Source organism: Myotis yumanensis, unplaced genomic scaffold, assembly GCF_028538775.1.
Source record: "Myotis yumanensis isolate MYYU_CA2020_CCGP unplaced genomic scaffold, mMyoYum1.0.hap1 SCAF_2, whole genome shotgun sequence".
NCBI classification, from domain to species: Eukaryota; Metazoa; Chordata; class Mammalia; order Chiroptera; family Vespertilionidae; genus Myotis; species Myotis yumanensis.
In genome coordinates this window covers 189,973,755-190,117,933 of record NW_027223753.1, presented here as the reverse complement: position 1 = coordinate 190,117,933, position 144,179 = coordinate 189,973,755, and the positions used below count along the sequence as shown (strand labels likewise).

General features: G+C 35.4%; 1 protein-coding gene across 4 annotated transcripts; it reads right to left on the bottom strand.

The window, feature by feature from the left end:
* Positions 1 to 51,277: 51,277 nt before the first annotated feature.
* BCHE (butyrylcholinesterase) lies at positions 51,278 to 105,500 on the bottom strand. Of its 4 annotated transcripts, XM_070406870.1 has the most exons (6): positions 105,414 to 105,500; positions 99,845 to 101,369; positions 64,685 to 64,851; positions 58,343 to 58,459; positions 53,462 to 53,487; positions 51,278 to 51,514 (listed from the first exon to the last, which is right to left on the bottom strand). In XM_070406870.1, exons 2-5 carry the CDS (start codon positions 101,359 to 101,361, stop codon positions 53,480 to 53,482), a joined length of 1,809 nt encoding a protein of 602 aa, XP_070262971.1. In that variant the 5' UTR covers positions 101,362 to 101,369; positions 105,414 to 105,500; the 3' UTR covers positions 51,278 to 51,514; positions 53,462 to 53,479. The 4 variants fall into 4 exon arrangements, with proteins under 4 accessions (XP_070262971.1, XP_070262970.1, XP_070262969.1 ...); XM_070406869.1 differs by lacking the exon at positions 53,462 to 53,487; XM_070406872.1 differs by lacking the exons at positions 51,278 to 51,514; positions 53,462 to 53,487; positions 58,343 to 58,459 and adding an exon at positions 62,518 to 62,583.
* Between the last annotated feature and the right edge of the window lie 38,679 nt (positions 105,501 to 144,179).

The window sequence follows — 144,179 nt, the reverse complement described above, 5'->3', positions numbered from 1 at the left end:
AACTGGATGGGCACTCCTTTGTTGGGTCTCCGTAATTTTACAGTCATTGTCCCATTGTCCTCAGGGATTTTCTATGGATCATCATGCCTCTGGAGAACACTCATATTTGACTTCCCTTATTTGTCTCTCTAAATGTTTTAGGAGTACTATATCCTTAAATTTTATTTATCTCACCCAGTCTGCATGACTCAGTGGATGAGCATTGACATATGAACCAGGAGGTCACGATTTGATTTCAGGTCAGGGCACATGTCCAAGTTGCGGCCTCGATTCCCATTGTGGCGTGCAATGATTCTCTCTCATCACTGATGTTCTTATCTCTCTCTCCCTCTTCCTTCCTCTCTGAAATTATATATATATATATATATATATATATATATATATCTATATATATATATATATATAATTTATTTGTTTCTGCATAGATGATTTAGAATCAGTTTTCCCTAAATTAGTAAGTCCTTTCAATCTCAGAAAAGTTTTAATTTCAGGAAAAATTCTCATAATTTTGTTGTCAATATTTTTCCCACACTGTTTTTATTTTGTTCATATCATAGGCATCATTTTAGTTAACTAGTCAGTTTTTTCTGTCTTTTAATATTAATTCTAAAATATAAAATGATACTTGATTGTTGGTTTATGCTTGCAGCTAAAGAGACAGTTTGTATTATATTAGTAACTAGACTTAATTTTCTTCACAGTTTAAGAAGGTTGTTAAGTAAACAAAACTTAAACTTAATTTATATTCAATTTTTTTCTCATGGTCTGAAAAAAATGACACATAGGTAATTTGGGGAGGATTTTGCATACTGAAACTGCCTTTATTCTACATTTAAATATGACAGATAATTTGTTTGGATAGATAATTCTGGGTGAAAGTTATTTTCTCTCAAATTTTGAAGATTTCACGTCATTTTTCCTTAGCTTCTAGACTTGCTGTTTAAAAGTCTCATGCCATTCTCTCTACAGATTCTTTATATTAATAACTAATATTATGTTTTTAAAAAGTTCTTAAAATAGTTTCTTTATTGTATGTGCTAACATTTCAGGATGATAGGTATTAACATTGATCTTTTTCGTTTATTTTGCTCAGCATTCAGTAATCCTTTTTAATCTGGAAATTCATTTCTCTTGGTTCTTATGACATTTTAACATTACTTTCTTTATAGTTTTCTTTCCTTTAATTTTAGTTCATCTTTCTGGAACTCCTGTTATTTTTATTTGAAATACCAGAAATAGTTCTTTAAGAACTTGCATCCTTTTTTGCCAAATTTTAAATTTTCTTTGCTCTCCTTTCTGAAAGATTCTTCGATTTTATCTTTGCTCCATTTATACTATAAAATTATTGATTTCTCAGAGCTTGTTTTTGTTATCTGTGTTGATTTATATGGAATCTTACTTTTTCTTACATATGCGATACTTTTACAGATAGAATATACGTATTTTACCCTCTGTAGCAAATAAAACACCGGATTGGGTAAAGAGAGAGAAACTTCCTGGTGGTGCTGAGTCAGGGAGCTTCTTCAGGGGTCTAACTACTTATTAAACAAACCTTCATACTATCTTGATTTAGTTTATTCTCACTTTCACCCCCTCTTTCTGAGAGATACCAGATGCTAACAATCTCTGAGCCTTTTGGTCTCTGTAGTATAAACTGGGTTGCTTTATTGTTCATGCCATGGCTTTAGAATTGAGCTGTAGAATTTGGCTCCCTTGGGTATGTTACATTACCATTCATAAATTTGTTTACAGCTCTTAAAATGCTTGGATATTTCATCTCTTGTTATATCCTTTTAGGTGCTTTGTGACTTAAAAAAATTTGAACCCCATTTTCTGTCATTTAAATAGGATTTGGAGGATGGAACAAAGGCAACTATGTGCTTTTATTCTATCTAACTAGACAACCTCTTATTAAATCTTTTCATACAAACGATTACTGAATATTTTTTTAAAATTCAGTATTTAGTTGTCACTCTTATGTATAAAATATAAAGAAAACAAAAGAGAGAGAAAACCTTAAATAAAAGTAGGCTGCCAAAATAGTAAGAGGGAAGAAAAAGACATGCAAATTTTCTCATCTTCAAGGTGAGGATTATGTGACTTAGGTTATTAGTGGCCATAGTAACAAAAATTAAATTCTTTAGGGTCTTATTTATATTTTAATATAAATGTTTAATTGTTTAATTGAATTCAGCTCCAAGAAAGAGCCTGACTGTTCTGATCTAAATTAAGAAAAAATTCTCATAATCTTTAAAATTTCAAAGTGTTGCAATAGTGCCTCATAAGGATGGAAATAACCAGTGTCATCAGTTCTTCTGTCTACACAAGGTTTATGAAAAACTTAGAGAAATTGATCTGGGTTAATCACAATGTTTTGTTTTTTACTCTCTCTCTCTCCTTCTCCCTCTCCTCCTCCCTTTCCTTCTTACTTCTCCCTTTCTCTAACTCTCTGAATCTTTTCTTTCTCAGACATATAATTTGGCATCTGAATGTAGTGCATGTAAAATGAAAAAAAGGAAGAAGAAACTGAATGTTATGGATTTAAAACTTCTTGACAAAACACAGCTGCTTATGTTGGAGGACATTTTATTGAAAACATAAATTCCCATAAGCAGCACCTGGAGTACAATAGTTTTCAAGCTGACAACACTGTACTGTGAACATTCTAACTGAATATTTAACAACTGTGATAAATGTCAATTATGTAAATGGTAAAATGATATATTCTAGATTTATGTAGCAGAAACTGAGCTTATAATGGGAAAAAATCCACATAAATAAATAATTACTTGTGGAATATTTAATTTCTTAAAGAAATGTTCTGCAGAACTCAATAAATGTGAGTGCAAGCCACTATTTTATAGAGAATCCTAATAATAAAAGCCTAATATGCTAAGTGTCTGATTGTCCAGTCGGCCTTTCAACCAATTAAACCATAATATGCTAATGATATGCTATGACATGCACTGACCACCAGGGGGCAGACAGTCGACCAGTCGCTATGATGGGCACTGACGGCCAAGGGGCAGATGCTCCGACCAGTAACTTTGCTTGCTGCTGGGGTCCGGCAAATCTGTAATTAGCGAAACAGGCAGGACATGCCCTGGAGCCCTCCCGCAGTCCCTCCCCAGCTGGCCAACCTCCCATGTCCCTACCTGGCCCCAATAGTGCACCAGTGGGGTCCCTCGGCCTGGCTGGCACCCTTTCGCAATCCAGGCTGAGGGAACTTCCCCCCACCCCCTGCCTGAGTGCAAGAATTTCATGTACCTGGCCTCTAGTAATTAATAAATAAATAAGGAATAGAAACTGTCAATGTTATACATAAAAAGTTAATAATGGAATTACAATTTTCTGACTACAAAATGATATTATGGATATAACACCAGTTTCTCTCTGCAAATTTCCTCCCCCCAAAAAGTTTAAAGTTGCTAAGGATCTCTGTGTTATGATGATAAGCATCTGGATGAGAATTGAAATTTTCAGTTGAAATTCCAAATGTTTACAAATATTTGGATGTCTTTTGTTGAGTATATCAAACCCCTAACTTTTAAATTTCTCATAAAGATTTTAATTTTCACATGAGTATTGTTCTAAAAGATCTCTTTAATTTGTTCAAAAGTTAATCACTTAAGTGTCCTTTTAAAAAAACAAAAGCCCCAGATCTTATTTAGCCTCAATCTTAATCAGATTTCCTTGGGGGGCCAGGTTCTTAACGGGTATGACTAGGGCCATGCTCTTCAAGGATATATTTGATTTGGAGGCGAGTGTGTTTTTCAAACTATAAATTTATCTACTGCCTGAGAAAGATACATTTCTAGAAATAGGTAGTCCCTCTTTCCCAAAGTCTTCTAACCCAACTTTAACAACACCACACTAAAAACCAATTGTGCACTAGAAAATTATCTCATGCAAGGAAAAAGAAAAATACTATTACTTCCGAGTTAACTTCAATCCTATATTTCTATTATTAGGCATACAGCATGATAGCTTTGATCAAAGGAAAATTAGATTGTTAGACATAATTATTGATTGTCAAAAATACACGTTCAGTGCATGCAAGCATAAAATATTTTCAACTTTTAACAGTATGAAAACGATTTTAAATAATAGTTTTTTAAGTCATTAAGTAAAGAATTTTAGGCTTTGGTTATTTATGTGATTAATTGTATCTTTAAAAAGATATAAATAAAGCCTAGATGAAAAAACAACATGAAAGATGTCTGAGAACTGCAGAAGAAATGAAATATTTAAAGGTAGGAAAAATTAATCATCAGTCTACACAACAATATCAGCTCAAATTAATTGAGTGCTAATTTTATACCAAGAACTGTTCTAGATGTTTTATGTGAATTAATCAATATACTTTTCAAAGCAACATTTTGACATTATTCTTATTTTTCTCATATTAGTAATGAAATATTTGGTTATGTTAAGACAATGTATGTCAGGAGATTTTGTATCTAATTGTGGTCTTTCTTTTCTTTTCCTTTTTTTTCGGGGGGAGGGTCAGGCATAATGCTGAATTGCTTTATTGATAAAATGAGATTCTATAACAAAGATACTTGAATTTATCTTTTTCAGTCCTAAAAAAACTACGAATTTTACGTTTTCTACCTACAGATCAAGAAAACATAAAGATATCTGATTTAAGCATTTTCTTCTGCTGATTCAGACTTCATGGACTGTGCCTCCGTTTTTTGTATAACCACTAACACAATAATAGTGATAATACCATTCTCAGAAGGTTGATTGGAAAAGGTCATGAGTTATTATAATAATTTAATGCAGGTAAACATTTAGGACAGTGCCTAGCCCTAGTCTATAGTAAGCACTCAGTAAATTCAGCCTGAAATTGTTTTTTATTAACTAAATATTATAATTTAGTCAAAGTTCCCACAAACTGATCTCACAATATTTTGATGTTACTTTTTTCCCACTACTATTAGTATCTGCCTTTCCCAGCCTTTCCCAGTGGACCTCTCATAAAAATTCAGTCCTGCCTAATTTTTATTTGACTTTTACAAGATTAGTAAGTAGTATATATTAATGCTACAGACTACCATTTGAAAAAGCTAGACAATTAAAACACCTGTAGCTACCTTATCAAGAATGAATTTGGTAGCTAATACAATTCAATTTTCAAACTTTCAAATTTCAATTTTCTCAAAAAAGTAATCTTCTAATATTGTTCGTTTATACTTTCAAAAAAGTTATCAAAATTATATACATTCTCACATGTTTGTAAATTAGGAACTAAAAAAACTTTCATTTCAAGTCTATAGTATGAAAGAGTATAATTGCCTAAATTATATAAATATTGCCATTTAAAACTAAAACTGTTAAGTCACTCCTGTAAGTATATGCACTCTTTTATATTAACATAGGTTCTAAATATATTTTTAGTATGACATTGAATCTACAGATTTGACTGATTCTATTTGCAAAACAATCTCTATCTTATAAATTAAATGGCAGACATTTCTCTTCGATAATCTGCTACACCAGACTAAGATTTTATCAAGAAAAATATGACTTCAGATTTCACTACAAATAAATTTCTGAGATAATCATTTGACTTCTGAATTTAATTCTAAGATGAATGGATGAATGGCCAGTTCAATAAAGGTATAGAGCCTTATCATGGATTTATGTCTGGATGAAAATAGGCAATGCTTTTGTCAATACTTCTTATCACTGTTTTGCTTTGATCGCATGAATATCTCCTCAGTAACAATGCATTTTCAACACTAACAGTAGAGAGGCAGTGTGGAGATATAGGTAAATGAAAAATTTCATATTCCTTAAGTTCCACTCTACAAAATATTTAAATTCAGAAAACTTCATCACTAGTAAGAATACACCATTTCTAAAGCCATGTTTCAAGTTACTAAGATTCACAAAGATATGAAACTCTATATATAGTTTGTCACACTTTGTCACAAACACTGATGATAGCAATACTTTGAATCCTACCTATAGTGTGTTGACCCTAGAGGCTTTAACATCTTGCTGATACCAACATAGTAATATTTTAAATTAATGAGAGGCATAGATGGACAGTTTTTAAAAATATATTTATTGATTTTTTTTACAGAGAGGAAGGGAGAGAGATAGAGAGTTAGAAACATTGATCAGCTTCCTCCTGCACACTCCCTACTGGGGATGTGCCCACAACCAAGGTACATACCCTTGACCAGAATCAAACCTGGGACCCTTGAGTCCGCAGGCTGATGCTCTATCCACTGAGCCAAACCGGTTAGGGCAGATGGACAGTTTTGAAATGAAATGTTACTAAGAAACAGGCCAGTTGCTCCTCAAATTTTCTTTTCAGGCAGATAAACTTTAAGGAAGTTGTGTATATGTTTGAGATTTGAAATTTGATTCTCTTAAAATCATTCATTCCCGTGTACCTATTGTAAAATCTTCGTGAGCCATAGCGGTTGCATATCTCAGCTTGAAGACTGCTATTTTAAACCATAGATCCCAACTGGTGTACAGAGGAGCCAGGCAGGTAATGTAACTGCATTATGTCTTCATAGACTTAATAACTATATTAAGCAGAGAAAATAGGGACCCAGTTAAGTTTAAGAGACTCTATAACACAATAATGCAGATTGTTTGCCATTCAGGAATATGAACCTAATTTTGCAATACAGTTTTCAGAGGTAGAATTTCAGGGGTTTATTTTCTACTATTAAATATTCTAATTTCTAAATGTTGATAGTTTATTCAATATTTGCTGAAAACACTGAATAAGCTAACTAAATTAAACATATTTTCAGGCAAAATCTCACTGTTATCTATTTGTCTGCCTTTTTCCTTTCTCTTCATGTTCTCTGCCATGTCCTTGAGTTTATACTTTGATTTTTCTAATTAACATTCCAGTACAATCCTGAGATTAGAGACTGGTCTTGGTACTAGCACATGAACACCTAGTTTATTCTTGGCATTGCTCTGTGACGTTGGAGTAGCTTGTACCTTTTTCTTCACCTTGGCTGGAGTGGACAGATCACGTGGGATAATGTATTTTTAAGTATTTGTCTTAAAGGTAACATTCTGTGTCAGATCCTCTTCTACTTTCTACCGCATTTCATTTTGGAACATTTGTTTCTCTTTAATGCCACACAGAGGCTTCCAAAAACAATGTCTGACCTTGATTTGCCTTTGCAAATGCTATGCATTCAAGCATCCCGTGGTTTGCAAATAGCCCAGCCTCTACAAGCACATTAGCTTTCTTGGTACATTCCATCAGCACCTTCCTCCCTTTCTGTTTCCAGCTTTCCCTGTTACTGTGGACACCACAATCTATCTTCTAAGTCAGCAGCCATTTAAGGACACCAATTTCTTCATATTTCTCTTCCCTGTGTCTGATGCCTGTGTTCTGCTTATTGCCTACTGTTCACTTGGTCATTTTCCATTTTGTAGTGGGCTCTCCCTTGAAATTCTTCTTGCATTCTTACTACTTGTCAACATTGTACTCATTTCGCAGTACTTAGTTCCAGCTTTATACACTCCACTTCCTCTAGGAGTGTCTCTCTTTCCTTTTTTTTTTCTCTTTTCTTGAGTATTTCAACCTAATGCAAGCTTTTTCTTTTGTGAAAACCTATAACATCATTAAGTTCCAACTACAAAATGAGTTACACTGTCTTGAGTGATTATTATGATTACATTTTAAACCTCTCAGAAGCTGGTTATGTAATTTGACTCAAACAAATTGCTTTAGAAGTTATTAATGACAGGCCTAAAATAAATAATCAATGAATGTCTCCTGGAATCACAAATACATGTTAAAGGAGTAAACATGATATCTTTAATATAGTTAAAACTCAATGTCTATTTTATAAAACTAGTTCAATGCACAATTCTTGTGAAAACAATTAGAATTTAATTCTTAATTAATAGATGTTAAGTTACTTTTCTGTTTTTTGTAGTGTTTCCTTCTTACTTTTCATTGAATTTTGCTATATTTTCTTTTTCAATCACAACGTTTGATACTTGAATTCAAATCTTAAATGTCATTCAGTAACTTAGGAGAAATGAAAAAAAAAAGCAAATCTTAAATGTCATTCAGCAACTTAGGAGAAATGAAAAAAAAAGCAAACATTACTCAAGGGAGAGAAGAACTATGAAGTGGTAAAAGGAAATAACCATCTTTAAATCTCTAATATTTACCAATTCTATACAAGGCTCTTTTCAGAAAGGAAGCTTTCATAAAAAGTGTGCATTAGAAAAGTAAATTTTGGTTCCTTCAGTGCTAGGTAGCGAAAAATGTTGGTATCTTTTGGAACAAATTTAATCTAATCTATGTTCTTTTATATACTTCGTCCTTCATTTTGACCATCAACTATCTTTCTGAGCTCTCACTAGCCTGTTATTCTCACTCTAATAATATCACTGAGATTTTTCTGATTTTGCACTTTTCTCATTGAAAAGTTTCAGGACAGAGTCAATGCATGTTGAGGAAACAGTGCTCACTGATACTATCTTTAAACTTGTTTTATATTTAATTTACATTTACAAACAAATCCATTGCTTAGCCCAACTTTAGTGTCTACTCAACTGCATAGCCAGAGAAAGCCCTCTAAGGTAACACCCAAACATTAATCTACTTGCATATTTGTTCTACAGAGAAATGCAGGATTATGTAGAGTAATTATCAAATCTGGAGAAAACTATTTTAATACATAAAATATTGTGAAGAAATTAATTAGAACTGGAACTTTTTTTAGCTGCAGTGAAAGAAGATGGCTTGGGATTTTCCTTTGCCTCTACATATTCTATTCAGGAGTACAATAAACTAGTCAGTTATAATTAGTATATTAGTATTTCTATCCTGTATGGACTCTTCTATGAATGGCAGAATCAGTATCTTGGTTCCACTACCTGACTTCAGTGTTCCCAACAGAGTTCATTTCTCAATATGTAATTTACTGTCTGTTAGGTAAATACAGAATTAACTCTGAAATTGAATTCACTATAATTCTCAAAAAGTTTTGAACTTGCATTGTCTTCCACTCAGATTATTTTCTCCAGTATACTTGCTCTTGATATTGTGATCTGTTCATGACTGAACAGTTGATTTCTTGGCGATAACATTTTTCTTTTTCTTTAATGATTCAGTTTTTTGCTGCAGAAAAGTATTTCCCATGTGAAAGCTTACACAAGCATATTCTGCATCTGTACATCAATGGCTTCTCTGGTTTAAATTGAAAGCACAGATTTTTTGGAAAATGAAATCCAATCTTATGCTATAAAGAAGTTGAATAGCTGGACCATAATGGATCAGTAATGAGTCATTAGTGACTAAGGTGAGGGTAAAATTGCTGTAAAGTAATAAATGGCTTTTCAGCACATGCAACATTCGGCAAGAACCAAGTGCCAATGGAAATCCAGGTGGCAAGGCTTCCTGTGAGTTTACAAACTATTCAGAAGAACACAAACAATTTATACCTTATAGTAGAGAATAAAACTGAATGCTTAAAGCCCCAGTACTCATTAAACCTAAGCCACTTAGGTGGTAGAACAGTATAAACAGTTGAGAAAATTGTGTAGCATACTGATTACTCGCAGCTCTCTCTAAAGTCAGGCATGTCATCATATTCACAAACAGTTGCTGGCAGGGCTCCTTGGTTCTTTGAAAACTGGTTCTCTTTTCTGAAAGGTAATCAGAGACCTTAAATTCTCTGACAGAGCCATGTATATCTTGTTCTGAGAGGCACTTAGTATGTGCAAGAAGTGTTCGTTAAAAGCAAGATTTCAAAACTACTTTATAACCATTACAGCAAGAGTTCTGTTTTGTTAGAAAAGACGTGACCCGTGGAAGTGGAACAGGATTCTGGAGGATCTTGCTGGGCCAGGAGTTACCTTTTATTTTCTGGACAGAAAATAGGTCTGAAGGATCCAAGAGAAGGGGATAAGGAGACAGCTTGGGAAGCGGGGGGAGTGGCTCGCAGGACCCAGGGCAACTACTTATTATCCAGGAAGTTTTCCAGTATTATGATCACCAGTATTGGCCTGAGAGCATCATGGCTGAATATCAGCCCTTCAGCAAGCCTAACAATGTGCCTAGCAGAGGGATTGTTAGTGCTGATGTTACCACATGACACTATCACCAGGTGTCCTCAATGAAGCTGACACCTTTTATTTCCAGTAGACATGTCTTGTTCTCTTCACAGATTCAAACATAAAGGCTCAGTCCAGTTATGTGACAATTTACAGAGCTAGGAAATGGCAAGACAGGACCTTAGCACATACAGTGTTTTGCCATACGCAGTGCTTTTTACACTATGCCTGCCGAGAATAATGACTCCCCTAACAGCACCTTGTGAAAGGGCCTCAAATCCAAGTACAACCTTGGGAAGGAGTGGAGGTCTACTCAAAATTGGGAGAGAGAAGGGAAAGAGTTTAAAGCCTTGTGACACTCTGTTCTTTATAATTCTAAAAAAATACTTTGTATGAAATACATTTAAGTAATGCTTAGCTATGGCAGGTTGCTCAGGGAAAATAGGTGCTCTAGACAGAGGGGTTCCCTAGTGAATGACAGTGAGTCTTCATGGAGTTCACTAGGGAGTTCTGTGAGGTCAGCTTCAGAGCCAGCCTGCTGCAGTGTGTCCTAACTACACCCTCCCCTAGGCGTGGTGCATTGGGCATGTCACTTAATCTCTCTGAGTCTCAGTTCCCTCCTCTATAAACAGGGATATTTTTCTTAATTCAACTGTTGTGAAAATTTTGTGAGATGAATTATATTTGGAGCTTAGCACAATGTGTGGCCAAAAAAATAAGCACTGAAAAATGTTAGCCCTTACTATTGCTATTTTTACATAAAGGAAAGGAAAAGAGAAAAGTCTTATCTTCAGAACCTTAGCAGCTGCTATAGAACTTTTTGTAGAGTGGATATTTGACAGATATTTATTGAATAAATGACCAATGAGTAATATTATGAAATTAATTTCTTTCTTGACTTTTTGTTGTTTTTAATGTGAGTTCCTACTCACACAAATTATCCATTAGAATTAGGGTCACATAGATTTCCCCCCCTATAGATGTATAGAAGTTCTAGAGTACTTTGCATAGTAGCCTGAAGGATAATAACTTTCAAAATCATGGCAGGTAGCATCTCTATATATAAAAGGTTAATATGCTAAGTGTCTGACCATCAGACTGGTCGTTATGATGCACAATGACCACCAGGGGGCAGACGCTCAATGCAGGAACTGCTGTGATGTGCACTGTCCATTTACAGAGAAATGGCACCATGGACCTGGTGCCCTCAAAGCAACACTTGGCTTCTCCCAATTGGGACACAGCCCTGCCACTACCCCAGAGTGACACCCCACCAAATCACAACCAATGGTGCCGAGACCTCATGGAGAAAAATGTGGCCCACAGCCCAGCCCAGCCCGGAAACAGTGGCTGTGGGCACCGGATAATGATGTCATGTAGCAATGCCTGGCTTCCTCTCCCTAGCAACTAGCCTCCTTGGAGTTTCTTCAGCCCAGGAACATGACTTGCTTTATAGCCAGGTGGAAACATTTTACACTGTAACCAAATGTCTGTGAAGCGTTTTCCCATGCCTCACCTCATTTAATCCTCACAGAAGTCCTGGAGCAGGTAGATAGGAGACTCGGTGGAATCCTATTTTCTTTACATTAGCCAGAAAAAAGAGATTTAGAAAGCTTAGAAACTTGACCCAACTGAAAAGAAGTAAGAAATGGTGGACCTTGAAAATGACTTCAGGTTTTCTCACTGCCCTGAATATAGTCAAACACTGCTGCAGTTAAATATTTTACCCTTTGTTCTCCTTGCGTGATCTACAATAATAATCTGCTTCATGTTGACATTTACTGCTGTGTTGCTGACAATTACCTGAAAGAGAAGTTGGGCTGGAAAATGTTTAGCTAAATCAGAAAGCAGGTCTAATTAAGCAAGTTTAATATATATATATATATATATATATATATATATATATATATATATGGCTAAGTTGACTTACGCATGTGCAATACATATAAAGCTCTCGCTGGTGCCAATTGCATGCGTGTGTTTCAGTCTGCCATTGTTGATCATGAATTTGGTTGACACTTCTATTATAGAGAAAGGGCAAATAGCAGTATTAAAATATTTCTTCTAATTAATTTCCTTTCAATGTGCACAAATTTGTGCACTGAGCCACTAGTATGATAATAATTTCATAAATGATAAATTCTAAATTTACTTCACTTTATATAGGTGTACCTATAAAGCATATACATCAAACAGTGTAGTATAACATGATATGTAGTATAACAGTGTAAATAAGCTAAAGTTTAATTAAATTATAGCATGCAGTAACATTCAGTGTTTGTTATATGCTATCCAAATCAACAAGAGCTATAGGGTAGCATGAAATATCAGACATGATCTCAACCCTTAAGAGTACCAGATAAAACAGTCTTATTCATTGCTTGGCCAGCATGGTTCAGTGGTTGCGCATCCATCTATGAACCAGGAGGTTATGGTTTGATTCTGCATTCTTTCAATTAATCTACCACCGTTTACTAGGCACTTGTAAGTGGCATGCACACTCTAGTCATTAAGGATATAGTAATAAAAAAACAATATTTTTGCTTTCAAGGTGCTTCCCATGCTGTGAAGGATATAAACATGTAAATAGTTAAAATTAAATGTGTTGAGAGAGATAGAGAAACACATGAAGCAGAATGTGATAGATCATTAGGACAAATTGAATGTAACTGGTAAAGAGTTTGTAGGAGTTCAAAGACTTGACAGTTAAGGTCCTAAAAGATGTTTCTGAGGTCTAACTAATACATTACAGTAAACGATATCAAGACAATTTCAGGTCATCTGGAAGCAGTAATCTCCCTGGAGGAAATAGATCTAAAGCAGATCTTAAAGAACGGTATTATCTAATGAACTAGAAGGAAAGGAATAGACCATCTGATACCTTAACCCAGTTGTTTTATGTTCAGCTATTATGACTATCCACCTTCAAAGTGAGCTCTGCATAGTCTCTAATTTGTACGATGAGTCATAGAATCTTGGTGGCAAGAGTCTTCAATGTTATTTAAATAAACTTTTAATTATTCACTGTCTAGAAGGCATCCTTGGCATGTAGTCCTTAATACTGGTCTTCCTCCCTCTATCTGAACATTCCCAGTGACAGGATTACTTTCAGCCTTCTGTATACTTATATTTTAAAAGTGTCTCTCTTCTAGGACCAGTTATTTCTCCTAGTTTTTTCCATTGCATACACTTTTTAATAGACAGTTCTTCAAAAGTTTTAAATACTACTATTATATTCAAAATCCTCTCTTTAAAGAAATTGTGGACCAAGCATTCACAATTCCTTTAACTATATCCATATAGTACAGTTTCTAGATGTTTGAACATTTGGCAAAGATAAAAATTTTTCTTAGTGGCAAGAATAGATTTGAGACTCTTAATAAGATCATGGAGTATCTGGCCACATTTGCTGATGGCTCTTTTTATTATAAAGTGCCTGAAGTGCCCTTTGTCCCCAGCTTTTTCCATTATTTCCACCATTGTTTATATTCTTTGTTGTAATTACTCATTTTCTGTTATAATTTCTTGGTTGTTTTAGGTTAATTGTCAGTCTTTTCTAATTGTGGGTTATAGTGATATCATATTTTTATCTTAGTTGGTTTATTAGAAGGAAAGGAGCTTAAATGCAGCTGTGCCCATGTTACCTCTCAGGGCTTCTATTTCTTCTTCTATAAAGTAAGGAGTCTTGATTGAATAAATTCTCAAGTTGACCTTAGCTCTAAAATTTTTATTCCATGTGTCTACCATTCTATCGGGACAACCGGGGACATCTGAGGTAACTATTCTCACTGCTGACTATACAATATCAATATTATATAGCAACAATAAGGACAAAACAACAACAATAAAGATAATTTCTAGTTGTAGAGGGTTATTTTGATCTTTGTTCCTGGCTGAATTTTAGTAGCGTGTGTATAATTTATAGCAGAGAGAAAGCAGTAGGGGTAGGAGCAAGGCCAACATGACCTTGGGATGAGGAGCACAGCAATTGTTCTTCTCACAAGAAAGAGAAAAATAAGGACCAATAAACACCACTTCTTAGAGTAATCGACACCAAAAGAAGAAAGGACAAGCATTGGTAAATAATGGGGCAGTGCTACTATCTCTTGCCATTCTTTATTCTGTTCATGACACGAATGTAGCCTCATCAATTACTTTCTAAAGCTGAAAATGTTTTTCTTTGAAAAGAGATTCATCATCTATGATTCTGAGTCCCTTACAGAAATGAATGGAATCAATTGCATATCCTATAATAATGCTGAATAAAAATTACCTTTGGAGACCATAACCTGCTCCAAATAGCATAATAATTGAAATGCTAGCCTGCTACATGACAATTGTGAGACTCTTACTTCCCTTCTATTCCACAAATCTCTCAGCAATACAATGAATAAATAACCCAAATACCCTGTAGCTTCATCTCCTTTTCCCTGAGCAGAGTTAGTTATCTCAACTGTGAAAAGGCTGTGATGTTATCTGGTAACATATACAATCATTAATTACGTATTTCATATAATAATTATATACAATATTATAAATATATAAAATATTGTAAATGCAAGTATAAACTGCATACATAAATAATGCATACACATGTGTGTGTATCTACACACTACAAGTATGGGTGTTACTTGGTTTACGTAGTGCTTTTCTGAGTGCTCATTTAATCTTCACAATTCACAATAAGCCTATGAGGTATTATTAACACTATATCATAGATGAGAAGTATGAGGCACTAAAAAGTAAAGTGATTTGACCAAAGTTACACAGAAAAGGGATGAAATGACGAAGGAAGCAGTGTGACTCTAGAGCAGTGGTTCCCAACATGGGGCACACACCCCACAGAGGGGCAATTTGATTTTTAAGGGGGGCAATTCGAGAATGAGTTATTAACAGTGAATTTTTTGCATTTCTTATGGTTCTAAGGGCCTCATATACAGTACATAAATATATATTGGGACATATTTATGCATTTCAGTTCTCTATTATATGTTTTGAAACTTTATTTGCTATTTTTTTCATATCACTTCCTATTATTATTTTTTAAACAATTTCTTAGTGATTTTTTTCCTCAGTACTTCAACTGTCCTTTTGTTCTTTTATTTTTCTCTTTCATGGATGCCATGTTTTCTGGAAGTTTGTTTAGACTAAGTTAATGGCCTTTTAAGCTTCCTCCACATGAATAGGAGTTCACTTTTTTAATAATAAGAATTATATGTCATAGGGTTGCATCAGGATTTTAGAGATGCTTAGGTGGGGCATGGCCAAAAAAAGGTTGGGAACCACTGCTCTAGAGACATTTCTCTTATGTCATTGCTCATTTCTATTTATCCATATAAACATATTCCATAAATCTACATACTCAGTATCTACCTTCTGTTTGGGATGTATCTGCTATGAAATTAATAAAATTAACCAAATCTAATGTTGGTTTAGTAATGTTGCATAGACTCATTTTGACTTGGATAGTAGAAAGATGTAGAAAATGGTGTGGCTACAACAAATTTCCACCAAAAATTAAAACTTGAAGTTTAAAACTAAAAATTAACCATATCCTTTTTCTTCTCATATACATCATCTCTTTGCTATACTTTAATATGTGTATAGTAGGAAGGGATAATTTGTAACCAAGGAGTTTTTCTTTCTAATCTCAGGCATATCAGCAGGGTCTAACAGAATAAAAGATACAATTCATAATTCTCATCACAAATCATATTCAGTCTTATTTCATTTTCCTTAGAAGGAAGTTGAAGGTCTGAGAGGGTGGCAGAAGTAAGGGTTACATCATTCAAAGTCAAGGATAAGAAGGAGAGTGATGAAGGAAAGTGACCTTGCAAGTCTATCCTCACAAAGGGAAGTGGCCATCGAGATCTTTGCTGTACTGAGAATACAAGTAAGGCCTAGCAAAATTCCAGTGTGTTACTATACCAAAGGACTCAATATTTCATCTTCAATTATTTTATTATCTTAACTTTTTCTGAGCATCAAAAAAGGAATAAACAGCTCTCAAATATCCAGGAGAACCCTGGTATAAACCAACTCGATGGTATTCTAGTTCAGCAGATACAAGGGATGTAGATCAGAACAATTAAAAATATCATCTTTGGCCTGGCCGACATGGCTCAGTGGTTGAGTGCTGACCTGTGAACCAGGAAGTCTCTATTCCATTCCCAGTCAGGGCACATGCCTGTGTTGAGGGAGGGCTCCATTTCCAGTAGGGGGCGTGCAGGGGGAAGCCAATCAATGATTCTCTCTCATCATTGATGTTTCTCTCTCTCCCTCTCCCTCTCCTTCTCCCTCTCCCTCTCCCTCTCCCTCTCCTTCTCCCTTCCTCTCACAAACCACACACACACACACACACACACTTTGGCAGCGAGGACCAAGAATGAGATTTTTATTATTGCTCTAGGTGATTACAATGTTCATTGAGAGTACTTGGTGTAGTCCCACCATGGCAAGATGTTATAACCCTCTTTTAGCAGCTAGGATGCAAAGTCAAGAAACTTAGGTTTTCTAAGGGGAGAAACAGAAGACTTTGAAGGAAATGGTGACCATTTGCCATGTTCATAACTCATGTGGAATTGCAGACTCTCCACCTGCAGATGTCTTTAATACCATTCCATGTGCTTCTATTCCTTTACTATTGTCCAGCCACTTTCATTCTCAATTAGTTAAATGCACCATGCGCTTTACTGTCTCAAGGATTTCACACATATTAGTTCCAATGCCTAGAATGTGCTTTTCCTTACTCCTTGCCTGACTAGTGTAATATTTTTGGTCGAAATTTATTATGCCAATTTAGCTAAGAGGGGACCACATTCCCTGGAGTCCTCCTCCCTACATGGTTCCAAATTAGAAGCAACGACAGAGACCTTTAGCAGGAGTCTGAAATGCGAAGATACTTTTTTTTCCACTTTCACACACAAGTAGTTGATGAAAAGCAAAATGTGTTCAGGTGCTTTTGTGGTTCACACAGGTGTTTTCTTCTCAGCTCATTCGCCTTGTTTGCAAGGAGCAGAGTAGGGCCTCTGACTCCTTCAGAAGCGACCAGATCCTCTTGTAGCTCCCTCAGATCCTAAACTAGGTATATGTTTGGCCCCATGAAAAGCGTTCCAGCTTTTCCTGAAAGTAACTTGAATTATTGAAGTTGGCAGCTTGGAGGTAGTGAGAAAGTGATGCAAGTTCCAGTCCATCTTCACCTGTCCAGTGTGTCCTCACTATCCCCACTTCACACCCATCTTCCCTTCCCAACTTCCTGCACTGCTGACTTCAGCCCCAGCATCAGATGCAAAGAAGAAAGCCTTATAAGTATAAGCTTATCAGCTTCCGTGTTATGTAAGCTCAAATCTCTATGAAAGCCTTCATATATCCCAGTGATTCTGTTTCATCAATTAAACACTGACTGAGAGATCTAGCTCTTTCCTTCCTTCCGGCTTCGACTTACACATCCCTCCTTAAGGGGTCTTCCCAGGCACTGTGATCCAGAATATGCTTCTCCTCACTCCTCTAGTTATACTTTAGTTCGTCATCTTGTTTTTTTCTAAGTACTTATCATTATCTATACTCGTTTTATTAATCTTCCGTGCTCCTTACCTGTCTCCCTCATTACTATGTTTACTCTATAAGAGAAGGAGTTATGTCTGTTCTTTTTGTCACTTCATCTCCAATGTCTGTTACGGTGCCTGGCATACAACAAATGTTCATTAAATATATTTGTACGTGTGAATGAATGAAAATGAAAGGATAGATACTTTTTTAAATGATAGCTCTGAGGGCCATATGAACAAGGGATTCAAAAAGAGATTTGTGTCTGGCTGACCAGATAGGGGACTATTGAAATGAATAAAGGCCTGAAAGAGGTTGAAATGACAAATGAAGATGAATGATCTGACACATGGATGAAAAAGAAGACTATATCCGACTCCTCTATGGAGAGGATGTTGAAAAAAAGAAGGAAGAGATTCCTCATTCAATCAAAGAAACATAATCACTAGGAGTGATACTCTAAGGAATTTCTCACAGTGGCTTAAGCACACAAAATCTGGGATCTGATTAAGCTTACTAAGGCTTCCATCTTTGCAACTTATGGGCTGAAGTCAGCAATGTAGGAAGTAGGATGGATGTGCAGTGGAGAGTGAGGATACACTGGAACAGGTGAGGATGGTTTGGAACTTGCATCAGTTTCTGATTCTTTGTTTCTTGTCCCCTAGAAGAATGATGATGCTTCAACAGATTAAAGATGAAGAACAGGCTTTAGAGAACAAGATACTGATTTTGAAGTTTTCCATTTAGATGGACATTTCTGGATGTAAGTCAGGATTGGTAACACACGCTAATTTAGATATATCAGACGGTGGTATTATTTAAAGCCATGACAGTAATTAAGATAATCCAGGCAGATTGTGGAATATAGTTAGAAAGTCCAAGGAATTCTTCAATATTTATGATGTAGAAGGGCAAGTAAAAATATAAAGCTTAAGAGATTGAAAAAGATTTTCGATGCTTTGAGTATAAAGTGAAATTATTTCAGGTCAGCAAACTGCACAAACATTAAGAATAAACAAAAAATCTACACTCCATCCTCTGAACCAGCAGCCTCAGAATTTGGCCAACACTATGAGTATTTAACATCCTTTATATTCTTATTCTTCTTCCCCCTCAGCCCTTCTGCTAAAATACTCATTGTAATGTTCCAAACTCCACTTACCACGCTTAAACCTGAGTAGGAAAACTGCATTGTCTGTATCAATAGTTCTCAAACTGGGGCAATTTTGCTCCAGAGAGTGCATCTGGCAATATTTGGGATATTTTTTATTGCCCCTGGCATCTGGTTGCAGTAGAGGTCAGGGTGCTGATAAGCAACCTACAATACACAGGACAGCAGTCCCTGCCCCCAACAAAAGACTGTCCACCCCCAACATGAAAGTGTACTAAAATTATATCAACAAAAAAGGTTACATGTAAAGATGAACTGTGTTGTTACACATTTGAATAATTTCTAAGGTTGGTGTTTTTATAATATTTTGAGGACAAAATGTTGAGTTATATTTAGTGCTACTTGGATAAAAAAAAATGTTACTTATTTTTCTCTCTATAGACACATTTTATGGCTTTATTAAATGTTTTTCTAAATGTATATTGCAAAAAGTGGTTAAATTCAAAATGCATGCAGCAATGGCAGAATGAAAGTATTTCAAACAACTTTACCAGGATACAGGTGAGCATCTGTGTGTATATGAATAGAGAACCATTCATGGAGGAGTTACTATAGTTCAGTGCCAGAACTCAGTAGTTTAGGCTCTAAAACTTTTTTTAATATGTAGAAGAAGTAGTTATTTTTTCACAGGCTAAAATTAACCAAAACAAGAAGATTGATGCATAAAATCCTACTACCAATATAGACAACAGGACATGTACCTGTCACATATACAAAGCTTTTCATGTTGGCCTGATCACACATTCTTTCTCAATAATTAGGGTTATATACAGAGAAAAACTATATTTTTTGTTTGGTGAATATAAAATATTAAAAAATTAAATGAATGCTCTGGGCAGATAGGCCATTTTATATTGTGGTAATACATTACACCCTATTGGTAATAATGTACAGCATATTATATTCAATTATTGTAATGAGTCATGGAATGCATTAAACTAGTATGGTCAGACTCCAGCTGGTGTGGCTAAGTTGGTTGGGCATCGTCCCATGCACCAAAAGGCTGCTGGTTCAATTGCTGGTCAGGGCAGAAACCGGGCTATGTACTCGATCCCTGGTAGGGGGTGTGCAGGAGGCAGCCAATCCATGCTTCACACTCACATCAATGTTTCTCTGTCTCTCCCTTTCCCTTCCCCTCTCTCTAAAAATAAATTTTAAAAGTCTTAAACTAAAACAACAAAATACAGTACAGTCAGAGTGGTTTTGAATAACAGAAGAAAGAGATCATTGTATTGCTATCGCCACTTAGAGATGCCTATTGCATCCTTTTATCCAGCTTTCTTTCTCTCTATAATATTTATCATCTTATCACAAGCCAAATACACACTGGATCCATCTATTAAAATATGGGTACCTTGAGGGTAGAAACATTTTTTGTTTTATTTGTCACTAATGTCTAGAGCAATGGATGGCTTACAGTAAGTATCTTTTGAATGATTGAATGAATGAAGAATTAGTGAAATGATATAGCACATTTTGAGGAGTTGCTTAGTAGCAGGAATTTAAAAAAAAATATTTTGTTGAGTTTATGTTTTCATTATTTTGCTCAATTACTTATTGTTTTACTCAAAATCATATTTTTGTAAGAGTTTGTATTTAAACATAAGTCAGTTCAGAGCATTTGTACTTTTGATGGAATGGAATAGAAATCTATTCAATTCATTACTACAAACTGAAAAAAAAGACACAATGTCACATTGAAAAAAATGTCTATAGAAGATTTTGTTAATAGAAAAGAGAAAACACACACATACAAATATGAGATTTCATTATATATAAAATATTTTGAATAAAACTATAATATATTTGTAGTTCTAATTCAAAGTCTATTTTTGGCAGAGCAGAATAAAATCACCTTAATCTTTACTGAGCCATACATTTTCAGCCAAAGAACAATTATAGTTATTAATATCACCTAGCACATTATAATGTTGACAAGAAATGTTGGTAAAAATTATAATTTAAATTATAGTGGGTAAACGCAGAAAATCCAGCATTATTAAAAATTGCTGAAGCTTCAAAACCTAAGTAGATGACTAAACACCTGGCTTAGGGGAAGAATAGCATAATAATGGGCTAAATAAAGAAGACATTGAGTACTAAGAAATTAATTCTTCAAAGGAGGGACTCTGGAATTATTCCAAACATTTCTAAAGATGTGAAAATAAATGGCATCTATTGGGAAGAATGTAGCTGAGTTACGGTCTTCTAAAGAGGGGATATGCTTCAGTTGGACAAACTGTCCTGTGTCTATTCAGTTTTTCAGTGTTCATGCTGTATTGATTCTTAAATATCATTTTAAATAGCATACATGTTATTACATAGTAGTTTGTATTTAATTGGAGTAAGTAAATTTTAGCATTTTTTTTTGTTTTCTCCTACATATTTAATTAAACTTTTTCTTGAATGTTTAACCATGCAATATCACCCAAGCAATATCATTATTGTTTTCCTTAAAATTATACAATTACATCCTAGGCCTCCTTACTTCTAAATAACTCACAGCCTCATTAAGACCTGCGAGGCCAACTCTCAATAAATGTTTCACTAAATGCAGGAATTATCCAGCCTACCAACCCCATTGCCTCATTGAGTTTCACTCCTACTTCCCATGTCTCTGGGCAGTTTTGTGATTCCTTTCCTAGTCCTGGTTGTGCTTAATACACAACAATGTGGGTATAAATTAAAGCTTAGCATTCAATTCTTCTTCCCTGTGTAGTTTTTAAAAATCTTTCCTTATCACACAGATTTTCCTCAAGTATTTATTGCAATGCCTTCCTTTTATGTTTATTTCATTTAAAAATTTCCCCCCTGAGTTATGAACCCAGTCAATATCTAACATATCTTTATATCATGGATGTCATTCATTCACTACAAAGCAACAACAATAACACACACACACACACACACACACACACACACACACATGCACGCACACACACACATACACACAAATAAAAACAATAGTCTATTAGTATAGATTCAGACCTATGCCGGTCAGTGGAATACAATGATGAAGAGAATATAACCTCTGTACTTTAGAGATCACAAAAATGTTGTCAAATAAGACAAATAATGTATTTTTAATTTTATTTTATTGTTTAAAGTATTACAAATAGTAGTAAATATGTCTCCTTTTTTTTCCTATTGACCTTCCCCTGGCATCCACTACCCCCCGACACATGCCCTCACCCCCTCACCCCCAGTGTCTTGCATCCATTGGTTATGTTTATATGCATGTATACAAGTCCTTCGGTCGATCTCTTACCTCCCCCCCACAACCCTCCCCAGCCTTCCCGCTGTAGTTTGACAGTATGTTTGATGCTTCTCTACCTCTGTATCCATTTTTGTTCATCAGTTTATAATGTTCTTTATTATCCATAAATGAGCGAGATCATGTGTATTTTTCTTCACTGCCTGGCTTATTCACTGTATGGCATAATGCTCTCCAGTTCCACCCATGCTGTTGCAAATGGTAAGAATTCCTTCATTTTTACAGCAGTGTAGTATTCCATTGTGTAGATGTACCACAGTTTTCTAATCCGTTCATCTGCTGATGGGCATTTAGGCTGTTTCTAACCCTTAGCTATTGTAAATTGTGCTGCTATGAACATAGGGTGCATATATTCTTTCTGATTGGTGTTTCTGTTTTCTTGGGATATATTCCTAGAAGTGGTATTACTGGGTCAAATGGCAGTTCCATTTTTAATTTTTTGAAGAAACGCCATACTGTTTTCCAAAGTGGCTGAACCAGTCTGCATTCCCACCAGCAGTGAAGGAGGGTTCCTTTTTCTCCGCATCCTCTCCAGCACTTGTCATATACTCAATGAGCAAAAACTAAAACCATTTCCCCTAAGAAAAGGAACAAGACAGGGATGCCCACTCTTGCCACTCCTGTTTGACACAGTACTGGAAGTACTAGCCATTGTGATCAGACAAGAAGAAGAAATAAACAGCATCCAAATTGGAAAATAAGAAGTCAAACTCTCCTTATTCGCAGATTACATGATATTGTACATAGAAAACCCCAAAGACTCAATCAAAAAACTACTAGACTTAATAAATGAATTCGGCAATGTAGCAGGATACAAAATTAACACCCAGAAGTCTATGGCTTTTCAATACACCAATAGTGAACTCACAGAAAGAGAAATTTAAAAAACAATCCCATTTACCAGTGCAATAATGTATTGATTATTACAAAATGTACATGCTGCCAGCATTGTGAGAGAAAAGAGAAATATTTATCTCTGTCTGATAATGTCAGAGATGGTATCTTGGATGAGGTCATATGTAAATTGAATTTTAAAAAAGAAATAAAAAATTTCCAGATAGAAAAGAATGGAATTAAGAAAAGAATATGCAGTATTAGCTCTATTAAGAAACCTCCATTTAACTAATTGGATTAACTGCTCCTCTGTTGATTTGTTGATGGTAGCCATTCTGGCAGGTGTGAGGTGATACCTTATTGTTTTAATTTGCATTTCTCTGATGATTAGTGACTTCCAGCATTTTTCATTACATATTACATAAACAAATAAGGCAGAACAAAATAAAAGTCACTTATATAAAACATTATCAGAATATTTGGGAAATAATTGAGTCTCTAAGTACATTGCTATCAATTTAGGTATAGGACGATGCTACAAGTTATGGTGAATTTTTAAAAAGTCTTTACTATAAGGATATTTTCTCAGATTGCTTTTTAACATAGTCTTATTCTAATTCAAATATCCCAAATATAATTGGATATGTATGTGGTAATTACAAAAATTACACAGTTTGAGTCAGGCTCACAGTAAAGAAATACCTCAACTTCACATCAGAATATTTTTGTTGTAATTTATAATACATTGCTTAAACTATAAATGTATTTTATTAATTATTTTCCACCTGCCAGATTTTTTCAATAAACTTATCAGTAGGCATTTTGATCTTTTCAGAAAAAGAGAATTTTTAAAAATCAAGAAAAGTAGCAATACTCAAAAAGCCATTGTTGTAGAAAAAGTCAACAATAATGTTTTTCTATTCTTAATAAATAGTTTATATTATCATTATATTGTAAACCAAAATTCAAGACTAGGCTTGAGTTAAATATTTATTACCATGAAAAAAAAAGAAATGTGAAGAGAAGGAAGTTTTATTGTTTTTTCAAAAAGGAAACATCTTGCCCTGGCCAGTTTGGCTCAGTGGTTGAGAGTCGGCCCACGCACTGAAGGGTAGCGGGTTCAATTCCCAGTCAAGGGCATGTACCTCCACTGCAGGCTCCATCCCCTGCCCCAGCAGGGACGTGTGTTGGAGGCAACCAATCGATGTGTCTCTCTCACATTCTCACATTGATGTTTCTCTCTCTCTCCCTCTCTTCCTCCCACCCTTTCCACTCTATCTAAAAACAATGGAAAAATATCCTCGTGTGAGTATTAAAAAAAAAGGAGAGACACCAGCAACTTCTGTAGTAGACACAAAAATTATACAAAATGTAAGAGTAATAAAAATTGTGCTGTTATGTAAAAAGGATGTTTTCTATTCCTAGATCATCGGAAGATAATGTATTCTCCCACTCAACTTACATGTCAAGCATTGTGCAGGTTACTCAGGCTCCTCAAGAGGAGTTTCGCTCTTCTGGGAAGATCTGGTGGAAGGCAGAATAAACAGAAAATTACAATTCTGAACTATAGATAACTTTTAGAGTTATAAATACTATACATGTATATTAGTTTACTATTGCTGTTTTCACAAATTACCACAAGTTTGTGGCTTAAAACAACACAGATTTACTGTGCTACCATCCTAAAATCCAGGAGTCTGAAATGGGTAGAATTGAAGCACCTCTCTACCACTGATATTAATCAACAGATATTTATTAAGAACTTTTAAAATTTATTATTTTTTATTAAATTTATTGGGATGACTGGCACTATCATTGTTCTTGTGGAATTTACAGCTCTTTAAGCCATGAGGCGGACACTAATAAAATGATCACAAACTGTAATGTTGTAATTATAACAGAGTATTATCCATGAAGATACATGTCATGAAAATAAGAGAAAGACCTATTACTAGGGACCAGGAAAAGTTTCCTTGAGAAAATTAAACACAAAGAGGAAAGGAAAGTGTATTTAGGTAGAGGACACATGTGAAAGGCTTGGAGGTGCAGACCAAGTTTCAGTTAAATAATTAAAATAAGTCAATGTAATAGAACATAGAAACTAATAATCATGTAAAACCACACTAGGTTTTCTACAACTCTTTTGTTACCGCTTTGGACATTTAAGTAAGGCTCTTGACCTGATTAGACTTGCTTTATGAACTAATTGTGTTGATCAAGGTGGGCAAAAATGGACACAGACAGACAAGTTAATAGAACTTCATTGCAACAGCCCAGATAGGAGATTAGAGTAGTTTTTTCCAGGGATGAGAATAAAGAAAAGAGGATGGAGTATAGAGATTTGTAAGAGGAAAGATCCCCAGAATTGCTGGTGAATATGAAAGATGAGAGAATATGAAGTGTAAACAATGATTTCTAGTATTCTACCTTGAGAACGTGAATATCTGCTAATACTTTTCAGAGTTAAGTATCACTTATGGAGGGAGAATTGAGTTTGCTGGGAGAGGATAAGGAGTTACTTGTTAGATGTGTAGAAATAAAAATTGATTTTCTCTGAATTATGGAGCATTTCTGATTCCTGAGGTGAGATGGTAGTGGTAATCAAATCAGAAATAAGAGATTAGTAATGGCTTAGAATAAAGGATGTGAAGTGTCCATTTTTTAAATACTAAGTGTGGTTTTACTAGTACTGGGGATGAGTTGAAGGATGAAGGGGAGCATTTCATACACAATAGTACCTGGGAATCCCAGTTTTATGTAGCAAGAAACAGAGAGATATAGGGCTTTTTCTTATTATTATTTAAAAAATATATTTGTATTGATTTTGAAGAGGAAGAGAGAGAGAGAGAGAAAGAGAGAGAGAGAGAGACAACAATGATGAGAGAGAATCATTAATTGGCTGCCTCCTGCACACTTCCTACTGGAGTTCTAGCCTCCAACCTAGGCATGTGCTCTTGACCTGAATTGAACCCAGGACCCTCAGTCCATAGGCTGACACACTACCCACTGAACCAACCAGTAGGACTGTAGGACTTTTTCTACTTTCTGGTCTAACAGTACAGATTTGGAAGTGTAAAGGGAAGATGGATTATTTAGACAATTAAAAAATTAGAAAATTTTGATCTGAAATTGGAATTCTAGATTTAAAATTTTGACAATAGAGATGTTAGGGTAATGTCAAGGTTTAAGTATTGGCCATGGATATAAATGAATTGCACTTATTATTTGACACTAGAGGCCCAGTGCATGAATTAATGCACGAGTGGGGTCTGGCCGGCCCACCCTGATTGGGGCTGATCAGGCTGGGCCAGCTGGGGCAAAATGCCAAGTTTGGTTGGCAGGCTGGCCCCACCCCCTCGTCAAACTCCCAGTTGAACTCCCAGTCAAACTTCTGGTCAAGAGGACAATTTGCATATTAACCTTTTATTTTATAGGATTGGCTTTTTTTTTTCAAGCTGCGTGACTTTAGGCAGGTGACATAATACTTGGCACTTATGTGTCCTACCTGTAAAATGGGAATAATAATAGCTCTGTCATAATAGGCTTATTGTAAATTTTAAGTTGATTAATATGTAAAATGTGTAGCAAGTACTTAGTACATAGTAGTCTGCATAAATGTTATTTTATTATATACTAGAGGCCCGATGCATGAAATTCGTGCACTGGGGGGGAGGGTATCCCTCAGCCCAGCCTGCACCCTCTCACAATCTGGGACTGCTGGCTCACAACTGCTCGCCTGCCTGCCTGCCTGATTGCTCCTAACCACTTCTGCCTGCCAGCCTGATCACACACTAACCACTCCCCTGCCAGCCTGATTGATGCCTAACTGCTCCCCTGCCAGCCTGATCGCCCCCAAATGTCCTCCCCTGCTAGTCTGGTTGCCCTAACTTCCCTCCCCTGCAGGCCCAGTCACCCCCAACTGCCCTCCCCTGCAGGCCTGGTCACTCCCAACTGCCCTCCCCTTCTGGCCTGGTATCCCCTAACTTCCCTCCCCTGCTGGCCTGGTCCCCCCCAACTGTCCTCCCCTGCTGTTCTGATCCCCCACAACTGCCCTCCCCTGCCAGCCATCTTGTGGCGGCCATCTTGTGTGAGGGAGTGATGGTCAATCTGCATAACACTTCTTTATTATATAGGATAGTATATGGATTCTTTTCTTCATATTTATATTACACTAGAGGCCTGGTACATGAAATCTGTACACAGGTACAGTCCCTAGGCCTGGCCTGTGATCAGGGCCATCTTCCCCAGCTGCCCGCAGCCAGCCCTGTCCCCCACTGCCACCCACCCCAGTTTCCCTGTTCGCCATCAGGTGGTAGGAGCCTTCTGGGGGGGGGGGGGCGAGGGACCGAGAGGTCAGCTATTCCCAACCACTCACTGGCCCCTCCCCCACCACAGGTCGCTGTTCTTGTGTGGGGCTACCAGTGGGATGGGGGCCTTGGCCTGGCATCGCCCACATTTCCCCCCTCCATGGTTCCCTGTTTGCCATTGGGAAATCTGAGTCTTCTGGCCAGGAGGAGTGACTGAAAGGTTGGCCATTTAGCCCACTTGCTGTCCCCACCCCCAACCGTCACTCACCCCAGTTCCCCATTTGCCATTGGGTGATCAGAGCCTGCCTGCCGAGGAAAGGTACCAAGAGGTGGTTAGTGCTCCTCATAGTGACTGGTCGAGTGGTCTTTCTGGTTGTTCCGCTGTTAGGGTCAATTTCCATATTACCCTTTTATTATATAGGATTATAACCCGAGTTCAGAAAATTTTATCCACTTAGCAGAATAGAATGATATAACCAATGTTACTACATATTTCCTTTGCAAATCTTTCTCCAAGGGATAAGAAAAAGTAATACTCTTTTTGTTAAAAACTTAATAGCAATTTCTCAATTGCACTAGAATTCTAATGACTATAAATAACAAAATTATTGTCCACCTGTTAGAAGCATTTATTTAGTATATTTCCATAGATACACTTTATGGTCTCATAACTCTCCTAGTTTCTCTTCCTTATTGTTATTATAATTGCTAACAGTTGGATGCCACTCCACATTTTTAGTATTAACTTTTTTTAAAGTAAGAGCACAATTAAGTTGACATTAAGCCACTTATGAACAGGGCCCTCTATAAATAAAAACAAAAAGAAAAAAAATACCACTCTTAAACAACTTACCACTTCCAAATTACCTGCTTCATGGATTACCTCACTTAACCATCATAAGATATCTGTCACCTATTAAGCTGAAGAAAGAAATGGCTGGAGACAAATGGAATTTGTCCAATAGCAAATGGCTACTAAGTAGTGGTCACAGTATTCAAATGTAAGCACCTATCAGGATTCAATATTTGATTTAATTGTTATTAGATTTTTATGTATTTATAGAGGAATTTGAGCTATCTGTCCTGGAGGTTAGGTGTAATTTACCTAAGAGAAAATTATTTTATTTTATGAAATATCTTCCAGTAACATTCTCATATCAGCCAATATTCTTTAGGGAAATAAAATGCTCTGTGTTGAAAACACATGGCATACATATTGATAGACTTTGTAGTAAGTGTGGCAGAAATTTTGGGAGTTGCAAATGATATTTTTAGAAGTGCACAGTGACAGATCAGATTCTGAAGGCTAGAAAACAGTTGTCATAACACACTTAACGAAAAGCCATTAAGTGATGACAAGTACAGGAACAGAAAATCTGTTAGCTTAACATAAATTATGGGAGAAACTACATTAGAAAACCAAGTACAGAGAATAAATGCTTACAAAGACATGCCACATTCAAAATGAAAAATAAAATTGCTTCAGTATTGCTTCAATAACTTATTTTGGTTATGATTTCAGACACAATTTCCAATCACCTGTGGGATTACACTGACATTGGTATCCATAATAGTTTCCCACCTAAAATCATGCATTTGTACAATACAACAAATATGGTCCTGGCATAAAATAAAGAAGCACATAAAGATATCAATAGTGATCTTCCAATTAAATACATTAGTATGACTTTGTGCTTGGACTTCTCATAGACATGTTTGGCCAGCCAGTTTCCTAATAGATAAGTACTAGATGTATAGATTAACACAAAAATTACTTCTTTTCATGCTACTGTGACTTCTATGTTTGGCAGGAAAGCTACGCTTTAAGCTGTGGGTCTGGTTGGGCTTAGCTGTGACTGCTCTGCTTTAGGTATGTTCATCTTGAGGCCCAGGCTGTGGAGGTAGCAGCTACCTAGGTGTATACATTAACTTTAGGTGTCAACAAAACCTAAGCCATGGGGTATCCAAATAGTTGGTGGATATTATTGTGGGTGTGTCTGTGAGGGTGTTTGCAGATGGCATTAACATTTGCATCAATAGGTTACATAAAGAAGATTGCCTTCCCTAGTGTGAGTGGGCCTTCATCCAATCAGCTGGAAAGAAGAAAACGGCTCACTCTCCCTCTGGTGACAAGGAACTCCTCTTCCTGACTATCTGGAGCTGGGGCATATAACTTTTCCTGTCTTAAAACTCCAACGGAAACATTAGCTTTTTTGAGTCTTGAGCCTACTGGCTTTCTGATTCCAGCTGGGGAATCTCTTCTTACAAAAGGGTGAGTTTTGCCCTGATGGGTTTGGCTCAGTGGATACAGTGTCAGCCTGCGGACTCAAGGGTCCCAGGTTCGATTCCAGTCAAGGGCATGTACCTTGGTTAAGGGCACATCCCCAGTAGGGAGTGTGCAGGAGGCAGCTGATCGATGTTTCTAAGTCTCTATCCCTCTCCCTTCCTCTCTGTAAAAAATCAATAAAATATATAAAAAAACAACAACAACAAAACAACACAAAAGGGTGAGTTTACTTAAGGCCTAAACTCAGATACTTTCAATTGTATTTTATTAGCCAGAACAATTACATGTCCAAGCCTAAAGTCAGTGGGGGGAAAGGATATATGCTCATTATGTGGCCATGGCAAGGAAGAAGATTTAGGGTCAATTATTCATTATTACATTATTTTGGAATCAAAGAAAAACGGAAAACATGGATTTGCAATTGGCATAATTATTTTATATTAATTGAACTAAATTTTTTGGTGGAAGAATAGAATATAAAAGGTCTGAGGTGAAAGAAGGCATGCATTTTGGTGTACTTCAAAATGAGCGTTAATATAGCAAAGACAGTAAAACTGTATAACTGATCCAAACATATTGGAGAAATAGGCAAAGGGTAGAAAATATTGTCTTCTGAGCTTATTAACAGGTTATCATTAGCTTAAATGTAATAGGATGGCAATGGAGAGTTTCAAAGAGTAGAAAAAAGTGATCAGGTATGTTCACTTATAAAATATACTTGACTTTGATAATTACCAATTTTACCTGTCATTTCCTCTTTATATATTGTGGGTTATTGGAGGAGAGAAATGATGCTTTACTTTTTATCCTCTGATTATTTATAAAATGTATGTCAATATATTTTTGTACACACCAAGAAACAGAAAGATATTGCCTATAGTTTTGTCTTGATTCTAGTAGTATTGTTATATAGCAAGTGCTAAATATATATTTCTTGTTTGTTATGAACCAACTAAATAATTTTGAATACATTTTTACCTCAATTTTCTTTTTAACATTTAAAGCTTAATTTTAAGTCGATAGAAATTTATTCCTAGACACAAAAATATTTGGCAATTTTTTTTCTCATCAGAAAATATCTCTGTAGTAGGCAGAATTTTATCTCCATGATTTTCACATCAAAGAATATGTTACATTATATGGCAAAAATAAAACTTTGCAGATGAAATTAAGGTTACTAATGAGTTGACTTCAAGATAGATAGATTACCATGGGTTATCCAGTTAGGTCCAAAGCAATTACTTGAGGCCTTGAAAGCAAAGGAGGAAATGAAAGAGATGTGGCTGAAGGGTTAATCGGAGGTATTTGAAGCATGAGAAGGCCTCCGCTTGCTATTGGTGGCTTGAAAATTGAGGGAAACGCTTAAAAAAGCTTAAGAAAATGAATCCTGCCAATAACCAGCAATCTCAAAAAAGGACCCCAGAGCTCAGATGGACTGGCAGCCCTGCTAACACTCTGATTTCGGCCTGTAAGAGTCTGGGAAGAATCCATTTATGCTAGGCCAGACTTTGGACTTTCCAAAACCGTGAGATAACAAATGGGCAAAGTTGTGAGCTGCTGTTTTTTGTGATAATCTGTTATGCATTAGTAGAAACCTAAGACACCATCTAAATCACTGTTCATTACTATGATGGTTTTAGTTTTTGACTCAACACCTCAATGTTGAGATTTATCACATAAAAATTGATGAATTTATTTGATTAAATTTAATTTTATGTTTAATTCAAGAAATAATATTGACACTATATTTACTTTTAGTAAAAGCATAATCAATGTATTAACCATATACAAACGTGTGTATATTGCTAAAAAGGTTTTGTATTATAAGAAGAAGGACTGGAACAGATACCTAATTAGCAGACATCAAGCCCAATACTAGCCATGTGATATTGAGCAAATCTTTTGTTTTCTCTGCATGCTATAATTCTTATACTTAAAGTGGGGTCATACTAGGTCTCTCTTCCTCTAACAGGCTTGTAAAATTCTAATAATATAATATATGTAAATGTACTTCATGAAGTACAAAACACAATGTGAATGTGACTTATTAGATTACTGCTAAATGAAATATTAATGTTTATCTTTTCTTAGTTAATTCAAAATAGTTTCCATTATTCCAGAGTAATTAGGTTTCATAATTGAATGTAGCTTTTCTCAAAAAGGTAAATAGACTTGTAGATGGGTAGGTGGATAGTTTAAAGTATATGTATTTAAATTTTTAAAATTATTGTGTTCTAAGGAGATTTAAAATATATTTAGAAAACCCCTTGTTCTGCATAAATGACTTTAGAGGGTTAATATCATTGAAAATGTCTTACTCATTAAATTCCACTGTGTAATTTATATACTTTTTTAAAGCAAAGTTGCTCAAGCAGCAAATTCAAAGTGACAAGGCTCTTTATATCATATATGCAGCATTATTAATTTTGCAGCATTTCAAGGAGATGCTAAAAATAGTATGTCATTAAATCACAAATGTACATAGAGTTTCCTAAGGTCTACATAGTCACAAGTCTAAACTCACAGAGAAAAGATGAAAGCATTAAAAAGCTCATTAATATAAATAATAGAATGAGTAAAACATATATTGCCTTAGGCAGTACAATTATTGGTCGATAACTCCTTATCAGTGTGTATGTCATTATCTCTATTTTAGGACTTTACGTCTTATCCTTTAATCTGGTCATTCTTTTCCTACACCTGACCCTTTCTGTTATTTTCTGCCAAGCAAACTAACCTGGTAAATCTATCTATATTTAGGTGTTTTCATGAAATCTTCATGAATACTGAATTTTAACATTTTAAGATTTTTTTCCTTTTATAATGGTTTTCAAAATATGACTATGATATGCACTGGTGTGCTTTTTTAATATATCTATTCTTATTGGGTTTGCTGGATTTCTTGTATCTGCAGCTTCATCAGATTCATCAAAGATATTGCTTAACCATGATTTTGACCAATATTTGTTCTTTCCTGTCAGGTCTTATTCTCCTTGTGCTTCCTTCTATTGCGATGTCTGCAAGCACACTGCTTTGTACCTCTATGCAAAATTCTATGGTCTTTTTTTTTAAGTAGTGGTCTTTTTGCTATCTTCTAGTTCTTCCCTTACCATCTTCATAGGTTTTTAAATACTCTTGAGCACTCAGGGCATATACATTACAGGTATTTTAAGATTCTCATCTACTAATTCCCTCATCTCTGTCATTTCTTTCATTTGATTTATTTTTCTGTCGGTTATAGGCCATATTTTTTTCTTGCTTCGTTGTATACCTAGTGATTTTGCATTGGATCCTGAACATTATGAATTTTACGTTGCTGGATGATGGAGTTTGTTTTATTTATTTAAAGAGGTTTGGACTTTTCTCTGGCATGTAAGTAAGGCATTGATTTGTTCCTTTTGCAACAGCTATTAAGCAATATTAGGGTGAGTTCAGAGAACGGTTTAGTCTACACCTGATTTGACCTACCTAAAGTGATACTCATATGTGACTATCTGATGTCCCATAAATTTAAATGTTTTTCTGACTTTAGCATGTTTTTTAGCTCTAAAATTTGTTCTGATTGATGTTAGCCCAACCACCTCATTGAATGTCACCCCAATCCAGGAAAAGAGGAGTAAAATGGTAAATATTTAAAGAGGCCTCTCTGTAGTTATCTAAAGCTCTCTCTCTGTTATGTTCACTCCTCTCTGGAATTTTCCCCAATGCCTTTGTACCTATTCTACATCATTTATCTCTGACTTCAGGCTCTTTAACTCATTGTGATTGCTTGCCTTTCTTTGGTGTCTCTTTTACTGAACCACAACTGGAAACTGCCTTCAGAAAGTAACTTACGTTACTCATAAGGCTGGCTTATTTTTTTTCCCCTTTCTCTTAAAGATCACAGTCCTGTTCTGGCTGTTGTCTAATGTATGAAACCTATTATTTCATAAATGTATTTGAAGTAGTTGTTTACATTAGCATGGCCATTTTCATAGCAATGCTTTATGGTCAGAAGTAGAAATACCCTTGAAGTCATTAAAAAAATATAATTTACCACTATCTCTCTTTTTTCCAATTGTTCTCACCAAGAGGTTATATTCTTCACCCTCTATTAAAATGAGAACCAGAAAAAGAAACGTGTATCTATAGTCATGGATGACTCTTACCTAAATATGAGCTCACATTTCCTGTCACTTGAGCAACACGTATTTTCCATCCTTTCTAAGTTGATGGTAAGCTCCTTGAGGGCAAGGGACAGAATGCGAGATTTATGTAATTACCCACGGTGACTTGCAATTAGTGGCTGATTAATAGTTGATTCCTCCTTCCTGCTAGACCATTATCCATAACACCAGGTAAGGACTCATGTCGCTTTCACAGAAAAGGTTCAGAGATAATGATTTATCATAGACATAGGATCCCCAGTACCCAGCGTATGGCTTTAAAATACTATCATGCACCAACATGAACCAGAACCCCTAAGAGCAGCGAATTTCGAACTTTTTCATCTCATGGCACACATACACTAATTACTAAAATCCTGCAGCATATCAAAAAGTCTTTATTTTTTGAACTGACAAAAATAGGCATAATTTTATTAAATATATATATATATATATATAGAGAGAGAGAGAGAGAGAGAGAGAGAGAGAGAGAGAGAGAGGCCCGGTGCACAAAAAATTGTGCACTCGGGGGGAGGGGTCCCTCAGCCTGGCCTGTGCCCTCTCACAGTCTGGGACCTCTTGAGGGATGACCACCTGCTGGCCTAGGCCTGCTCTCTGGGGGATTGGGCCTAAGCTGGCAATCAGACATCCCTCTGGCAGCCCGGGAGCCCTCAGGGGATGTCCACTTGCCATCGGGGAGCAGGCCTAAGTTGCAGTCTGACATCCTTAGTGCTGCTGAGGAGGCAGGAGAGCCTCCCACCACCACCGCTGTACTGGCAGCCATCAGCCTGGCTTGTGGCTGAGCAGAGCTCCCCCATGTGGAAACGCACTGACCACCAGAGGGCAGCTCCTGCATTGAGCGTCTGCCCCCGGGTGGTCAGTTTGTGCCATAGTGACCAGTCATTCCCAGTCTTTCTGCTGTTAGGGTCAGTTTGCATATTACCCCTTTATTATATAGAATAGAGGCCTGGTGCAAGGGTGGGGGCCAGCTGGTTTGCCCTAAAGGGTGTCCCAGATCAGGGTGGGGGTCCCGCTTGGGTGCCTGGCCAGCCTGGGTGAGGGGCTGAGGGCTGTTTGCTGTTGGTCACACCCCCTCCAGAGTGGGGTCCACACTGGGGTGCCTGGCCAGCCTGGATGAGGGGCTGAGGGCTGTTTTCAGGCTGTCCGGTGACTGAAGCCCCCAGTCTCTCCTTTTTTTCTTTTCTTTTTTTATTCTGGGAGTTATTTACCTTCTATAATTGAAACTTTGTTGCCATCACTGGAGTTGAGAGCCGGGCTCCTGCTTGCTCCAGCTCTGAGGCCATGGCCTGCTGAAAGCAGGTATCTGGGGTTTGTTTAGCTTCTATAATTGAAACTTTGTTGATTTTGGAGCTCAGAGCCAGGCTGCGGCAGGCAGGGAACCTTGGCTTCCTCCATCACTAGAGCAAGCAAGCCTCCTGCTCGCTTCAGCTGCGTGGCTACCGGCCGCCATCTTGGTTGGGTTAATTTGCATATCGAGCTGATTAACTGATGGAAGGCATAGCAAAGGTACAATTACCATGTTTGTCTATTATTAGATAGGATTACCTACCCTTTTTGTTCCAAAATGACTTTTAAAAAAATCAGGTGCCTATAGTTGTATATAAGGAGTTCTGATACCAAGAATTAACCAGTCAGATGTAACCTTATTATGTTTGCTATGTGACCAATAAAATTCAACTCTATAATATGACATATGTTTATGGTTCAGAATCAGGCATTCATACTGGACAGCTATTACTGTGTTGACTGTTGTCATTTTATTTTTATTTGACCATCTAAGGGAAAAGGTCAGTGCCCCTGACTAAATATTTAGGTATTACATGTTTCAACAATTCTTGCAGCACACTGGTTGAAAATTGCTGACTTAGAGCAATGACTGATTTCAAATATGGGACAGGGCAAATAAAGATGTTCTTGGAAATTCTTATTACACTAGAAAGTAAAAACAATGTTAAACAGTAATAATAAAGCTGATGTGACTATATAATTAGGCAAAACAGACCTCAGGACATGGGCATTACCAGTTATAAAAAATATTAATATGATAAAAGAGTTGATTTAATAGAGGATCTAAAAATATTAAACTTGTATATACATAACAGCAAAGTTCAACAAAACATGAAGTAATTACTGTCAGAACTAAAGGAAAAACTAGAGAAAGCCATTATTACTGTTGAACATACAGTATGATTTTTATCTACATGCATTTCAAGAACATTAAAGACTAATATAATCTAAGGAAAATTTCAATAATGGCTGCTCTTGGTGGGGTTTTGACTAGAAAGGGAATAAGATATTTTCCCAGAGTGATGAAAATACATTTTCTCTTAACTGGGAAGGTTGTTTAACAGAAATACATATTTGTCAAATTCCTTGGGCTGTATACTTATGTACATTTTATTCCATATAAATTCTCAATAAAACCTCAAAATACTGCCTAGTATCCTAGATAATAAAAGGCTAATATGCAAATTGTCCCCTCAGGAGTTCGACCGACTGGGAGTTTGACCACTTGCTATGACATGCATTGACCGCTAGGGGGAAGTATGGATCAAAGGAAGGCCCTGGCCGGCCCTGATCACCAGCCAGGCCTAGGGATCCTACCCATGCACAAATATCATACACCGGGCTTCTAGTTCTCTATAATACCATTTTGTGCCTTGCCACGTTTAGTATTGGATTTTCTAAATATTTATATGTATTTTTCCCTGTTGAAATTATAGAGTCTTACCTTAGTTGTTTATTTAATTTGCCCAATTTGGATAATCAATAAATATCAGTTGAGAAAATTAAAATTACCTATAAACATTGAATCTAACATTTTAAATTGGGTTAACTTTGTTTTGTGTTGTATAGCAGGGCCTGGGAAGTAATGTCCCATAGGCTAAATTCACCCACTGTTTGATTTTGCATGGTTCACAAATTAGGAATGGTATCTGCATTGTAGACGGCTGGGAAAATAATCAAAGGGAGAAAATATTATGTGACAAATGAACATTTATATGCTATTCTAATTTCAGAATCCATAAAGTTTCACTATAACACAAGAAAGTAAAAGGATGAGAAAAGATATGCAAACACTGTGTATGATAAAGTGGATATGGTTTTAGGCCTTAGGGCACGGGGTATTACCAGATATAAATAAGGAGAATTCATGAAGGTAAAAGTTGAAAGCATTACTGCCAGTACTTAGACAGAATCCAGGAATCTGATTGTAACAAGCCCTTAAACTTTCTGTAAAAAACCTGCAGGAGGGTAATTGGAATAACAAAATAAGTTCTAGTCATGAGCCACACAAATAATCAGCTCTTTCACAACATGCAAAGCAACAGATGGGGTCATACAACAGATTTAGTAAGAGGAGTATAAGTCATTATGTATGCCACAGAAGTGGATACAATTCAGAAGGTTGCAAGATAAGGAGATAACTGGTTTCTGCCTACACAGTTTTAGCAGCTCACAAAGATGAGATTTATAAATACTTTATAAATTTAAAAAAATTAACTCCAGCATCACTAAACTGAAAGTACCACCTACACCACTTGCACAGTTTTCTATTAATAGTGAGTGAAGCATTAGCTGCCAAGGCTTTGGAATAAATTATTATGGAATTAGAGCTTGCAGAGATGAGTTATTGCCTCTCATATGCACATTACTGTAACCAAAAAAAATACCATATTTGGAGTCAATCTCTTGTAGAGTCCAAAGCTACACAGTTCAGTGACATAAGAGCTTAGACTTACAGCCTTATTAATGTTTTATAGAAATGGGAGGAGAAGATAAAATGGATAATAATTTAAATGAAGGTGAGACGGTTCTTCAGTACATCTTGATTCCTTTTTGTCTCTCAGGTACTTCTGAAAGTACAAGCAGGGATTTCTTGTTTTAAAAGAAACCCATTATTCTGTGACATTATTTATTGAGGAGGGCATAAATTTAATATTAATTATATGAAAGATTATAATTAGAAAATATTGAGGTTCACACTTAATAAATTGAGACCTATCACTGCAATGTAGGTGAAAGCAGGTTTCAAATCAGGGTCATCTATTTATCTATCTATATATATATATATAAAAGCCTAAGTGACCAGAACAACCAGAATGACTGGAACGACCAGTCGCTATGATGCGCACTGACCACCAAGGGGAAGACACTCAATGCAGGAGCTGCCCCCTGTGGTCAGTGCACTCCCACAGCCAACCTCCCCTGGCTGGCCAACCTCCCATAGTCCCTCCCCCTGGCCAGCAGGCCTGATGGCCTGATGGGGTCTGGATCCAGGGCTGGGACCGGGAACAGGGGGTGGGTGGTGGCAGACATGGCCCCTTTCCCAGGGGGGCTGAGGGCTGGCTCCATCCTCAGGGCTGACAGCAACCTCCTGTGCCCTGTCTCTTCCCCCCGGCTGGCATGCCTCAATCGGCCTGCTGCCTGCCCACCACGGTGGCAGCGTGGTGGTGAGGGTAGGAGACAGGGATGAGGTGGGGAACTGCGCGGTGGTGGGGCACTGACAATGGCAGCTTCGGCGTCTGGCATCCATTTCTTCCGCACCCGGCCTGGCCCTGATCCGCTGGCCCCAAACAGCCCTGATTGCCAGCCAGGCCTAGGGACCCCACCGTGCACCAATTTCTAGCTCCTACTGGCAAATAACAAACCCGTTGGGAATTGCTTAATCAAAAAGCAAAAGTTAACACCAGAATAAAATATACAAGTAATTCACAGTTTATAAGGACCTCTTGTGCCCAGTCTCAGGAAAAGAACTGGAACTGCCAACATAATTGCCATTAGGGCTGTGTCTTCAGTAATTACTTCAGAAAACAAGAAAACCAACCTGTCCAACCTATCCTCATTGCTGAAAACGGCTGCCTTTAGTTTTCAAGTTTAGAATCTTCTATTGTAGAGAGATGCCATAATCAAAATTAACTGTCTAGATTCCTGGGTAAGGAACCATCTGGCTTAGTTGGTGTCATAAATTACCTCTCCTAGTCTAACCACCATGGGCCCTGCAGCGCTGTCCAGAAAAATATAAAAAGAGGTCTCACTGTCCTAATCTGACAAGTACTCACTAGTCAAACCAGGAAATGTAGTATGAAGGTCAAGTTGAAAGAATATCAGTTGTCTAAAAAATTCCGTCATCCATAAAACAAGAATGTTTTGTTTGCCCTGGTTACAGCTTTATAGGGTTGTAATGAAATGATGATATTTGAAAAATTTTGGGTACCAATCATATAAAATTCCTGACTGTAATTAAAGAATTTCTTTCTTCGTGGTTCTTGTTGAGATGCTAAGCCTGGTGCACATACTAGAGGAGCTAAAAATACTAAATTCTCACATTCAAAGACTCCCCAACATTCCACAGGGACTGTGCATCTTGATGTGGATTTTTTAAAAATAATTTTATTGATTTTTTATAGAGAGGAAGGGAGAGGGATAGAGAGTTAGAAACATCGATGAGAGAGAAACATCGATCAGCTGCCTCCTGCACACCCCCCACTGGGGATGTGCCTGCAACGAAGGTACATGCCCTTGACCGGAATCGAACCTGGGACCCTTCAGTCCCCAGGCTGACGCTCTATCCAGTGAGCCAAACCAGCTAGGGCTTGATGTGGATTTTGATGTTGGGCCAGGGTAGTTCAGGTAGTCCTGTCCACTCGACCTCATCCTAGCCAGTGCTGACCTGGTGCTGTGGCAGTAGTCAATCTCTGTTACATTCAATCTCAGGTTTAACAATCCTAGTTATTACCTTAGCCCATGTCTCCACTCACTTCCAAGCCTGGCTCTTCCAACTGCTGGTGTGTTTTTTTCTCTATGCTCTTCATTGAAACATATAAACTCAATATATTTTTTTCAATAAATTTTTCTTTTGCTTAGGCAGAAAAGATTTAGATCCACCTGAGTTGTGTTTTTTTTGTTGTTGTTGCTTGCAACTTAGAACTCTAATAATTAGTGAAAAATAATAAGTGGTGAAATTGCACATAAAATACAATTCAGTAATGTGGAATTTGATTTTTATTTATAACCCTCAATCCACCAACCTGGAAAGCTATTGAGAAAATAACAGTAAGAAGATGAGCTCAATGTGAATCAATTTCTCTCAATTTCTCTCTCTCTCTCTCTTGCTTTTATTATATATCATTTTTTTCAGTTTACTTTTTATAGTGGTTTCAGGTGTATAGCATAGTGTTTAGGCAATTATATACTTTGCAAAGTGTTTCCCATGATATTTCCAGTACTCACCTGGTACCACACATAGTTATCACAATTTATTGGCTGTATTCCCTATGTTGTACTTTATAACCACTATGACTATTTTGTTAACTACCAGTTTGTACTTCTTAATCTCTTTACCTCTTTCACCCAGCACTGCAATGCCTCTCCCATCTGGCAGCCACCAGTTTCTGAGTCTATTTCAATTCTGTTTGTTCGTTTATTTTGTTCTTTAGATATCACAAATTAGTGAAATCATATGGGCGTTCATGACCTTTTAAAATTAACATTTAGATACATTTGTCAGATTTCATTAAAAAGACACTCAGGACTTATGCATTGAATTATATCTGAAATTTACTTCAAAAACAACAATGAAAAAGCACTGGAAACAAATATTGAATTCTGATTAATAAAATGCATGTTGAAGTACTTGTGGGATTATACTGATGTCTGTAACTTTATTTGAAATGCATCAAAAATAAGATAGATGGCTTATTTCACTTGGCATAATGCTCTCCAGTTCCATCCATGCAGTGATGGTAAGAATTCCTTCTTTTTTACCGCAGCATAGTATTCCATTGTGTAGATGTACCACAGTTTTCTAATCCATTCATCTGCTGATGGGCACTTAGGCTGTTTCCAAATCTTAGCTATGGTAAAGTGTGCTGCTATGAACATTGGGATTCATATATCCAGTCAAAGAAGGATAAATACCACATGATCTCACTCATTTGTGGAATATAATGAACAACATAAACTGATGAACAAGGACAGATCCAGAGATGGAGAGGCATCAATCCAACCATCGGGCCTCAGAGGGAAGGTAGGGGAGGGTGGGGGTAAGGGAGAGAGATCAAGCAAATAACTTATATGCAAGCATATAGGCCTAACCAATGGACACAGACAACAGGGGGGTGAAGGCATGAGTGGGGGGATAGGGGGTAACGTGAGAATAAGAACACATATGTAATAACTTAATCAATAAAAAAAGGTAAAACAAAAAAAATAAGAGAGATTAATTTATGTTTAGAAAGTACATGAATTTAGATGATTAGATATGTTATAAAGCAATAAGCAAAATGTTCATTGCAACAGAGACATAATATGTATTGAATGTTTACTATAAAATTCTTTCAATTTTTCTATTTGAAAATTATTCTAATGAAATGTTGGAACAATAAAAACATCTAATCAATAAGCACTCCCTAACATAAATAATGCATTCTCAACTAATATTTCTATGCATTTGAGAATCTAGAAGAATCTCTATTTTTACTACTTTCATGGTAGTATTTTACATTGCTTTAAAGTCATGTGTCTTTAGAATTTCTAAGTTCATGTTTACCATCCTTACAATGGATCATCTTAAATTTCCTTTCAAGTATTTAATTAAATAGTTATGTATTTTAGAAATACAGAAGAGAAAAATCTGAAAATATAAATTATCTATATACTCATTACTAAGAGATATTTGGTATACATTCTTCTTTGCTTGAATAAATGCCCTTTTAAAAATTGGAGAGACTGAAGCAACTGTATGGGAGGCATGTATTATTTTGTCATTTAATAGATCTGGGCAGAAATACTGCTTTTTTAAAAATACCAATTTGTCATTTCCCAACTGAACCTTTTCATGACAGATATTTTTGTTTTTATCCTTCATATTTCCATTGACATATTCCATGAGTATTTTGTCTTTTATTGATTTTCTCAGCTAGTACATGTACAGTATGGTACTATATACTTCGTAATACAATATTATTGGATTATACTATCTCATTAGCTTAGGGACTGAGATGTTTATGAAGTATTGCTTAATAGGCACCACTATGAAAAATGTCACTAAAATAATTTAAAGGAAATAAAAATTATATTAAGGAATATTAAACAGGTCATTTTTTTGAATAGTTAAGTTAGGTAACTTCTCTGAACCACAGTTCTTTTTTAATTTATTTACATTTTTAAATATATTTTTATTGATTTCAGAGAGGAAGGGAGAGGGAGAGAGAGAGATAGAAACATCAATGATGAAAGAGAATCATTGATTGGCTGCCTCCTGCAAGCTCCCCATTGGAGATAGAGCCCACAACCTGGGCATGTGCCTCAGCAAGGAATTGAACAGTAACCTCCTGGTTCACAGGTCAATGCTCAGCCACTGAGCCACCACCGCCAGGCATGAGCCACGGTTCTTGAACTTTAATAGCTTTAACAAAGTAAAATAAGATGCTTGTCACACTTCATTCAGTGCATGTCACATGCTCAGTAAATGTGAGTAATGATTGCTATTAGTATGTAACTTTTGATTTGCATATTGTTACTGTATTGACAGACCTAAGTGTGCAAAATATGTTTTTGCTCAAAAGAAGTTTCAACATTTTCCCAGTAATAGTTCACACATCAATTATACTTCATTAAGCCTTTTTTTTTTTCATTGATAACACAGACATCTCTTCAGTTTAGACAAATTCTGACCCCACAAAGTCTAAATATTTTGAGTCTTGGTAAATGAGATTTTTTTAATTTTATTTAAGAATCAAAGATAATGACCCTCACCTAACATTTTAGATTCTTTGTAAGACATGAATTTTTTTTTTTACTTCTCTGCTGGACCAGTGACTCTGATACTCCATTTGTGTGTAACAAGTCATTAAAGAAAGTGCAGGCTTTGTTCCTACACTTTTTTTTTCCTTTTTGAATTAAACCTTTTCCATTTGTCATGTAATACCAGTTACTAATCAATTTAAATACATTTTAAAATTCTCACTTTGCATCAATGTTTGTTATATATTTTTTCAATCACGAAGAAGAACAAGTGACATATTAATTTTGCTGTCTCCCTCCTTATCTAGTGGAATCTCCCTTCAACCCACCTTATGTGAGTCAACTGACATGTGGCAAGTACCAGCTTCACAGATGGATCACTAACGGCAATCACACAATTGCTGAGTTTTGCAACACAGGTGCTTAGATTGGCTTTGCTTGCCTGCCAGCAATACACAGATTTTTGGCAGCCCCCCACGACTGTGAAAAGAAGCAAAGAGAGGGCACATCCCCATTCAGTTGGCACTCATCCTTCTCCACAATGGGCCCCACAGTTGAGCCAGACTTACTGCTATTACTGCCTCATAGTCTCTGAATCATTGTCACGTACTTGACCCTTATGTGCAACTTGCAAGGAAACCGCTTTGGTTTAATTACAAATGAGCAAATTTAGAATGGGAATAATGTGTTCCGACATACAATATTTACTAACAACAGAAGAGTGGAAACTGAGAAAGTTGAAAACAGTATTCTTTCTTCCAAATCCATAATGAAATGTTTTTGAATGAAAAAATAGATATAAGTCAGGATGGTTTTAAAAATATAAAGCCTTACCTTTGCCATTCATTTTAAAATTAAACCTTTGATTTTTTAACCATACCTTGGTCCTTTGTTCTTGAAGATGTATCTATAGAGAGACATTGCTATTTATATGTATGTGGGCGGGTCTGAAAATACTGCCTGTGGGTTATTTTTTCAGCATGAGTGCAGATGAAAACTTGTCTGTAGTGAGAAGTATGCACTGGGCTGGTCTCCAGGAATCTTAATATGAATTAGAGATATGCTCACCCTTGAGGAACTCATGGTAGAGTTGATGGGAATGTCAGTGTGTCACCTTATGCTAAAAAGCATAAATAAAATGAATGATACTGCTTGGGGAAAGACACTTGTCCCTGATAAGGGTCAAGGAAAGCCCTAGAAAGAAACTGACATATACTTAAAGCCTATAAGGTATGTAGCACTTCATTAGGAAAGTGTGCAAATGTAGGTAGATCAAACAAAGAAAAATGGAATAGCAGGTTTGTTTTGAAAATGGGACTTAGGTATGCTTGTTAAGATTAACTAGAGATGTGGTTGGACGCTCTTACATCAGAAATAAAGGTCAAATAATGCATCCTAAGGACTATGAGGTTTATTTAAATATAGGCAATGTATATTGTAAGCACCTCCAGAACAGAACACTGGAATTACACATTCAACAAATTAATATGTTCTGCCTCCTGGGTTTTCCCATCTCAGCTGCCCCATGTCACTGCAGCACAATACACTGAGTTCATTAAACCAAACATCTTAGAGTCATTCTCCTTTTCCTTCACACCCATATTCAATACTTAGAAAGCTTGGATTATTTAAACTTCAAAGCATATTCTATCTTATTTGGATCTTCACTGTGATTACTCACTTTCAAGCCACAATTATTTCCTGTCTGGGCTATTTTAAAAATCTCCTTATTGGTCTCCTTGCTGCTGCTTGGACTGCCTTTGCCAAATATCTATTTGTCACACAATAGTCACAATGATCTTTTAAAATCTAAATCAGAGCACGTCATTCCTATGCTTATTATCCTTCTAATACCTCCCACTGAATTTAAGGCAAAATGCAAATTTCTAACGCTCTTATAGGAACCTACAAAATTCAACTTTATCTCCTGTGATTCCTGCTATCCTTTCTAAGCTCCAAACTTTTTATCGATTATTGCAATTGTGAACCCTATGAAGAAAGATTAATTTGATGTGAACCCCAGAAGGAATTTATTTCCTGACATAGACTCCCCATGCTCAATTGAGGGATCAAATTTTATAAATAATAAAAGCTTAGTGGCCATCTGCTTACAGTGGTTTATCACATACTCTGCATACCAAGAAGAACCTCAGATTGAGCTCCCAGCCTCCTGCACTATGCTCATTTAAGCCTCACAGTGTCAACATTATAAGGAAGTTCCTGCTTCATTCAATTGGAACTGTTCCATGGCGACCAATCAGAAGTATGTGATTCATACCAATCAGAAAGTGTGCAGATTTGGACACCTCATCTACATAAGATGGACCTGATTGGGAACCTGAGCAAAGACTTTTGCCTTGCTTTCATTTTGTCTTGGCGGAACACAATTTAGGTTGCTAACCTGAATCTGTGTCTCCTAGGCTGCAACTCCTTTTGCTCAGATCAATACTTTTCATTCTTTATTACACTCTGAAGTTCATTTTGGTTTACAACATGAAGGTTTTGGTCTTGTTATTTTCCTCTCAGATTTAGGTCACGCTGACTTGGGGGACCACTGATGAGCACTCAACCAAAGGCAGTGGTCGGCAAACTGCGGCTCGCCAGCCACATGCGGCTCTTTGGCCCCTTGAGTGTGGCTCTTCCTAAGCCTTAGGAGTACCCTAATTAAGTTAATAACAATGTACCTACCTATATAGTTGAAGTTTAAAAATTTTGGCTCTCAAAAGAAATTTCAATCGTTGTACTGTTGATATTTGGCTGTGTTGACTAATGGGTTTGCCGACCACTGACCTAAGGCATCGCAGTGCTCCCTATGGAAGGCCTTTGGATAGTTGGCAATGGAAATAAGGAACTTGTGACAGAATAAAAACAATGCACTGCTTTCTTTATTGAGATTGTTTTTCTGCATAACAAAAATGTCAACAACAATACCTAATGTGTAAGAGTTATACTTGCTTTATTCAGAAACTACAGAAGCAGGTATGGTGGAAATTCTAGGAAGAAGTAGCTTTATCTCAATCTGAAAACAGGTCTGATTATCTGATAAAGAACTTGTCTGGACATGATTTTTTTGTTTGTTTTGTTTTGTTTTCCAGAAATTACAAATGCAGCAATTTTATTTATTTTTTAATTTTAATTTTTAATTACAGTTGATATTCAATATTATTATATATTAGTTTCAGGTGTACAGCATAGTAGTTAGACAACCATATACTTTACAAATTGTTCCCCTCGATATTTCCAGTACCCACCTGGGACCATACATAGTTATCACAGTATCATTGGCTATGTTCCTATGCTGTACTTTACATCCCCATGACTATTTGTAACTACCAATTTGCGTTTCTTAATCTCTTCACCTTTTTCATGGACATGGTATTGATTCGGGTTTTTTGTTTGTTTGTTTTTTGTTTTTTGTGAGCAGGATGCAAGGATGATTTCTTTCCCAGGTTCTTGTCCAGATGGATTCGAAGAATGAAACCATAGACAAAAGGTGGTAGGTGAGAAGTACAAAAACTTTACTGCAAGCAGACACTATCTCTAAAACTCCTAATTTTAAGTTTCTATTCCTAAGACTGTCTCTCCTGGTTAAGAGGGACCCCCTAAAGAGGGTGGCCACTGCTCTCTCTGTCTTGAGGTATTATATATTCTAGAGACCCTTTCCTTAATCTAGGACCCGTCCCTGCTTTTCCCATTGGTCATTCTACTACATAGTATTAGTTTCAAAGCTCAAACCTCACTTGATGCTCCTCTTTCTCTTCCCTTATTTTTCAACATCCATCTATCCTCTGTGACCTAGTAACCTTATCCTTCTAAGCCTTGAGACTGAAACTCTGGCTTCTCCCCTCCAAGAGTAAAACAGCCTCTTTTTCTCCTGTGACTTTTCTTTATCCTCTGTGAATGTATGTCTTCCTCCCCACCTTATCTTGCTGGTTGGAGTTGCTTTTGATCTCCCTTATGGCTCTCCTAGCTGCTCAGGCCAGAGGTACCTCTGTCCTTGGTTTATGGCAGCTTTCATTGTTCAGGCCAAGATGCCGCTATCCTCTCTGGACCTCCTCCCTTTCTGTCTGCCTAATTAACTACCCTAATCAGTATTCTTCCTTTTTGTCCTTTGCCACCCTCCTGTTACATATTATCAACAGAAAAATGGAGGAAGGGAGTGTGTATGGGTAACATGAAGGACAAAGGAATCCTGTTAGTGTGTGGTCGCTGCCGGTTTTCCTTTATCTTATGAGAGGAAGCAGTGACCTTGGCTAGGCAGGTCCTTACTTCCCTTTTATCTGTTCCAACAATTGTAGGATGTTTTCTCATCCTACAATTGATTGAAGTAAACTTTAAGTGCCTGTTTTAACATTCCATTATGGAAATGAAAGACTATAAATTGTATTTTCATGTCAAGAGTTCTACTGGCTTTTTTTTTTTTTTTTTTTTTTGTAAAAGAATCAATGCTCTGGTTGAGACAGTAGAGTTATGCACCATAGAGCATGGAAGAGCCATTTTGGCTTGGAAATGTTAAGGGCAGGTGTGACCAGCTATCCATAGACACGGAAGAACTTTCGTAAAACTCTTGCCAAATGTATAATTTTGAAAAGCAGAGCCTTCATGGGTTAGTTAGCTGCAAAATGCTGCTCCAAGTAGTTGAAGGTATTAACATGTTGGATGGAATTATCTCGCATCATTCGTTATGTTGCTGAACAATGCCTGCCAAAAGCAACAGTATAGTTTTCAGCTGTCGTTATTGCACTTTTTTCCCTGAGAATAATTAAATGCCAGGTTTGGCTGTCTTTTTATTTTGCTTGATTGATTGAATGAATTTATTGGGGAGACATTGGTTTGCAAAACCATACAAATTTCAAGTGTACAACTCAATAAAACATCAACTGCACACTGCATCACGTGCCCAGCACCCGAGCAAAGACTCTTTCCATCCTCCTTCCCCAACTTTTGTCCGCATCCATCTCTCTCTCCTTTTCCCTGGCTATCTCCATACTCTGTCTGTGTCTACGTGTTTATTATGTATACTAGAGGCCCAATGCATGAAAATGTGTGCAAGAGTAGGCCTTCCTTCCCCTGGCTGCCGTCACCAGCTTCCCTCTGACACCCGGGACTGGGCTGGCTTCCTTCAAGCCCAGGCTACCCTCTGTCCCCAGCTTAGTCAGGAAGGACGTCCAGAATGATGTCTGGTCTAATTAGCATATTATCCTTTTATTATTATTACTAGAAGCCTAGTGCACGAAATTTGTGCAGTGGGGTCCCTCAGCCCAGCCGGCACCTTCTCCAATCCGGGACCCCTCAGGAGATGTCCGACTGCCTCTCACAATCCAGGACTGCTGCTCCTAACCACTCACCTGCCTGCCTGCTTGATTGCCCCTAACCACTTCTGCCTGCCTGCTTGATTCCCTCTAACTGCTTCCCTACTGGCGTGATCACTCCTAACTGCTCCCCTGCTGGCCTGATCGCCCCTAACTGCCTCTTCCTCACCCTGCACCCAAGACCCAGGATTCCCTCCTCTGGCCAGTTGCAGGCATCCGGGACCCAGGCTTCCCTCCCTCTGGCAGCCCACAGGCACCCAGAACCCGGGCCGGCTTCACCCAGGCCAGCCACAGCGGCAGGAGACCGTGGGCGGGTGGCTTGTCCCTCTCCCAGGACATAGCCTGGCTGGTCCCCATTCCTCTCTCCCCAGTGTTGAGTGTCTGAGTAGTTATGGCGTGACGGCTTGAAGGTGTGATGACCGTTTGCATATTAGCTCTTTATTATATAGGATAGATATGTTTTTGGTGGCCTTTTTAAAATGACATGTTATTTGTTTTGATAGGTAATATATGTACATGTATGCTACAAAGTATAAGAGGCACTAAAAAATGGAACATGTGAAATAAATTATTAGTTTCAATTTGTATCACAGCCAGCTAGTTCCTTCCTCAGAGTCATTCACTGTTATTATTTTTCATTGTGCTTCCTGAGCTAATTATGCACATTGACTTTTTCCAATTAAAAAACCTGGGATATTTTTCATATCAGCAAGACTTACCTCATCTAACTGCTGTGTGGTATTTCATTTTATGACTAAAGCTTCAATACTATCCTATTAGTGGACATTGATGTTGTTTTTCTAATTTTTCTATAAAGAATTTTTTTTAAGTCTTGTTGAATTCCTAGGCTATGCGACCACTTTTACTCTTTCTTTGCAGAGAAATCATACCCTTTTCCAATTCACAGACAAAAAGTTGTATTTAATGTACGCTTTCTTGTATTATATCACCAACTCTGTTTTTGTCCTCTTATTTCATTTTCACACTTAGCAAGCTGATTTTATTAGATCTCCTTTCTAAATCTTTTATATTCATCTTTTGTGTTTTTTTTTTCTTTTTTAGTTTCTTTACTTTTATTTGTATTTCAATCCTATTATATTTTCACTGTGTTTTCAGCCAGGATAGTTCTCTTTTGTGTTGCTCCCAGTGGAGGCTTCATAGCTGAGATTATTTTTCCCTGCTTGCTTTCCCCCCTGTGATTTACTAACTCATGTTGTCTTTCTTTGTTACCTACCACATCTTTCTTAAATTCTTATATCTCTGCTTTGAAGTACGTATTGGTCATACTATCTCTTGTTCTATTATTAAGATTTTTAGATTTAATGGTAATTTATTTGGTCACAATTTTTATCTGTTCCATGGAACCAATTTTGCTTTCCTAATGTTGTTTTTGTCCATCCTTTATTTTCCTCTTTTCTTCCTGTTTTATTTCAGCACTTTCACATACATTCTGTGCTAGTTTCTTAATTTCAATCATTTGCATTCTGAGACCAATAATTTTCAGAAATTTTGTGTGAGGCAGTGATTTTTTTTAAGACATTATTGAATTAGACACGATTTCCTTAGTTTATTTTTGAAGTAAATTATGTTCAACATAATTTTCTTATATTTAATTAGCATTTAAAATCTTTTAGCTTAGTAATCCCCACATGCTCATCTTGACCTTTATCAACCAGGGCTATCTTAAAACAATTGAAAGAAGAGGCATTGGGTGAATTTAATATGTCTGAGCAACAAGAATTGATTTATCTCAGCAGCACCATGCCTTTTGACTCTTAATTAAACATATCTCCATGAAAAATAAGAGGAGTCTTTAAATTCTACCAAACCATATAATTATATATAACATGACTGAGAGTTTTTGAGTCTATGATAAAAAAATAAATAAATAAAATCATTGGTAGAGTGCTATTCAAAATGAAAACGTAGTAAGTGCTGTGTTTCGGTAAAATAATTTTATAACTCTTGTAACTATTATCTGATGGTGTTGACATACATTTTTTATTGTCTTTTCCTATAGAATAATTAATACCAATAGTGTGTGCACCAGTTAATATTACAATACTGAAGTTACTCTTTTTGGATGATATATGTCTATGAGATTCTAATGAACAATTTCTGTCACACTGATTTACCTACAGTTTTTTGGGGGATACAGTTTTTCTCTTCTTTTTTCAGCATAGGGAAAAAAAAGAATCACACATAACATCAACCTATATCATGGTACAATTTCAGGATTTTAAAAATCTTTGCCCCTACAGATCAACAGCATTTGGATTCTACCATTTAAAATAATAATATTTCTAGTACTGAGAAGTGAGTTAGACAAGGAGCAAAACAAACCTCTAAAGGTAAATCCTGGTGCATCCCAGGGTTATTCAAGGTGAAATAAAATGAAATAAAATGAAGAAGTAAAATAAAAAAAATAAAAACTGAAATAGCGCATTGATAGGGCGATTTTATGTCTACCACACTTATCTTAAGAAGAAACTTTTCAGAACTTTTTGTGACAGGACCTTCCACTCAAAATTCTTCTTGGACTAGACCAAATGGTGGATTTGCCCATTGATAGGTTAAACCTGTATTAAATATAATCTGCCTCCTCTTCCTTTACCTGTATCCTAAGGATTAGACCAGGAATTCCCACCTATTTTTGCCTAAATTTATCTCAACATTTCTATCACATAACACTGTATTAGCCTAGGACTCTGGAAAAATAATCTAAAATAAATGGCTGTATCAAAGAATACTTGCTTGAGAAATTGTTAGTGCATAAATAGACATTTTTAGAATATTTGTGAATAATAAAAATTTATTTTAAAAGATTAAAGGGATTTTTTTGCATTTATGGAATTATAACAGCAAATCACAAAGAGGAAATAAGTTGAAATAAAAACAATATGAGATGCAAAACACAAATTACAAAATTTAATAAAAATAATGATGGTAATAAAATAAAGGATTAGATAGAGAAGGCAAATCTAGGAAGAGGAGCAAACACTGGAGGGGAAACTTCAGAGTATTTCTGAGGAAAGCAATAAAGAAAACAAAAATAATGCTTTTATTGATTTTTAGAGAGAGAGAAGCATCAATGTGAGAGAGAAACATGGATCCATTGTCTCCTGCGTGCCCCCTACTGGAGATTGAGACAGCAACCAGGGCATGTGCCCTGACTGATATCAAACTGATGACTTTTGGTTCGTGGGGCAATGCTCAACCAATACATGCCAGGGCAAGAAAAGTTAAAGTGGGGCAGATTCAGGTGGTGGGACCCAAATATGATAGGGCCACAGGAAGTGAGAGTAGAGTGGACCAAGCACATATACCAGATATATACCTGAAAACTGTCACAAACTGAAGATATATTTTAACTAGCAGATTAAAAATAGCTTTGAAAACAACTTTAAAACCTTGGGAAAATTATGTTAGATTAATAATAATTAGATATATCTTGGTGAAATTTTATATATATATATATATATATATATATATATATATATATATATATATTAATTTCCCATCACTGGTATAACACATTAACACGAACTTGATGGATTAAACAATTCAAATTTATTCTCTTCTGGTTCTAGAGGTGAGAAATTTGAAGTCAATTTCACCGTGTCAAAACCAAGGTGTCAGCAGGGCCACCTTTCTTCCATAGGCTCCAGGGGAGAATTCATTTGTTGTATCTTCTATATTCTGATGGCTGCTGGCATTTCTTAGCTTGTGTCTGAATCTCCCAAGTCTCTGCCTGGTCACATCACCTTCTTTCTCCTGTTCTGTGTTTCAAATCACTCTCTGCCTCTGTCTTATAAGAATACAGATGAATTGTCAGTCCAGGGGGAAAGGGGTGTGGGGGGTGCGGGAAGAGAATGGAAAAAAATCGTACACCTATGGATGAGGACAGTGTGTGGGGGGGTAAGGGCAGAGGGTGGGGGTGGGAACCAGGTGGAGGGGAGCTATGAGGGGAAAAAAGAGGAACAACTGTAATAATCTGAACAATAAAGATTTAATTAAAAAAAAAGAATACATATGATTGTATTTAGTGCCCTCCTGGATAATGCAATATCATCTCCTCCTCTCAAGATTTTCAACTTAATCACTTCTGCAAAATTAATTTATGCAATATAAGGTAACATTTACAAGTTCCATGGATTAGAAAGTAGATGTCTTTTGGGAGGGGGGGGGTCATTATTTAGCCTGTGAATTATAGGTATGTATGCATATATGTATAAATATTACAAGTGTCCAAACATATATGTTATATGCATAAAAACAAAACTCTACTTACTTTTAGACTTTTATTTGGTAGATAATGCTATGAAGTTGAAGAAAATATATTTAAATGGTGATATAAATTTAACCAAAAGATGGTCTTAGATATAAAAAAATTGTTTTGCCTTTTTTTTTCCAAAAGGAAAATTTTTTTGAATTATAGATGGAAGGGAGATGAGTCAAGGTTAGAAACTTAGGAAGAAGAAAGTTGTTGTTGTTGTTTTAAAGATCTGGCAAATAGCACCATAGCTTAACAGAGACTTAACATCAAATCAAGTCTCAGTGCTGGAGTGCTGGCTCTGCTCAGTCCAGATTTACACCCAATCCCTCGGTAATCTCCTTCAGTCCAATGGCTTTATATAACATCTCGATGTTGGCGACAACCTAATTTATATCTCTAATCTATACATCTTCCTTCCACTCACTTCTTATTTAAGAAAGTGCTTTTTCTATCTCTTTCTTAGATATCTAATAGGTATCTGAAAGTTAACACACCCTCAACCAAACTCTTGCTTCTCTATTTAGACCTGCTGGACCTACAACTTTCCTTGCCTCAGAATATGATAAATCTATTCAACCAGTTATTTAGGCAGAAAATCTTTTGTTTACTTCTCTAAATTTGCATTTTTGAATGAACACAGTAAAATCAAAAAGAAAAAGTGAATGAAACTTTATCTCAGTATATCCTGTGACATATTTTGAAATATGTATGTTATGTAAGCATATGCATTTTTGTAGTAGATAAAAATTCATATACATATATGCTTAAAAAGTTATCTTTGGTCAGTATGACTACATTTTTTTCATTTTTTATATTTTCTAAGATTTTTTAAATGAAGATACTTTTAAAAATGTTAATATAATATTAACATTTTTGTGGATAAATAAGACAAAAAAGAGATGATAGTTAATTAGGATATAGATATGCAACCAACACATTGTTTTGAAGATGGAGGGCCACAGGTACCTGTCCTCTTATATGGTATAAGTAGTTCTCCTCTAAAGCTGCTTTTAAAATCTGATGAGTAGGAATGTCTTATATGGGAAAATGTCCCAAAATATTACCATTGACTTTCTTAAGATGGGATCTATAGGATGCAATCAAATTTACTAAAATCGACACCCTATGCATTAGACTGATACTAGTAATCTGATACTTTACATTAGGACATTTAGACATACTCGGAGTAATCATTTAAAATTCTCTTCTTTCAAGAAGTAGTAACAGTTAATGTAAAGGTTGAAAAGATGATTATAAGACATCATAGAAATGTTAGAATGTTTTCCAGGTACTGAAAAATGTATATGAAATGTAATTCCATATAGCAGTGCTAGATAGTGATCAAGAAGCTTATGTGTTCTGGAATTTAACACAATCACTGGTAGCCTTAAATCTACTCTAAGAGAAATGAATAGCTGCCTCTCTGACTGGCTTTAATGCCAGGTGGATTGAGAGAGAGAGAGAGGACATGGCACTTACTCTCTGTCTTTGAAATCTTCAAAAATCTAAAAGGAAAGAAGGAATAGTGTTCTGTTAAAATTCTCGCTTCTTACTTTGCACATGATTTCAAAGAGACAACTCCAAGGAAGATTATTAAAATTTTATCTTTCATGGTTATGTGAAAATGTTAATTCACTTACCAAAGAGAATATTATACACACATTTGGTTTAAAATTGAAATGCCATAGCAGATGTTAGCATTTGTTTTTCACTCACTTATTACCTTGCACAAAGATAGCAACTTCAAAATTAGCATATTACAACATTGTAAAACAAAGATAGCACATTGCAACTAAAGAAAACCAGAAAAATCTCTTTTAAGAACAGTGGGAGAGGAAGAGTCCTCGTGAACAAAAAAAGTTATTTTGTGCCTGGGGCTAGAGACTAAAGTCTCATTTGATGTGATGAAAACCAAGTTTTGTTCCTCCCAAAACTCATATATTTCTGGGAATCATATTTTCTAGGGTCTGTTCCCAAAGGTCTTAACAGCATAATGAAAATTTGCATTACAGATATAAATGCAATTCTTTATATCACCAGTGACTTTTAGACCACAGCTTATGAATCTATGGCTATCTCTTTGCATTAAAGAAACAGAAAAAGAAAGAAGAAAGGAGAGAAGAAAAAAAGGTAAAGAAAAGGAATGTTATGTGCAAAATGAGTTTGTCTATAACCATCTATCAGGAAAACAATATCACCACGAAAACTTAAATTTCATGTGGAAAAGAAGAAGAAAATATTCTGGAATATGCAGATTATTATCTGCCTAAGGTCTAAAATATATTAGGAAAAAACTACCAAAAATTTAGTAAAAACTCAACAGCTCATAAAATCAAGGTCTACCATCCTCTTCATTAAGTTGTGAAGAGAATTACTGTTCCTGAAGGGTATCTGTGATAAGAAAAATATTTGTATTTTCTTGACATGGCAATAGAAAATTGATAGAAATGTATTTGGGTCCTAAACACTTTAAGAAATCTTAGAGGTTGGTTGAGGCTGTTAAAGTAAAAATTACAGTGAATAAAGTCAACAGGCAGGAGAAATTTTGTGCAAGACTACTGCAATAGAAGATAGAAATTGAACTCCTCTGAAATAAAAGCTGAGGTGAGCTAGTGGAAAAGTACTGAAGGACATTGGGGAAGGGTTGACTAATAAGTTGTGTTGAGCACATTGAGTTATTGAAATGGCAAATGTTTTTCTTTATGATTAGGCCATATGTGTTTGGTAATTGGCTCCCATCAAAGTCAGGATCCTATCTGCCCACAGAGACTGGCCGATGAAGGCACTATCTTTTTTAATATTTAGATTCAAAGCAATCATTTCCAGGTCTTTGTGAAAGACATTTCCTGTGAAATAAATCTGTCAAGAGGCTGGGAGATTTACAGATATTTCAAGGGGCAGAGAAAGAATTAACATTTGTAAAATTTCTGAAGTTAATGCTCTAAGAAATGGGAGGTCAGAGGCCTACAGTCAGGAAGACTTCTGTCCAAAGTTTTGTCATGCTATGGGAAGCATTAAGTTATTTTAGCCATGTCAATGACTTTGAATTTATATTCCAGGTTAAATTAGCTATACCATTAATATTTATTTGGTGGTTTTTTTCTTTCCCCTTTGATTAAAATTGAGAGTAGCTATTCTAGATAAATAATACACAGATAGATGGATGGATAGATAGATGATAGATAATATTCTTGGCATATTCATTTAAAAGATTTTAGAATTCTTAACAATATTATATGTATTTTTATAGTTTATTCTCCTGAGACTACAAACCTCATAATTTGATTAACAATATTCCTCACTCAGGTACTAACAATATAATTGGTTTATTATTTCTCTCTTTAATTAATTTGTAAATAATTTTTTTCCAATTATAGCAGCATATGCCAATGACATATCAAAATGACTGTGTATTTTATATCACAACTGGCTCTAATATGACTAATAACAATTTAATATTATTTTTGTAATTACATATTTTTACATAATAAACATATTTATATTTGTATTAACATCTACACTTATAAAATGTATGTAAATCTTACCTTAGTTATTTTTTATAGGAAAGACACTTTAATTTATTTTTTGTTTGTTTTTTAAACTGATTTATTGAGATATACTTGACATTTAAAATGTTCAATTTGATAAGATTGACATATATATATACATTTGTGAAATCATCATCACAATCAAAATACATTTTCCCACTATATCTTTGTAATCCATTACTCCTAACCCCCATATGTTTTACAGGTATATAAGGCATATAGATATATATTTTAAAAAATTTAAATCATTTTATTTAGGTACAGTGATATACAAAAAGCTGTAGATAATTAAGGCATACAACTTGATGAGTTTGGATTACCTCAGTTTTTAATACTTGAACAGATGGCCATTATATGACTACTAGAGGCCCGATGCATGAAATTTGTCCACCAGTAGGGTCCCTAGGCCTGGACAGTGATCAGGGATGATCAGGGCCTTTAGGCTGCTGGCCAGGCCTCCCTTCCCCAGCTGCCAACTGCCTGCCAGGCCTTCCTTCGTTCCCCACCTCCCCCTGGTGGTCAGTGCACATCATAGCCAACTCCTGGTCTCCCGGTTGAACTCCCAAGGGGACATTTTGCATATTAGCCTTTTATATATATATAGATAATGCCTTTTTTAAAATATGGCAAAATCTCTTTTTAACCCCCTCCTGTAATTATTCAGTAAAATTTTTAAGGTGATTTCTTGCTGCACATTAATAAACTCCTATATGTAAAAACGCATGTTTTTGCATCTTTCTGTGTGCATGTCTGGGTGTATACGTTTAAATATGGTGATCTTTGTTTTATTCTTTGATAGTCCGATGGTTCCACCAAGATTGTATTGGTAAACAGCACTATTGGTTTACCTTTAGATACATTTAGTCAAAAAACCTGCATTTCCTATTTTCTTACCATTCTAATTTTGTATAAAGAGAACACACAACTACAACAGAAAAATTTATTAACTGTTGAGTTTGTCATCCTTTTCAGAAATGTTGAGAAAGTTCCAATTATTAGAATATTTTGCTAAAATGTCACAGCAGCAATTACGTTAAGCTTTATCTGTGGAATTTAATTTCTGGGCCAGAAATTAATTACTTTGCCTTTAAAAATGATACCTTTCATATATCAGAGTATTCCACATCAAAAGGAGACTCAAGTTATTTCAAAAAATATAGTAGATCCTGGAAGAATGTCCCCTGAAATCAAGAAGATAGAGGACGGAAGGTCGATAATTCACTTATCATTTGTATGCTTTTTTTCTTCACTTCAGGATGAGGGAAGAACCATAAACAATAACAAAAAAGTCCATTTATAGCAGTACTGAAGTGATATCAAAACTGACTTGGCTTCCGCTGTAAAACTCTAACAACTAAAGCTGACAAAGTACCATGAACTTTGAGTGAGGATGGCAGACCCACACTAGCTCTAACCATGGACACACTTAGGAAAAATGAACAATGGGATATGCTTTAACCAACAGTATACAGACCTGTAGACTCACTTTGTCCTATCTTGAGTCCTAGTTTTCAATTCTTTTTGTTTGTTTGCTTTAAGACATTTTATTGATTTTTAGAGAGAGAAGAAGGGAGAGAGAGAGAAACATCAATGTGAAAGTGAAACATCCATGGACTGCCTCCTGCATGCTCCCTACAGAGGATCAAGCCAGAAACCTGGACATGTGCCCTGACTGGGAATCAAACCAGGAACCTTGAGGTGCACAGGAGATGGTGCCCAATAATTGAGCCACACCCACCAGAGATAGATTTCAATTCTTAATGAACATAATCAACAAGTACTACCGTTTTCTGAAACTTCTCCCTTCCAACTCATCCCCTTTAGTGAATTACGTAAATTTATTCACTAGATATGCTTCTTTGCCATGCAAGTTAGTACATGTAGCTTTGCAATTTTTAAGTTATAAAAATAATACAATTTGGCTGTTAAAAGTAGAAATAGTTATTTTTTTCCAATTGAACAATTTTCCTATGAAAAATGAACCATTTTTACTAATACTTCTGAGTCCAGCCAGGTTTTTTATCCCAGATGGTACATGATTTCTGACTTCTGCTCATTTACATTTTTTTTTTTTGGAGTTATAGGAAGAGTAATTAATACACACACATTTTGGGGAGGTGTAAAAGAGTGGGGAGTTTTAAATGGGCAAGAGTTAAAAGAATAAAGAATATAATTTGAGGATTCTAAGAATATATATTACTAAAAATATAGAACAGACATGTACTGCTTTGCTCTTTATCTCTTGGTAGCAACATTTTGTTTCTAAGTGACCAGGCCTCTTATTTTAAGACTCCCTCCTGCTTTATGTTAAAAACAAAGGAACAGTTATTTCCTGTTTCATTTTGCAACTCATATTGACATTAAATTCATAAATTATTTAGGGGAAACAGTATTGTAAATTATAGTACCCAGTGTTTCAAGACCTCATTCATTCTAAAAAGGTACCCTTTTATGAGTGGTTAGGGAAAAAAAAATGCAACTCAAAATAGGATACAGATACTTTTTAGAAAATAAATGTTAATGTTATTTGGAAAAGAAAAAGTTTGAAGCCACAAATCATTTAAATATGCATATAATTAACTGTCACACTTTATATTGTGAAATTTAATTAAACATGTTCTAGCCTTTTGGGTTTTGGAATGCTAGGTACAATGCTAAGTGATAGATGTGAGAAATCGATATTATCCTTCTGGCATTTTTGTTCAGCTATATAATAGCTTCTTACTAGGTGTGTAAGAGAGCTACTGGTATTTTTGCCTTGATTTACAGGAAAATGAACATTCTACAAAGGGTAAATCTATTAATTAGAGACCTGCACAGCTTTCTTTCTTGCTAGTGTAATCGTTAAATTGATTTTTCCAGTCCCTCATGTAATTGTTCCAGCGATGGAATCCTGCTTTCCATTCTTGTTCTGCTTCATCAATATTTCCTGTAAGACAGGGAATACATTGAATTAATGTAAATTTTATCTCTGTTTCTATTAATTGAAAAATAATTTTGATTGCAGATGCCATTTTTTCCAAATACAATGTACAGCAATTTTTTTATTCTTTATTATTTATTATCAATTTTTTTAGTTCCCAAATAACTTTAAGTTGTTACATATTCTATAAAATTCAAATAATACATTTGTTTAAACTTATACAAAATACAAATATTTATAATACATAAAATGCAAAAATGAGTTTATATGTTATATGCCAAATTATAATATATTACATATATTTGTTTTTGTTTCTAAAAAGATAAAGATAATATTCTTTTCTTGAGTCTCCTACTCATAAAAAAATTTTATTTAATGCATCTTACTTACATATGTAATTATACTTCAGAATATTATTCTTAATGAAAGTGTTTATATCACAATACTTATTTCCATACAGATAACTTTGCAATTGGCATTCTATATAGATTTTGCACTCTTTCTTATCAATTGTTTTAATTCCAAATAATTCTTCATCATTGAAAGCAGTTTATTAAAACTACTATAGGAAAGCAGTTTATTAATCGCTTTGCGAATGAGAAAGACAACTAAGATAATCTATGCTTTCTAGTAATTTGCAAACTGCATGTATGTATCATGAAAGAGAGGTATTTAAGTAAAAACTGTGAGGCAATGAACCAAATTGGTCTTCCTCTGTACTACAAGAACCTTGAAATCTTGATTTATTTGAAAGTGTATTACATTAAAGAATAAAGTTTGCGAACAATAGAAACTCTTGAATTACAAACTTTTAAAATCATATATTGATGTTCCTAATATAAATAGGTATGATAAGTCTAGAAGTTGGTTTAAATCATTTAAATTTATAAGTATTATGTACATTTGTAGTTATCATATTGTTTTAAACTTCTAGCATGCTGAGTTGGTTATTGACTTAAAAACAAAAATTTAAGTTATTTACATTTTCCTAAAAAGAATAACTTAGAATTGTTAAAATATATAATTTTCAAGTAGCAATTTAAAATAACAATTATAACTTTGTAAGATTTTAATTTAGAAAAAACAGTTCATGTGATCTCATACTAAATTATAATACACATGGAAAAGTGTCTTGCTTTCATTCATGCTATTAATAATGGAACACATTCAATGATTCATTTTTAGTTTATATAAATATCAAAATATTTAAAACATTTGTATAGACATCAAATATTCTCTGTAATTTAGAATAAATCTAGGTTTGAAATGTTCCTACTGCTTGGAAAATGGACAAATATTTGAGAATTTATATTAAAAAGTCTCATTTTTATGTAAAAATGACTTTTAAAGGTCAATGACTACCATTTCTTTGTGAATAAAATAATTTTTCTAGAGTCAAAAGCATTAGAGGTGAAAGAAAGATATTAAATATCATAACAAAATTACCATTCCTGTTATTTTTATAACTAATTTGTTTAGATATTACTTACATAAAATAAGAGCCCTATCGTTCAGAAAGAACAAAATTTTTGATATAACAAATAAATTATTGGTGATTTAGCATTTAGAACATAAATGCTAATACTTAGAGAAAATATCCTAGCTATGATTTTCCTTTCTTATTGTTGGAATAATTCCAAATCTATTGATTCATGTACATACAAGTTTATTTCCTTATGTGGCTAAATCAACCATCTATACAAGTTAGTGTATTGAAATACTTAACTTTATATTGTACAAATGCTCTGTAAACCCAACTACATTTTTCACTTAGAAGTACTGAACATTGATTGTGACACTAAATTATAAAACATTTAATTATTTTTAACAGAATCCAGGAGAAGTGAATGCACCACAATAAGAAAATAATAAAACATTTTGAGTCCCATGACATGAATGAAAACCAAAATTAGAACTTTTTCTCTTCCTCCTTCTTCTCCTCAAAAAGGGGAATATCTATTTAAACATCTAAAGGTTTACCACCTGTGAGATGCTGATAACAACGTACTATGGTGTAAAATAAAGAAAAGAATAACAGAAAAATTAATCACTTTTCAAATAAGTTTTCCACTATTTTGCAGTGTTACCGTGAAGAATAAATGAGATGGTGTGTACATTATGAAATCACACTCTACACACCGATTAGGAACTACACTAATGAATTTAATGCCCTTGTCACAAAAATGTATTCCTAACTTTGGTCTTTTTTGAATCCATGTACAGCTAGATTAATACCAGTAGTTCATAAATACATTGGCACATTTTTTGAGGACTTTTATAATCTTTGTTTTGCCACATTGTTGTCTCACAAGGAAAAAAAAAGTCAGTCTTTCTTTCCTACACAAAGAGGAAGAATAAAGCCATATTTTTAAAAAATATATTTTATTGATTTTTTATAGAGAGGAAGGAAGAGGGATAGAGAGTTAGAAACATGGATGAGAGAGAAACATTGATCAGCTGCCTCCTGCACACCCCCTTCTGGAGATGTGCCCACAACCAAGGTACATGGCCTTGACCAGAATCGAACCTGGGACCCTTCAGCCCGCAGGCTGACGCTCTATCCACTGAGCCAAACTGATTAGGGCAAGCCATATTTTGTCTTGATTAAAAAACAGTAATACTCCACTGCAGCTAGTCTATTTAGTCAAGTCTGAGGAGTTAGGAGAGAACACAGAACGCTAAGTCAACTCAGAATTGTTAACGAAGGTTAAGTCTAAAGAAGAGATTAAATTGATAATGAATTGTGCTGAGCATTATGATAAAAGTATTTTATGTATTTTTGAGAGTTCACTGAAAATCTCTTCTTAATACTTATTCCCATACTTGTCAACCAATTATTAAAATTTCAAAGAAATGCATGGTTTTTATGGAGTGTATCAGAACTTAATAGTTGTCCTGTCACAATTTTGAGTGTGTGATGAAATAGTAGAGTGAACAGGCTAGGTTTTGTGATGATTTCATGCTTTAAACATGAAACTAAAATATTATTTGATTGCCGGGACCGGTTTGGCTCAGTGGATAGAGCGTCAGCCTGCGGACTGAAAGGTCCCAGGTTCGATTCCAGTCAAGGGCATGTACCTGGGTTGCGGGCACATCTCCAGTGGGAGATGTGCAGGAAGCAGCTGATCGATGTTTCTCTCCCATCGATGTTTCTAACTATCTATCCCTCTCCCTTCCTCTCTGTAAAAAATCAATAAAATATATTTAAAAAAATAAAATAATAAAGTAAAATATTATTTGATTAAATTAAAGGTTGCCCAAAGGTTTTTTTGTTGTAGTTGTTCTGTATTATTTTGTTTTTCTTTTAATGGAAATAGAAAATTCAGAATATGAAAGCAGTAAAAATTTTTTTGATTTTTTTTCCCTCCATGCCAGTTTTCACTCTAATTTTTTGGTTGCCATTCTTGCTAAATGATCATGAAATAGCAGTACATAATTCTTCAGAGTGGTATCTCAGCTCTTACATTTATATGTGGTCTTCTTTAGTTTGGGCAAGTAATAATGTGCCATGATTTATTTAAAGACCAAAGGAGGAACCACTGGATCTAATATTTGTTTTCTGTTGGGAAGATATGGAACTCTAATATGTTTTTTGTTGTTGTTAAATAAATGTACTCTTCCATGTTTGTTGAAAAATGTTGATATCTTATTGACATTGACTGGGTCATTTCTCTCCTTTTTTTTCAAATGATTCTGATATATTATACTGTTATATTCTTCACGAAAACTCTAATTTGATAAAATTTGAAACAAATGTAGTACACTTTATTTCTTGCAGGTGTATGCAGTAATAGCATAGGCAAGTACTAAATTATGACTTGAAAGTTAAGTGCTAGAATTCATGTGTTTAAACAAGTCTTACAGATTATTTTATGTAAGAAAATTTATTTCTCAAACATAAACTATTGCCTAAGTGGTACTTATAAAGCTTACTAGGTTTCCATCTTGAGTGAGGTAAGCACTACATTTCTCCTTTTAAATAATCCAGTCAGTAGTCATTCTTTGAAATTTTATTTTACTTGTAGAGCTGCATTTTAAAAATGATATTTTCATAAAAAACTTCCACCCATGTCATCTGAAAAGCTTCAATTTTCAAAGCATCAAAAAATGAATTGTTTGAAGTTTTGCAACTAGAAAAACATAAGGTATGATAAGAACATGCGCTTTTTGTTACTATTTTTATTAATTTGAGTACACATATTTTATTTTTTATTTTATTTTTTCCCCTTTATTGGTTAAGGAATTACACATGTGTCCTTATCCCCCCACTGTTCCCCCAACCCCCCACTCATGCTCTCACCCCCCTGGTGTCTGTGCCCATTGGTTAGGCTAATAGAACATGTACTTTTAACCTTTTTAAACTCTTCATTATTTATTATTTATAATACTAAAATTGTGTAATTTTAAATTAGTTTTGTGCATTTAAATGTATCTTTTTAGAAATTTAGAAATACATTGTTGATGTTCTAAAATCACCTGTATTTAGTTATTTTTTTAAAAATATATATATTTTAATGTAACTTTTTTGGAAAAATTATCTGAGAAGAATATTTAAATTATGTTTTCAAGACACATGGAATTATCCCAAGAGCACATTACTAACCCAGAACAGGTATGATATTTCCCCACAGTGTGCTCAAACTAGAAAGTTGTTCCGTACCACATAGGAAGTGGCAGGAGCTAGCTAAAAATGAAAAATTGTTATTAAATCTGCCTTATGGCAGTTGAGTATTTAGAGGTAGATATTTTGAAGCACATCTTCAGAAGTTGTGGATATTCAAATTTTATTTTATCCACAAATAAATTGCAAGATACCATATGTGCCTGAATCAGAATGGCTCAGTTTGGCTTATAATAAATTAGTCATTTACAATCCCACCAACCCCTTTTATTTTTTTTTCTCAAACTATGAACTTCTCATTTAAAAATATTTTAAGTAAAGATTAAGACTATGTGGTGAGTGGTATGCTAAATGGTACCTCTTCTGGTCCCTTGGCAGTTTCAACGTGTTATCTCATTGTTATTCACACCCAGAGGACACAAAGGCAGCGCTGTATCTCTGCCAAGGAATGCAGAAGCCCATCTCTGGATATATATTATGTCACTGAACATTTGGTAATACACAGAGTGCTGGTATATCAGAAACATTTCCCAAACAGATGGAGCACATAATTATAATTTTGGTGAGTAATGTCTGATAATCAAAAGGCATATTAAACAATCAAATACAGCTCTGAGGGGCTCATATTTGCATGAAACTAACCCCTTCCCTCTCTAAATAAGAAACTAAAAACATACTATATTGTGCTAGTTAATACGTAGTCTGAAAATTACAGTGTTATAATGAACAGAACGGTAAAGGGTAAAGGAACTGGCCAGCAATATGTCTGATGGCTGAAAGTCAATTACTTTTATTTGAGAAAATTAAGGTAGAAAATTGACTAGAAGAGCCACATGGGTTATAAACAGCTGAGCTTTTTAAACCCAGGCATTGAATGAGATATGCCATTTTTCTCACAAGAGATGTGATCATTCAAGTTGGATGTTCAAGTTAATTTAGTTTTTCGCTCATGAATTTTGAAATAATATGATCACCTGAACCAATTTTCTTAGTATTTCCTTATATAAGTCTAGATAAGCACTTCCAGAAGATTAGCTAACTAATTTAGTATCTGTTTATTGTATTATGTAATATGTGTACCTGTTTTTAGATAAATATCTCCAAGTTCAGGATATTTAGAAATATTTGGATTGTGTTATTTTAAATGTAAGCTTCTGAGGTTTTTTTTTTTCCCTTTAGAAATCAAGGGTTGCACTACTTATCAATAAATTTGTTATTACCTGTTTCTAGTATAAATTATGTTTTGTTATATTTTAGTTGTGTGAATTATTTATTTTATATATAAATTTATTATCCATTGATTAATTCCATGAAGATTGGCCGAATAGCAAGTAGTGCCCTATTTTAGTTCTGCTACTATTTTATGTTCTTCTAGGGAAAAATTCCCATTTTAGTTTTCTTTATTTAACTACTAAAGTGCTGTTCATATAGTAAGCCCTCAAAACATACCCAAATTTGCTGGAAGAAAATTGTTAGTAATTAGGACTCATCAGAATCAAGTAATTATAAAGTCACAGATTAACACCATCTACAGGCCTCGGATAGTCCAGCTTTTCCCCCTTTTACATAATCCACAAGCAATTATTTAACAAAATATTAAAAACACACACCTGTCATTTCCAAGACTTTGGGGAAAAACAGTGTCCAGAATCGGCATTGTTGAGCACGTAGTTTAGTATATATTTTTGGCGACTCTGTATTCAAGGTTAAATAGTTTTGTTCAGTGCTTTTGAAGACAGGCCAACTTGTACTACTATTCTGGGTCCCATTTGGATTTCTAAAAAATTAAAGAAAGACATTATACCTTTACTGAAATCATTGCTAGATGAAAATATTGTTCTCAAAAACCAATAAGAGCTTTTCAAAAATTCAGGAAAATATTGTGAATTTCTTTGATGATGTCAAGCATAAATGAGCTTGGTTGAATGTTTTCAGTACCTTGAAGGGCTATGTTATTTAAAAACTGTTGGAAATAAAGTTTGAAGAACTTTTTACATGCATTTCTGCATACCATGCAAGGAGAAAAATACATTTTCTTTTCAATAATACTGTGTTTTTTAAAATATATTTTTATTGATTTCAGAGAGGAAGGGAGAGTGAGAGATAGAAACATCATTGATGAGAGAGAATCATTTACCAACTGCCTCCTGCATGTCCCCCACTGGGGATTGAGTCCCACAACACAGGCATGTGCCCTGACTGGGAATTGAACTGTGACCTCCTGGTTCAGAGGTCAACGCTTAACCACTGAGCCATGCCAGCCAGGTAATAATGCTGGGGGGTTTTTTGTTTTGTTTTCTTTTAAATATGCTCAAATGGTAGTGTCATTTTTGTTTCAGCTTTTCCCCTTATCTCAGGCCTAAACTTTTCACAATTAACATTAATACCATCTATTTAATATCTGATCCATCTATTTCATTCTATTTGTTATTCTTACTGACTAAGTCTGGGACCGATTACACATTTTCTTATTATGTAATAGCCTCGTTACTCTAGGAAACTGCCTTAAGTCTCAGTTTTAAGCTGATCTTACCTTCTTGAAGATCCGTTCACTGCTTAAAATCATTTTAATAACTCCCAGTGGGTTTAGATAAAGGTTAAACACGATGCCACTCACATTTCCAAGCTTATTTTCAGATATTCTATTCATTAGCCAACCAACAGGAATCAGGTATAGTTCCTTAGTAATATCCTCCTTTATTTTATTTCTTTGCCTTTGCCCCAGCTATTATTTCTGCTTGAAATCTTTTTATTCTCCAACATCATGTGTCTATGTCGATTAAGAACTTGCATATTCTAATTTGTGCCAATATTTCTTATATCTTTCGCGTGGTTTCTTAATCAATAACATGACTCTTTTTTAGAAATATATAGTTTTGGGTTCATTTACATCTTTGTGGCACTCAATAATGCATTGTTACCTAGGTCATACAAATTGAAACTCAAGGTAGCAAACATTGTGAAAGTGGCTCCAAGTAGAAAATCCGTAGATTTTCCTTTAATATATTTTAAAGTTATAATTATGAGTCAGACATTGCTCTAGGCTCTAGAAATATAATTATGGGAAACATAGTTTCCTGCAGGGAATTTATAAACAAAAATATCCATGAAAGAAAGAATCAACAATGTATGGTAGCCTAAACCAAGTGTAAACAAAGGGACAGAAATCATCAGAGGACTGAGCAATCACTAAGTGTGAAAGGAAGTTGCCTGAAGGAGTGAGACTCCAGCTGAAGTAAGGAGAGAAAATAAGGAACTGAACCAGACAGAAAAGTTGGAAAAGCTAAAGAGAGGAATAGACTCAGAGATAGAGAGGAGGCAGGAGGTTGAGCAAAAAAGAAAAATAAGAGAGAGATAACTCATGGACATGGACAAGAGTGTGGTGATTGCAGGGGGGAGGGGGAGGAGAAGGAAGAGGAAACAGAAATAATGAGTGTTCATCTTCATTCAAAGGATTCTAGGATAGAGGAGATCCTTTTAGAATTATAGCTCTAGAATATTAGTCTTATCACATTAAGACCTGACAGTCTAGAAAAAATGGTTTGGACTTTAGCTTGTAGGTATTTACTATTCTTGAGGGATTTTTGACTAAATGTTTTACTGTGAACATAACATTTTAGAATTTTTTTTTTTTAATTTGGGTGTGATATCTAAAATAACAAAAAAAGCTAGAAAGTAGTCACAGGTACTTTAATCATGAGCAGAAGACTAGAGTAATAAGGATTAGGGAGTCATTCCTTTCTCTTAGATTCATTCTGCCTTAAGCAAAATCATATAAGAAAAACTCCAGTTGAATGTGCCTAAAAGTAGAACACATAAAATTCTTCATCATTTAATACCTTCTGTGAATTATTAATGGATAGTAAGTTGCTAGTAGTAATAGCAGCTAACATATATATATATATATATAATACAATATATATACTGTATATATAAAATCCTATGAACCCAGTAGATTTTAGAAAGACAAGCAAGCATTTGTTCAGCATGAATATTTAGCAGTAGATTTTGCCATCAAGAACTTGTATCAAATAAGCACCATAAATTCATATTTTACCATAGAAGCAGACTATTCCACCACAAATTCAGAAGCTTTAGCAATAAATAACTTCTTGATGTAATAGTTGATTTTATGAAGGAATTGGATGACAATAAGAATTATTAATAAGCGGAGGTATTCAAGCTAAACCCATATCATAACAGGATTGAAACCTCCTGCCTTAGGGTGCTTTTTGAGAGAGATCCTGAAGAAAATGTCTCCAGCTCACAGATGGCATCCTTGTCTAGGTGAATTATGGAGTCTTTTCCCTTTCCTTTAAAGCTTTGGAAACTAACAACTACAGCTGCTGGAGGCTGGGTTTTAAACCAGAAGAACCATTGGTCTGATTCGGTACAGCAATTCTTATGTCCCTAAATTGCTGGCTTTCCTTCTAATTCCACTCTAATTAACTTATGGCACCATTTTAACTGCACATTCATTTATGGCTTCTGCAAATGGCGGCTTAAACAGAGCCGACTTGTACTTGAGTTCAGGAGGGAGGCAGTAATGACACTGCCAGGGTTGATTTAACAAACTTTTTCCATGAAATAACTCATGACATTCCAAATTACAACTCAGCGATAATAAAATTCCTTTGCCTATGGATGCAGATGTAGTTTTCAAAAAGTGATTGAAATAGCTATTGAAGTGATGGAGCATTTTATTCTATAATTTGAAGAAATCTCCAAAGATGTTAAAACTTAACAAGGAATATAATTCTCTTCCTATCTGGATTAATTAAAAACTTTGTGAAAGATAAAATATTTTCCAGATATACACTTTTGAAACAGTATATAATTTTAATCTCAAAATTATAGATGCATTAAACATCTTGACATCACAATTTTTCAAAAAAGTTATCTTCTTGTCACAAAAGGAAGGTTTTAAAGTGATGATACCTAAAATTTTCCATGAAGAGTAATTTTTGCTTTATTTTCACTATTATATTCTTTTTGTACTTTGTGGTTTATAAAAGTAGTATAAAGATCATCAATTATACTTTTCTTCTTATGGAGGTTTGACAAGTTTTAAGTTTTCTCTTGTTTAACCAAAAAAAAAACGGCAGATTCTCTTTGCAACTTCTGTGTTTCAGGAAATTACCTGCTTGTCATTGAAATGTGAGCCCAGATTTGACAATTCACTTCATAAATTGCTTTTTTTAGTGACATTGGCTCAGGTTGCCTTTTATGAAGTAGAATGTATTAAGCTCCATACATAAAGTGTTCTGATGCTTATATATCCTGATATTACCTACCAAAACTAACACTGAAATTAAGATTATTTTTGACTAAGAATTCAGATACAGCAATGTATAAGTAGGCTATACAGTTATTTTATTTTAAGTGAATATATTTCAATATGCTTTACAATCTAATAAAATAAGTACATAATTAGTGGTTGTAAATTGATAGACTACCTATATATTCTACTGTCATAAGAGGGCTAAGGAGTAACAGTTTATATTGGATGATTTTTTAAAAATACAAATATTAATGGATTCATATTCCATGTCATATTACACTTCAATCAAATTGTATTTTAATTTAAAGAGTAGAATGGCTATAAGAGAATCTGAATATAGAAAAAAAATCATTCCTTGATTCAACAAATATTAATGAGTGCATACTATGTCAAGCTTCTTTAAGTCACAGAAGATTTAACAAAGGCAAATTTGACAGAAAATTCCTTCCTCTTGCAGTTTTCATTTTTTGAGGAAGAAAAACAATAAACAAGATAAATAGAGGAACTATGTTAGACAGTAATAGCTGCTAGAGAAAATAAAATGGAAAATAGGCATAATAGGAAATAACCAGTAAGTATCAGTGGGGATGGCCATTGGTGAGGGGGTGTGTAATCATGAATTTGATTGGACAATGTCCACAGCTCCTGTGAGGTAACATCTAAAACTTTGGAATTTCCCACCAATACTGATTATTTATGCTAACAAAGTGACTCATGGTGGGCACCGGATGATTTTTGATAATGACATCATTCAAGGTGGGGCTACTCAGGATTAGAATCTCAGGGAAGGCATGGCAATGGCTAAAAGACCATGCATATGATTAGAGAGGTTGAGACTTTGAACCACATGATACTAGCCTGACTTCCAGAAAAGAGAGGGGGCTGAAGATTGATTTCAACCACATAGCCAATAAGTTAATCATTCATGCCTACATAATGAAACCAATAAAACCCTGAGCCTCAAGCTCAAATGAGCTTCCTGGTTTGGTGATACTCTAAGGCAGCGGTTCTCAACCTGTGGGTCGCGACCCCTTTGGGGGTCGAACGACCCTTTCACAGGGGTCGCCTAAGATCATCAGAAAACACATATATAATTACATATTGTTTTTGTGATTAATCACTATGCTTTAATTATGTTCAATTTGTAACAATAAAATTGGGGGTCACCACAACATGAGGAACTGTATTAAAGGGTCATGGCATTAGGAAGGTTGAGAACCACTGCTCTAAGAGCACATTACCATGATTAATGGCATGAAGTAATGCATCTCCAAGTATACAGAAGCTTTGCTTTTGGAACACTGTCAGTACCAGGCCCTGTTCTAAGGTATCTTTTTCTTTGGTTCTGGTGTATATCCTTTTGTTATATTAAAATCATGATTATAATTATAGCACTTTCCTGAGTTCTGTGTGTCGTTCTAACAAATTATCAAATTTTATGGAGTCCACAAGGGCCTTAAATTTGTATCTGGCTTGTCTGAACTGAGGGTGGCCTGGAGACCCTAAACAGGCAACTGGTGCCAGAAATCTTGGGCCAACTTGGAAGTGTGAAGGACTGAGTCCTTAACGTTTAACTTAAGCTAACTGGGTAAGAAAAGGCTGCAATATTTGATAAGAAAGGGACTTTAAATGAAGACTTAAAAGAGTAGAGTGAGTCATGCAGTTTTTTGTGTTGTTTTTTTTTTTTGGAGGAAAAAACATTTCAACAGAAGTAATAGAAAGCAAAGGCTATGAGACAGATGGTTGCCTGAAGTTTTCTAATAAAGAAGTATGAGAGTGTGGCTAAGGTAGAGACAGCTAGGGAGGAAGTAGGGGTGAGGTTAGAGAGATGACAGGAGAGACACATTATTTAGTGACCTGTAGGTCTTTATAAGCTTTTTACATCCATCTGCTCTCAGTGAAAGAATAATTAATTGGAGGATTTGCACAAAGAAAGGACAAGGTCTCACTTACATTTCCTCAAAGTTCATCTGGCTGCAGTTCTGGGAATAGACTACAGGGAATCCAAGGCCAGAAGCAGAGGCCCATTAGGAGACTACTGGAATAACCTAGGTTAGAGATGATGGTTGCTTGAACCAAGGAGGTAGTAGTAGAAACTGAGAGAAATTGTCAAATCTTGAATATATTTTGAAGATACAGTCCTTACAATCAACTGGCCAATAGATTAGGTACAGGTAAAATGAGAACAGTCAAGGATGATGCTAAGGATTCTGGCCTGAAAAATTTGTAAGGATGGAGTTGTCATTACCAAGATAGGAAATGCTGTAAGAAGTGCCTGTGAGGAGGAAAATGTCAAGCATTCAGCTCTTTATATGTTAATTTGAGATTCAAATAGAGACAATAGCTAAGCAATTGGAATTTGGTGTTGGTTAATCTTTATTTCATTGAGGGAATCTATGCATTCTAAATGGATTTTTAAGGCAGTATTCCCCCACGAGCACTAAACATGTGATCAATTTATAAATTTCAATACAGAAATGAAATTTAAAAATAATATAAGTAATGCAATAAATTATTTCATAGAATATATAACACCTGTACCCATCCAGATTGTAGCCCCTTGCCCTATGCTTTTCCTATCATATCTTTAAATAGGTCTTCTTGATGTCTCAGTTAAAATACTCAGTCTCTGTTCTCATATTAAAATTTATTTTAACTGTGTGTTTTTTCCTTCTCTTATTAGAGAGAGCTATGGTCTGAGCCCTCCCATTAGTTGATGGCATTACAAGCTGAAACTTTTGGGAGATGTGTGAGTCCTGAGGGCAGAGCCCTTATAAATAAGATGAGTGCCTTCATAGAAGAGGCTCCAGGGGGATCCTTTGCCCCTTCTGCCACATAAAGAAAAAATGAGAAGAAGCCAGCTATGAATCAAGATGGCCCTCACAAGAAGGTGACCATGATAGTATCCTAATCTTGGACTTCCAGCCTCCAGAACTGTGAGTAATAAATTGTGGTTGCTTATAAGCTACCAGGGCTGTAGAATTTTGTGATAGCAACCTGAATGGACCGAGACAGAGAATAAGTTCCATGTAAACCATCATTTGATTGCTTTGTTTACAACCTGTTACTGTGTCTGATTTATAGTATTTTGCAAGAAATATAAATAAAATAAATAAGATATATCCTAACTGGTACTCAAATTATCTCATTTTCCATTATAGTAAATGTTCACATTTAAAAACTATCACCACATAGAAAATCATATTTCACAATCATTTATCCAATTTCAGGAAAATTAGCATTCTGAGTCAAATAATGTAAACTTTTGTTTCAAGTAAGTTTTTATATGACTATAAGACATTATGGGACAGTTTTAACATGCGCTTTACATATGAACTCTTTTTTAAGTGTATTTTCATTATTGATTAAAGTATTACATATAAGGTGTTACATATAAACTCTTTTTTTACAATGTTAGTTTAAAATTTAAATGAAACTAATTGATAACATGACATACAACCTGTGCCTATAAGATCCACACATAAAAAAGTAAGATGTGCAGATTTAGTAACTTTAGAAAACATTAGGAACAAATAGACCATAAATGAGCAAAAAGAAAATAAAAAGGAGACACTGAGTTAGTATCAGGAATAGCAGTAACAGCAATAAATAAATAAAAATTCACAAGTTACTTCTATTGTTTTGACATATTTAAATAAAGACTAAACAAAGCAATTTGCATATAGTAAACAAACTACTCTTTATAATTAAGTATGAGATTATGAACATGAATTCATAACATAATCTATTTTAGAAAATATGGAGACAAGTAAAATAGTGACACTAATAAACAGCAAAAGATAAATAAGATAATATTTTCTCTAAGATCATATTCTCTGCTTCATTTTGCATACATAAAACTCCTTAGGATAAATAGAGACATTAAACAGTAGTTTTTTATTGCTTCTAGAGGAATATTTTGTGACTGCAATATATTTATGAATTTGACCAAGTTCAACGACTGATTTTGTTTGTGTCCTAAAATCTATGCAACCTTTAAGACTGACCCAAAGAGAGCTTCCCTAAATTAAATTATTAATAAAAATATTTATTTTTATTATATAACCAACCAAAATGTGTTTAATACCCATAGAATTATATTAAAACAATTTAGTATTAATTCCTGAATGTATTTCCAATAATTTAATCATACTGGCTCCATTTTAATCTACAAGGCTAATCCTAGGTTGATTGATTAGTTCTATAAAACTTGTTATACAGAACTTTGTGGCTTTTTACAGGCTTATAAGATTGATTTTTAAAGATAAATGAAATAATTTAAATGACTTTTCTTTGCATACATACTCACATACACACAAGCATGCCCATTTCTGTTTATCTGGGATATATATATATATATATATATATATATATATATTCTGCAACTTGAATATTAAGGATACCAAAAACATTTGAACAAATATCACTTACATAAAAATTTACTTTGTCATAACATGCTATTACAACTCACTATAAGGGTGTCAAATTATATAAATAATGACTACATTTTGAGCATTTTGCACGCCCAACATCCATTTTAAGCCTAAAAAGAAAGTTCAAAGTTCAGAAATGTTTGTTTAAATGAGAACTAAGTGAATAGTCTTCAGAACTTTGGATATATTTTGTATTAACTCAGTATCAGTTATAATATATTAATTTTCGTAGCATGAGAAGAGAGAAATTCACTTTATTCCCATATGTTAAGATGGAAAGAATGTCTTGTAAACATTCATCTTCTAAGATGAAAAACGTGAAAACTCACATTGACTCTTCAAGTGCCTAAAGGTATAATAATACTGCATGTGACTTCAAAGCCCTATGTCAGCTGGTGAGGAATGACATTATGCATAAGTTTCTCCTAAGCTTGTTCACGGATTGAAACACAGCTCTTTCCAAGGTTTACTTGTGCCCCCCATCTAGACTTGCTGGAGTTTGTTAGGGAGGTTTCTTGACTGTACTGTTTTCCCTCTGGATGGAACAAAGGCAAAAATATCAGTTACTAAAGCAACATGGAGTGTATAATAACGTAGCTGTGCATTGAGAATTCTTTATAAATGGATTACTTGCAATTTAGGTTATATTTAATGCAAATATCTAAATCTAGTTTATTTTTGTTGCTTGCTTCCTCCCATCTCCTGACATTTCCATTGCAAACTACAGAAATGAAGGAAGTAATTACTAAAGAACAATTCCCTAGGTTCATTATTTCCTCCTTACATCAACAGGTTTGTTTCCCTAGAAAGGAATCTGGGTACCTGAGGAGCAGGATTGTATTACTACACCAGGGAAGTTTGCAATAATTCAGAAATTCTCTAACACTGACTTCTTGAATCTAAATATGCTGTGGAATTAGAGGCCATGGTCAATGCGGTTATTAATCCTAACTAATAGATTGGGATACATTCTCAGCTTCTTCACAGAGAAATAGGAATATAGATCTTTATGACAGAAAGATAAAGGAAGGGAAGGGAAGGGAAGACCAGAATCCCAAAGGAAATATATAAACTGTATGATCCTGTTATCAAGTTTGTTCAAAAGGCAAAATACATCAATGGGCTAACCTTCTCGGGAAGGAAAAAAAAAAAAGAGGAAGATTTATTTTCACTCAACACTAATGAAAAGGAACGAATTACATTTTAGTTTAAAATATACCTTTAGAAAGATCTGTTATATTTAGCTGCATATCATTTTCCAACTTAAGAATAATTAGCAACTGTGTAACTAGTGGCATACTGAATATGGGGTAAGATCTCAGCATTAGCTATAAGCTAAGGCCTGTTATAATATAGCTAGACATATGCTATGAAACTGGATGCCTGGGAAGGTAGGAAGAAACATCCAGTCTGAAGAATGATCTAAAAAAGAATAAAGCTACATATAGCATATAGCTTAAAATTCTTAAGTGCTTCCTGGTATCAGGAACTTGTCTAATCATTTAAAAAAAATTTATTATGATCACCTAACAAAAACACTTGGCACAAGTTGTCAGTCAGTGTTGTTAAATTCAATCACATTTAAAGGGAAAATAAAAGGAGTAAAAAAAAAAGACTTACACATACAGGATTTTCCTTTTAATACAAATCTAAACCTTCCAATACATTTTTACCTTTGCTGAGATGTGGTAATTTCCCCCCTAAATTTAGACCTAGAAATCAAATGCCATTTGAAACACTTTTTTTCTATGTTTTATTAGGACATTTAAATCTTAATTAGTACGCAAAAGAGGTTTTTGTACTTAACCCACTCTCCTAAATACTTAATTCACTACAGTAGTTGGACAGAGCCATGCAAACAAATTGAATCCCAGTGCACACATTAGCAATTAAGTTACATTGTACAGCTTCAGTTGTTCATCAGTTGAAAGGGCAAAAGATTGCCAGACAAAAGATCTCAAAGATCTTTACTATACAGTTGGTATGGTGGGTAAACAAAGCTTTCATGATCTCAGAAATTATTCTTTCTTCTTTCCTCTGAATTTGTTGGGGCAGAAGTTTGCTTAATTGGCTGGAGAATTAAAGAGGAATACTAGGTGATGTTTAGCCTCCTCCAGCTCTCCAGAAAATAAATGAACTGGCCTGAATATTAGATTGACCTAGAGAGAAGCAGAAACCATTCTTTCCTCTTCCTTCCTTCCTTCCTTCCTCCCTTCCTTCCTTCCTTCCTTCCTTCCTCCCTCCCTCCCTCCCTCCCTCCCTCCCTCCCTCCCTTCCTTCTTTCCTCCCTCCCTCCCTCCCTCCCTCCCTCCCTCCCTTCCTTCCTTCCTTCCTTCCTTCCTTCCTTCCTTCCTTCCTTCCTTCCTTCCTACCTTTTTTTCTTCCGTCCTTCCTAATGTGGGTGTGTGTGTGTGTGTGTAATTTCTTTTAAATCCTCCCTCCTTGGCAACTTTCTTTCCTTCCATATTTTCTCTTTTATTATAAGTTTAGTAAATGCATCCAGATATTTTGCCTAATTTCTAAATGTGAAGATGATTATATGTATACCATTTTTTTTCTAGTGACAGCAGAACTACTGCTGTTGTTTTGTTTGTACCTACTTTTGTTTTCTTCATGTCTGTAGAGCAACTAATATCATTGGGATGCAATCACATGAATCCCAGAGGGGCTATAGCCCAAAGGTCTATAGAAAGTTCAAATTCAGATCCACATAATGATACTAGAGCACTTATGTTAATAAAGGGACAGACAGCATTAGCTATAGACAGGAAAATAATCCCAAACTTGAAACCAATTAGTTTCTTTTTTGAGTCCTCCAAATTCTATCAGTTTTGTTCATATTCATGCCGGTTTGTTCTAGTCTGTGCCATGAAGTTTATGGCAGCAAGCCCACAGTTTCAGGAATAAGCTTAGGAAATGCCAAAAAAAAAGTCCTGGAAACTTAGTGCTATAGTAGCATGTAAGAGTCTTAAATTAGCTTAATTTTAAGGTAACATTTGAATATTACAGGGGACTTGGGAAATCAAATGCTCTAAGAAAATTATACAAAACCTTAAATTATTGCAACTTTTTTCTTCAATGAGTAGTTTGAGCTTATCAGATCGTTTTTCTTGAATTCAAAGTTATTTCTCTTCTATCACTATTCAATGGAGGTCCCTATCATTGACTTATCACCTCCTTTAGACTGGAAAACCCCACGAGAGCAGAGAGCATGCTTATTTTTATTCCCGCAGTCAGTGCTCAATAAAAGCTGCTTGGTAAAAGTTTTACCTACCAAAAGGGGCTTGCTGAAGTAAGGAAACCATTACAATGATGGTATTTGAACATAGTGTAATTTTATTTATAAATATATAAGTGCAAAAACCTTCAATGTGCAAAGAAAAGATTTAGCTAATGCAATGAATATACTACAAACTAAATTTTATAGAATATATATGCATATTTTATTTTTATATTTACAAAACACTACTTCTAGAGAAAGTAAAGTGAAAGAAACCAATGTGCCATATTAAGGAACATAGATAGTAATGACACTATTTTTGGAGGAACCTATTAGCACAACAAATATGTTTGCTACTTACTACATAAAATACCATGTTGTTTTCCAATAGTTCTATTATATTACTTGACCAATATGTACTGAATTAAAAATTATCCATATTTTTCATATTGAAAACTTCTATGATGTTCCATATAAGCCTTCAATTATTACTTATTGAAGCATCATATTTTGTTAGCATATAGTTGAAAATATTTTCTAATCAAAGATTTTCATTTCTTACATTGTTTTAGTTAACTATTTTCTTGATATTTTCCTAGGTTTCCTACTATTATATAATTTTTATTTTTAATGCAAATATAAATAGTATGTCCTTCAAATAAAGTTGAAGTTTTCTTGATGTAATATTGTCTAATCTCCTACTCAGTACTTTATTCTCTCTAGAGTATCTGCATAAAGCTATTCTAGCTTCTGATTGCTCACTTTCAATAATGCAAAATGTGTTACATCTGGACAAGGTCATTCTAATTTCAAGCAACTTTATTCATTGCTAACTCTAGTTGATAGAACAGACCTACATTCAGGTCCTACTAGAATTTTAGGCATTGGGGGTATTTATTATTCTTTCTCAAAGGGAATTTGTTTATATTAAGCTAAAAACTGTTACCCAAAGGTTCTCTGGTTTATGCCCACATAGGATATGTAGGATATATATCTAACCTCTCTTTTATGACACACTTTTTGTTTCACTTGAAATCTGGTACAACCCTTTTTTTTTTTTTTGTCCTACAGACTAAAGATAACCTCTTCATTTGTGAGACAATGAGGTTATTCTGGAGAGGTATCACATCCTAGCTAGTATTCTGTTGAATTGTTTTGAATCCATAATAAAATGTTGAACGTATTTTTTCAGAAAGCTCTTTGTTATTCGGTCATTGAATTGTATCGCCTAGTGTGTACCAGGAACTCATGTATGGGCAAAGGATATGGCAGTGAAGAGAACTGATAAGGTCCCTGATCTCAGAGATCTGTCCATTTAATCTGTAGAGACAGAACAAATAAACAGTGTAATAAATATTTAAAAATTCAGATGGTAATATTGTCTAGGAAGGAAGACAAGAGGTATAACTAAATATCTGTAAATAGCACGGGATGATTCATAACTGGCTGTTGAGTCATAGAAAATTGCTGTGAGAGGAACTGAAGAGGGTGATGAAAGCTAGCCTGACTTCCTGCCCTGCATCTTGGCTACAGCTTTCTGGCTTTTACCAAGAATGAGAAATGTGAGAAGGAGGAATGGAACACACTTTGCAGTTCTCATAGATTCTAAATACAGTGCCGGCAATTTCTTCCAGACTCTTCTCTTGTGACAGTGATGCGTGTGACTTCCAAATGACTTATTAATGGCAGCTAAGTCAGTCACAGAATTTTACTTCTTATGTCCAGGGCAGATGCACCGTAATAAAAGCTACAAAGATAAGTATTCACCACTGGGAAGTATGTTTTAATAACTTATTAATTTAAAGACAGTGTTCCCGGGAAACTATTTTATGGATTTTAGACAAAAGTATATAAGGTGATGCTGAAGAAGTGAAAGTATTGTTTCCATTAAATTGTATGCTGTTTTATGGTGAGAGCTCATAAATACTTATCTTGTTATGATCAGATATATTTTCACCATTTAAAATAAATATATAACTATGAAATTTAAAGTAGAATTCTGGAATATAATATATAAGATTAATAAATATATATTTTGAAATTACAAATCTGAAAATGTCCTCAATCTGATAAGTAAAATAAAGTTTATTTCCTATATAGAGAATAGTAGTTGTATAAAGATAAGCAGTATTCCTACAACATAGTCATTTTATGATTTAAAGTGTGTGTTTTTTCTGACACTAGGGGCTTGAAAGCATTACTTCAGGTACTGTAATTTAAAAACAATTTTAATGTCAATAAATGAAGTAGGAAAAGTATTTATTAAAATATTATTGGTTGTGTGACCTTGGGCAATTTGCCTAAAATCATCAATCACCAGTTTATTTGTAAAATAGAAATATTAATGCATTTTACATAGAGTGATTATAAAGTATACATACAATATATATTGCTGAATGTTTAGAGCCATGATGGATCTCACTGAAATATTTAATATATGGAAGCTATGAATATGAAGAGGATGACAGAGCGATAATGAAGATTGTAAGGAATAGTCCATTCTGGCTGTTGCTTTCGAGCTTTCCACAGTAGGATACATATCATTGGATATGTTTTCCCAATAAAGCTGTGAGGTAGGTTTCATTAGGGAAGTAGAGACACGGAGGAATTAATTACTTTGGCAACTACGTGTAAACAGGGGCTTCAAAATTAAGAACATCTTCCTCTACTCGCCATGCTCTTACTTTTTTTAATTTTTGTTTTATTGTTTAAAATATTACAAAATGTAGTACATATGTCTCCTTTTTTTGCCCCCTTGACCTTCCCCTGGCCGCCCCTACCCCCCAGTGTCTTGTGTCCATTGGTTATGCTTAATGGTTTGTTGGAAGTGTAACAAAAGGGCTTTTTTTGTGGAGGTGAAAAAAAACACCTAGATACCCATATGTAAGTGTGTGCTTAGATTTTCAGTTTTTAATGTTATTTATTTCAGTATTTTTAGTATTCAAAAGCAATTAAAATAAAATATTATTTCATGTTTTAAAACTCTTTGTAATTTTAAATCTTCATCCCAATTCTTTCTTCAAAGCATATTCCATTAACCATGTATTTACCAGTCAGTAGCTTATATTATCTGTACAGTGGTGAGAATCTTATTCATGACATGGCTTTTAAGTATGTATTTATTTTTATGTTGTATCTCTTAGCTACTAGCAGTATTTTCTCTTATATTATTAATCTACTCTTTTGTCTGTGTAGTTTGAAAAAAATATTTTAGGTGCATTTCTGCTTCTTATATTACAAATCAGTAATCCTCAATGGGAAGGGGGGAAAAAAGGGGAAGAAGAAATGGTGGTGATAAGGAGACACATCTAATTAAGGGTCATATCGAATTTATTTGTAAAACTTTAAAAAATTACATGTGCCTATCAAGAGATTTTGATAAAGATACCTGTCCTGTGTCCTATCTTTAAAATCCATGTCATGGTGACCAGAAGTCCATGTTATTCATATATTTGTAATAAACAAACAAAAAATCAAACTGTCATTTAGAATCTGGTTTCCCAAGGCATCACCTTAACTCAAACTTTCTGCCCCTATCCTAACCCTTGACACATATCCATTCTCAGTTTTAATGGTCCTTGTATGTGGTGGACTCATATGTCTCCACATTTCTTCCATCAATAACACCTTGCTGGGCTCCAGCTGTGAACACCAAACCACTGTGTACACACCTCTATTTATCATTCTGCTTTCCCTCAATTCTATGGGACCACATCAGACTTAACCTCTACAAAGCGCACACTTTCTGTGTTCTGTGATTCAGTTAATGTCCTCAACCTGCTGCCAATATCACATTACATCCTGAAGGGCTGCAAAGTACATGGTTTGGAATCACAGGCTTTGCTACCAGACTCAACTACTAAAAACTGGTTGAACTTGAACAAAGGTATTCAACTTCCCAGAGCCCATTTATCCATATATTTGTAATAAGTGGTCTCAAGGAGACCAGGTTGGCTGGGGTATAGTAAAAGGGAGAGAATCTCAACAGAAGTAGCCAAAGAACATGTCATATAGGCCCTTTTAGATAATGATAAGAAATCTGGATTTTACTCTAGAAAAAATAAGTCACTGGAGAGCTATTATGAGACAGTGATAAGATCTGGCCTACATTTTGAAAAGCTAACTCCAACCACAGTGAGGAGAATACATTTTAGATTCACTGCGGTGGGATCAGGGAGACTGACTGGCTATTGTAGTAAATCAGAAAAGATACTTTGGTGGGTTGAATCTGAAAATCGTCTGATCTAACTTATTTTTTGTCTCTATTTTGAGGGTTGAGCTAAAAGAACTTGCTAATGTAGAATAGAGAAAGTAAGGGTTTACATGTAAAAAAGTTTGGGCTTTGAGTAACTTGCAAAAGTAGGAAACATTCAGAAATATAAACAGAATTCATGAGCATATATAAGGTGTTTAATATCATAGAAATAGATGAGATTACCTAGGGAAAATTATAGGAAGACAATAGGGAAGAGATCTAACAGCTAAGCTTTGGAGAGTTAGAGGTGAGATGAGAAGAATAATTCAATTATTCATTTATTCACTTACTGAACAATCACTCATTGACTATTATGTGCCCAACAATATGCCAGGTATACAGTTCTAAATAAAATATACAAAAACTCCTGTTCTTCTTTTGCTGGGAGAGAGCGATGATGATTAATATCAATCCGCTAAATAATATGTGCAAAGAGGGCCAAAATAAGAAGAAAAATAAAATGTCAAGTGTATAGAGTGTTGAAAATGTAGCCAGTAGAGGCTCCAATGAGAAGGTGACTTACAAGTGACCTGACAAAAATGAATGATCTATTCAAAAAAATATCTGGAGAAGGAAGCAAAGAGACCAATGAGGGAGACCCCGTGCAAAAGTTCTAATTATACTTAACATGGGAGTGTTATGGTAAGTTCAATAAACAGCAAAGAAGGAAACCAATGTAGCTGGTGTGGAATTGAGATGAAGACTAGTGAAAACATACAGATGGGAGATGGTGGTTACTTAAATAGTAACAGTGGAAGTGGTAAAGAGGGTTAAATTCTGGATATTTTCTAATCCATTCTATTTATTTATTTGTCTTATGCTGTTGAGCAGACGTCACATTATTTTTTTTAAATCTGTTTTTATTGATTTCAGAGAGGAAGGGAGAAGGATAGAGAGATAGAAACATAAATAATGAGAGAATCATTGATCAGCTGCCTCCTGCACACCCCACACTGGGGATCAAACCCACAACCGAAGCATGCACGCTGTCTAGGAATTGAACTGTGATCTCCTGGTTGATAGGTCGACCCTCAACCATTGCGCTATACTGGCCGGGTCAGACATCACATTCTTCCCCTAAGCAATCCAGTATGCACCTCCCTCCACCTTAAAAGGACATATTCCTACTTAGCCAAAACAACACTGTCGTAGCTAATAAATTTCACAAATATTTCTTAATATCATCTAATGTCCAGACTATATTTACAACTGTTTTAGATGATAAGATATATAATGGACATTAATAATTATAATCAGTGTGTACTCTTGAAGTGAGTCCTGGCTTGGTTATTTTTTTTTTAAAAGGTCAAGTTAACATTATTTACTGACAAACTGGATGTGAGGAATGTTAAAAAGGGAGGCAGCATTGTTGATCCTTGAGGATTTTGGCATAAGCAAGTGGAAGATGGGAGTGATTTTTAACTGAGATAGGGAAGCATGGGAGGAGAATATTAAAGAACATTATGGATATTTTAAGCTTGTGATAGTTACTACATATTTAAGTGAATATGCACATACAATCCAGGAGTTCAGGGAGAGGTCTGAGCTACAGATAGAACTTTGGAAGCCATCAGAATGTAAATAGTAGTTACAGGCATGAAACTGGATGGAATCACTTATGAAATGAATATGTATAAAAAAGAGAACATGCCCTAGCTGGTCTGGCTCAGTGGATAGAGCATCAGCCTGCAGATGGGTTCGATTCCAGTCAAAGGCACATACCTCAGTTGCAGACTCCTCCCGGGACCAGGCCCTGGTCAGGGCACATGAAGGAGGCATCCAATCAATGTGTTTCTCTCACATCGATATTTCTCTCTGTCTATCCCTCTCTCTCCCACTCTCTCTAAAAATCAATGGAAAAATATATTCGGGTGAGGCTTTAAAAAAGGAGAGAAAGAACATATCCAAACACTGAATTTTGGAACACTAAAACATTCAGAACTGAGAAAAAGAGGAGAAAGACCAACAAAAAACTAAAAAAGCAGGTTCACAAAGGTTATACACTACCTGGTGATTGCTGTGTTCCCAGGACCCAACAAAAGTAGCTGATTCAATGAGGAGAGAATGAACAAAGTTCAAACACAGGTTACATAAGATGATTGAGAAATGACCACATGATTTGGTAACGTGGAAATTACTGTTGACAGTTTTGAGATCAGTCAACATGAGGTGAATGGGATAGTGGAATAATTTAAATATAAAATGAGAAAAGTAAGCATTTGGTAGAGATAGCTCATTTAGAGAGTTTTGCTGTCAAAAAGACTAGGAAAGTGAGGAAGTAACCATTGAACACTGTGAGGTCTTTTTTCAAGATTAGAGATGTTGCATATTAGTAAAATAATAGGAATGATAGAGTAGAGAAAAAAATGATGATGGAGGAGAGAAGAAAAATAATTGTAAAAGCCAAGTTTTCATAGTTATGAGTGAATGGACTTTGGAGAATCTAGATAGAGATGAGAGACAGAATACATTTCACAGAAGGAAGGTAAAGTTCTTTGGTGTGATTTTGATAGGTTGGTGGATATGGCGAGCTGATTAAGTCTGGGTGTATTGTTCTCAGTGTAAATGCAAATATATAACTGAAAATAGGACTGGAAGAGGAATTTTTAAGCTTTGATGAGAGACAAAATATAAATATTCTGTAGATAATTTTGGAAAATTAATTAGTCAAGGACATTTAATACTAGGCTACATTAAAGACCTTGAGTTTAAGGTCTTCAATTTATTAGCACTGTGTGTGTGTGTGTGTGTGTGTGTGTGTGTGTGTGTGTGTGTTTACAGGCACATTGAGCTATTTGATTGCAATTTATATTTATTCATAAATAAGCCTGTAATTCCTGCAGGAGGGAAGATTGAAAGAAGAGTTAAATCATTGGGTGGATTATTAGTATGATCACTGAAATAATTTAAAACTATTACATTATTTATGATAGAGAGAAGGAAAGTAAGCTAGATGCTAAAAATCTCCAGTGAATGAGTAGGATTCACTTGTATTTAAGCAGATGGCTACAGAAATATAGGAAAGTGGAATAGCATAGTATCATCTGAAAGAATCTGCTTCAGTGAATTGGATTATTCTGAGGCAGAAGCAAGAAATAATATTTAAAACAGTAATGAGAATTCAGGAAGATATGTATGTACATACAACTCTGTGGTACATGCATGGTGAAATAAAAGCAGGATTATTTGAATGAGCTGAAGGGGAAAAAGAATTGCCAGGATTAGCCAGACATCTCTTAAAGCCAAAGTGCAAAGAAAATGTTCAGAAGTTGAAACTGCAGTGAAGCTTGTTGTCAGACTGGGAATCCCAGAAGGAGCAGTTGAAGGGTGTGGAAGTTTGGAAAAGTGGAAAGTTGATTAGTGTTTATTTCAGCACTAGATACCTGGGGCACGAAATTCTTGCACTGGTGGGAGGCTGTCCCTCAGCCCAGCCTACACCCTCTCCAATCTGGGACCCTTTCACAATCCCGGACTGCTGGCTCCCAACTGCTTGCCTGCCTGCCTGATCACCCCTAACCACTTCTGCTTGCCCGCCTGATCAATGCCTAACCACTCCCCTGCCAGCCTAATCACCCCTAACCATTCCCCTGCCAGCCCAATCGCCCCTAACTGCCCTCCCCTGCTGGCCTGATATCCCCCAACTGCCCTCCCCTGCTGGCCATCTTGTGGTTGTGGGTGCCACCATCTTTGAGGGTGGGACAGTCAATTAGCATATTCCCTCCTTATTGGCTGTGGGTGCCGCCATCTTTGCAATGGTGTGAGAGTCAATTAGCATATTCCCAGTTTATTAGATAGGATAGGTTATTAAAGGAACACAAATCTATTTCAAAAAAATTAAGCACAAGGTTATATTTATTAGTGCCATAAGAAGTTTTGCTGCATATTTTGAATATTTATCTTAATGCATGCACACTCATATGTGTATAGGCAGATGGAGAGAAGTTTATCTCTCTTCATATAATTTTGGAGATCTAAACACAGCACAGATGGATGACAAACAATCACCTGAATCATTAAATGTTAAAGGTCATGTGCTTTTGTTAGTGTTTACTTTGTCAATATTTTACCTTTCTTTTTGACAAACTTACTTTCACCACCTTCAAAAATATCATAAATTTCTCTTGTTTTCCTTTATTTTTCTCTTCTAATTTTCTAGGCAATTCTTCTTACTCTGAATTTCAGGCACCTTTTGTTCCTTCCTGACATTGTGTATTGATAATTATTCTATGTCTCTATCTCTTGTCATTCTACATAAAATAATTAGTGATCATACCTAATCCAATTAATTAAATTACCATTTATATACAAGTACCTACTCAACCTATCACCATAGATGTCTCATAGACACTAACTCCATGTGTGAAGGACCGAACTCAAAAATTTAACCCTGTCCTCCACAAGTACCTAACTCAGCAAAAGGTTCTGGCTAATCAAGTCAGAAAACTGGATAACATTTATTGATTTTCCCTTTCTTCTCACACACTTTCTATGTCTAATGAATCACCGAACACCATGACTTATATCCATTGAATCTCTCAAATCCATTGTCAGCTTGATCTTTTTATTCTCAGCATAACCTTGCTAATCTAGGTCATTGTTATTGCTGCCCTGGACCATTGCAATACACCTCCAAATCATTCTTCCTGTCAGTTTTATTGCTCACCTCTAAGCCATCCTCTCCCCTGCGGACAGGATGCGCTTCCTAAAATTCAAATTTGATAGCATTCTCTGCTGATTTAAACAAGAAAACAAACAGAACAAAATGTTTCCACATGGAAATATAATCCCCAAATAGCTGAGTTTACAAAATTTATGACCTGTTTCTGCATACCTCTCCATATTCATGTCTCCCTACACCTGCCTTCTTACTTTCTCTTGCTATCTCTATCACATTTGGGTCTTTGCAAGCAATATTTTATCTTCCCAAAAGACTCTGATTCATTGAGAAAGATATCCTTCCATAAGACTCTAGGACTGGATTGCAGTTCTTCTATATTTTATCCCATAGAACTTAGCCATATTACACTCCTTACCACTATGTATGGTAAATTGCTTATTTGTTGCTCTCTTCCAGCATTAGGTGGTAATCACCTTGGTGGAAGATCTGTGTTTTATTCTGTACTATGTTTTCCATAACATTTAGCATAGTGCCTGACACATGATTGGTTTTCAATATATTTATTTCATGAATAAATTTATAAAATATTATAGAGATGTGGAGTAAAATTTAATATAAAATATTTGTTTTTATAATCATTATCGATGTTCATAATATCAGAAAACCAAAAAAGGCCTAGAACTAGATGCCCGAATAATGTTGCAATAGCATCTTTATCATAGTAATTATGTAGTTTATTTTAATCTGCCTGAATAATAGTCAAAATGATTAAATTTTGTTCTGGTTGTTCTAATGACCAAATTGGGTTCTTTCCATCTGTTAATTATGAAAAACTCAGTTGTAAAATTAGAGAAAATAGCTTGACAAGAACACTGTAATCTTAGAAACAACTATTATTAATGTGCTATGTCTTTGGCAGGATAGGTTAAATAGATACTATCAAACCTTTACCTTAAAACAACAATGATACATCATATTTTCCTTAATAATCCATGATATTTTTCCCATTTGTTTGATGAAATGGAGATGAAAACTCAAGTAGTATGTAATTTCCATGTCTCTCTTATTTCTGAGATAAATATTACAGAATAACAACAACAAAAAGTTTTGTTAGGTTCCTCGCTTTAGTTTATTCAATTTTCTAGCATGTGGCATATTTTCACAAGTTTAGAAGAATTCTTTAGATTTAGGTAAATTATAGTTGAATTATAATATTTATTTGCTTATCTTTATGACTTCATATAACATTCTTTTCCTTTTCCTTTTTTTTGGCTGCAATCTCCATAACAAAGACCATTTTAAAGTAAATTAATATTTTCTAGAAACTTGTTTGTCTAATAAGTTTCCTAGGAAATATAATTGAAGTTATCCCTACCTGATACACAATCATATTTAACACAAAAATATTTATAGTTTTTTAAAAAAGTTATCACTGCACAGTACACTGAGATAGTTATTTAAAATGATTAAGATAAAAATGATGGGAAATTTTAAAAAAATTATTGATTTTTAGAGAGAGGAAGGGGGAGGGCAAAAGAAAGGGAAACATTTATATGAGAGCGAAACATCCATCGGCTCCCTTCTGCATTCCCCCTACCCGGGACCAAGCCTGCAACCAGGGCAAATGCCCTGACAGGGAATCAAATGGTGACCTCCTGATTCATGGGTTTATGCTCAACCACTGAACCACTCCGGCTGGGCAATCTATATGTATTTCTTAAGTTATTATAAAATTATTCCCTTTTATGATAAAAGAGTGTTATTTGGTATTTAGGTTGTGGAAGACAAAACTGCTATAAATTTTTTTCTATGGTGTAAAAATGTTTCACCTTTGTTTTCTGTAGGCTATTTGGGGGTTTGAATGGCTAACAAAAGCAATATGATTGAAAATATTGAATTCCAGGTATTAAAATAGAAAAATCTAATTTCCATATGGTTTAAATATTATGTAAAGTATACCTTTACATAATATTTCATAAAGTTATGAAATATTAAAATTTTACATCAAGACCACACTACTGCCAAATTTGAATGTTCATGGGTTTCTTATGTGCCATACTAATTAAAACTTAAATACTTAAAAAACAATTTTTATTCTTTACATTGTTATATAATAAAAATTTAGTATGAATAAGTAGATGTTAAAGATTTTTTTTGACATTCAAGATGCTTTACAATATGTTGTTTCACATTATGTATGTGCCTGAATAATCTGATGTAACTATTTAGATCCACTGCTCATATTTAGAATGTTTATCAGTGGTATAAGGCAAATGTGTCTTAACTATATTCCCCCCTAACTATCTCACACATATTAAAATGTATTTTTTATAATCCAAGAGTAGCATACTTTCATGTTACAGTACCTTCCAAGCTAACATACACAATGTGACACTATACACGTTTCTCCAAGAGAGGTGGTATGGTTTTTATGAGTACCAAATTTTTATAATAGTAAAAGTTGACTAAGCATGTCTAGTAGAGCATAACCCTTATTTAAATTTCCTTAACCATCAAATACATTTTAGATACATTTTAAATACATTTTAAAAAATAGTATTATCAAGATAAGCATTATTTTGTTATCATAACTTATTGAAAATGCCACTATTTTTTGGTCTGTCATAAGAGTCAGTAGAGTTTTACACATTATTAGAATGGTGTTTTATGTTTATGATTCCTAGTAATATTAAAATTGTAATTCTTAGTTATTATTGCTATGCTACAGAATTGTATTAACTGCTTTATATACAATTTCGAGTGGGTGGAAGTGGAAGAGAGTATAGGGGGATAAATGTTGATGGGAAAAAGAAATGAAATGCAATTTAAATATAAATAAATAAGTAAATACATTCTTTATTTTTGCTCCAATTACAGAAGTTGAGATTAATTCAGGGGACAAAAATAGTATGTTTAATGCAGACTATATTTAGCTTACTGAATTTTTTAAAAATAGACATCTGACAGTAAGAATTAGTTTTATTATCTATAGTTATACTCAATATAAGCTACAAATAATATTCTTCTGAGTTGTGGTTTTCTGGCAGCAGACACAAATTCACTCAGAAAGTTTCATGAAAGTTTTCCATATTGTCTCTACTAGGTAGAATATGCCCATCAAAGTATTTTCATATGCACTATATATAGTGCCCAGGAGAGTTATTTCTAGTATATATACTTCCTTTATTTGAGTGCTAATGTTGCATTTTAAGGGATTCACTGCAGGCTTTGCATAGCTTTAACTATAATAATAACAGTGTAATATGCAAATCAACCAAAGGACCGAACAGCAGAACAACCATCTCCATCTAGACAACCTTCCGGATGGCACACTATGACACATACTGGTGCCAGGCCAGCCAAGGCTGGTGCGATGCGATTGGTTGGGGGGACCTGCCATCACCCCATAGCTCAGGCCACCCTCTGTGGAGCGGTCATTGGGGGGCTCCATGGAACTGGGGAACTGAAAAGGGGGGTGTGGTGGCAGGCGCAGGAAGCGCCAAGCCAAGGCAGGTGCAGGAGGGGGATGGGGCTGTGAAGGCAGCTGGGGCCATGAAGGTGTTCCCTTGCAAGAATTTCGTGCATTGGGCCTCTAGTCACTTTATAATGTTTGTGCCCATTTTGTCCTTGGGCATGTTGTTTTGTTGTCAGCTTTCCACTTTGAGGAAATACTGGGACACTGAACACCACTAGACAAATTGCCCCTGGGAGTAAGGATGCATTGCGTCATCAGCTCTGCTTCAGTGGCCCATCTGGAAAATCAAGTTCTTCTGTTTAAAATTAGTAGGAGTTTTAGATGTTGGTTTCCTTAGCAGTATTTGAAGCAAGCTGTTAGCTGTTATTCCTTTTATCTCTTAAAATGTTTTTTATTCTTTAGTTTACCATTACATAAATAACTGGTGCGGTGCTTTTATATAAGACAAACTGTGCTAAGATCAGAGGATAAAACTGAAGTGGAATTTCTGGAAGAACAGAAACATCTGACTCAAAGTTAACACATGAAAGCATGCAGTTAATGTTGGTAGTGATGGTTTCCTCTGGTTTCATTTTATTGCTTGTATTTTACTTGTTTTAGTTTAAATTGACTGAAATTTATTTCACGGCAATTATGAATTATGAATTATGAAGTGAAGCTGCTGCAGTACAATATCAATAGCTAAAATAAATACAATAAGTCTTTTATTTTTTTCAATCAGTCATGGAAACAGCAGCTATGTTAAATTTTAATCTGTGCAATATAAAAACACAAGCAATGAAACAATCTTGCTCAAAAGTGGAAGACTCGCCCGGGTGGCATGGCTCAGTGATTGAGCATAGACCTATGAACCAGGAGGTCACGGTTCGATTCCCGATCAAGGGCACATGCCTGGGTTGTAGGTTCCATCCCCTGTGTGGGGCATGCAGGAGGCAGCTGATCAATGATTCTCTCATCATTGATGTTTCTATCTCTCTCTCCTTCTCCCTTCCTCTCTGAAATCATTCGCTATTTCAAAATTCACTTAGATTATATACCAATGAAATTTTAAAGATGTATTAATATATAAGTAGAACTTTTTTGTTGTTGAACTAATTTATTATATTCTTCTTTTGGATATTAAATTATCAAATATTTGCATGGATCATTTTACTATATTAACATTTAGATGAGCTTTTGCCCTTCTGATATTAATCTTTACTTTCCACAGCTCACTTAACATTTTATGGAAACCCTAACATGCAAGCTGAGCTCTCCTAGCTCCAACCCAGAACCAATCTTGAGAATTATAGCCAGGACATTAGAAATTCAGGGTATCCCTTGAAAACCCACACTTACCAATCCCTGCTGTCCTGATCCAGTTGTGAGAGCCAACTCAGGTTAGTGTTCTTTTTTTTACTGTTCATCCCACTAATTGTGGGCCCTTCACTGAATGTTTCTCAGTTTCACTAACCCCTACTCCTAGGGACTATTTTCAGTTCTATGTAGTACATCTGACATGCAGTTAGAATTACCAGATTTAGAAAAATAAAAAAATAAAAACCCAAAACACACCCAGTCAAATGAGAATTTCAACTGAACAAGTAACTTTTTTTAGTAAGTATGCTCTATGCAGATTTATGGGACATGTACTAAAATAATTAATAATAATAATAATAATAAAATTTTGAGCTGATCTTCTAATTTAGTTGGGTATTCTATACTTTATCTGGTAACCCTACTTTGGTATGTGTCTAGAAATATGTGATGTGTTTTACATATATTTTTTCAAATTTCCATGATAACTCAGGAAATAGACTTTAGTATTCCTATACTAGAGATAAAGAAAAAGGAGATTTAATTATTATTTTCTTTCCCCCGGGTACACAAAAATTTTATAGAAATGGAGCAAAGTACAGGGACGATGTACTTGGTTTCCATCCGACCACAGGGTTCACATTGTACCTCTGGCTTCTACTGATAAATATCTGCGGAATTTTGAGCAGCTTAAGCTCTTTAAGCCTCAGTATCCTTGTCACCACCTGTTGATGACGATCACATTTCCCTAGAGAGCTATCATAATGAAAGTGAAGTGCTGAGCGCAAAGCCAGTCCTTAGTGGTTAATAAATTTTAATTAATATTATTCACACAAATAGCACAATGGGCTTAAAGTGATTAATCCAAAGGCTATTTGGTCAGTACTTTTTTTTTTTTAAATCCTCACTCATGGATATGCGTTTATTGATTTGAGAGCAAGAGGACGGGAGAGAGAGAGAGAGACATACATCTATGTAGGGGGGAAACCCTGATCAGTTGCCTCCTGTACATGTCCCAGTGGGGGATTGAACCCGCAACCTGTGTATATGCTCTGACCAGAATCAAACCAGCTATCCTCTAGTGTATGGGATGACACTCCAACCAACTGAGCCACATCGGCCAGCCCTGGTCAGTACTTTCTGAGGCATATACTGACCACACAATAATGCTAAATAATAAGAATAATATTACATTGAATAAGTGTATTTGTTGGTTAAATACTTATTTAATAATATTACTCAAGGGCTCAGTTATTTTTATTATGACATATTCACTTTATTTTAACAAATTAATTTTTCTGACATCGCATATTTCCCTGAATACTAAAGGACACATAGAAGACACTACAACACTTGGTACCTGGGTCAATATTTTGTTACTACTTTTACTAGCTCACATATCCAAGGTTTTTCCCCAAGCTGCTTGTCTTGCTGTTAGTCTCTGACCTCTGGGACTATTGTAAAATTGCTTGCTTCCTACCTTAGTTCTCAGAACATTGCTGCTTCCAATTTGTCTCTCATCTTCAAAAATAAAAGGTTAGTTCTTTAGAATTTAGGTCACATGACAAGCCAATAGGTTCCAAATGGTAAAATACAACCCTTTATGTGGAATAAATATAGGGTGAGCAAAAGTAGGTCTACTGGTATAGTTGTCAGTATAGGAAACACAGCTTATTCCTGTATTATTATTTATTTATTATTATATTTATTATTATTAACATACCTTTGCCCACCCCTATATCAAAAATATTTCACGAAAGCCTTTTTTGGTGTTCAAAATATATGGGTGGTGTTTTTATTTTTCCTTTGTGTCCCGTCTCTTGATTTCCTCCGTTTGTGCTCCACAAAATCCAAGTTACTAACAGCCTGACTTCTAACCAAGTGGCTTGCATTGTATTTAGGTGCACTGTTTTCTTACAATGAAATAAGCGATGGAAGAAAACAGATAGATAATGACAATGCTGACACAAAACCAAATTAGTCACATTAATCAATGTACCAGTCCCATCAGCCCAGAAACATATTGCAATATTCCCCGTATAAAAGCAAAAACAATCATTTCACTTCAGAGTAAAGCTCTTTGACAAACTTGATCCAAGCTGCAATTCTAATTCCTTGTCTCCCTTTTTTTGTGTGTGGAATATTCATTAAGGTTTTTGTTCCCACCGTTCCTTCAAAATATCACATCTTAGACACCAGTAACCTTCATATTTCCAAATCCACAGACCTTTATATACAATTTCATATAGTTTTCATTATACTCATTCCATAATTGATACAGTTAATAGCTCCTTCCTTGAATGTTTTCTTCATTTGGTCTTGGGGAGATATTATGCACTAATTGTTCTTCTAATTCATTGGCTATGTGTTATCTCTGCTGGTTGCTCTTCTTCCTCCTGACATCTGACCTTGGAGTACTCAGACACCTGCTCTGTCTACAACCTCCATAGATGATATAATCCTGTCCTATGGCTCTTAATACCATCTTCATGCTGTTAGGTATCAAATTTATCTCTAGTCTCAATCTCTCTCTTGAATTCCAGACTTCAGTGTGGAATAGCTAAGAGAAAATATTTAGTCAGTGCATTTTGTTCTTTGTGAAATTTGAAGTTATTACTTTATATCTGACAAGACTTTTAAAGTATTATATTTTTACTATGCTTTTAATAAAGCATAATTGATTAATTAATTCTAATGTCTGACTGAAGTTAAGATTTACAAATGTTATAGTTTTTCCAAATACAGAACGCACTTGGAAAAACATAGAAAACAAATCACATTTCCAAGTATATGGATCCAATAAATAGGATTTTTCATTTTTCAATGAGCGCCCTTATACTACAAAAACATTAGCTGTTCCCCTCTTCACTGTGATAGAGTATTTTGAAGCACTTAGTCAAACATATTTTAGGTTTATAGCTATTTCATAGATGTAGCCCTTTGGGGATCTGGTTTCTTCTTCTCCTTCCACTGTCACTGTTGGTAAAATATAGCTGCACTCTGAAATGGTTTTGCAAGTGATCTTATGTACACTTTAAATTGTCCCATAATGTAATTCTTCCTTTTCTAATAAATTACACTAATGCATATATGTTTTTTCACCTACATTTATATTTTATCTGGTAAACTATAAGTACTATAACAGGAACACCCAAGCTAACATTTATTGTTTCATTTCTTGTAAAACAAGCCCTCACCTATTTCCTAAGGGGGAATGAAAAGATTTGAAGTAATAGAACATTAATGTCATCATGACAGCGATAAAATAAATCCAAAGGGATTTGAACCCTCGCCCTTTTGCAAAGTCATCAAAATGCCCCAGCTAGGTTAATTATGATAATGTACCACAATAATTACAGAACTTGAGGGTAAGGATTTTTTTCTTTACTCTAGAAACCACATGAACTATTAGTTGTCAGAAAATATAATTATAATCCTGATAAGAATTGGACTAGATGGGCCAGATAACAGACTTTCACACACTTACACTTCTGTCTTCATGTCATGATGTCTAATTTTAGTCTGTTCTCTATCCTTACCTCTGTAACATTAACCAGGCAGGTATCAGCATGCTAACATGTTAAAATTATAAGTTTGCAACCAAGTGCATTTCCTAAGTATATTTAATGAGTGCTTTCAGTAATTCATAGTGAAAGCAGCCTGGTAAGTGGATAATACAAGGAAATGAAAGTTAATCATCTTGAGTCATAGTTAATCTTTGTTCTTCCACCTATTAGCTCCAATTCCCTTTTCTTCTATGGCCCACACTTTCCTCCTCTAAAAAAAAAAGTGTTAGATAATGTCATCATTTCAGCATTTTTTTATTCTAAGAGAATTCATATATTTTGTTCTTCATCAGTGTAATTGTACCATTCATGTTAAAAATACCTTTAGCTCTTATTCTTTGAGTATATTTAAGAAATCTCTTATTAAGAAATGTGTTGTCATGAAGTCCTAGAATATTATTCTTTAAGTTGAAATATATAACAAAAGTAGATTCAGGTGTAACTTGAAAATTAATTTCTTGGTGAAAGATTTTGCATAAAATCTATATAATGATATAGGCACATGCTAAATTCCTATACAGAGATTTAGCAAAAGAAGCCCTAGGTCTCCACTTACACTTTCTTTTTGAATTTCCTCAGTTTTTCTATTGCCTTTTGGAAACATAAATTAATTCCAGAAAGGAAAAATCAAGGAATACACAAAAAATACAAATATATCATTTTAAAAATAAGTAGAGTTAAAATATTATTTAATTGATTACTTTATTATTTGTGTCATATATAACTAAACAAAATAGAAATGTACCTTTTAAAGATTAAATATAACTAAATCAACTTCACATTATACATTTTAAAATTTGTTATTATTGAGTACATTTCTAGTGGTATAATGAAGTCATGGTAATGTACATGAAACACCCATTCCTCAGTGTGTGTGTATGTAAATATATCTCCTAAATAATTCAAATCAGAAAGTTCGTTGCTCTAGAAATATGAAAAATATGTAATTTTAGCAATTATTATTATAATTTACTATACAGAAAAATGCTTATTTTTAAATGGCTCAATTGTTTCAGTAAAATCTTGTGCACTAAGAAATGATGGCTTTGCATTTAGTTTAATCACACCTGCTGAGTGGTACAAAAATCAGGAACTGTTTTATTTTTTGGAACTGAAATCTTAATAATATATTTTTGTTTCATTTTAATAAATCATTTCCTTTGTGGTAAAGTGCATTACAATGTAAATGAATAAATAATAAATAAATTACATGAAAATAGCAGCAGGAATGATGCTGTGAAGTTACTTACAAGTATATTAATTTTTTTGTTTGCATGATATCAAAGTAGTATAAAATAAAAGTGACTTGCATCATAGCATGTATTTCTGACCAAAGCATGTTAAGAAACATCAAACCTTTTAGAGGGGCTCTGAAGAAATAAATTACCACCAGAAGAACAAACACAGAAGCATGTTAATTGCCTCACTTTTGCAGTTTATTTCTTTGAAAATGTAATCGATTAATTTGTTAAGCCTGAAAGTTAAATAGTTGCACATTATGTGGTAAAAACCAAATTTAACATTAGATAAAAATAGATTGAAGTGGTTTGTACTTAGCAGAGGAAAAATGGAATATTTTTATGGAAAAAAAGGAATGCAATTTCCTGTCATTGATAAGGTATATTTCAATATGTCAGTAAGGGAGGTATTTTTATGTCCCCATTTTACAGATAAGAAAAAAATGTAGGAAATTTTAATAACTTTCCTAAGGTTATAACTATAGAAAGATTAACATTGGACATAAAATGGTAATCACATATGAGAGGAAGACTGTGTAACTATGAATGGCTACCCTTGATGTAGTCCAAGAGGAGCTCTGAATATAGCCCCCAGAGAGCATAGCACCCAGAAGATGCTTTACAACAGTAGGAGATATCCAGAGGGGTCCTGGAACAATATCTTCCTCTATCTCACATGGTGCTCTTATTGGATTTTGGCTTATTTTTCTGCTTTAGCTGTTCCGGTTTCACTGATAAATCGAGTTTGATTTCATCAGTTTCTGTATCACTGAGATGGTGCTGCAAGGATGCCCTTACGTGCTGCTAAGTTGAATTTGACATTCACCAAATTATTGCTTGGATGAATAACTGATGGATATGTTATATTGATATTTTAACCTGTATTACTATAGGATATCGGAAGGAATGCCCATATGGACCTGTGTGTTATTTGGGTAAGATTTTAAGTTCACTTTCCGAGATGGAATTGAGGTTAAAGCAGGAACAATCAAAATGCATAGAGGTTCTAATTCTAATTAACAAATATCTAACATATACCACAGCTTCTGTTTTGTAAGTAATCTCCAACACTGCAACTAAAGATACCAAATTTGAACACCATTTAATGTTACCACAGAATAATGTTTTCTTTATTTTTGTCAAGAAGTCAAATTATAAGCGTTTTTAAATACAGTCAAACCTCGGTTCTCGAATGTCTCCCATATCGAGCAATTCGGTTCTTTCTTGCCCAATATGTTCATGGAAATGGACAGGGATGTTTTGCTTGTCAAACAAAACTTTGGTTCTGGACCCTGCAACCCTTTCCTACTGATACCTGTATGATCAGTTACGCCTCTCTCAGATGCAAACAAAGGAGAGAACACGCAAGTATTACTTTTCTCACATTGTTAACATCTCAGGAAATTGTGCTGTGAATATTTTTGTGTTTTTTATTTTGTTGTTGCTTATTATTATTAAATACATACAGTAAGAAGGTTAGTGATAGTAGCAAAGTGAAAAGGAAAGTTGAGAGAACAATGATAGAGCTTAGACATGTACTATATATAAGAAAGGTTAAAAAAGAGAATCATTTGTGGGTCTGGCTTTTTAAAAAAATTTATCCTTCATATTAATCCTTTGTAGCCTTTTTTACATCAACTAAAACTATTTTATTATTTTCACTTTTGTATAAATTTTTAGAGGAAATCCTGCAGTGTATAATCTCTTACTACAACTGTATTAAATTAGAAATCCACAGCAAAATTTCTAGAAATTATCCCAGCAAATAACTACTAAATATTTTAGTGACAAAATAAAACATCACATAGAAAAATTCAAAATTATTTTGAACCTAATCATATGAAACATATGTTATATACTTGACATTATTTAAGGAGAATAATTTATTAACACATTTTATAAACCATGAACTTGGAAACTAATTTTTTTGAATGGTAATTGTAACTCCTAGTTCTACTGTTTTTACTTTCTTAATGTACCATATTTGGTTAATGTGGAAGTAGAAATATTCTTATTGACATTTGAAATGAATAATTCTTTGTTGTGAAGCTGCCCTATGCATTATAAGGTATTCAGCAACTTCCCTGGTTTTTACCTTAGTAGCAACCACACTCCCAGTCATGACACTCAAAAACCACTGCAGACATTATTCTCTGGACTGAGAACCACAGAGTTAGATTTCTAAATCTAAAACTTTTTTAAGAATATATTTTTATTGATTTCAGAGAGGAAGGGAGAGGGAGAGAGAGAAATAGAAACATCAATGATGAGAGAGAACCATTGATCAGTTGCCTTCTGTACACCCCATAATGGGGATCAAGCTCATAACCTGGGCATGTGCCCTTGACCATAATCAAACCTGGGAGCCTTCAATCTGCAGGCCGGCGCTCTATCCATTGAGCCAAACCAGCTAGGGCTCTAAATCTAACACTTAACTTTGTTTCCATTGGAGTTTAGTTAACCATTCTAGGCTTCTATAAGTATGCCTTGATAAAAGATAATGCACACCAGGAGATTAACATTGTGGTTGCCATGATGTCAACTCTAAACAAATATGAAGTATCTATGTTCAACTGTGTAAATATAGATTATAAAGAAACTCATCCACTAACATGATATCTTGTTATATCTTGTTAAACTCATCAACTAACATGATATCTATAAAGTTTACTTTAATCTCCTGGTTTATAATCTTGCTTATATGAATTTAGCATAATAATTAAAATGTGTCAACCTCCATTTATTTCCCATTAACATATGTTAATCAGAGAAGGAGGTGAGGATTAAGCACTCTATTTTATTGTGTCAAAGAGCCTACTCTCTCATCTGTCACTATCTGAGTGCCATAAACAAGACATTTACCACATTTTATATGCAGAGTTCTCCATTGTGACATGAGAAAATATAAAGTCTTTAATGACTTCAATATGCAAAATATGAAGTCCTTTAGAAATTATAGTAATCAATAATTTTAAGAAATCCTCCTTAAATTATTTATAATCTCTATAAGAAAGAATTAAAAACATATTTAATGATTTCTTATTGAATATAGCCTTTAGGGAGAGAACTGAATAAGATATTAAGTAATTCTAATTCAGATCTAGAAATAAGATGATCCTTCTTAAGCAGAAATTTAAATTGATGTTGAGAAGGCATAAGATATTGCACATCAAGATATTGCACAACCTGCCCAGCCCAAGTGGCTCAGTGGTTGAGTGTAGACCTATGAACCAGGAGGTCACGGTTCAATTCCCAGTCAAGGCCCATGCCAGGGTTGGGGGCTTGATACCCAGTGTGGGGTGTGCAGGAAATGGCCAGTCAATGATTCTTTGAATCATCAATGATTCTCGCTCATCATTGATATTTCTATCTCTTGTAGAGGGCCACCTGGGAGGCACCTAGGCATTTTCTTATAATTATTGTCAGCTGAACTCAGCATAGGCAGAGCCACGCCCTGGGAACATGCTTCCCCAATAAGGCTGGACATGTTAATTAGGCAGGGGCGGAACTAGATATGTAAATCTAGGCCTTTAAAATAAACCTGCTGTGTGGCTCAGCCGCTTTGCCGCCTCTCCATCAGAGAGGATGGCACCCACCTGGCCCCAGCTTAAAATCTATTTCTGCATCTTGGTCTTTAATTTCTTAATCCCCAGCTCCTCCGCTCGAGAACCTGTCGTTTTCCCGTGCGGGTAGTGGGAAACAGAAACAGCCCACCACAATCTCTCTCTCACACTCTCTCTTAAATCAATAAAATACACTTAAAACAGATATTGCACAACTTTAAATAGTATAATAGTCCATGTACCTCATAAAGATTTACATTTATTATTCATACTAGCCTTTAGAGATTCTCATTCAACCATTAACTACATAGTAGTTAAGTATGTATACCCAAGTCAGTACTTTAATGAGTATCCAATATAACCACAATTTTTTTCTCCCAAGAAGCTAGTTTAGTCTAGTTTAGGAGGCTCAGGATACAATGAAAGATAGTAAATGAACAAGGCACAGTCAATAATTTCTATGAGAGTGAAAAGGTAGTCTGAAGCAATTACAACTCTAGGAATTAAAGATCTGCTTAATGAAACATGTAGCTTCTGATGACCTTAAAAATATAGTAGGGCTTGTATCATTTAAAAGGGTAGGAGTAGATGTCCTAAACAAGGCACATAGCAAGAACAAGGCTAAGCTTGAAATCTTTGGCATTCATGAGATAACTGTCCTAGCAAGCAGCCAGGTATTGTTGGGGAAAATGATTTGCAGCAAGATTAGAGAGGCAGCTAATGCCAGATGGAAGAATTTTAACTTTATACACAGTGGATTAGTATCATTTTTTCTTAGAATTACATCATACAAGTATTTTGCAACATGGAGTAAAATAAATTTCAAATGGGAATTGGAAAAGAAAACCAGAATGATATTTCTATCAACATTCCTTTTAATACGAGACAGTATCACAGATTGACTCAATGCATCCGTTAATTGGTGAGTTTCTATAAGCACTGCTTTTAAAATAGATTTCCAAATTTCTACTTTTTCTCATTCTAATTCACATAAGGTATTCCACTGTATAAAATTCATCTTTGTCCTACAAATACAGTTATGAAAAAGCCTATTTTCTGTACATATACTTTTTATATTTAGAAAATATATTAGAATATATATTCAAACCGATTATTTTTTCCTGACTCTTGCAGACATATTACACTATTTGTAACATATGAGGGAAAATGTGTTATTTGGTAAGTTTTCTGATGATTTTAATCAGCCATACGACTGCTCTAGTGGAAAACGGCTTAGATAAACATAAGGAGCTTTGTAGCTTCTGTCCAGCACATGTCACCTAAAATTTCTGAGCAAACCTATTAGGGAAAAAATTCCATAAAATGGAAAACTGTACTCTAAGGTCAACCCCACCACCATCTTGCCTTTGGTTTCCCTGAGCAGGTGTGTGTTTCTTTATGTTATCGGGTACCACTGTTCCCATGCTTAAGAGAGTGAAAAGATACATTTCTACTCTTTTCTAAACCAATGAACATTAAGAACTTTCAGGTTAAAAGGCATGCTCACAGTAATTTTATTTCTCAAGCTACACATCTATTTCCATACAAACTCTGTCTTAGATTGCTAAAGTGCTCTGTGGTATTTTGGAAACATTATCAGAAAATATTTTTCATAAAAGTTCTTTGATGATCTCTTTCAGGCATGCTGATGCAAGGAATTGAAATTCACTACATAGTAAAACACAAAATCAGCTAAAGTACAAAAAGAATAAATATTTAAAATGTTCCCGTGCTTTTAATGAAGTCTACACCAAGCACCAAGCAAAGCTCAGCAAAACAAAACAAACAAAACAAAATAAGAACAATTACAACAATGGCCACTTACCCATATTTTGCAAAATTTGCCCAGTGTTTCATTATGGATCTACTCAAAATTTCTTCAGCTTTTGTGTAATTTACTCTTCTTTCCAGAGGTAAACCAAAGACAAATTCAATTTCGTAACCATGCATCACTCCCATCCATTCAGGCCAAGGAAGTTTGGAGGATCGGTGTTCAAAATAGTAGAAAAAGGCATTATTTCCCAAATCTGAGAACTTTTTGGTGAACTCCAAGGCAGGGCATATGAAATTGTAATCCCCAACAACGTCATCCAACGCCTCACGGTACTTCTCAGCTCTTTGATCATCTAACCAGTCCATGTAATGGAAAAGGATGGATTCCCTTCCAAACTCACTCACTCCTCTAAAAAATATTTTTAAACTTTCTTGAAATTCTTCTCTAGTGATGATACTGTTGTTATCTTTGCTGAAACCAGGGGCACCATATACTAAAAACGCTGTCCCTTCATCTTTATTAACACCCACCAAGATCTGGGTTTTTTTGAACTGTCCAAGTCGGAGTAGTGTGTCTGGCATGTCAGTGAGAAAATCGCCATCCACAATTGGGCCAAAACTTACTGACAAGAGAGTATCATAGGGGACAACAAATACTTCATTCAGAAGAATTTCCTGGGGGTCTTTATTTCGAAGGCATTTGATGATCTCCGTCTCATTTTCTCTAAAGCAACCAATAAATTTAGCTAAGGTCAATGTTCTGTTCTTAGCTTCATCAAGAGATGTTACTGCCCAAGGGGCATTAGCAGACCCGCTTTGCAGAATTGCTCTGGTAAACAGTGGGTGGCTTCTAGGGGAAAGTAGGTGAAGGCTAACTGAAGCTGCCCCTGCACTTTCTCCGAAGAGAGTTACACTTTTAGGGTTTCCACCAAAGGCTGCTATATTTTTTTGGACCCACTGAAGTGCCAACTGTTGGTCAAACAAGCCCATGTTCCCGGGTGCCTCTGAATTTCCTGGTAAAGCTAAAAATCCTAGGGCACCCACCCTATAGTTCATTGAAACTACAATAACTCTCTCAACTCGTGCCAGGAACTTGCCATCATAAACAGGCAAAGATGATGTTCCAGTTTGAAAACCACCCCCGTAAATCCATACCATTACAGTAGCATTTTTTGGTTTAGGTACTGGAATCCATACATTCAGATATAAACAGTCTTCGCTGAGGTCAGTATTTGGATTCCACATCTCGGATCCAAGGAAGCCTGGAAAACTTTGATCTGTGTTCTGATAGCAAGAATTTGCATATTTTGTGGCATTCCAAATATTGGACCACTTGGCCAAGGATTGTGGCTTTTTGAACCGAAGTCTACCAAGAGGTGGCTGTGCATAGGGAATTCCAAGAAAGGCTGTTACTGTGCCCCCAAGAACTGACAAGTTCATCCCTCTGACTTTACCATTCTTGGTTGTAATGATGACGTCTTCTTCAGTGTGTGATTTCCCAATGAGCATCCAGAGCAGAAGAAACATAAAAAGAAGTTGGGTGCATACGATTGTACCCTTGCTCTGCATATTGGTTTCTGAAAGAGAGGTAAGTAGGAAGTTTTAACAGCCTTATGAATCTGGCATTATGTTTTATTGATAAAAACAAACTAAAATGTAGTGCTTCTAATTAATCATACAAATGATGAAAACTAATAAATCTTGGACCACTACAAAGGTTTATGTAAAAAAAAAAAAACAGATAGGAAACAGTTGGAAATATTTTAGTTTTCAATTTCAAAAACAAACAGTGGAATGAAAAGTAGACACTATTTCATTTTGAAAAAAATCATTATAAAACTTTTGCAAGGAAGATTTAGTATTTTATAGGGGATATTTATTTCAAGCATGTATATATACTTCTTACCATACACAGCCCCACCATAAGTGGCATTTAGCGGTAGTCTATTTATTACAGATAAAATTTCTACTTTGGTTAGAGGAGAAAATACAAGCCCATGTATTCTCTGAAATATGTACATGCTGGCTGGTTCTTGACAGAAATGTGAAGTAGGTTAAGAAGCTTTAAGAAACCTTAGTCTTTTATTGTTTTTTTCAGTTTCCATGATCCCTTCTGTGGTCCTTTTTGCTTAGTGGGTTCTTCCTCCATTCAATCTCAGTCTATGCTCAGAAGAGATTTTGGACAATCTATTCATTGCCTGTTAAGTAACATAAAATAGTTGCCTTTTATCCTATATTGTATGAAAACTAACAAATCTGTTATCATTATAAGACCTATACAAGAAAAATTGGAAGTAGAGTTCTATGTATATACTAGAGGCCTGGTGCACGAATTCATGCACCAGTAGGGTCCCTCAGCCTGGCCTGTGGGATCGGGCTGAAACTGGCTCTCTAACATCCCCTGAGGAGTCCCGGATTGTGAGAGGGCAGAGGCCAGGCTGAGGGACCCCACCAGCGCATGATCAGGGTTGGGGAGGGACACTGGAGGTTGGCCAGCTGGGGAGGGGCCGTGGGAGGTCTCCAGGGCATGTCCGGTCTGTCTTGATCAGTCCAATCGGCCAAACCCCAGTAGCAAGCTAACCTACCAGTTGGAGCATCTGCCCCCTGGTGGTCAGTGCACATCATAGCAACTGGGTCGACTATCTGTCCCCTGGTGGTCAGTGCAATCATAGCGAGTGGTTGAGTGGCCTTAGCATACATTAGCATATTACAAAATGCTTTGATTTGTTGAAGGGATGAACAGACGACCAGACACTTAGCATATTAGGCTTTTATTATATAGGATACCAGTTAATTTCTCTGATATTAAATAATCAGGAGGTCTTCTCTACCTGAATTATAATGTCAATGGAAAACCAGTTGCTAATAATATAGCACATGGGAGAAGATGCTGATTTAGAAAAAAATTTTATACTCAGGGATTATTCAATATCTGTTAATTTGATTTATTAAAGTATCTGTGACTAGTGAGGTTAAATGTGTTAGCATGGTCAATATAAGTCTAATTCACCTTCATGTTGCCTATTGCAGAGTGTTACATACAATATTCTTAAATCTAAATTTTAATACTCAAATATGCATTTGTCCACATACTCATTGTTAGTATAAGCAAATATTTTTTTATATAGCTGCAGTATGTATTTAAATAAGCATTATTTTGTCCTTTTCATAATCTGTTATTCTCAAACTTAACTTGTTGCTCTGTAGTTTTAACATTAAGAGATGTTTATATTTTTAATATATGCCATCACATGATTAAACATTCTAAAGAGAAATAATTGAAGGTGGCTATGAAAATGTTAGTCTATATCTCTAAATCTTTATTAATAATTAAAATATTCAATAAGACACAATTGTACTTCTCTTATTAATTCTGGTACAAATTGACTACTATCACATTAAATAAACACTTTGAACATTAAGAATACTTAACATGTTTATCATAAAAACTGTTGTGAATTTTCATGCAAAGTACAACTAATTATCTGAATTTAGATCAGTTAACTTATTGTAATAATGTATAACATTTGAAAGAAAGGCAGGAATTATTGTTTGGAACTAAAAAAGGAAATGAATGATAGGAGTGAGGAAATCTGAAAGATAAGTACCATAGTATTCAAAGTTTATAAAATGCTCCAGGATATAAAAATCTAATGGAAATTTTGAGAAAACATTATAAACTTTTAAAAATATAATTTTCAAAATAAAAAAGGTAAGAAGAAATTTCCTTCATTTTGCATTTTTATTTCAATTTTAAAAGTAGTATCAGAATTCCTTGACCAATTTTCAAAAGAAAATTGTATTGTTACAGTAGAAGATGTGGGTGTTAGAAAATGATTGCTATAAAGAGCAATATATACCCACATATGTTCCATAATTGAGTATCAACCAAATTTTCAAAATAATTGGCCAGCAAAGTACTTCTTACAGAATGGTCAAGCAAATATTGGTAATAGTTTTTTCTGAGTATAATTTTCCAGTATTTTAAATAGTTATAATAGAATATGTATTTCTTTATAAAAATAATTGCCCTTAAAATAGTGGTAAAACAGCTACTTGGATAATATGATCTAGCACATACACTGCTAAAGTGAATTTGGTCAAGTTAAAACAACTAAGCCTTTATACCAAACCTAGAAAGCTTGTTTTGTTGCAGGCTAAGTGAAGTGGGGAACTGAGGCAGTCTATTTATAAATAGACTATACCACTGTCTTTCAGAGATTCTTCAGATACACATGAGGTACTAAAAGGATGTATGCAGATAGAAGAATCTTTATTAGGTGTCAGCAACATAAGATCTGTATCCTCAGTCGGGAAGAACATTCACAAACTTTTCATTGTGTGAATAATTTGAACGTTTAATATTAGAGAGATATCTTGAGTCTCTTTGAACGGTGAATTTGTTTTTAGGTTGACATCTATTCAATTATAATTCTCTTACAATTAAAGAAGCAGGACATTATAAACAAACAGTAACAACAAGTCTAGGAGAATGAAACAGAACTTTGTAAATCTGATTAGAAAATTTATTTGGCATCCAAAAGGCCATGTTACTTCAAATTCACAGAGATTCTAAATATTTTTATTTAAAGGATAAAGCCACTCTCTAAAAGTTCATGCTCATCCTTAAAAAAGGTAACTATTTATACAGGTGAACTTCAGTTTATATTACGGAAGGAAGCATTACACAGGCTAGTAATAGTAGCTCCAAATTGAGCTTATTATCATGCATTATATTCATAAGCATTTGAAAGGCATACTCTAAAATCTGAAAAATAATAATACAAATAGAACTCATAAACAATGAAATATTTTTTCACATTTAGTTTGCTTTTAATCATTCATACAATTTATACTTAATGCTTAATCTTCTGGTGAAAAAAGTACTGACATCATCAAAATCAAGGTAAGTTTACAAGAGTAGAATATGGGCAGAAGTCTATATTTGCTTATAGTCTCTATAATAATAAAAATCATAGTAAATGTAAAATATTTTGCTATAATTTACACACATATTGAAAGAGGACAAGCAAGAAAAAGGGGGCACATTTTGTAAATCAAATTAGAAAATAGATTTTCCTTTTAGCTATATGAAACTTAGACCTTTCCTTTGCCAATTGACACTGTTAAAGTTTCAGATGGTAAAGTGTTGATTGAGAAAAGTACCCTGTCATGCCAGACAATAAGAGAACTATTCTTTTCATGAAACTTAGAAAAAATAGAGTAAAAGTAGTCTAAGACCACCTTTTTAAACTATTTTAAGGAGAAATTCACTAAACAGGGTATTTAAGGGTAAAATAGCATAAACCATTTTTGCTTGGGGAATGCACTAAGAACCCACACAACAATGATTCCACAAGTGCTACGGTTCTTTATACAAAGTTAAACAAACTCACTGTTTCCTCAGCAGTTCAATGGACTCAGCCTATGTTCCCTGAATAATATAAGGATGTGATGCAGGTGCCTGCTCACTTGCCTCATCTGTGTTTTTGCAATGACTGTCCCCCCACAGAGCACCAAAGAGGGACAGTAAACACGTGAAGGGATCAGGATCCTGCTACAGAATGAGTTTCACAGAAACTTGCATCTCTATACAAAGATGGAAATTCAGAGCAACTTACCCGACTCACTGCAACAAAAGATGACAAAGTTTGCAAGGCGTGGAAATCATGTGTTACTTCAGGGAAATGCAGTCTGCAGCTGCTGCTCCAGCCTGTAAATTGGACTGCACTGACATTACAATCAACTGCTACTGACAAAGCTCGCGAGACTTGGCAGCAGCTACTAGCTCTGGAAGCAGCCAATCTTTACTTTCTGACATCTGTTCAGAGGCTAATGGTATGAATGCAATCGTGATCCATTTACAAAAATATTACCGGAATCATGGCTTAAGATTGCAGGCACTCATCTAAGACGGAAGAAATAAAGAAATAGAAGCTTCTTTAAAAGAAGCTGAAATTGAACAGAAAATGAACGTGTGTGCGTGCGTGTGTGTGTGTTTTTAACACTACCCAAACTTTTAAAGATTTGTTTCCCTCTTTTATATATTATATATTTTTTTCTTATGCTCAGTTTAAGATTTAAAGATGAACATGTTGTTCTAAAAAAAACGCTGTTATTGAAATCTCTGTACCTTCAATCTGTGCCAATCATAAAGGAATGTAGAAGATAAATTAGGAAACAATTACTCGGCAGTTAAAGATATGAAAACAGAAAGATTAGCTACATTAACTGAATGAATGTCTCTTATATGTATGTCCTTTCAACCCTCACACCTCAACACTTATTTAAGTCTCAGTAATTTTCTTTTCAGGGGCCCTGCAGGCAGTCACATGTATTAAGAAGCCAGGATTTTCTGGTCAAGACAAGAAAAATACCAAAAACAATGTACCAAACTCTATGGAAAAGACACACTTATCACCTGAAAGTGTGCAAGTTCTTGAGAATGTGTTTATGTCTTTCAGGCTTATTTTTCTCAAATTAAAACTTTGGAAAAATGAAAAGCAAATTAACGGTTTAATGCCTGACTTTCCAATGCAGTTACATTCTTTATATTTTGCAAATACTAAATGCTTTAGCTTTTAATTTTCTCACTCATTCTTGGCTCATTATGGAGTAACCAGCAGACAGTAATTGTAGGTAAGCCCATTTTTGCTTTTTAATATTGTTTAAGATTTCAAGCATGCAATATAAGAACTGTCATGTTATTGATTCTACCTTGTGTCAGTCATTGTAATTGACAGTCTCCATAAATATTTTACTCCAACAAATATATGTGTTAAATATTATTAACCACAATATTAGTTGATGAAGCTCAGAATTATAAAGATCAGAAACTTGCTATATATCTTGTCAATAGAAGCTGTTAGAATCAGAATGTTAACCTAGATTTGTCTGATGTTATATCACGTTAACTGTTTCCAAGATAACATCCATCTTGATCTCAAAGATATCTATTTGGGGAAAATTGTTTCGTAAGAGATATCTGTTAGATAATACACTTCACAATCATAATAATTTGTAATGTATTTGGAATATAGTTGATGAAATGACAACCTAGTTACACAAAAGTTGCAGAATAAATGGTCCAAAGAAGGAAAAATAATTTAAATAGTACACTGACAATTACGCAATGTTTTGTATAGAGATGGCATTTTTGTTCAAAAGGTAGTCGTTCTTTTTTAAAAAAAAATGTTTTTATTAATTTCAGAGAGGAAGAGAGATAGAAACATCAATGATGAGAGATAATCATTGGTCGGCTGCCTCCTGCATGCCCTCTAATGGGATTCAGCCTGCAACCCAGGCATGTGCCCTGACTAAGAATAGAACTGTGACCGCCTGGCCCATAGGTCCCTGCTCAACCACTGAGCCACACTGGCAAATGTAGTCATTGTTATGGCCCACATGAAAAAATATTCATTCATTTAATATATGTGATTTTTTTATCCAAATGTAAAAATTCCTCTCTCCAACACAGCTCCACTGCACTGATTTTTGGGTTAACATGTGATTGGTCTTTTTCTCAAATTCTGCAATTGTTGAGGGATGTTTTAGATGTTAGCGAATTCAACAGAGTATTTGGTATGCTCCTATTCCTAATATCCACTCACTACTGTGTAAAATACATCACATATATACACATATTTTATTATTTTAAACTAGAAGCTAAACAATAATCTGTTATAAGCAGATTTTTATTTTTAACACACTTCAACTGGATAACATCAACTGGTTACAACACCTGACAATTTTTCCTCTGCTCAGGTTTTGCTTGGCTACTGTCCTTTTAGTTCATTTTCTCCCATGATTTTTTTGGCCGTGCCATATTCTATGATGCTTTATTTCAGTACATTGTTTCTTTGTCTGATTTGAGGGTTTCTTTTTTTGTGGCTGAACATACATCTGCTGTTTGCTTCTGTCCGATGTCATCATTTTTGCACTCATATCCAGCAGGAGGATGTAGATCACAGGCTGTGGGCCTTGTTTCAGGGTTAGCAGACAAGTGTTACCTGACAGCCTTATGGTTAGATGATCATGCTGTTAGACGTTGAGTATGCCTTGTGAGTGACACTGCTGAAATACCACACCGCTCAACACTGATTTAACTCTGCTCACATTTTGCAACAAAAAATCTTGAAGTTTAGGCAAAACAACCATGATGGTCTTGACCATGATTAGTTCCAGTTAGGTTATTGAAGAGATTTGTTGCTTTTAAGGTTTAGTGTAACTTGATTATCACTGGACTAGTTGTTTTCTCAATAGTAGCATTCAAGGGAATTTGAGACGATGTAGAAAATAATAATTTGTAGTATATATTAGTCTTCCTTAGACACACTGATGCCACAAAAATGCCCTAATATTTTATTAGTAGACTTTTACAAGAGAGCAATGCCTTCTTTAAAGAAAAAATGAATTACCAAAAGGATGTTCCTACATTTTACATATCACAGAGATAAAAATGATCATATGATATATTTTATTCTAGTTTTTAAATATATGTACATTGTTATAGTTACAGAGCTATATGTAGCAATAATTAAATAGGTTATCATAATTTTGTTTCCTGTTTTCAATGTGTTTCATATTAATTTTATTTAAAATTTTTAATTATTTAATGATATATTATCAATGAGTTTGCACCATTTTTTACTTATAGGATGACAATCATATTTTTAACTATTAACTACTTTGTGAACATGCTGTTCTAATCTCATTGAATATATATATTCATGTCATATATAAACTCATGAATATATATTCATATTAATGTCTTTATTGATTTTTCAGAGAGAAGGGGAAGGAGAGGGAGGGAGAGATAGAAACATCAATGAGAGAGAAACATTGATCAACTGCCTCCTGCATGTGCCCTGACCAGGAACCGCATCAATGACCTCTTGGTGCATAGGACAATGTTCAACCACTAAGCAACACCAGCCAGGCAAAACTCTTTGAATATATTTTAATATATTAACTTATTTAAAACTCAAAACTACCTTTTAAGTAAGTGCTATTGTGATTCCTATTTTATGGTTGCGGATATTTAGCCACAAAGGGTTTAAGTAACTTGTGAAAAATCACACAGGTAATAAAACTATCTTCTAATATAATTTTACGGAAACACTATTACAATTGGCCTTATGGTATATGGATATTTAATTGCAACTTTTTCTTATTTGTTTAATGTGATTTTCCACAATAACTCAGTATGTCTAGTACAAAATAGTGTGGGGGTTTCTGCAGTCTTCTAAGGCCTTTCAAAACTGTCAAATAATCATAGGTTTTCAACAATTCCTGCAAAAAGAGACAATGCTCTTAATCAGAGTAAATCTGAATAAATCTCTGGAGTCAAGAGACCAGATAGCCACACGTAGATGTGGCAGGTTTTAAGGTGGATTTTTTGACAGATTTTTAGAGGTGAGCCCAGCTCTGCAGGCAATACAATTGTTTAGTAGGATGGTGGTATCTATTATGGAAGTGCCTACAGTCAGTGGTATCAGTAAGAGATACACAAAGGTCATTTGGAGTTAAAGGAGAGTGAATGGTGGGGAGTCTGAAGTAGCCTTGTGCTATTTAGACAGGCATAAAGGAAGACCATCTAAAGAAGTTCTGGAATGAGGTTTATAAAAACCAACAACTTAACCATAATATGATAAAAAATAAAGTCACAACTTCTGAGGAAACGTGGTAAAGCTGATTTCCATCACAGTTACAAGAGCAGGAGAATCAAAGTACGGAAATAAACTCTGAAACTAAAGTATGCAGGGATTGAGCAAAGAAAGAAAAACACACTTTTTTAAAAACACGAGTAAAGAGAGAGAGAGAAGCAGCACTTTGCTTGTAAACTAATTTATTGAATTGGCTTAAATTTATTCTTGCCAAACACTTGATTAATCTTGGAGTTCTCCCCTCAGAAAAAATTATAAGTTACCATGCCACGGAATCAATCCAATCGCTCTTTAGAAATCCAGATTTGGCCCACATCCTCGGGCTTGGGCTTTCACAGAGCTGGATGTGGGAGCTTTCAAACTGGCCTCCTACATGCGATGAGTCAGACTACAGTCTGAGAGGCAGAGTCCTGGGGCCTGGCTCCTCAGGAAACTGTTATTCCATCGTGTATAAGGTCTATTTTTGTTCTCCAATTTAATCACTCTGAATTACAGCTTTTACTTTAAACTAATTTGGAAATGTGTCAAATATAATATTTTGTGGTCTACTTTCATATAATTGACATTGTCAAATATTTTTCTTTAATTTTATTGCCAGCACATTAATCAGTTTTATGGATGCTCTATAATTTACCTAACTCATTTTTGTTGTGAAGGTAGATTGTTTTAAATATGTCATGGAAATAATAATATAAAAATGGATGTAAGAACCCTGGCCCCTGTTTCTCAGTGGTTAGAGCGTCAGCCTGTGTACTGAAGGGTTTTGGGTTTGATTCTGGTCAAGGGCACATACTTGGGTTGCAGGTTTGATCCTGGTCCCAGTTGGAATGTCTGCAGGAGGCAACTAATCAATGTGTCTCTCTCATATCTCTCTCTCTCTCTCTCTCTCTCCTTCCCTTCCACCCTCCCTTCATTCCACTCTCTCTAAAAATCAATGGAAAATAGCCTCAGGTGAGGATTTAATTAAAAAATAGACATGACAATTATAAATATATTAATATAGTTCTTATGTTTCATGAAATTATTACTTAAATCAGAATTTTTCCAAAGGTATGTACACTTTTATGGCTAAGATACATATGATTAACTACCAGCACAATAGGTTATCAATTTATAATCCCATCAGCAGTCTAAGAAAATGTGCATTTCCTTCATACTCAAAAGACAGACAACAGTATGATGGTTACCAGAGGGAAAGGAGAGGGAGGCTAGTAAAGGGTGTCAAATATATGGTGAAGGAAGAAGACTTGACTTTGTGTGATGGGCACACAATGCAATATACAGATGATAGCCCAGAATCGACCCATGAGCCACAAGGTCACAGTTTGAGTCCTGGTTAGGTCACATGCCTGGATTACAGGTTTGATCCCAGTAGGGATATGCAGGAGGCAGCCTATCAGTGATTCTCTCTCATCATTGATGTTTCCATCTCTCTTTCCCTCTCCCTTCTTTTCTCTAAAATCAATAAATACATATTAAAATATACAGATAATTTTATTAATCAATGTTACCCAATAAATTTAATGGGGAATAAACGAGCTATCAAGCCATGAAAAGGCATGGAGGAAACTGAAATGCATATCACTAAGTGCAAGAAGGCTACAGACTCTAATGATTTCAACTATATGATATTCTGGAAAGGTTAAACTAAGGATATAATTAAAAATGTCAGTAGTTGCCAGGTTTTGAATGGAAGGAAGGATACATAGGTGGGGCAGAGAATATTTTTTAGGGCACTAATACTAGGATATAGGATCATACTCTGATGCTACTATAATGGTGGATACAAGTTATATATATTGTCCAAACACAGAGAATGTAGAGTAACAATAGTGAACCCTAATGTATACTATGAACTTTGGGTGATGATGTGTCAATATAGGTTCACCCATTGTAACAAGTGTACCACTGTGGTAGAGGAATGTTGGTAACAGGGAATGCTGTGCGTGTGTGGGCGCAGGAAAAATATAGGAAATTTCTGCACTTTACTCTCAGTTTTGCTGTGAACCTAAAACTGCTCTGAAATATAAATTCTATTAAATAAAAATACAATTGATTATTATATATTTCCCATTTTTCTTTCATTTGGTAAACTATGACATTACATTTAATACATTTGCTTATTACTGTGAGCAATCATATTTTCATGTGTTTATTATTAGTTTCCAAAAAGTTAACTTTTTATTTAGATATAATGTTCAACTTATAGAAAAGTTTTAAAACAATATAAATAACTCTCACATACCTTTATCCAGAGTCACCACATGTAATATTTTGACCCATTTTCAATATCATGATCTTTTTCTTCATATATATGTATACTAGAGGCCCAGTGCATGAAATTCATGCACTTGGTGGGGTCCCTCAGCCCAGCCTGTGCCCTCTTGCAGTCCGGGAACCCTCAGGGAATGTCTGACTGATGGCTTAGGCCTGTAGGCTAGCAGTTGGACATCCTTAGCTTTGCCGTGGAGGCAGGAGTGGCTCCCGCCAACACAGTTGCACTTGCCAGCCGTGAGCTGGGCTTCTAGATGAGTGGTGGGCATCTGCCCCCTGGTGGTCAATGCGTGTCATAGTGACTGGTTGTTCTGCAATTCCGTCAATTTGCATATTAGCCTTTGATTATATAGGATGGTCTTTGGTTGATTACCTCCCACTCAGCCACCCACAATCAGGGCCAGAGAAGAATGCAGGAGGTTGGCCAGCCAGGGAGGGACCGCGAGAGGGCTCTAGGGCATATCCAGGCAGTCTTGCTCAGTCCTGATCAGCTGTACCCCAGCAGCAAGCTAACCTACCAGTTGGAGCATCTGCCCCTGATGGTCAGTGCATGTCATAGCGAGCATTTGAGCTGCCTTAGCATATTATGCTTTGATTGGTTGAACGGACGACTGGATGATCAGAAACTTAGCATATTAGGCTTTTATTATATAGGATGATAATATGTATGTATGTATATATATGTGCCTATTATTTTTTTCTGAATTATTTTACTGTTATTTTCCAGCATCATACTCCTTTAATCCTAAATACTCCTCGAAGATTTATGGAAATCACCTGCTCTCTGGCTGTATATATTAAGGAATTCAATCAACAGTCTAATAAATAGAATACAAAATTAAATAGCTCTGTTACTAAGGTGCAACTCTAATTTAAAGGCTATGTCTAATGTATGCAGAAACAAAAAAATCACAAACCCTAATAAAAATATTAATTCAGACAAGAATTAACAATTTATATTAAAATCTGTAGGTATATAATTGATGGAGAACTGGACATTCTATATTCCTGAGAAACCACACAGATTACATTCAGGATTTCATAACTTAAGCAAAGGGTAAAATGTAGCATCATGGATGATGGAATCAATGGAATATTGGGCATCAATAGCACTTAGTCTACCTAAATTTTTAAATTGATCTTTTATCATCAAGTTTTAAGATATGACTTACACTTTATATGTAATAAAGAAAGTAAATGAACAAAATAAATTATATCATAATGAAGTAATCAGGAAACTCCTGAAAGTGGGACATTCTGGCCTGGTCATTTCAACTAAACAGTGAAGCAAGGTTCTGTGTAAGACTAGACAACACATCAGAGACCAAATCAGATGCATGGTCCAGATAAGAAATGAGTTTGAATGTCAGAAAGGATATTTTTGGGGTCAATTTTGGAAATATGAATAATTTTTAGGTATTAGATTACATGAGAATAACTGTGGTGAAAATTCTTGATTAAAAAGTAGGCCACAGAACATTATGAAAATATGATCCCATTATGAGCTGCACAAAAACACACACACACACAGAGATTTGGAAGGACATGGTTGCTAAGGCTAGCACTTCCAGTACTATGTGGAACAGGAGTGGCTAAAGTAGGCATACCTGATCTGTTCCTGTTCTTAGGATAAATGGTTTTAATTTTTGCCCATTGAGTATGATGTCGTACTCAGAAAACTACAGAATGTTGAAAAAAGAGATAGAAGAAGACTTAAACAAATGAAGAATATACTGTGTTCATGGATTGGTAGAATCAACATCATTAAAATGTCCATACTACCCAAAGCAATCTATAGATTCAATGCAATCCCTATTAAAATACCAATGGCATATTTCACAGACCTAGAACAAACTCTCCGAAAATTCATATGAGATAAAAAAAGACCCCAAATAGCCACAGCAATCCTGATAAAGAAGAAGAAATTTGAGGGATCACCAGATATAAAGCTATATTGCAAAGCCACTATTCTCAAAACTTCCTGGTACTGGCACAAGAACAGACATATAGACCAATGGAACAGAACAGAGAACCCAGAAGTCAACTCAAGCCTTTATGCTCAATTAATATTTGACAAAGGAGGCAAGAGCATATAATGAAGTCAAGAAAGCCTCTTCAATAAATGGTGTTTGGAAAATTGGACAGATACATGCAAAAAAGAATGAAACTAGACCACCAACTTATACCATTCAAAAAAATAAACTCAGAATGGATAAAGGACTTAAACATAAGACCGAAAACCCATGAAAATCTTAGAAGAAGCCATAGGCAGCAAAATAGCAGACATTTGTCTTAGCAATATCTTTACTAATACAGCTCCTAGGACAATGGAAACTAAGGTGAAAATAAACAAATGGGACTACATCAAAATAAAAAGCTCTGCACAGCAAAATAAACCATCAACAAAACAACAAGAAAGCCCACTGCATGGGAGAACATATTTGCCAATGTTATATCTGACAACGGTTTATTCTCCAAAATTTATACGGAACTCATACAAGTTAACAAAAGGAAGATAAACAATCCAATCAAAAATGGGCAAAGGACCTAAATAGACACTTTTAGAAAGAGGACATACAGAAAGCCAAGAGACATATGAAAACATGCTCAAAGTCACTAATCATCTGAGAGGTACAAATCAAAATGACAATGTGGTACCATCTCACACCTGTCAGAATGGCTATCATCAACAAATCAACAAACATCAAGTGCTGGAGAGGATTTGTAGAGAAAGGAACCCTCCTGCACTACTGGTGGGAATGCAAACTGTGGAGAACAGTATGGTGTTTCCTCAAAAAATAAAAAATGGAATTTCCATTTGACCCAGTAATTCCACTTCTAGGAATATATCCCTAGAAACTAGAAACACCGATCAGAAAGGATATATGCACCCTTATGTTCATAGCAGTACAATTCACTATAGCTAAGGTTTGGAAACAGCCTAAGTGCCCATCAGTAGATGAATGGATTAAAAACAGTGGTGCATCTACACAATGGAATACTATACTGCTGTAAAAAAGAAGGGACTCTTACCATTTGAAACAGCATGGTTGGACCTGGAGAGCATTATGCTAAGTGAAATAAGCCATTCAGAGAAAGATAAATATCACATGATCTCACTCATTTGTGGAATATAATGAACAACATAAAGTGAAAACAAAAATAGATCCAGAGACATAGAATCATTGAACAGACCATCCAATCTCAGAGGGAAGGCCCGGTGGGGGTGGAGGGGTAAAAGAGCAACCAAAGGACTTATATGCATGCATATAAGCATAACTCATGGACAAAGACAGTAGGATTGGGGGATGGCATGTGCTGGGGGGTGGGAGTGGCCTGGGAGAGGTCAATCGGGGGGAAAAGGAGACATATGTAATACTTTAAACAATAAAGAATTTTTTAAAAAGATATTAATGGTGATGATTGCTTTTAGTGAGTATATAAAATGTACTTGTAATTGTTTGGTTCTCTTTATTTTTTAATTTTTTGTACTGCAAATGAACTGTTCTTATAATTATTATTTATATATACCCAAATAGAAAGTAAAATTTAAGTAAAGAACAGTAAAAATTCCACCCTGCACCTCAGATACTCAGATGATCTAAGAGTTTTTTTAAATTTATCTTTATTGTTAAAAGTATTACAGATGTCCCTTTTTTTACCCATTGATCCTTTCTACCTTGCATCCACCCCTCTATCCCAGTCCTTAACCACACTATTTTCTGTGTCCATGGGTTATGTGTATCCTATATAATAAAAGCCTAATATGCAAATCAACTGAACAGTGGAACAACCGGTCACTATGAGGCACACTGACCACCAGGGGGCAGATGCTCAATGCAGGAGCTGCCCCCTGGTGGTCAGTGTGCTCCCACAAGGGGAGCGCTGCTCAGCCAGAAGCTGGGCTCACAGCTGGCGAGTGCAGCGGTGGTGCAGTGGTAGTGGCAGAAGCATCTCCTGCCTCTGAGGCAGTGCTAAAGAGCAGTGAGCAGGTGGGCGGTAAGGAGCGAGGGTTGCCAGACTGTGAGAGGGTGTAGGCCGGGCTGAGGAACCCCCCTCCCAATGCACACATTTTTGGCCTCTAGTATGTATATAAATTCTTTGTTTAATCTCTTCCCTCCACCCACCCATCCCTGCCTTCCCTCTGAGTTTCCACAATCTGTCCCATGCTTCTATGTCTCTGGATCTATTCTGTCCATCAGTTTACTTTGTTCTTTAGATTCCACATATGAGTGAGATCATGTGATATTTGTCTTTCTCCGACTGCCTTATTTCATTTAGCATAATACTAACAAGAGTATTTATCTTGTGTTAATTATTTTAGATAATGGAGATGAGGTAAAGCTGACCATTTGACCATTATATCATTGAAATAATATAAGCTTTATGGCAAAATAGGTAAGGACAATAAAAAGAAAACAGTTGCAGTTTGAAGATTCTGGAGCAAAGAGATTTTTTTTGTCTGTGTGGGAGGGGGGAAAGGTAAATAAGGTGAGAGGCAGACAGTATAGTAATGTGGAGAGCTGCCATAAGAATGTGCTGGGGTAATTGTTCCAGCATCTAGAAGGGTTCAGCAATCTGGAGAAGGCTGTGTGGAACTTAAAGAGTCCAGAGATGAAATATAATTTTGAAAAGCATTTGGGGGTCAGAGGAGCTTAGCTAAAAGCAACTAAGATCCCCTCCTTTCAGGACCCCATGCTTTTTATTAACACAAATTGGGCCTAGGAGGAGGGAAAAAAAGTGATTTATGTAATATAAAATAAAATAGTTATGCTACTGTATTGTGAGTTGAAAACTGTAGCATTTTACTTTTCCCGCTTCACTAACTTGAACAGTTCCCGATTTTCATGCAACATGTTTAAATGAAAATATCTTATAAAATAATTTTGATCATTATAAGAGCACATTTTGGAGTCATACAGTGATTTCTCAGATAAGTGTTTAAAAAGAGTCATCAGTGGGCATTTTCCCCAACAGATTCTTGCTTTCTTTCCCAGGGTAATCTTTCCTATTTTTTTCTTTCATTTTTCCCCCCTAACAATCTTCTTTGCTATATTTCTAGATACCTTCCTTCTTTTGCTTTTAAACTTTATTTTATTATACCAAGATGATTTTGCAAAGACCAACAATTAAACCTTTTTTGGGGGGAAAAATAGTCAAAGCCACAATACAGAAAGTGTGATCTGCTGAGAGTGACCTATGTTGTTCAATTGGGTTACAAATGTATTGCCAAATAGTCTGACATTTAGCTAAGCTCTGGATTGCCGGTGCATGACTGCAGTTACTATTTATAACCAGGCAATTAATAATTAATCGCGCTATGTCTTAGTACAATCTGTATCTTAAAATTATTTTTCAGTCTGTTCATATTTGGTGGTCACATTCTCAGGAAGATTTTATCATACAAAGACACTGTGTTCAGAGTATATTCCTAAATATGGAGAAGCTTATTTTGCTGAACATGAGAAAATTTACATTAAGATAATTTTCTGCCTCCAAGTAATATTTCTACCTTTTAATTCCTCCTTAAACCCATAAAATGGCACTTTGGTCCTGCCCTGTATAATCATTGCTCTGATGTCAGATTTCTGGCTCTGTATAAGTGATCAACATGACATAAGATACAGTGCTGCGTATTACAAGAAACATGACTTGAAAGGGTGACTTATCTAGACCTTACAAAATATTCATCTATAAATACATAGATATACATATCTAACTTATTTGTATGCAGTAATTGTTAGGACTATGGATGTATAAGCTTTATGGACATAAAAAAGTAATCTTTTTAAACACATCTGATGGCCAGGATAAGTAGTCAGACAAAAAAGAAAAGTATTTTTAGAGAAAATAGCTTATTATAGTTCCCTATGTGTTAATTTTTTGTCACCCTCTAGTATCGGAGTTGATAAAATGGATGTCATTTTGCTTATCTTTGTATTCACAGCATCTCATACATTCCTTGGCACCACAGTAGATATGGTATAATACTTGGTAGTTGCTTTAGTGGATAAATAAATGCAGAAAACATAATCTTTCTCAAAATCATTTTAAATGTATAGTGTGCCTATTTCCCTAAGAGTTTCAGTGTTAGAAATAGAAAGTACATAATAACAACAACACAGGAGATGTTTCTCATTGCTGGAGATATCTTTTGCAATCACTCATCTGTAATTGCTGTTTATCTACTATAGGGATTGGTCAGGCCCTTTCCCCAAGGTGTTTTCTAAGCCAGTTCTTTTTTTTTTTTTTTTTTTTAATATATTTTATTGATTTTTTTTCAGAGAGGAAGGGAGAGAGATAGAGAGTTAGAAACATCGATGAGAGAGAAACATCGACCAGCTGCCTCCTGCACATCCTCCACTAGGGATGTGCCCACAACCAAGGCACATGCCCTTGACCGGAATTGAACCTGGGACCCTCCAGTCCGCAGGCCGATGCTCTATCCACTGAGCCAAACCGGTTTCGGCATCTAAGCCAGTTCTATTCCAGCTGGATACACTCAATGAAACAATTTATGTGAAGGTTAGACTTATCTCTTTTTTCCTAAGGAATACAATTAGAAGATCTGCAATATGAGATTTGGAAAGTTGTTCTTGATCCAGTCACACATTCCCTAGGAGGGTTATGCTGATTGTGGTAGTCATGACATAAATGGCAAAGAGAGACATCACAGAACATACAGGTGCACCATGGTTATAGCTCTTATTCATTGGTAATTATAATGGAAATCCACACTTTACTATTCTCACTTTGATAGAAATTTGTATAAAATTCCACCACACCCAAGACTAATAATAGCTGTTTTCAAAGCCAACTAATTGTTGTATTTTGACAACATTTTGATGAGAACTTAAGCTTTTATTTGAATTTGACAATATTTAATGTGCACCAGTTTTCTCCAATTGCAGACTTATACGATGTTTGTCTGGGATACTCCTGGTAAATGCCTATTTTCTCCGCATAATTATTAATAGTGCTGCTTTTTACTCTTAGAAATTTAAAGACGAGTTATATAGGTCTTTGCTTATAGGTAAAAATGAGTCAATGAGATATATTATACATGTACCTTAGTGATAAAGAATAAATATGCTATGAACTCAGAGTTTTAAGTAAGATACGTTTATGTAATGATATAGCTGTTAATGACTTATATTATATTCAACCCAAGTGAAGAAAAGTATCCTCTCTTATGAGGTCATTCTATAAACAAAACAGGATTTTCAAAATCTCATTAGAGTAATTACTTTTCATCATATTTTCTTCAAGGCATTGCCAACGCATTTCTTCACCTGATAGGATCAGCCTGACATACAAAGGATTTATTGACTCTGTCGTCTGGACTGTGACATCGTGATGAACACAAACCCTGTTCCTTGCCACTCACACTTCACCTTACAGGGCTGCAGCTGTGCTTAGCAACAGAATGCCAGATGGCACGGAGACATCAATTGATTAGTAATCAAGAACAATGTCACCCACCAGAATGAACTACAGACAAATTGACAAAGACAATGCTATGTTTGCAGGCCTGAATGATGAAGCCCTTTAAATAGGTTTATGCCTGCAATTTTAAATCTGCACTGTTTGGAAACTTTTGTTCTAGGAGAAGGTACAATCTTAATTATTTAGCCAGACGTGTGTTGCTGGAAACTTTTGTTTAATGCGTAATCCCCTTCCCTTGTCTATGCACCTAGAAGTATAATATAACGTTTTAAAGCTGTTTTTTGTCATTACAAATCCAAAATTATCCAAACCCTCTTTTTAAAATGCCTCCTTAGCTACCCTTTTGTGATGATCAGTTAACGTTATAAAATTGGGCCAGAGACCATGGCAAATAGAATTGCCTGAAGAATTTTGAAATTCACAAGCTGTCAGCATGAGCTATCTTTTCACAAAGAATGTCTTTTGTGAGTGTCTTGTTTTTATAGAAGACATTTTTTTTATCACATTTGCCATCATTTTATGTAGAATATCTTGAATTGTTTGCACTCAAACCTTGGCTATAAGTTATATCTGATGGCCTTAGAATGGATGCCAATATTTGAAAAACACACATGCTGGGTTACTCAGCTTAGCTTCTGTAAATAAGTCATATTTATTTTTCAAAATTGTTACCCGGAAACTTCTTGATTGTTGTAGCTTCTTCTGAAATTTATTTGAAAAGATGCTAGTATAATAGTGAAAATTCTACTTCCACAAATACAGTGTATTTCTGCTTTTATATGAGCATGGATTGCCTATAACTTGTTTCAGTCAAGTAATTTCCATTCACTTAAATCAGAAGTTCTCAAGCAGTAGGTCACAACCCCTTTGGGGGTCAGAAGACCGTTTCACAGGGGTCGTGGAAGACCATCGGAAAACACATATATAATTACATATTGTTTTTGTGATTAATCACTATGCTTTAATTATGTTCAATTTGTAACAATGAAGTTGAGGGTCACCACAACATGAGGAACTGTATTAAAGGTTCGCGGCATTAGGAAGGTTGAGAACCACTGAAAATGCAAATATCATATCAATTTGGACTCCAAATTGGTCTACTTACCTAAGTGCCTCCCTTGCTGTAAGAGAGTGATTTACTGGGAAGATCTAAGAAGGATTACTAGAAAAAAAGACTGGCACTTATATTTGCTTATTAAATGTAATTTGATTTCTTTGAAATTAAAGTAGTTACTTTCCCTTAAATATTCAGTTAGCATAAAATTTAAGCTTACGATTAAAGCCATTTTCTGCTCCAAGGGATCTTTTCTCACCTTGACTTTTTAGTTTGATACCTTTGCTCAAAGTCAAGTTTTCTGATTTTCATGGAGGCATTATCCAGGCACATCTGGCCCTCACTGAACCCTGCCCTGAAAGTCACTCCTGAATGACTATCTGCTTATGTGCACCTACCTGGTTTGGCCTGGTTTTGACCATCAAGCTGGTACTCACTGATGATGATTGTTTAGCTCCCCACTGCCTCAGACCACAAGGTTAACGATTCTGCTGCTTCTTCATTCCAACTTCAGACACCTTGCAGGCCACCTTTTCCTCAGCACTGCCATGTGCTCAAAGAGTGATTGAAGAGCATCTGTAGCTCTTGCATGTTTTAAGCAATCTCTGAGGTAGATGCCTATGGCTGCATCTCCAGCTCTTTCTGCTTATGAATGTTAAGCTGATACTTCTACTCTTCTGTGGCTCTAAAGTGCCTCAGGTACTAAGGCTTCCTTTTCAAATTGTTCTTTGCCCTATCCTACATGTATTTTATCCCACCCAATTCCAACCCCAAAGTGAGGGCTTTGGTCCCTTATCAGAGGCCTAGTCAATGTCTTAATAAGTCTTCTATTCTCTATATTTATATTCCTAATACTCTAAGTCACAGTAAAGCTGTCTTGACATTTATAGATTATAACCTTTCTACACTTTGGCTTTGGCACAAAGCTATGCTCAGACCTCTAAATTTTATCTTGATACTTGAGAAGCAGCTTCTGAAATGTGGAGAAAAATTAACAAAGTCTGTTTTTTTGGAAACTAAAAAGTAATGTCTAATTTGAAACCTAAAATTGATCAACAATTACTTCATTTAGGCTGTAATTGAACTTTATTTGATACAAGGTAACCCATTATTTTAAAGGGGATGGAAGCCAGGCTACAACAGAAATTATTGAGAATAGAATTCTTCTGTTTTCATCTGCAAAAATATTACCTCAATTTCATCCTACCCCAGTAAAACATTGTTGCCTTGAAAAAGACACTTAATCTTATGGAAGGGTGCTATTTCATCCTAGAAGTTGAAAGCTAAATGTTGTCAAACTTGATTTTTATATCATTTGCTATTTTCCCAACATCGGAACAGTAGAGGACACTATGTCTTACACTAAAACAATGGTTCTCAAAGTAATTGTGCATCAGAATTACCTGAAGGGCTTGTTAAAGCAGACTTCTGGGCACGACTCCCAGAGTTTCTGATTCAGTAGCACTGCAGTGGGTGCAAGAACATTCATTTCTTTCTCTGGTGGCTTTGCCACCAGCACAGGCAAAGCATTCTTTGAGCAGTTGTATTCATTATCCAGTTGTGAGTCACAATTGCATCTGATTTAAGAGGAATGCCAATATCTTCCGATCCTAAAGAAATTTCAAGAGTCTTCTCTGGCTTCCCAAGACACCTTTAAAGTGACTTATGTCCACGTTACTAGCTGCACATTTTCCTTCTGGCCTGCATGTAGAAACCAGTCTTTTCCTACAAATTCCAACCTCTTCAAAATTCTCTAGGCCACAACACTTAGTGTCTGGTCTGTGCAAATTCTATTCTGTTCCTGAAAAGAGGTTTCATAGTTTGATGGAAATTCAAAGTCTAAGACAGAAGCATTCAAGATTATTGTCTATGTCCTTCTTCTTCCTGTCTTTTTTTTCTCTCTCCGAATAATCAGTTTCTTCTTTGATTTTATGTTTTTCCCTAAAGGGTCATGACCTTGTGTTCAAATGACAGTGTATTTATTTATCTATTTATCTATCTATCTATCTATTTATTTATTTATTTATTTTTAATCTAGGTATTGGTAATGACTCTGTAGCAGACTCTGATAATAATCTCTGTAAGTAACAGGTACACCTCTAATGTTGAATAGCTAAGGTCTTTTCTTTATATATCATTCTAACTTTGAAGGAGGAACGCATGAGGCCAGAGTGGTGAGGGATTATGATTTATTTGATCACCCGCACACCAGCTGGCTGAGCCTGGCTGACTCCAGCACCCAGTGGCAGGAGTCAGTGGCTTTTAAAGGACTTTTGGTGGGCTTTTTCCTGGGTGGAGACTTCTTTATGCATACCTGGAGGGGAGAGAATGGAATGTGGTCACCACAAGCGAAATGTGGTCAAAGGGAATGCCCATAGTGAAATGACCTAGAAAGCCAATTCCCGGGGGAGGGATATCAGTTGAATTGCTGGATCAAACCTAGCACTTACAAGATATCTGGATGTAAATATTGGCGCTTCCACATTTGTCATTTTGAATGGTGCTCTGAAAAATCTTGCAGCATAAGTGAGAATCTCTTCCATGTGATAGTTGATTCATGGGCAACCTGCAGGAAATTGCTGATGATGGTCCTTATCGAGCAATGATGCAAAGAAACATAACCTGACTCCTCAGCCCAACATACGTGAAGCATTTCACATGCTCACATGAAACTGATGCTTGAGAGGATTGGTACGGATCCCATGTCGCTCCAGTGTGGTGGTATGACCCATGCTGGTCAGGCTTCTAATGCTGTATTTGCTTCTCCATATATGGCCTCCAGGAGTCTGATTTATTATTGAAAGTTTCAGTGTTTTCTTCTAAACCCCATTCCAGGCCAGATGAGATACATCTCCCTGGGCCTAAATTACGTCTTCCTCTATCACCTCTCCAGTTCATGTTGTGACATAAGCTTATGTTTCACTATGTTAAGGGCCTTCACTTTTGCTTTCCAGCAATATTTAATTCTCTTAACAAAGCTCAAGTTTTACTAATCAAAAGCTTTGCCTTTGAAATAGGCTCTCAAAAGCCTATATTGTAAGCACATATTTCTGTCTTTTTCTATTCCTCCACAATAAACTAAATTTTCGAGGCAATATGCATACCTTGTGGAGTCTGTACCTTATGTAAATAAGGCACCATAACCTTAGGTGTAGGAAGGAGGTCACCTTGATCATTGGCTATAATTCCAGGTAAAGAATAGTCAAGGCCTGATAGTATAGAATACAAAAAGCAGTATTTCAATAAACAATATTTCATATCAGGTACATGCTACAACTTCACAAGAGTATACCACCCCCTTAGTTGTAAAAATATGATGATATAGAATAGGACATTGCTTCTTTCTGTGCTAGACACAGGGTCGTATTGAGCATTCTAGGACCAGTGCTTAGCATAGTGGTTTGAATATTTTAAAAAATCTTAGCCCCAGCTGGGTGGCTCAGGTGGTGGATAGTTTTCTTGTTTTGTAATAGCCACTAAACATAATACCTTAACATAAGGAAAATAAGTAAACGTAAAAAATAAAGAAAGGAAATTAATAAAAATACAGGGGAAAACTGTGCATTCTTATCATGTCTACTTAATTCATCCTCTCATAAATCTTTCTGGATATTTTTTAAATTTTTCTTATCTTGGCCATTTTTATTTAGTGATTAGAGCATCTGACCAAGGGTTGCAGGTTAGATTCTGGTCAAGGGCACCTTGGTTTCAAGATCCATTATGGACCCTGTTGGGCCATGTGTGGGAGGCAACCAATGTTTGTTGCTTTCACATGGATGTTTCTCTCTCTCTCTCTCTCTTTCTCTCTCTCTCTCTCTCCCTCTCTCTCTCTCTTTATCTCTACCTATCTATCTATTTCCTGCTTCCTGTCATTCTCTATAAAATTCAATGGAAGAAAATTATCTTAGGGTGAGGATTAACAAAAAAAAACACAAAACAAAACAAAATTTTCTATCAAAATATATTAAACTTGAAGTAAAAACTGAAGGAAAACAATTTTTCTATAGACCCAATAAGGAATTATTGCATTCTTTTAAATCAGAAAATGACTGTTTATGGGCCACATAAAAAATAAAAATATTATTTTGTAAGTTCTAGCTTTAATATTCACTGTCACAGTTTTTCTCAATGTAAGTCCCTGGTAGTATTTAGAATTTTTTAAATGGATACATAAAATTTATTTAGATGTTCAAATTTATACCTTGTTTAAGTAACTCTCAAATGTGCCTAGGTTAACAGTGCTCATAATTTATTTTAGAAATATAAAACTGAAAGACAGTTGGCACATAATTTGGCTTGCAATTCATCACCATCGTTTTATGAGCTTAAAGCTTAGTAAAGACTGTCAATACAATAAATGTGTAGATAGATGGGAATTTCTTGTTTAATTTTGAAATATCAACTCCAAAATGATGTTAACATAATTAGTAATATTTGTGTATGTTCCTTATTGTCTCTTATCTGCTCCATTGAATTTTTAGAAAGGGTATTTGTGTGAGTATGGTGGTATGTGTATGAGACACACACACAAGACAGAGACACATGGAGACAGGCAGTAAATATAAATAAGTTAGGGTTAGAATATGCTAAAACCTACATTTTTCTCTATATGTAAATCAGAGAAACTCTGAAATTATATTCAGAATTAGAACTCAGGCTTTGGAATATTAGAGATTTAAATATTTCATAATTAAAGAACCAAGAACTAGATTGCTATGATCCATGTTTCTGCCAGTGATTTGTATTCATTCTATGTCAAGTGCTTTTTCTTCATTTCTTGGGAATCATCACTCAACATTCCAAGTCACTATGTCCCTATTAATATCATCTTAAAGCCCTTTACAGCTCAAGTTGATTTGCTTTTTGCCTTTGGAATAAAAGACTTTCTTTTTCTCCTCAATGGTTTATTTTACCTGCTATTTTGTGAACTGCATTTTAAGAAGAATTAGTATTGCAACGAAATTCATATATCTTAATACAAATATTTTATTTTTTACTTTAAACAATATTTTCTTCATATAACAAAATGAAGATTTTTCTTCTTACAGCCTGAAGAGCTCTGTGGTTGAAAATTAAAATTGTATTGATGTTGGAAAAGCTAGTTTGTAAACATCTTTAAGCCCAGAGTATTTTCAACTCTTTTTGTTAAAATGAATAAACTCTAAATTAATATTTTACATTAAAATTTTATCTAAGAAACATTAACCATAAAGCTTAAAGATTAAAATAATCAAATATAATAAATGTATTTCCTGGGGAATACATAATCTTTAAAGCAAAGCAGCATCGCTAAACATTACTAAAAGAAACCTCGCCATGTAAATGTCTTACAACAGAAGGTTGTGTCATCCTCTGAATGTGTAAGTGGTGTGTGATCATGAACATCTCATTATAAGCATCTGTGCAAAGTTTCCAGATTCATGGCATGATTTCTAGATATTGGATCATTTATCATAGTGCCACCTGTTTAAAAATCATAGTTGCCAACATGGATGGATGATTAAGAAAATAAATTATTTTGTGTCTTTATGTGAATGCTTTTGATGACATATGCATGTGAATTTTGCTTATATCATTAACTTTTCAAAGCAAAATAATATTAACAAGATGGCATAACCATGAAAATAAATGTAATTCCAATCAAAGCAAACACCCTTAACAAAAGTCATCAGCAAATATCAGTGTTCTGGTCAGTTTATGAAAAAAAAAAAAAAAAAGGTATGAAAAAATAACAAAATACAATTAGGGAGGAAATCTATATTTTTTTTTCTCTCAACCATTTGTATTGGTATCATTTGGTCATAAACTTATTTCCTTAGAAACAAAGCATATATATGATTGATTAATTTGTATATAAGTACAAATATTGTCCCATAGCACTTACTAAGGATTATGTTGTAAGTGACCACAAATGGAAGTAGAATATAGCTTACTAAAGATTTCATATCCTACAATTCTTTGAAAACATCACCTTAAATTCTAAATCATAGAAATTCTGGCTATAAGAGATTTTAAAGTCACCTAGTCCAATTCCTATTTTTATGGTTGGAAAATTGTTATTCATAGTAGTTAAATATATAGTCAGACAGAGATAGTTGTATTAGTCAGGGTTCTTCGATAAACAGAACCATTAGTATATGTATGTATGTAGAAACTTATTTTAAGAAGCTGGATCACGTGACTGTAGAGGTGAAAGTGCAAACTGCAAGATAGGCTAGCAGACCCAGGGAAGACCTGCAGCTCAAGTTCAAAGGTCATCTGTTGTCAGAATTTCTTCTTGCTCAGAGAAGATCAGTCTTTGTTACATTTATACCTTCAACTAATTGGATGAGGCTCACCCATATTATAAGGTTAAATTGCTTTGCTGAAAGTCCAATAATTTAAATGTTAATTCAACCAAAATCACCTTCACAGAAACCTCCAAATAATGTCTGTCCAAAAATGTGGACACCAGGCTGCAGCCAAGTTTACACATAAAAAAATAAGCTATCTTGCTAGTATACATGCTGTGTCTTCAATGTTCTATTAACAATGAATGAGGAACTGTTTGGATATTTCCACAAGTATTTATTACACACCACCCTCCTTTTAATGACTCCAGTATGAAATTGCCATTACAAACTATATCTTTAAAAAAATGTAATAAGCACAGACTTCTTTCTCAACTGAACTAGGAAGACTACTAAATTAAATAACCAGTTTAAATATATTACATAAATATTAAATAATAAGTTTGTCTAGAATAGTCACACTGCTTATAAAATTTAAATATAAGAAAAAGGGACATTCATGTATTAGAATAAGAGCAATTACTGAAATATTTGCACCACAAATCACAGATTTTTGAAAAGAAAGTTATCAAATAGATTTTGATGATAAAATATTTTAAATAATGGTAAATGTCACACCTTCGTATACTATTTTACATTTCTGTATGTTTATTCCTGCCTTTTCTTCTCTGCTTTTCAACACATTCTTAATCTCTAATATAAAATATAACCATCTCCTGAGCTTCTAATTATTTCCTGGTGGCCCCTTTCCTCCATGTTCCCAGAGTAACTTGTGTGAATTTCAATCCCACTACCTCCTGTGACATATTAATAGTTTGCAAGTGTCAGTGAATTTTACAACAAATAATCTAACATTGTTTAGATCCTTATAAGAAGCATTTATATTATTGAAGTACTAAGTCAAAAATTTCTCAGGCTATGAAAGAAACCTTTCAACATTTTTAGGACTACTCCTGGGCATTTTGATTGACTGAAATAGGTAGGGTTCAACTTTTTTTTTTAATATATTTTATTGATTTTACAGAGAGGAAGGGAGAGGTATAGAGAGTTAGAAACATCGATGGGTGAGAAACATCGATCAGCTGCCTCCTGCACACCTCCCACTGGGGATTTGCCCGCAACCAAGGTACATGCCCTTGACCGGAATCGAACCTGGGACCTTTCAGTCCGCAGGCCAACGCTCTATCCACTGAGCCAAACCGGTTAGGGCAAGGGTTCAACTTTCTAATGAGCTTAAGTATAGGTCTCACTATGACATCTATATTTCCTAATCTTTTAAATATATATTTTTATTGATATCAAAGAAGAAGGAGGAGAGAGAGAGAGAGAGAGAGAGAGAGAGAGAGAGAAACCTCAATGATGAGAGAGAAACATTGATCGGCTGCCTCCTGCACGCCCCCTACTAGGGATTGAGCCTGCAACCCAGCATATGCCTTTGACAAGAATCAAACCCAGGACCCTTCAGTCCACAGGCTGATGCTCTATCCACTGAGCCAAGTCAGTGAGGGCTACATGTGCTAATTTTTTTTAATGCAAAAAGTAATGGCTGTCCAATGTTATATTTTAATATCTAATATCAAAGTTTCTTTCACAGTTTTCTCATTTACTAACAGTGAAAGTATGTGGCTTTTGATTTCAACACTAATTTTAATCAAGATTGATCAAATATATTTGGTATGTATAATATTTACCTCTCTAGTTGTAAAATATCTAAAAAGTATTGTGTTTTATTCACATCTTTATTGGTGACATGTAATCTGTCACCAATAAAGGTACTATTCTATACTTGATAAATTATAGCTACTGTGTTATGTTATTAAATAATTTGATTTTCGATTTCTATCAGGGCTAAACATAATTTATTTTTCTATGCTTTCACCACCATTTTTAAACACCCATTTCACTACTAACACATTTTTATACTTCACTAATTTAGGGATCCCATGTTGTCTTTGTTTCTTCACATCAGGAAAGAATTCTGACTTAAATATCTCTCATTAGAGAGCATTTAATAACAGAAGTGGATTAATCACCAAGGACTTTTAAAATTTACATAACAGAAATAACAAAACAAATTGGTAGGGATAAATGTAAGTTTCTGTTGATTGTCCACTGCTACACTTGACGTTTAGGTGCCTTTTATTTTGAAAATTGTACTAAATGGAATATACATACCGTATCTGCAGATAGAATGGCGTGCTATAGTAAACACATCTGTTTATGTTCTCAAACCTGATCCTCTTCCTGAAACTGTGAAACATATAGGGCGCTTCTTGGTTTTAAGGGCACTAAGATAGCTTAATTGGTCCAGTTCGATTTTTCAGCAGGAGCACCGAGGTCGAGGCATGTCTTGGCTTAGGAACTGGCAGTTGTCCAATCCTGGTAGAGTAAAATGTGGTTGGAAAAGTAGGGAAAATGGCTTCAGTTGATAAAAATTCAGGCGGGATGGGGTCTGTTGATAAACAGCATCTTTTAAGTATATTTGCATAGGGATGCCACTAGGGGTTGCAAATTCAGTGTATTAGCTATCTATTGCTATATATCATATTACCACAAAATTAAAGGCTTAAAACAACACAAATCTGTCGTTGCAAAGTTTTTGTGTGTCAAGAGTCTGGGCCCAGTGTAGCTGACTTAATTGCATACCGTCTCATACGGTTGCAGTAAAGGTTTAGCTTATCTGGAGGCTGGACTGAGAAAGGATCAGTTTTCATGTTCATTCGGGTTTTTGGAAACATTCCTTTCTTTGTAACTGTAGGATTGAGTGCCCAAGATGCTGGCAGGAGGGTGAAGGCCATGCCCAGCTGCTAGAGGCAGCTCCCAGTGCCTAGGCAGGTTGGCTTTCCGGGCAAGTCATTTCACTCCACCGAGCTAGAATGGAGAGTCTCTAGAGCAGTGGTTCTCAACCTTCTGGCCCTTTAAATACAGTTCCTCATGTTGTGACCGAACCATAAAATTATTTTCGTTGCTACTTCATAACTGTAATGTTGCTACTGTTATGAATCATCATGTAAATATCTGATATGCAGGATGGTCTTAGGCGATCCCTGTGAAAGGGGTCGCGACCCACAGGTTGAGAACCGCTGCTCTAGAGCAAGTCTGCTAGCAAGATAGCATTTTATTTAATGTAACAAGACCATAGGAGTGATATCCATCACCTGCCTTAGCCAAACTCTATTGATTAGATGCACGTGACAAGTCCTATTGGCACCCAGGGGAGAGTGTTACACAAAAGCATGACGCTCAGTTGGGCCAGGATCATAGTGCAGAAGCAGAGAGTCTGTCAGCCACCGTCAGGAGGGATAGGTCTATCAGCCCCAGATGAAGACAGCAGAAGTAAAAGTTTCTGTCAATTCTCACAAGACTAGCGAATGGTAAGACTTAAAAAGAAATCTTTCTTGTTCCCAGAGTGAAACCCTTAATGTGATGAAAAGTTGATATCTGGCTCTTCTTCTTGGCTCCGTGACTTCTATTCCACATCACAGCATCATGAGCCAGTTCATTCCTGGCTCCAGTCCCCACACGAGCTCTATGCTTGGCCTCCACCCAGTGTTCACCAAGGCATCTTGTTGGTCGATGAATTGTTTCAGAAGCCTGCATCCCACACCTGCTTCTGAAATTTAACATACAGAGAGGCGGAGCATGAGAAACAGGCCCCCTGGATATAGTCTGGTAAGAGAGTTCCTAAGGCAAGCAGAAAATAACTCAGTAGAGAGCAGAGGAATATCTGCTGAAGAACAGGGAAAATAATATGATTAAAATGAAGAAAAGTGGATTGAAAAAGTGCCTCTCCTCCTTATATTCTGCATGTTATATCTTGGATTTTTAAGTTGCAGACATGGCTACAAATTTGTAGATGGCAGATTAGTTCCCTGAAGGCTGCATATTTGAAGAATATAAAACTGAAGTAGGATTCTGTCTTTTTCTCTCCCTTTGGCCAGAATGACAGAGGTGATCTTGGGTGGATAGTGAGCAAGGGTGTAACATAGAGATTAGAATGGACAGGCAAGAAGTCCAACAGGAGCCCAAATTAATCAACAGGAAGGGAACGGAAACTGAGGCATAGCCCTGAGGTATACTGAACTTTGGAACCAGAGGGACAGTACCAAAGAAACAGCTAAGCAATAAGGCTTTTGGAGTATTATCCTTGGAAAATACATAACAACTAGGTTGTGCTTAAGGATGACTCCCTGCTGTTAGATTAGCTGGCTGCATGCATCTGGAGTATAACAACATACTGGCAGTCAGATGCATATCCTGCAAGATCAGGAAATCCTGAATGCCCTTTTGTTGTTCTATGTGAGGGTATATTCATTCATCAGCTACAGCAGCAAATAAAACACAAAAATATCTGCCCTCATGGAATTTCTATTCCAGTCTGAGGACATAAATACTAGCACTATAAGTACCAATATTATTTAAAGATAGGTGATAAATCCCACAGAAAACAAGTAACATGGCAAGGAAGTCAAGCAGTGTTAATTACTGGAAAATAATATTTAAAAAACTCTAAAAGGAAGTTAAGGTATGAGCTAAACAGATGCATTGTGAGGTGGATCCTACTTGCTGTGTCTGAGGGATTGGAGAGACAAGTGCATCTAGAGTGGACCAAGCAAAAGGTAGATAGTGGTAGATGAGGGCAGAAAGGTTATGGAAGGCCTTATCATATAGGATTGTGTAGGTCATCAACAAGGTTTGGGTGTTGACCCTATGTGAAATGAGAAGCCATTGGAGAATTTAGCTAGACAACAGGAAGCCTGGAGATTTCATTAGTGACAGGCTATACCTACAAGCAGACTTCAGTGTCCTCCACTGTTACTGATTTCTGTCTCTGCTCTTTTCTATCTCTAAGTAATAATAATCCTATTAGACATATAAGAGTCTCCTGACCTTGTATTTGTCCTTAATTCCAGAAACAGATAGCCACTTGTGTTCCTTTAACATGTCTAAGTCTGCAAATAACTCTTTTAATTAATATGTAAATCACCAAAATCTAAAGATTGTGATGTGTTACATCAAGTTCAGGATCGAGTTCAGTGATTCCTACAATTCATATCCTGATTTCACATATTTTCCATATACAGAAAATAATCCTTCTTTACACTTCTGATGCCAATGTTCTCTAAATATTTCTTTCCTTTTCTTTTCCCCTTACTTGTACTCTCACAAGCATAGCCAATTATCTGGTTGCTGGATAAAAGTTATTGTTATGCTTTTTAAAAAATATATTTATATTGATTTCAGAGAGGAAGGGAGAGGAAGAGAGAGATAGAAACATAAATGATGAGAGAGAACTATTGATCGGCTGCTTCCTACACGACTCACACTGGGGATTGAACCCCCAACCCAGGCAGGTGCCCTGACTGGGAATTGAACCATGACCTCCTGGTTTATAGGTTGGCCCTCAATCACTGAGCCACACTGGTCAGGCCATTTTTCCACTTTACTGAACTAATCTATCAAAAGATATAAGTACTTGGGATTTTGTCTCTTTTTTCACCTTCATTTCAAGCCAGTGTAAGACAGAGAATAGAATGAAAGAAAGTGTTTGCTCTACAGACTTACACCCTTCCCCTGGCCTGGACTGAGAGTCAATCCATTTGAATCCTATTTAAACTGTATCCATTAACATAACCTTGGAAAGCTGATATTTGGGGCTTTTATTATCTTTTTCTCATTTTGTTCAGAATGTTCAGAGTGGTGAGAGATGTTTATTAGGCCTCTTCAAATCTAGATATTCTTCTTCAAAGATTAAAATCTTACATTGGTTTTAAGATACAAGAAATCAGGAAGTATGGTAACTAGAAGTAGGAGATATCACTGAGAAAGCCATAATTTTCCATTGTTTTCAGCTATGCACTGCAATTTTCATTATAAATCTCATCCTTACAATGATAATATGCTGCTACTAGGAGACAATGTTGCCACATAATATAGGCTTCAAGGCTTAAAACATTTTGATTGAACTAGAAGAAGTAGGCATACAATTTGTCTCTGTGATTTATAAAAAAGACTAGTGTAAAATTCTATCTTAAAATGCAAAACAAGACATCAACATGAATCACTCTATTTTTAATTGAGGAAAATTTATGTAGAGGAGATTTATGCATAGATTTATATTGTACAATTCATTGAGTTTTGACCAATGTGTGACCCATAAAATCAACACCTCAATCAAGACAGAGAACACTTCTATCAATTGGGAGATGTAAGTATATTTTATAGAATATGACTTTTAAGAGGATAGAGTAAATTGAAGTGGGGACAGACCAATTTAGAAAATACCAGGGTACACAAGGTTAAGTATAGTTTAAAAAGCATTGCTCCTCACAAATCACATGTTGGGTAGAGGTTGGAGTTGAAGTGTATATTCTACTTCTGCTTTTAGAGTATTGCTTATGAAAGTGTGTATTGCAAATCAATGCTTTAAGATTGAAAAAAATGGGTGAAAAGCCTAATATATATAATGAAATAGGCCCCCAGAAACAATAGGGAACTTTTGTGTTTCTCATCCAATATTTCCTAGTTGAAACATTAATCTTAAACTTAGACTGCACCCATTTGTTGATTTGAAGGCAAACATCTTCCCCTGGGATCTTTGGCCTTATTAGTAGACCAAACTATTGGGTAGGTGCAGTATAGTTGGGTGATCAAGGTGTCTCTCCATATTATCAATTGTCTCTCATGTAAGGCATAACGAGTAAAGAGCTATCAATATGTGTCCCCATTGTAGAAGAGCTTCTACCACTCTTGGAGTGTTTTCTCCTCCCCCTCCCCGCCCCTCAGCTTTATTAAAATACTAGAGGCCCGGTGCACGAATTCATGCACGGGTGGAGATCAGGGGCAGATCAGGGCTCGGCCTGTCAGAAGGAGGAGATGGTGGGAGGTTGGCTAGCCGGCCCACCCCGATCAGGGCCCAATCAGGGCCAGGCTGGCTGGGGGGAGGGGCCGTGGGCAATTGGCTACCCGGCCCTGGCCCCGATTGAGGTTGGGGGGCCAATTGGGGGTGGGGCTGGCCATGAGGAGGGGCTGTGGGTTGTGGCCCAGCCGATCCCACCCCTGAATGTGGTGGAGGGTCAACCAGGGGCCAGTGGCCTGGGGGAGGGGCCATGGGTGGTTGGTTGGCTGGCCCAGCCCCTGATCAGGGTGGGGGGGCTGATCTGGGGTGGGGCCAGGTGGGGGAGGGCAATCAGGGGTGGGGCCAGCTGGTGGGGGGGGCCACGGGAGGTTGGCTGGCCCACCCCACCCCCCGATTGGGCCAGTTCGCTGGCTGCAGTGGGTGTCATAGTGACCACTAGTTCCAGTCATTCCAGCATTCCGGTCACTGGTGTTTTATATATATACTAGAGGCCCAATGCACAAAATTTGTGCACTCTAGTGGGGTCCCTCAGCCCAGCCTATGCCCTTTTACAGTCCGGGAGCCCTCGGGGGATGTCTGACTGATGGCTTAGGCCTGCTCCCCATGGGAAGTGGACCTAAGCCATCAGTAGATCATCCTTAGTGCTGCCACAGAGGCTGGAGAGGCTCCCACCACTGCTGCTGCACTAGACAGCAGTGATCCTGGCTTCTGGCTGAGCAATGATCCCCCTGTGTGAGTGCCGCTGCCCCCTGGGGGTCAGTGCACATCATAGTGACTGGCCGTTCTGCTGTCGGGCCGAAACTGGCTCTCCAACATCCCCCAATGGGTCCTGGATTGTGAGAGGGCACAAGCCAGGCTGAGGGACCACACTGTCACATGATCGGGGCAGGGAGGGATGCTGGAGGTTGGCCAGCTGGGGAGGGACTGCAGGAGTGCTCCAGGGCGTGTCTGTCCCATCTCACTCAGTCCTAATTGGCCAGACCCCAGCAGCAAGCAACAAACCAGTCTGGGCATCTGCCCCCTGGTGGTCAGTGCACATCATAGCGACTGGTCGACCAGTCGAGTGTCTGCCCCTGATAGTGCACATCATAAGGAGTGGGTGAGTGGCCTTAGCATATCGTTAGCATATTATGCTTTGATTGGATAAATGGACGATTGGATGACCAGACATCCAGACACTTAGTATATTAGGCTTTTATTATATATGATAGATAATTGACATATAATATTGTGTAAGTTCAAGGTGTACAACATGATGATTTGATACAATTATATGTTGTGAAATGATTACTACAAAGTTAACACATTTCATCATCTCACATTATTACCACGTGTGTGTGTGTGTGTGTGTGTGTGTGTGTGTGTGATGAGAATATATATTCTCAATGTACGACCTATTCTCTTAGCAACTTCAGGTATATAATACAATATTGTTAACTATAGTCACTAGGCTATAACTTAGATCCCTGAAACTTATTCGTATTAGAATCGAAAGTTTGTACCTTTTGACTTGCATCTCCCCATTTCTCTCTCCAGCCCCTGACAACCACCATTCCACTATGTTTCTATAAGTCTGGATTTTTAGGATCTAAATATGTGATATACAGTATTTGTCTTTCTCTGTTTGACCTATTTTACTTAGCATAATGTTGGGATGTTTGCTTTTATCATAACGAAGGAAATATCAATTCACTTCTGAAGATGAACAAATCATTCCACTTTCTAGACATTCTGGCTGATTTTTTACAGCTAGATATAATTTGATATTTTGTGTTTGCTCCCCGAAAATGGCTTAGCAATCTGCAACATTTACAAAACTTCTAATTTCTTTAGTAAAATAGAACTAATGATTTTGTCTTAGAAAAACAAAATGATCAACCAAAAAAACAAAACATAACATAAGAGAAAATTAAATAAAATTGTAAGTAATATATTATCAAAAAGAAATGCTAAGCATTAAAAGAAGATTATTCTAAATATAGATTTCTCTTCTATGCCTGTTAGATGATGATGTTGTTGATCATGATGATGCTGATCATCATGATAATGATAGCATAACTTAATGGCTCCTTGCTAGTGCCAGCTTCTCGCACTACATGTTTTGAATGCATTATCCCATTGCATAGTTACCACGACTCTAGGATATAGGTACCATTATTGTCTGTGGTTTGCAGTTAAGTAAGCTGAGACTTAGCTACGTTAAATAAGTCATGCCTGAGGTGGCCCAAATGAAAAGTGGAACACCCAGGGTTCCAAATCAAACAGCATGACTCCAAGGACCTTGAACTTAATTTCCATGGCATGTTTCTCCATGTATGAGCCATGAACCATCAACATCAGTGTCAGTGGAAATTGCAGGGTCTTTGGCCTCACACAAAACCTTCCATGTTTATGTCAAATTCTAATAATTAAAACTGAAAAACCTCACAGTAAATTTTAAAACACATTTTCAGTCCATATGCTGTTTTAACAGCCAATATATCTGCAAAGACAGAGAATGAATAACAGAAAAACATTTCATCTAAAAATATATATTTTTGGAATTGGTTAGAAATAATTTGTCTATTTCATTGTCTATGAAAATTGCCTAAATATGAAGGCATCAACAGAGAATTATTTTTTTACTATATTTAAAGTTCTTTTAAATTTATTATGATCCAATAGTTCTCAGCTATCTGCCTGTCCCTCCACACACCTAAGTAATAGAATGCACTGTTGTCAGTAAGAATGGCTGACTAAAGCAGTGATTGAAAAGGGATAAAGAAGAGATTGTGTGTGAAAAAGAACACATTGGTGACCCTCGTTCAGTGGATAGAGTGTTGGTCTGCAGACTGAATGGTTCCAGGTTCGATTCCAGTCAAGGGCACATGCCTGGGTTGCAGGCTCAATCCCCAGTAGGCGGTGTGCAGGAGGCAGCCAATTAATGATTCTCTCTCATCATTGATGTTTCTATCTCTCTTTCCTTCTCCCTTCCTCTCTGAAATCAATAAAAATATATATTTTTAAAAAGAACACATTGGTGGAGGAAGTAGTTAATTGAAATGACCTCCCTAGATCATTCTGATATAACCTCTAGTTTAGTTGAGAGTCCTTGATGTCATTTTTGTCAAAACCACTACTGCTAATTTCAATAATGTGTTATTTTGAATCTTGGTAAAAAAAAGATGGAATAAATTATTGGTGATATTTATATATAAATAAAACATCACTTAGAAAGTAACTGAACCTCAAAACTTTCAGAAACTAGCCAAGATGAGAGTGTATTTTATCTTACTTGATTAAAAAGGAATAAACAATTACTTGCTATTCAATGATGGGGAAATTATATTCTTTCAACACAAAATTGTGGGTCAATATTTAAGAGAAAAAGAGTTTATAACATATTGTTCGTGCTGATACAGTATGTTACTTTTGATATGAGCATATAATTTATGGACAATGGTTCAATCTATTTCAGGGATTATTTTACATTCTATTGCTATAAATTCTAAATATTTTGATGCTGAAAAATCAATGATCAGTTTTAGTTTAGACTGACAGATGTCTTCAAATTAAGATGTCAGATATTTGAGTTATTCATTTTGACTAAAACCACAATGCCAAATGTTGCTACAGAGTGTAAAGGAAATTGTCATATCAATTAAGATGAAATCAGTAATGATCCATATGTTATCTAGTCATAATTGTGAAGCCTGGGTCATTACTGAAGTATTTGAGCTTTATATGTTCATGAACAGATCATTGACATATTCACTCTTTTCCTCTTTTTTGATCTATAAAAAATAGTGATATGAAAGGGAAAAAAAGCACCACTTTTTGCCACCTCATTTCAAGATTTTTGAGATAAAAAATACCATTGCAAATGAATACACGCTGCACGTCTCCATAATCATGGCTCTATATCTCCATAGGCGTGCCAGATTATCACAATACCATCGCTCCCTTTGTAACTTTTATACAGCCTCTAGAACTCTTGTCTGTACTACCGCTCTCTGTGAGCATCGTTTATCAACCCTACTGAACTATAAGCTCTTTGAAGGTAGTGTCTTACTGTTCATCTTTGTTTTCATACTTGTAGCATAGACACTTGACAGCAGTAGATTTTAAGTTAAAAAAAATGTACTTTTCTGTGCCTGCTCTTTTCATAAATGACCTTAGCAGAGAGGTTATAAAAACAGGTATTCTATTTCCATGATACAAACCATGGGAGAGCCAGGATCTCTGTGGTTTCTGCAAGCCTTTATCGCAGGACTAGGCTATTTATAGTTGTCATAAACATTTGTCTCAATAACTGGAAAATTTCAAAAGCATTTTCTCATGGGGGGTATGGTGGCATTAAGATTTTTCAAGTTTCTTCTCTCCAATACATTTTGAGACTGGTTAATATGCTTATTCATCACATACTACTAGCAAAATTCTAAAGAAACAGGAGAGGAAATGATAAACATGTCCCTGGCAGCAATCACAGACTTTACTGAATATCTCAGAACGAAAGTGATCAGGACTCAGCCTTCGGTTAACTTGTTAGTGAGGAACAGAACACTGCAATTTAGGATCCAGGGAGTAAGAGGTGGAGTCAGGAACACAAGACATCGATCGGTGTGGCCCACAGAGCAGTGCTCGGATTCTGCTGTAGTGTAGAGTTCTAAGTGCACTGTTTGAAAAGTCTGTTGCCAACATAAAATTGTGAGTCATGCATTTTAATATGAAGTCAGCTCTCCTTGAACATTGCAAACAGAGCCAAAATAGGCTTTTGTTTTTAATGAAGGGTTTTGCAGCGGAGATTTTATGATAGAAATGCCAGTGTGGATGTTGGAGGTTATGTAAGATGGGAAAGGAGAGGAGGCTGAAGTGGTAACCCTTCTCTGGTCTCAAGTGAGCATGCTTCCATGTGTCTGGAATCAGGTTGCCAAGCCAAAGTGAGAAAATCTCCAAACCTAGGTCAGAGACCAGGGGTATGGACATATGCAAAGATGGACTCTGTAAATAACCTAGATTAAGTAAATATCATCAAATATTATTAATTTAGCTTTATTACATAATTTATGAAACCCACATTAGACTAATGTGTTGTCTGTTAGTGATATAAATTATATTTACATTCTATGGAAATAATTGATAACAGAAATAACCAATATCTTCCTATGTTAATTGAGAATTATAAATCAAATTACATCTTACATTTCTGTTAGTATTAATATTTTCAATTATTAAACTTCAATGAAAAAATCATATATATATATATATATATATATATATATACCTGGAAACTGATGAAGATATGTAAGAATTAAATGTGTGGTACTCATCACCTACCTCACAATAAAAGGTAGCAGATTTCGCAGGATTAATGGTAATACTTTCCATCTTCATTATTCAATTGACAAAATAATTAATTAAAACTAGATAATTTGAACCCCACACTATGTGATGGTGGGTTAAATACAAAACAATATGTGATCCTAGACATCCAATTCTCATAATCACATTATAGAAGCAAAACATATGCATGCCTACAGTGAACTGAAAGTCAGATTTGTGCCAGAGTAGGCCAAGCCAGTCAAACTGTGGCCAGCTATGACTGATAAAGGGGCCTGATGTGGAAGCCAAATTCAGATGAAAGCATGAGGTGCTATCTGGACCACTTGAATTCTCTTCCTCCAGACCTGACCCGGAGATGTGGAAATAAGGGCAGGCATTTGGAATCAGAACTAAAAGCTAAACAGAAATGGCAGTGCATATGCATGTGCATCAGTCAAAACCACAAGGGAATAATGCAAGTCACGCACAGACAGAAACTAAGAGTAAGCAAAAGCCATGAAGTGCAGACGCTATATGCAGAGGGAAAGGTGATGAGTTAGTATTACCCATAGGAAGGGTATAGGTTGAAACAAAACAGAACTGAATCAATTTGAATAATGAGTATAACAATTTCCCACTATTGTGGAGTTACGTGAAATGCATTCAAGAATCCAAGAGACAGTTTAAATTCAAGCTGGGGGGTCAGGTGGGGTGGGGGTGCTGCTCAAATCCTGCTCCTGGATATCATGACATGAGATGAGGCTCGTGACCGGACTCCTGTCCTTTCTGTTTCCATGCATATATTTACAATGAAACATCCACCTCACTACTATATAAGGTTAACGTGTGTATTGGTTTTCCATTGCTGCTCTAACAAATTAACTCAAAATTAGTAGCTTAAAACAACAGAAATGTAAGTTAAAGTTCTAGAGGACAGAATTCCTAAAATGGGTCTTACAGGGCTAAAATCAAGGTATTGGCAGGGCTGTATACCTTCTCAAAGGCCTCTGGGGGAAATGAAGTCACTTGCCTTTTCCAGCTTCTAGCCTTCCAATCTTTCTGACTCAGACTCTCCTGCCTCCCTTTTTCAGAGACCCTTGTGATTGTCTTTGACCCACCTGGACCACCCACCATAATCTCTCCATCTCAAGAAACTTAACTGCATCTGTAAAGTCCCTTTGCTACATGAGGTAACACTTACAGGTTTGTTTTGTTGATGTTGCTGTTGTTTTAATTAGCAGGTGGACATTTTCGAGGACATTTATTCTCCCTAACACATCTCACATAATGAAACTCCAAGGAAATAATGGACAATTAGTATTACAGAAAGCTATGTCATGGGAGTTTATTACTAAGGGAAATCCTTGGAGTTTGGCCTGCCAGATAAGTTGTTATAGAATAGATGCAAGTTGGGTAGAATTTTGAAGGTTAGGTGGATTTTTTAATATCAATGAAGAGGATGGTTTCAATTCCAGGATGCATGTAGAGAAATGAGAAACCAAAGAACACCAGCATAAACAAAAATGTGGATGAAGCCGAAACCGGTTTGGCTCAGTGGATAGAGCGTTGGCCTGCGGACTGAAAGGTCCCAGGTTCGATTCCGGTCAAGGGCATGTACCTGGGTTGCGGGCACATCTCCAGTGGGAGATATGCAGGAGGCAGCTGGTCGATGTTTCTCTCTCATCGATGTTTCTAACTCTCTATCTCTCTCCCTTCCTCTCTGTGAAAAATCAATAAAATATATTTTTAAAAAAATGTGGATGAAGAAATAGATTCAAAAGAAATGTATTTCAATCAGCTGTTGGAAGCAGAATATTCACATAAGAGAATAGATGGAGGGGCAGCTGAACAAGTCAGATTTGGGGAAAATGTGGAACGTTTTAAAAGTCTGACAAAAACATTTCACGTAAAGCCATAATCATTGATTTTTCAATATGATAACAATGGGAGGTTGTGGTAAAGAAATGTTGAGAGAGAATTCCAGGTTCACTAGCTATGGCAGTGTGAAGTCATGAAGTACTAAGTCCTGTGCTATGGAGGTGACAAATGTAATGGAAAGTAAAAGGCAGATATAAAAATGCTGAATTTTGCTTTAAATGTAAAGAAACAATTATATGTGGAATACTGAGCCATATAATAATTACTTGTCAAGCTAGATAGATGTCATGGAAACATTTAGTTTTTAATATTTTTTAAGTTTCAACATTTATTGTCAGTTAATATGAAGAAATAATGGTTGGAGAAATCATAGAAGCAAATATAAAGTGATACTTATATTTAATTTTGGTTTATACTCAGATATAAATATATATGTTCATGCTTACATGTGAACATGACTGAATATAGCTAATATTCAAGGTAAAAAACTGAAGTCTCATAGAAAAAGACCAGTGTGGCTTCTATATTTTGACTCTATTTAGAAGGCTAATTGTTCCTCCTGGCTTAATACTATAGTTCGATCTTCACATATAGCAAAATCAAAGCTTGCTTTAGTTCTGTGAGATTGATATGCGATATCACCAAAAGGTAAAAAAGAAATAATTCTATTAGGCTTATGAAGCCCTCTTTTGGAGCAATCCTTGTGTTTCTACTATAGAAGTGATATGTTCATGTCAACTCAGGACACCTAACCACAAATAAAAGAAAATAACAGTGATTATTTGCAAAAAAAGATCTATCTTAAATACTATTGTTTTTGAAATTAAGCAGTAGATAATAAGACACTCAGTGTAAAAAATGATAGGAAGCAGTTCAAAGAATGATTTGCTATGTGCTAGGTACTTGACACAGTTTAGGTCTCACAACAATACTGCATTGTAATGTGAGAAAGCAGTTTCTGATCAGTTAAATGTTTGTGGTCACATAGTTTACGATATTTGTTTTTTATTTGATTTAATGTGACCTCATTCTAGGACAGTCCAACACAAGTCACACGGTAAAGCACAATTCTTAGCAGCTAAATTGTTTGAATAGTTGCATTGATGCATGTCAGTCAGTTTCTTGTCTAATTAGGTATGGAGTATAATTTTAAATTTAAACACCAAACAAGGCCTTATGGCATCCAAAAAGATGAAGAGTCTATAAGGAAGCAATGATGTCTACATCCCAATCAACATTTTTTAAAAAAACACAGATAACAACAAACAAAAACAAAGCATTGTTTCAGTCAGATTGTTGGTATACATCGGTGGTTCTCAAACCAATCTAAACATTTGAGACATCTAGCGTATTTTTCTAAAAACCAGTTTTTGGACCCCTCTACAGTAGTCCCTCTTTATCTGCAGTTTTGCTTTCTATGGTTTCAATTTCCCACAACCAATTACAGTCTGAAAATATTACATGGAAAATTCTAGAAATAACAATTCGTAAGTTTTCAATTGTGTGCCATGTTAAGTAACACAGTGAAATCTTATGCCATCCTTCTCCATCACACCTGGAACATAAGTCATCTCTTTGTCCAACATATCTACACTGTCTGTATATGCTAACCACCCATTAGTCACTTAGTAACTGTTTGGTTATCAAAAAGGGCCACTTTCACATAAGTTTTATCACAGTATATGGTTATAATTGATCTATTTTATTATTGTTGTTGTCAATCTCTTACTGTTGCTAAATTTAAACTAAACTTTATCATAGGTATGCATGTATAAGTAAAACCAGTATATAAATAAAGTATTCCAAAAAATGTATACACACTCTAACAAAATTATTCATTTCTGTAGATTCTTTTAAATTTTGAAAATGAACTATATGGTTAATAAACACTGACTTCATAATGATTATATATATATATATATATATACACACACACACACATATATATATATATATTTCAGTGTTATCTGTAGTTTCAGGCATCTGTAGTTTCAGGCATCTATTGGGGGCTTGGGATGTATCCCCCATGAATAAAGGGTAACTAATGTACCATAAAACCCTGATTTAATTGGTCTGTCATGAAGATGAATGATCTATATTTTTAAATATCACTTTGTATTTATAACTATTATGGATGTTGGTATATGAACCTCATTAAAAACTGTGAGGAAATAATGTTTCTCCCCGGTTGGCAGTTCTACAATATTTATTGCTGTTATAGTAAATTATTAGGTTAAGAATGAATTCTTATGCTAGCCATTATAGAACATGAGAGGTTCTTACTGCATGCCCAAAGAAAGCTCTGGGGCCATATGATTAAAAAAAAAAAGATAGGCATAGATTACTGTTTTATGAAGACCATAGCAACTAATGCCATTTAAATAATGAGTCTTTTCAATCTATGATTACCTATTTTGAAGTCTTGCTTATTTTTCAGTAGTAGCAGTGGATGAAAAATTTCCAAATAGGCAGCACTGAAAACAGTGTATCTGATTGGTCATTTACTAAAAGGAGGGAAGCCTGAGGGAAGGAACTTTTGCCTTTGCTTTTATGATTTACGGATGTGGCAGGCCATGTCTGCGTTGTGTTTTCTAAGATGGCGTTACATTTTTATATGCTCCTTCCAGGCTTCTCAGAATGTTTTTGGTCATCTTGTTAAACTTGTGTAAAGTAGTCAAAGGGAAAGCCCAAAAGGTCATAACTGTTCTTGGATTGGTTCCTTCTAAAGAGTGTTCACTTGTTTTTTTGTTTATAATTTAAATGTTAACATTACTATTGCTAACAAAACTTTGTAAAGACAACAGAACTACTTAAGACACTGCAGCATGTGTATGGGTCCCCCTACAGGCCAGCATTTCCAAATCTATGTTTTGTATTTAGGAATTTACTAGCTCCTGTGGTTAGTATGATTAGCTGGATGATGAATGATCAAACAGATTGTTGTTTCAAGTTCAAGACTGCCACCCACTGCCTCAAAAAAAAAACAGGATAATGGTTTCTTTAAAAAAAAAAAAGAAAGAAATTGAATCTGGAAAGCCAATGTTTCTACTGGTAATGCTGGGTAAATAAGAGTGCATCTTGTGAGTCATCTGTGATGTTAATAGGGATCCATCTGTAGTTGTTTGGTTTTGACCTTTCCCACATAAAAAGGGATTAGAAAACTAGTATTTAAAAAAAAGAATTTGCTCTTGTGCATAATAAAAACAGTATTTTAAAGCATACTTGAGATGAAACATTTCAAGAATGTCATTTTCTGGAGAAGGAACTTTCAGGAATAAATGTTATCAAACTAGTGAGTTCCCTTGCCCCCTTGATATTTCATTACACCATCATGGAAAAAGATAAGGACTTAGGTTGAGCTCAACCAACCTCCTGATCCACAGCTGCGCTCTGTATACTTAGCCTGTCTCATAGGAACACAGACTGGCTGTTAGTGAGCAACTCCTTTTGTTCTCAGGAATGAAGCCATAAGTTGCTGATAGGGTGTCTCTATGTCTAGCAGGAGGAGATAACTTCAGGGTCCCAAGGAAAATTTATGAATGTTGGCACCCAGAAGTCTAGTACAAAACAAGAATATCTGTGACTAAGGAAACAGACTTCTCTCTCGGTTCCCTGAAATC

Bases quoted from the DNA above. Each gene is read 5' to 3' on its own strand.
- BCHE (XM_070406869.1), bottom strand. From the start codon at position 101,361: ATGCAGAGCAAGGGTACAATCGTATGCACCCAACTTCTTTTTATGTTT. The intron at 64,852-99,844 runs GTAAGTGGCCAT...TTAATTTTTTAG, and splicing joins GCAAATTTTGCAAAATATGG to AAATCCAAATGGGACCCAGA. The intron at 58,460-64,684 runs GTGTGTGTTTTT...CCTGTCTTACAG, and splicing joins CAAAGTCTTGGAAATGACAG to GAAATATTGATGAAGCAGAA.